This window comes from Acipenser ruthenus, chromosome 4, assembly GCF_902713425.1.
Source record: "Acipenser ruthenus chromosome 4, fAciRut3.2 maternal haplotype, whole genome shotgun sequence".
Lineage (NCBI taxonomy): Eukaryota > Metazoa > Chordata > Actinopteri > Acipenseriformes > Acipenseridae > Acipenser > Acipenser ruthenus.
Window position 1 is genome coordinate 35,735,997 of NC_081192.1, and position 103,785 is coordinate 35,839,781.

General features: G+C 37.7%; 1 protein-coding gene across 4 annotated transcripts; it reads left to right on the top strand.

Annotated features, from left to right (window-relative positions):
• Positions 1 to 3,423: 3,423 nt before the first annotated feature.
• On the top strand, positions 3,424 to 67,669 carry LOC117399400 (zinc finger protein 516-like). Of its 4 annotated transcripts, XM_059022319.1 has the most exons (6): positions 3,424 to 3,535; positions 44,429 to 46,470; positions 50,711 to 52,180; positions 60,716 to 60,820; positions 61,957 to 62,024; positions 64,477 to 64,688. In XM_059022319.1, exons 2-6 carry the CDS (start codon positions 44,628 to 44,630, stop codon positions 64,534 to 64,536), a joined length of 3,546 nt encoding a protein of 1,181 aa, XP_058878302.1. In that variant the 5' UTR covers positions 3,424 to 3,535; positions 44,429 to 44,627; the 3' UTR covers positions 64,537 to 64,688. The 4 variants fall into 4 exon arrangements, with proteins under 4 accessions (XP_058878302.1, XP_033854408.3, XP_033854409.3 ...); XM_033998517.3 differs by lacking the exon at positions 61,957 to 62,024 and having other exon boundaries at positions 64,477 to 67,669; XM_033998518.3 differs by lacking the exons at positions 3,424 to 3,535; positions 61,957 to 62,024 and adding an exon at positions 6,788 to 6,916 and having other exon boundaries at positions 64,477 to 67,669.
• The last annotated feature ends 36,116 nt before the right edge of the window (positions 67,670 to 103,785 follow it).

Genomic DNA, 103,785 nt, shown 5'->3' on the forward strand with positions numbered 1-103,785 from the left:
ATCTGCAGATCAATAAAGCCATCAATTATACAAACTTTTGTTGCAGCCATGCTGGTACTGTAGAGTGAAATTGCACCAGTCAGCTTGGCTTCTTTTTTCAAGTGGTTTACACCATTTTGTATAATTTCCAGCCAAACCTTAGCCACTTGAATTCCTCAGTTAGAGCTGAAACTAGCAGCTGCAGTTTCCCTTTACTGTGCTACCCTGCTAAGGCATCATGGAACTCCCAGACATTTCCTATTGTATGAACTAATCAAGGCCCCCATTCTCTACTGTTGACAGGGAAACCTCATACACAGTAAGCAGCCACAGCAGCCTTGGAAGAAGATCAAACTGAAAGCACCAGACTTTAAGTTTACCTGGTAGTGCACAACTGTCAATCCTCTTCAGCTCTTGCACTGCCTGCTGTCTCACCTCTCCCACTAAGACTGGCCTTTAAATCCCCATTGTATCTCTTCCAAAGACTTTACAGGCTTTTCTGACACTATTGGAATGGCCTCGCCATCAATATAGAACACCTTATCCACTGCTTTGCCTTTGGTGATGAAGATGCTTCTTGGCTTGGCGGGCTTAAACTGCATACCTGCTCATCTGATGTTATATGCTAGTTTGCCAAGTAACCAATTGGTGCAGGCTACCGTTGTAGTCGTGGTGGTCATCTCATCCATGTATACTCTAAGTGGTGGCAGCTGCATGCCAAAATCCAGCCGTTCTCCTCCCAATGTGCATTTCGAAGCTCTAATAATGACTTCTACTGCCATAGTGATGGCCAATGGAGAAATGGTGCAACCTGCCATGATTCCAACTTTGAGAAACTGCCAAGTAGTGGTAAACTCGGGAGTTTGAAAACAGAACTGCAAGTCCCCGAAATAGTAATTATTTCCTAAGAAAACTTAACTGAACTGTTTATCTTTACAGAGAATTTCATCAAATGTAATTGAAAAAAATAACTTGACTGAGAAAACAGCTGTCTTGATAATGCCCCCCTCCACCCTCCACCCTCATTACAAAATCATATAGGTGTATTTATCAGCTTAATTAAATTGAATTTGCCGATAAACACAGAAACAGAGAATGACAACAAAACTAAGAAAGCTATCATTAAAATGTTAAATAATGTATTATGGGTAGAATTAAAGCTCTACTCACAATAGAAGCCTGTTAGCTTGTAACACTGCTATACTAGCAGCTTTATTTAGTGCTTAAATGTACAAAAGTTTTTCTGTTCCAAAAAAGGCTAGCTCTTCCTAAGCTTGAACGTGTAATTTATAACATACTTCTGCTGTATGTAGAAGAGAGAATATAACTATGTTGACCACAGAATGACAGATGCAGTGGCAAGCAAGTTTCAAGTGGGGGAGGGGTTTGTTTTTTTCCCCAGAGCAAAATCTCCGTTTGAGGAATGTAAACAAACCAGACTGTCAATCAAGTCTAAACTGTAGGAAGCACCAAAGGAAAGCATAACTTTTTGCATTCACATTTTTTTATGTAGTATTATCTTAATCAAATAATAGTTATTAATCCATTTTTACTATTCCATATGCTGTGAATGTGCTCTAAAATGTGTTTGAACTGGCAGCATTTGCCATTATTGGATCCACCAAAAAAATACATTTATTATTCAGAAGGTTATATTAAAATTAAAGAATAAGATGTCACTGAGTTTTCATTCAATGCAAAAAAAGAAGGGATTTAATAAAAAAAATTAATAATTTAGGGGCTGGGAAATATGAAATATGTTGTGAAATGAATTATCATAACCTGAGGCCATTTACTTAAATACAGTATAATACATTACCAAAACATACTTTGCCAGCATAGTTGGCCTTTCTGTGCTAAAACTTACAGGCTGTTTTAGTGTAAACACTGGAAATATGTTATTCTTGTATGAAAAAAAAATCCATATACAGTATAGCCTACATAGAAGGATCTATTTGTGTTAAAAGGGATGCCTTCCTTCAAAATCACCAGCATTGTTGCCCTGCTTCTCCACAAACATGAATTAATCATGTTAGTTCTGTAAGCTTAGTTCCACACACACACAACAGATTTTTTCAGAAGAAAATAATTTACCCTAAGAACTAAACCTTGACAGTGGCATTTGAATAACAAATATAGGCTTTATATTCAACTTTTTTTATTATTATTTTTTATTTTATTTTTATTTTTGTATAGATAAACAGTGAAAATGTGCACTTTGTTCCCTTCCCATCCCACTCACTCAGTCAGAGACCTGCAGCGACCTTTAGGAGGAATGCTATTCAAATTAGTGCATATCTTTTACCACAGATGGAACTCAATGTTTCCATGCATGCCCTTTTGTATTTCTAATTTTTCTTGTGTTGTCTTATAAGCAAGCCGTTCCCTTATGATATATTGAGTTAGTATTCGGGCTCTTATTAGTTACAGTACTTCTAGGTCAGTAGTATCCACCCTAGAGAGTTAGTAAATCAGAAACCTGACATGAAGAGAAACTATAGATATTCAGAAATACTTTGTGTGTGTGTGTGTGTGTGTGTGTGTGTGTGTGTGTGTGTGTGTGTGTGTGTGTGTGTGTTTTGTTTAACAACAGAATGTAGAGCGTAAGGTACTGTAACCTTCATGTTTGTTAAAGTAACTTCATTTACTTTATCGACGGTACGGCTTAAGTAACAAAAATGACATCGCTAGCTAATTCGACGTGATCATTTAACACGAGACAAAGAGAACTATAATCTCCACGCCTAGCCCTTAATAACGTCTGGTAACATGAGATTACATATGCTTCCTTAGTTCCAACTGTGAACGTCAGCAATATTTTAAGGTCCCCATTAAACACCACATCATCATTTTATTTTAATATTTAATTAACTTTTGATTTAATATTTTACCATTTTTTAAAACTGCCATATTTAAAGCCTACGTTTAATGTTGCCTTAAATTTATTACATTATTTATTTATTTTTTTATGCAAAAAATACTTTTTGATGTGCATGGGTCTTAAAATAAATGTATAGCACAAGAACACATTGTAAATGAATTTCGACGCATATTTACATTTCCAGGATACACAAGTGATGGCAAATCTAAGAATAAAATGTATCGATTCTATTAATGGCATAATTATTTTTTGACTGTGACTCATTTTCAGACACCAATACTTTCCCTGCATTACACGAACTTTGTGCTGATGAGACAACAGTAGATTTGTGTGTGCATTTAATACGGGAGAAACCATTGTTGGCTCAGGTGTAGGTAATACAATGCTAACGGCAACAAAACAATGCATTATTAATAGCAGTTTAAACGGCATTCCTATTTAACGCTATTACTAGTCTTGTGCACTTACAATACATCCACGATGATAAAAGCGGCTGCAGGCAAACTGTTTTTTACCAGACAATTCGCTTCTGATTTGCAGAAATCCCCTTTGGAAGAATGGAGCAGGCGCAGGCAATCATGGGCAGATCTTTCCTTATTACATACAGCGCATGGTTTCACCTTCAGCTTCTTCTTTATCCCGCTGTCCTTACTGAAATATTCAATATACACAAAGGTAGGTTTAAATATCAAATTGTAATAATGACGTTATTGAGCGATTGGGGCTTAATTGAAATAGGGTTACGAGCGCTATTAACTAATGATCACTTCGAGCAATGGTAGCAAAAAAATAATAAACTTTCCATTGCTTTAACTAAAAACACATCATTATAATGTTGCTGTGGTTGAGGATGTTGTTAGTATTCCTTCTGAGAGCGGTAGTTCGTAGCAACGGCGCTATTTTTACATTATGACATGGAATGAGTTGCAGTACTTATTAAAGTACACATGTTGAGAATGATATGAGGTAGTTGATGTCTTACGGCATCCGAACTAGAATAGCCCTTTTAAAATTATTAAGGGACTCCAAATATAATTGATTCAATATGTGTATGCAAGGTATGGTGGTTATTTATGGAATTATATTACCTTCAGTTGCATGCATTGGGCTGTAAAAATAAGTGAATCAGACAGTTTGTAAAAGGAAGTTAGGTTGACAGATAATTTAAATAATGACGGTGGGCGCTAAAGTAAAGGGACTGACCAAATAACAGGTTTTAATTTACAGACATGCTAAATGCATGTAATAATACGTCACTGTGGAAACTTAAACTGTAAAAATAATGGAATTAGCTGTATGCAAATTCTAAGGAAGTAAAGCTTTCTGTAGGCTGTTTCAAAGAATGATAAGCAGTTGTAGAAAATGTTGTGACTTGATGTCTGATTTGATGGGGTTTTTTGGACGTTTGCATTAATCTGGAAGGCAAAATACTGTATGCATTTAGATACATTTGTTGTAAGCTAAAGGGTGGGATATTGGAGTTAGGGTTGGTATTGAATGACAATCAGTCCTTGTTTGCTCAAAAAAGCAACCCTTATGCATTAGGTATGATCATATATCGGGGCAGTTTTATTCAGCTAATGCCTGGATGTTTTTTTTACAATAGGCGACTCTTATAACCTACTGAATTACATTTTATATGCAGAATAATGGAATTATGTTTTCTTAAATTGATTATTGGCAAACGGAATGCAGTTTAACATTATTCAAATGCATGTTATACACAATATATATATATATATATATATATATATATATATATATATATATATATATATATATATAACATTATAGCTATTGTTGTCCAAAGGCTAACTAGATGCATACAGTAGATTATTATTTATAACCAAGTCATTGTTCGGTTACATTTTTCTGAGAAGGCGTAACCTGTGGAATTTGTAATGCAAATAAATAAATGCCAGTGGGAGTTGAGGGAGAACAAATTAGCATTTATAAAGTAAAAACTATTGCAGATTTTTTTGTAAGGGCTATTTAGCTGCTCCAAACACGTCATGCGACGCTCAAAATTGATATTGATGTCGCAATTGATGAAACTGACTGCTATCTCGTGCTTACAGGAAAAAAACAGATTACAAGATAAACATCTGTTATTTAACATGACCGTTTATCTCTATCTATAAATAGGTCAGACCATTTAAACACATTATTTTAGTTTAATGTCGTTATTAAACCTTTATTTTCTAGCAATTATTTTTCCTTGAGAAAGGTTGCTTTGTGATAACATGTCATTTCTGTAGATGATTATTACATTATTTCACATTTGGGGATCAAATAAAGGTCAATAGACCCTTTTGTTATCGACACTTATCGCGTCTGGTATCACTTTATTACCCTTGCATTCTAAATTTGTTTTCGGAGATTAATGTGGTTGAGAGTACGGATGAATACTGAAGCAGCAGTTGCCTGTGTTTACATGCTGATTCTGCATACTGTCTAGAAAGATTAAAGAAACGCAATGTAATGAAGTGCATATACCGCCTATTCAAGTGAAAGACCGACAGTACAGCCAACGCAATGATGCTTGCTTCTAATACTCTTTACTGTGATGGTCAGTGCTGCATGACTGAAATACTACTAGTACTTGCTTTGTGGGAATTATTTCACATTATACTCGTCATAAATCAATATTATTGTTGTTACACAATAAGATTGTAAAAGCAAGCTGAATACTTATTCAAACGAGTTGCGATTAATATGTTGATTTATTATATATCAAGTTTTATGACCGCATGATTCCAGCAATTGGGAGAGCTGGGTTCAAAGTTCCTATCGATTTAGGGAGCAATCGAAAACGCGTGAGGACTGCCCCTTCACCTTTCTACTGCTGTTGAGGCACCCTCACTTGGGCTGTTGTAGCGAGGCCCAGTGTGTGTGGCTCTGATACACGTAGCGGAGAATGCATTGTTGGTAGTTACTGTTAATTCTTTATTGCGAAGAACAGTAACTCAATTCAGTATTTTCGGCAAAAATAAATAAAATACTACTACTACTACGACTACTATTACTACTACTACTACTAATAGTGCATTTCAGGTCACATATAATATTTTTAAATAAAAATGTGTACAAGTCATGATGCTTAGCTAAGCTTGTAAGACTTGTGAGCACAGTACATTATGTATTTTATTCAACACAAAAGCGATCCTGTGCCTGTGCAGAACAGCTTGTTGTTAGAATATAAACATGGTTGCTGACCATCAGAACCAGGCATATTGAGTATAATGGCCATTTCTACACCACAGGGACACAATGGACTTATTCAGTAACTAATGCTATTCCAGGAGAACTCTAGTTGTGTTTGCTCCTTGGACCACCCCTACACCCAATTGGCCTGTACTGTATGCTGTGGGCTTGTACTACAGGAAAGCACATTTAAAGCAAACCTTTTATCATGACCAGTTATACCAGAGACTAGTTTTACAACGAGAACAAAACTTAATTTACACTACTAAATACAGTACAGACAATACAGTATATTTGTGTGTGGACTTCACTGGGCTTTAAGCCAGCAATATGTTATTGTTTCATTGACTAGCATCGTATTAGTGTTTAATACGCTACCCAGGCTGACACTGTAGATCTATTTTTTTCTAATGTATTAAAAAACGACTACCAACGCGTTGTGTACAACAAATAAATGTTCAAAACTGCAATTGTGTGTAAAATGATATGATAGCATTATTTGATCTGATTCGTGGAGATATTTGGTGAGCAGTAGTCTTTTTGAAATCACATATAAAGTCAAAAGCAGTGGATATGATTTTATTTTATTTATACAGTACTGAGCTGGGCATTAGTAATTACCTGGCTATAGCTGTTATTGCGATTGCTCTCCGTTAGTGTAAGGGGCGGGGCTTGAATTGTACAACTTTTGGAGTGACTTGTCCTTGCAAAGAGGCTGCGGGAACGTCACGCAGTCATCATGTACTGTAATACAACAAGTGAAACAGCAGGGGAAAAAAGAGTACCAGGAACAGCAACCTAACTTCTAACCTTAACACAGGCAGACAAAACACAGCAGGGATTTACCAAACAGTAAGAAACATTTGTTTACGACAATAAATAAATTAGACTGTTGGGTGACATTTCATAACGAAAAGTACAGAAGGTAGCGTAACTCACTAAACAGGTCGATATTTTCATACAATAAATGGATTATACCAGTAGAGACCCCTTTGTCTATTGCTGAAGCGGCGTTGCTTGGTAAGATCATTTACTTTCTATTTTAGCTTGTTTGTTATATTTTGAGGGGTTGAGTTATGCTCGGAGTGGTAGCGTAGATTTCATATAATATTGAAAGTAAACAGTTATCAGAATAGATCTGGTTTGATATATGTCCAAATGCATACGCTCATATCTGAAGTAGGTGTTCAGATGATTAGCCTAGCCTTCGTTTCCCTTAATTCATTTACTGGGAGTTGTCCTTAAATATAACACAGGGTGTGTTTTATTTACTTTTTTGTATTGTTTATTGAGGTTAAACTAAACGCAGGGCAACAATTTAAAAATATAATTTAATTCGAGTGATATCGACTTTATATATATATATATATATATATATATATATATATATATATATATATATATATATATATATATATATATATATAAACAATAACGGATATACTCTAGTGCAAAACCTTTGAAATGGATAATTTTTTTTACTACAATCGCTACTTTCTTTTATTCGCGATCACGTTTTACATATTATGTTATTTCTACTGTAAGCGTCTACATATTGCTTAAAATACGGAATGTATGTACTGTGGATTAAAACATAGTTGGGTTGTGCCGAAAGATAAGTATAGAATTTCCTAGTTAAGAAAACATATTTTGGGATTTCAAATGTAACACCCAATGAAGAGTAATATGAACTCCTGTGCTTGGATACAACTGAAGTACCATGTCAGCAACACAGCCCTAAGCAGCAATACATGATTCCATTCTCCTTATAAAGGGCCTTTGACTGGTTTCTTTCTGTAGCTTTTGAATAGCTTCCATGTAGTAAAATGTTACTGATGTATAGGAGCTTGTGCTGTAAGTAGGAGAATCCTAAAAATGTAAATGGATATTGTACAGGGCTCTGCTGAACTGTAAACAGTTATAGTTTACAGAATGAAAGTCTGCCTGCTGTACTACCAAAGGTTTTATTTTCTATTTTAAGGAATGCTGGATCTGTGTTGGAGACAGGTGAAGTTAAATGTCATTCTAAATCTGCTTATTTTACACTGCTATTGAATATGTGGTACTTACTGTAGATTGTTTTATCATATCTGTTAGCAAGTTTAATGTTTTAGTAGTACAAAGTACTGTTCAAATATATCTATAATAATCAATAATGTTTTATTATGAATATCGATACTTAAATAATTTTCTCTTGTATACACTTTTATGTGTCTTTTAAGTATGGTCCACGACATGTGCGGTGTGACATGTTATTTTAATATCTATGTTATCACCAACAGTTTGTGTTTTCTTATTCACATACTGAACCAGTATATAATTAACTAATCATTACAACAGACTTGTTGAAACAGGTCTGGAAAAGTCTCTGTAAAGGTGCAGCACATTAAATTAAATTAATTAATTAATTAATTTAATGGAATGTGCATTAAATGGCAGTGACAGCACATTAAGTCTGTCAGGTCTTGTGCAACAAGGAGAACAAAGATATTGATCTCCTGAGCAACACATGTTCTATTTTAAAAAGCCAAGACAGATGTATTGCATCTATTGTGGAAAAAGCTGTCATATTTCTGAATTTGTTCACAGTGTGAAGAATGTGCACTTTTAATTTAGATTACTGGTATGCAGCTTCCTATTCACATCAGTGGGAAGCTGTTGTCCTGTAGAAATGTATCGCCTTGAGGCAAGCAAGCTGAAATTATAACTGCATTGATACTTTTTAATAATTCAAGTGGTTTCTTAAATTTAACCTCCTTATTTTTTTTCTCCTACATTACATCAACATGGTGTAGGCCTACATTGTTTTTGGATAAACTATTCTTACTGTACCAAGAGGATTGCAATTATGTTTTTTCTATGGGGTGCAGCCCTACTTTTGATTTAAACATTCTCTTTTAAGAGGAAACAGACATAGACTCAAAAATTCAACAGGAAAACCTTGACGGAACCTCCATTTTTTAGAAACATGCAAATATGTGCTTTGCCTTGCCCTAGAGTGATTTGTGTGTACCCTTTTATTTTTAAGCAATGAGTTGTCATACTTAAACATTAGTCACATAAATTAGTCTTAAACTATTTTTAAAATTGCTGTTAATCGAATCTGCCTGAATAATACACTAACAGTAAAAACTAACACTTTATCATTCTGTGCTCTTGTTATTACTGCAGCAGCAGTTTAGAAGCAGGTATCAAAAGGAAAGTTGAAAATAGGGATTGTCATGATGTTCATCCCTGGCTGTGAGTTAACAAAATCCTTTAATAGCCCACAAAACTTTATGGGGAGCTACATTTGACTCTATATTGCATACTCCAAAACCAAAACAGGAAACCTGATCAAAATTGGTCAAACCCTTAATTACTCCTTTTCACGGTCTGGGTCACTTGATTGATTGTCCTGTAATAGTGAACTGGATAATGTACATTAATTACACTCATGAAACTTTCTGAAATACATGTAGTTTCCCATTTCTATTGAAGATAAGAGCAAATTCCAGGAGTTTTAGTTTGGTTTATTTATTGTTTGTTATGTAAAAATGGATGGGATTCAAAGGTATGTGCACGCCTGTAGTGTACCTGATAAAAAATGCTCACGGTTTTCATAGAAACAGAACAATGGTAAGAATAAAACTTGCCTTATTTGGCCCCATAAATAATAGCATTAAGACCCACTGAAGAGTGGTGTTATGTGCTTTGTGAAACCATGCTACTGAAACATCATTGTCCAAAATGTATTTCTAACTGTACTTTCATAGCAATATAATGACTAAGGTCAGTTTTTGCACTGGGGGATTCACACTTTGAGTCATACACAATCTTTTTCACTCTTTCTAGTAGCAGGTGGGCACTGTTATCTTATTTAAATGTTTGCACTGATCACTGATAAATTGATTTTCCAAAGAAACATTATGGTAATGCTGAGTTGTGATGATCCTTATTTTAATTTATTAAGGGAAGGATGGCTTTCCTTCTAGATAGAATGTTATTTACAACTAGACCCTGTAGATTCATATTTTGAGATTTAATTTAAAGAATGTAGAATAGATTTAATGTTGTGGTGTACAGTAGGTGCAGTTGCTGCTTTTTAAATAGGTATTTTATTAGGACTGCTTTAAAAAGCCATTAGAAACATCAATTGTATTAAGCATAGTCATTGTAAAAGAAAAACAAAGTGGGTCAACTTCAGGCTGACACTACAGTTTCACTATATTAAGAGGCAGCATTTCCCTAAGACAAACATTTATTTTAGTTTCAGTACGACGAAAAGGTGACATTGCTACTGAAACACTTTTAACTCTCAAACTAAATTAAAATAGTTTATTAAAATAAAGCAGTCACTTGAGAGATATATATATATATATATATATATATATATATATATATATATATATATATATATATATATATATATATATATTATAGTAAATATGCAGCACTTCAGGTTCTTTCCATGGTTAGATAACAATAATAAACACGTTCAAAGATAAGTGGTGTTTAACCAGTTCAGGGTTTTCATTGCTGTGTGTGTTACACATGACCAAGCAACAGTTGCTGGTTGAAGTGATCCAAGAAGGGCAAGTAAACCTCATCCTGGGTTTGAATAATTAAATACTGGGTGTGGAACACTAAGAATAGAATTGCTTTCTACAGGGTGTGGAGGACTGCACAAGGCAAAGCAACTTTGAGGGGAAAAAATAGGATTGCCCATTAGAAATTGTAACTCTTTAAATAAGATTGCAACAGTCAGCCCAAAATAATTAAGTGGAAGATTCAATAGTTTATGGAAATTACTGTTTTCCCATAAATGTGCATAATCAAACCAAAAATTCAGTAACATTGGAACAAATATATATATGTAACTTTCATACAAAGTTTCCATAGTTTATGAAAGTGCACTTCAGTACATAAACAGGATAAGACAGAACAATTGATTTGATTGCTGCTTTCAGTATAGGATTGGGAACTTGGAAGAGTAAATGATGCATGTGGGATTTTGTGGGATACGGGCAGCAGTGTGGAGTAGTGGTCAGGGCTCTGGACTCTTGACCGGAGGGTCGTGGGTTCAATCCCAGGTGGGGGACACTGCTACTGTACCCTTAAGCAAGGTACTTTACCTAGATTGCTCCAGTAAAAACCCACCTGTATAAATGGGTAATTGTATGTAAAAATAATGTGATATCTTGTAACAATTGTAAGTCGCCCTGGATAAGGGCATCTGCTAAGAAATAAATAAATAATAATTTTGCAGCCACAGTACACAGCTTCACCCTTTGTCCTTAAGAACTAGATGATGCAAATCATTAAAAGGGGCTTTTTAAAACAGTTGTCCTTTAATTTAGATTATGTTTTCTTAATGTGAAATATCATTTTACAAGAAAATATGCAAGTGTAATTTTTTGCACCCTATTCGGAACTAAATTAAACAAAGCCATTACTGTAACTGATTCACAGTAGTCAAATGAGTTTTTATTACAGCTGAATGGCCTTTCTACTCGCATCCATTTAACAACTATTACTATAGTACTTTAAAATAAAAATAAAAAGTTTTATTCCTTACATTCTGGTATATAAAAAAACCCTAAATAAATAATAAATATATTCACTATTTTGAATACAGTACTGTAAAAAACAACAACAACAACAAAAACTAATATAATATCTGTTTATTTGTGGTTCCTTGCAGGCTTGCACATTTTCTTTAAGCAATTGAATTATGGTTTGAAACAAAACAGAGCTTATTTCCAATGGGATATTCATAATGAAATTGTAAGGCATGATGAGAAAATATAAGCTACTGAAGAATGAAGTCATGCTAATTACATTGGGATACGCTAGTCATAACTCTGGGCTTGTATAAAACGAGTGGATGGATGGCTACTTATGACAGTTAATGAACGCTGAAGGATATAGTCCTTAATAAAGAATACAATTGTGTGTTACAGTACATAATGATGTGAGGTACAGGATAGGCATACAGAAGCAAAAGTTAACAATTCTAAAAACTGGATGATTTCAAGATGAGAGAAAGTATATTTTATATCAATGAAAACGGCTTTACTTCTTTCCTTTAATAAATAATGAAGCATATGTTATACATTAGGGATTTCATGTTTTTTTGTGCAAAATAAATGTGTGTGTGTAATATTGTATCTACTGTAGGTTTCACATGCTTCTCAATTTTAAAATGATATATGGTCCAAAGCATGCATCAGCTTAATCCTGTTATTGGGGTCATCGTCTTTTGAGCCGTATGGATCGATACAAAACATGTCCAGTCACTATTGAATAATGTTTCATGCAAAAAAAAAAAAAAAAGAATTAGAAATAGTCTGGATTAATGGGTTCTGGTGGGGATTTAAGATGGTGTATACAAATTGCCCTGTTGATACAGGAGCCAGGACCTGTTAATGGTCTTAAAAGCAGATTGGTTTATCAACGTTTTCTAGGTTGATTGGGGATTATAAAGTATTTTATCCCAATTTGGTGTAGTCTTTTAGCATAGAATCTAATATAAATCCAATCTGCCACCCTCTCCAGTAATTTATTTAGTTTATGTAATAGATTATTATTATGTTTGTAGATTCAATTACATAATAAAAATGGATTTTATTATGGTTTGCATTATTCACTGGAAATAAAATTGAATTTGTTATGTACTAAATTTGTTTAATTAGGACAGTTTTTTTAAGATGAATGTAAAAAATGTATTTGATTTGTGTAGGCACAAAAGTAGATTCACAAGTCTGCCGCCTTTCAGATATGCAGGAACTTCCAGTTTGATGTTTTTTCAAGTTTATTTTTGTTACAAATGAATTATATTTATTGAAGTAAATATGTGAATAAATACAGTAGTAAAACCACTACTGTAATAACATTCTGTTGCTAAAAGGCGTAGAATTATGTATGCCTGATCATTGAACTATGAACTTGATTTCTTGTTTACTTTTGGTCAAATGAATGTTTTGTTTCCTTATTTCTGGCACATAGACTGCAGTGCTGTACAAGGTACGGCTCTATATCTCTCAGAGACATTGTTACGTTATATACAGTATATATTTTAAAATAAAGAAACTGTTAATTCAGTTGGTGACTCTGCATTAGATGGCATATATTCAAGCAACAGAAAGAGCATTTATTACAGATTTTGGTACCTTTATTGGTCCTCAATATAATACCCAGTTGTTGTTCATATTAGGTCTGATGCAATAAAGGGTGAAAACAATATGTCAAGGCTTTTTAAATAGTTTCCCAAAGTACAATATCTCAGGATAGACACTCCATTTTAAGACAAAATATGTTCAAGTTTCAGTACATGTTTAGCCACTTTTGCTTTTTTTTCTGATCTTCTTCAATGTGGAATGAGGAATACTAACTGTGTGTGACTTGGAGTGCTGACTGCACCGCAAACAGACAATAAGGTATTAGTGGGTGTAAAGTCCGGATCAGTTGATGTGCTCTCATTCCATGCATGGGTAGTTGAAAAGAGTGCTGCAGTAATATACTGTGCAGGAAATGAATTGAGCACATTTGAAACATGTGGACATGCCATGACATCATCACACAAATCAAAAACTAATGTAGGAATATGCGCAGGTCAGACAGGTTACAGTAGCAGATACAGTATATAACTCGTGTGAGATGTCACTTTTCAAAAATAAAATAATAACACGGTGCCTTAAATGAGTTGTTCCCTGCAAATCAGTTACAGCCGTCAGTAGAACCAATATTAACCTCATGTTTGTTTTTGTTTGTTTTGTTTGTTTTTTTTGGGGGGGGGGGGGGGGGTTAAAAAAGAAATGGCCATGCAGAAACAAATTGATTGTTTTTTTTAAAAATGTAAATTAATTTGTTAAATCTCCAATATGTTTAAAATGTGTTGGACCTATACAGTTGATCTAAGTACTGGCAATATCAGTACTGTTTGGATCATTAAAATAGTTGTAATAGATTTTGTTTTTCATACCATCTATTTTATTTGAACAGCAGACTATTTAGATACAATAATTTGGATAGATGTAATGGTAGAATGCTTCAGAGCTCCATGATCTACAACATTCTGATGTCTAAATGCCTGACATGTGGTACTGCATAAGCTTAAGGTCCAGCGTGCAGGCATAATTGCAAAGGGCTGTCAGCTTTTTTCCCAGATGTCGCTAGTGCACTGTATTGATTTGTGAGAGATCCGTCTCCAGTGATCGTTAGATCTAAGTTTCATTACAGAAGGGTTGCACAAACATCATTTTAGCCTTTTCTGATGAAGAGAGAAAAAATAAAGACTTGCATGAAAACCTTTATTGCTTATTTTCTTTTTTTAACAAAGTCTTCAGGTCATCATTATTTATCTAGAAAATTAACAGTCCATCTTTACTTTTAAGGACATCTGTGATTGGGATATATAAAACAAACAAAACAGAACAGAAAATATTGCTTCATGTTCTTCAAATGCTTGTGCCATACTGTGGATTCAATTGTTAATTGTTGCTTCAGTCAAGAGGGAGGAAACCTGACCATTTAAAAAAAAAAAATACCTTTCAGATGTACAAGAGCAGAGAAATGTTGCATTCCTGAAGCCACATGAGGGCATTACATTTTAAGCACACTGGTTGAAAGGTCAATTGTTTTTACAATTCTGCATTTTTTTTTGTAAAGTATCAAGCACATGGCCACAGCTGATGTAAATTCAATTAAAAAAAATAAAAAATCTGTAGAAAAATAGAATTCCAGAAGAAATTTGATAAACTAGCCCATATCTTAATCAAATACATGCACAAATCAATGCCCTATTGTTTCTATCAGTCACAGTACTGTAATTCAGTTGCTCCAGTTTTGAGATCTAATCATTAAATGTCTATACCTGGCTTTTAACCTGCTTGGAAAACCCCTTGATTTTTACACCATGACCTTTCAACACTGCTTTCCCCAACTGCTCTTTGATATAGTATAGCAGGTGGAGCCATCTTGCAAAATATTTATTCATCAAGGAAGCATAAACAATGGCTGAAAAACATGGATTAATGTTTAGTTTAAAACTAAGTAGAGATGTGTATTTATAGAGCATTATAAACATTGTTATTTTTAACATTATTTTATCTCACTATTGGAGCAGCAGACCTCCAAACCATAGTTTGAATTTGAAGCAATTTACCCCTTTAGTTTTAAGTCATGCACTGTTTCTTAATATTAGTAAAATTGTTATTTGTAACATGAGGTCTTTTTTTCTACAGCTAATGTGGTTTGATCATTTAGACAGTTTTCCTGGGCCTCTTTTTTGACGTGTACTTGCAATGGTATTGGATCATTGTGGGATGTTTGTTGCTGTGCTATTGACTCACAAGCCCTACAGGGTACTAATGCTGCGTTTCTAAAATTGGATTCTTTTATTTTCATTGTATAGCAAAACAGATCAGAAACAAGGCATGCTTGATGCCTCTTTTGTCATTGTATTCATGGGAAAGTTTAGTTCAGTCAGATGGGCTTCCTGTTTAGAATGCTGTGTTCTGTTGCTAGTGCAAGCAATAGTATATAGCTGGAGAACTAAGGCTCCCACAGGGTAGCTCACACAGGGTAGCTCACACGGTAGCTCTCGCAGGGAGCTCACACAGGGTAGGTCACACAAGGTAGCTCACACAGGGTAGCTCGCACAGGATAGCTCTCACGGTAGCTCTCGCAGGGAGCTCACACAGGGTAGCTCACACAGGATAGCTCTCACGGTAGCTCTCGCAGGGAGCTCACACAGGGTAGCTCACACAAGGTAGCTCACACAGGGTAGCTTGCACAGGGTAGCTCACACGGTAGCTCTCACAGGGAGCTCACACAGGGTAGCTCACACGGTAGCTCTCGCAGGGAGCTCACACAGGGTAGCTCACACGGTAGCTCTCGCAGGGAGCTCACACAGGGTAGCTCACACGGTAGCTCTCGCAGGGAGCTCACACACTAGCTCTCGCAGGGAGCTAACACAGCGCAGCTCACACGGTAGCTCTCGCAGGGAGCTCACACAGCGTAGCTCACACAGGGTAACTCTCGCAGGGAGCTCCCACAGGGTATCTCCCACAGGGTAGCTCCCACAGGGTAGCTCCCACAGGGTAGCTCCCACAGGGTAGCTCCCATAGGGTAGCTCACACAGGGTAGTACTGCGTGCGCAACTCGTAATTTACATAGTGCTTCATTCACCCTCAACACCCCTACCACATGACCATAATACCCCACGAACCTTAGGTTTATTAGAGGTTATTGTTATGAAATAAACTTTGTTTTAGTACCTAAATTTATCACCCTTATCATGTGATCGGGCTGTAGCATATAATGATGACGTCTGTTATGAGTTGCGCACGCAGCACTACCCTGCGGGAGCTACGCTGTGGGAGCCTTCGTTCAGCAGCAATACCCCTCTCAGTGCTCAGTGCAAGGGCTGGAAATTAGATGAAGCAATAAGCAACTGTTTCACACTGACCTTGAAGAGCCTTAGTTGCTTTTGTTGGCACAGCTGACGACTATTTTTATTTATTTATTTATTTGTAAGGTACTAACACAGTCATTAAATGTTCTCACACAGTTGTGCTGCTGGGTGATTTTGTGCTTAATATAATTAGATTAATATCTTTCAACAAGGGATTATTGACCATACATACTGTTTTACAGTGTTTAAAGTTACGCTTGCTTTATTGAATCAAATTAAATGTTAAATTGCATTATTATTGGGGAGGTTTTTGTATATAATATTAAACGCATTGGCTGTACTTTAAGAATAAACTCATTTATGTAGCATACTTTTTTTTAATATTTTGTATTGACATGACATCAGTGCATTTCAAATTGAATATGTTGATATCAAAGGATTCCCACAGGCCTTGTATAACCAAGAAAACTAAGCCTTGAAGAATGTGCCCTTTAGATGGAAAATGTACAATATGAAGAACAGCAGTAATGAATTTAAACTACCAGTTCTATCATACCAACCTACTATTTTATGTGTTGGTCCACAGCTATTACAGTCCCCCATGCTTTCTCTACTACTGGCAGAGGGAGATCTTTTCTTCATTGTGATCTATCTTTCTTTCACGCTCTGTACTGTAGCTTACCAGAGGAAAACATGGCTGTAAACCATATAATACTGCGAGAAAAAAAAGGCAGTCACAGTTGCATTCAGTTAAATTATTTAAAATATATATGTACAAGAGGATGATGTGTTGTACTGTAGAAGTAATATTATGTTGAACCTTGATGTATTATTAAGCTACTCAAAGCCTGCTCCAGGTACTCAAGGGTGTGAGCAGGTATACGTGAAAATGACTGCAGGAAACAAATTATTTTTCTCTGTGTGTAAAAAACCTGCATCAAGTCATCATTTAACTTGGCAACAAAGAAAACAACCACAACATAGAGTATGTCTGCACTAGAGCTTAACAGGTGATGTTACAAGCATTAGGCCTACTAACAGATCATTCAGCTTCAGTGCAGCAGCAGATTTAGACGCTTTCAACAATGGTATGACAGGTGGCCCTCTAGTGTACTGTAGATTTGTTGTGGGAGGCTTCTGCATTTAACTGTGTAAGAATTAAAATAGACTCCCTTCTCATCCAGCTGTTAAGAGAGGGGCGTCCTTTAGCTGATTCACTCAATTGCCTGCCCAATGCCTAGATCAGCTTTTGTGCTGTTTATGAAGATCATTACCTATCCACGTTTTGGGTTCTTTTATCCTCAAAAATACAATACCAATAATCTCAGTTTTGAGGAGACAGAAGGTGGTTCGACAGACTTCAGCAAATTACAATAAAAAGAAAATGCTTTGTTTAATGGTCTCTCCCACTTCCTGTACTGTACATGTTTGTTACACAGAATGTACCTTGACACAGATACCTTTCAAAAGAGCAAAACAAGCACTTTCTGTGAGGCCCAATGTTTCTGTCGAGAGTTTTGTTCTCTGCAGTTTTAATGTTTATGAAAGAGGAGTATCTTTACTTGTTTACATATGTGGAAAAGAGTATGTTAAGGTCTACTAGAATTGCATTTTGAAATACAACATGTTTTGTCTCAGTATAGGGACAGGACAAAAGGAGTTGAGTACATATAGTAAGACTTTTTAATCAGATTTGTGAAAGTACTGTATTAAACAATCAGCTTTATTAAAATGAAAAGTGAACAGTTGCATACTTTACTGCACTTACAATTTAAACAAGTAACCATATTTATGTGTTTGAATTGCTGTTTTTAGAATTCCTGTCATGCCTGAGGCTAAACTAAAGCCAATTTAGATTAAACAAAAGTCAGGCCTCATCTCATGCAGTTCCTGGCAGATATACTGTTCATGATACTCAAAGGATGGGGAACCCTACTGTCAATTTCCCACTCCCCACCTCTTTTCCTGCTTTACTGCCCAGATTGTCACCATATGAGATGAAGAGATGTGAAGACCAGTCAGCTCAAGAGGTAAAAATGACACTGTATTCAGATCTCTATTCATCTTTATTTACTTTATTTTAAGTAGTAGGGCGTTGAAGATGGATTGGGGGGAATTACTTGATATAGACAGAAGTTGTTCAGGTTAGTGAGGTAGGTTACTCTTTTTTGTTGTTAAATGGACCCTTCATTGCAAGTGGCATTTAAAAAATACAGACAATGTTTTATTATAATTAATTTTTAAATGTTGTTTATTTCTAATGTGCTGTCCATTCTTTGTTGACACATACAGCTCAGCTACATATTGCTACTGAGGTTAGGATAAGGATGTAGACGATCAGAAATGTTTAAGAAGTTTGGGTTTGTGTGTTGTGCTCCCATGTTTACAATTATTTGTAAACATGTACACTAATTACAATAAACTAAACTCTACCGCTTACAATTAGATGCATACTTGCACAATTGACAAAGAAACAGAATTAGGGACCAACTCAAGCAATGAAAGTAAAACTAATATTCAGTTTAATTTCAATTTTGTGAATGGCTAAACATTTAGTGGTGGGAAAACTAAACTGAAGCATGTACAAATTTAAACTTGTCACCACTACATTTGAGAAATGGGCCAGGGTGCTCAAAGTTTGACCTATAGAAAGCAATATTTAATGAAATACAATATGGAATAAAAAAAAATAAAAAAATAAAAAAAAATCATGCATAAAAAACAAACATGAGTATAAGTGACAGTGTGTTCTCACCACCCCATCTAAGGGGATTGGCCTCCACCAGGCCTCACCTCTCTGTGGGGACAGAGGGGGACCACTGGGACAAAAATTAAAGTCTATTTGCAAACCTAAACTGAGACTTCTCCTGCCTTCTGTACTTGTAAAACCTTTATTTACAACCTTGCAATCAGAAAGAAAGAAACAATCAACAAAAATAAAGGGTTAAATTAGTTAGTTGTTCATACAGCCATTATACCCTTTACTGTTGATTTCATAATCAATGCTAGTTTTACCTTCTACAATGATATCGTTTTTACATTTTTGGGCATTCAAAATGATTGTAAAATAATTTTTATAAAGGGGGGGGGGGCACTTGGTATGCAGAGAAAATTAAACACATTAATTTGCTTTCCAAGTTACCTGTATGGTAAGCCTTGGTCTAGTAAATGCTCTTGTTTTGTAGTATATAATCAAATTCCCTGAATATTATTGATTTGAGGTCACACCATCGCATTCTGTCCTTCTCCAGCACAAAGCAAGGTCATTAATCTCTATATGATTCGAAATGCACTTTATACTGCACTGTGGCATCCTTTGTAGACAGCAACTCACACAATGGAAAAATAATATAACATTTATTGGCCCTTGGTTACATGTTTGTGGTGGGGAATTGTTGTACCAAAGTATTATTAAGTGGGATGCTGGTCATTTAAAAAGGTAAATGTATTGGCAGTAGAAATGTAGTCATCACACACACTCGGTTCTAAAAGCCTGTGGCAGATCTCAAAGAGCAAAACTTTTGCCATAGGGTGTACACAGTATCCTTGAAATGTAACAATTGACATGCAATATGTAGCTCCTTGTAAAAATTCCTATTTCTGAAAGAGTCATAGATAAGTTCAGTACAGTAATCCATCGATTATATCTGACTGCAGTGGGGCAAGAGTAAGAGCGGATATGTAATAAATCCTGTTTTAAATACTATTATATATACCCTTACTTACCAATAACGAGATCCAAAACTGGTAAAAAAAAAAAGGGTAAACTGAAGTTGTTGCGTAACAGATGTGCTGATCTACAGGGAACATATCCCATCTTTTTCTCTTGATGGCTGCATATAGACTGCAACTGCAAATAGTACATTACAGTTCATAAATGAATACACAGAGCCACTTATTTTTAACTAAGGGTTACATTTGAAATGATTCTTGGAAGCAATGCTAAACTAATAAAAAGCTCCACACATCATTGTTTTGGAAGGAACACTGGGCAGCAGCAGCACTCGCTCCTGTCCAAAGCACCATGTTGTGTTCAGTTACAAAGGCAAACTCTCTCCCACGCAAAATTTCATTTAGTATAAAACACCAATGTACAGGTACTTGCCTTTTTTAACCTGTAAGATCACTATATATATATATATATATATATATATATATATATATATATATATATATATACACACACACAGGCTAACCACTATAACGAACCCCCATGGGACCTGGAGAGTGTTCACTATAATAGGGTTTGGCATTTTTCTGTATCAGAAAAATGATACAATGGCAAATTTGAATTTAACATCAATATAGTACTTTTATGAAGATTCCTTCACATTGATCAACATTTAAACGGTATTGTGACAAGGTACTCGTGTCACGTGTGGGTAACTGCATTGCAAGACAGAGAGACATGGGAGTTGGAGTTGAAATGCCGGCACATTTTTACCTCTTGAGCTTATAGGTCTTCACATCTCTTCATCTCATATGGTGACAATCTGGGCAGTAAAGCAGGAAAAGAGGTGGGGAGTGGGAAATTGACAGTAGGGTTCCCCATCCTTTGTACCATGAACAGTATATCTGCCAGGAACTGCATGAGATGAGGCCTGACTTTGTTTATTAAACACAAAACAGAAAGTAAACAAATGGGTCACGTGATGCTACAAACTATGGTAACGCACAGACACATACAGAAGACTGTACAAAAAAGGCAAAATAAAACACAAAAAATAGAAATAAAAGGTGCCACACAGGGCGATCGCTAGCCTTACTGAACGAGGCGGCCCGCGCCAGGAACCTGCTACATTACGTAACCCTCGCTATACATTACTTGGGATCAATATCCCCTAAACGAAACTACTTATGAGCCGGTATTCTTACGACGACTGTTGCTTCTTCATACGGCCTTGGCTGGGCATTGTCTTCACAAGTACCTTGTTGCAGTTTAAGGGTTGCGTAGCTGTAGTTCCTGCAGTGTACGCAGCGCCCCTCTGTGTAGCGTGGCGCTGCAGTCACCCAGAACGATCCACACCGGATGTTTTTATGCTGATGGACACTCAGTCGAGACCTGCCCACCGGCTGATTGAGGACCAGCACAGCCAATCACTTGCTGCCCTTCCTCTCAATCAAACCTAGCAGGCAGCAAGTCTCAATCGAGCACTCCAAAAGGCACACGACCTGTTTCCACATATAATTTACACCAACACTAATTTCGCCCTGTGCAGGGCGATTGCCCTGCTACAGGTATGTTTAAAAGAAAACAGTAAAGAAATTAAAAAGGAAAGAATGTGCACTTACATGCTGAATACAGAGATCGTTGTATCCGGGTCAATCCTGTACGTGATCGTTCTAATAGGGCTAGTTTGCACCCCTATCACTTCTGATTGGCTAGCTGTGGAAGAAGCTGATCTTCTACTGGTTTCAAAGATACCCAGAAATGGCTACCAAGACAGCCTTTGGCAACACACAGACTAATCTTTTAAATTGAAGGTATTAATTATGTTTTTTTGTAAAGCAAATAATTGATACTGCTTTCTTAATACATGAACCTGACATTTAAATGCTGCAATCTAGTATAGTTAAAAAAAAAAACAAACACCATAGACGCTAATGTACTTGTTGGGATGTTTAAAAAGAAAAACGTAACGATTACTCTTTAGAAGCATTTCAAGACAAACTTTCCCTGGCAAAAAATGTAATGATTTGTTTTTCTTTTGAATTTAACCTAGTTTGCTATTTACATTTTTTTTTTTATTTAAACGCTCTTAAAACATGAAGATTGACAAATATGTTTTTAATGACAGAAATGGAATGCTTATATATGATATTATCTGTACAATATTTAATTTTTTTTAATACAATATGGACTTTAAATCTCATTGCAATGTGTTTATGTATTAATTAATTTATGTATTTATTTTTCAGTGAGAGTAGTGCAGGGAAAGAATGTTGTCCTCTCAAAAAAAAAAAAAAGCCATCAGGTTATGAAACCAGGATCACCCTGCTGCAGCAGTGTTTCAGTTAGCCATCATAGGACATTGTATTAGATGAGGGAAAAAGCTGTAAAATGTTGTACATTGTTTTAAAAAAGTATATAATAGAAATAAACAAAAGAAAAAAACTATTTTATCTTTGCAGAATTTGATGGAGACTGTAAATATTGGTATTTTGGTAGCAAAACAGTACAAAATGCAGAGAAACTTGACAGGTTATAGACAAGTCCTTTACAAATCTGTGGTTCAGCAGTTACAAAAACTGAAAGAATGTCTAGAAAAATCAGAATTCCACAAAGCAGCAGTAATAGTTGGCAATGATTTCGTATCTGTGATGCAACAAACTAAAACACCTGTACTTCAGGAGATGGGTTCAGCTTATAGAGAAAGTGGGGAAAAAACAGGCAGCTGAAAATGCAGCACAAAAAGATAATTACTGAACATGACATGGCTTTAAGTGCTTTCCCAGATATACAGCTGGTAATGATCTGCAAACATCGGAGTACACCTCATCAGGCTATCTTATGATAGACTTCCATCATTCATTATAGCCAGCTTAGTTTCAGTGTGGCAGGAGGTTGTTTTCTTTTTTGTTTTTGTTTAATTCAGTTGCATGCAGACTGCTGAAGGAATCTTGGAGAGCTACTACAAAAATGCTATTAACAGTCTCCTTATTAGAAGACCCTGCAGATCGTGTAACTGCACTGTAATGAGAACTGTTCAACTGTGCTATATAACACCAACACTAGCCGTTACTGAATATACTTCAATCATAGGTCAAGTAGAGTATTGCATAACAGCTAGCAAATATCAAACAGTTGTTTACTTCTTCATTCTCCATCTGTTTGTTCTGAATGGACTCGCTTTGACTGCTTTGAATTTGTGGTTGTTCTTTTTTAAGGCATATGTAAAACAAACTAACAACTATTCAGCGCTCAATCACATTATTTACTGTATAACAGGTTTAAAGGTTTAGTGGTCTCTGGCATAGTAACAGAGTCTAGTGTTAGAATGAGATAGCTACAGCACACAAGATGAATCTTTTTCTCTGATATACTAATCTAATCTAATTGCTATGTTAAACTGCTAAGTTGTATATATATATATATATATATATATATATATATAGAGAGAGAGAGAGAGAGAGAGAGAGAGAGAGAGAGAGAGAGAGAGAGAGAGAGAGAGAGTAATATATGGGTAAGAATATATTACTACACAATATAACATACTTGAATATATATTTACAGTTCATGTGTAAAATCTGTAAATCTATAGATTAATCGGTAAATGTGTAGATTTACCAGCTCAGCGGTCAATGTATAAACTAACTAACTTACATCCATGAACACTGTCTGGCAACAATTCACAATACAAAATAATGTTTTGCCAGCAAACTGACGTAGCACACTGTATGATTCTTACTGAAATGCAAAACCTGCGTGCACTTAGGTTCAACTTAATAAGTACCTAAATCAGACTTAGTATAGGCATGAGTTTTGCTGAAGACATTATTACCATACCTAATGTTTGCCCTATGGTAAATTTTTATTTAAAATAAAAATCGGGAAAGTGCATTTTTTTTGCATAAAGCTATTATTGTTATTATTATTGTAGCGATCTCGGTTAACGCAGGCAGTCGCATCACACAGGGCTAGGCAATCCACACACAGGCGGAGGGTTGGCGTGAACCCGAGACCTCCACATTAAAGCATCAGTGTCCAGCAACAATGGCAACCCGGTATCGGGTGGGGAGAGCACCGGGGTGCAAGTCAAGGCCTCATTTAACTCGCAGGTACCCCCGGCACGCACTCGTCGGACTATAGCCTACTGAGCAAGTCCAGGGCAGGCTTGAGGCTGGCAGGGGAGAGTAGCATGCATGGGGGAAGGCAGGGCTGGTAGGTATAAGCCCGATATACACTCCTTGCAAAGGAGCCGTCTCTTTTGTACAGCGGTATCGGCGCTATGCTTTAGTGCAAGAGGTCCCGTGTTGCAGTGAAGTTTAGAAAGATTAATCAAATAATACAAAAAAAATCCTAAGGCTGGAGTTTAAGAAAAATAAAGAATAAATTAGTTCATTTACCCAAGTACATAACAGATCTTACAGAAATGTTTTTTTTTTGCCATTAAGCTCCCTGACATTACTTTATTTCCAAATTCACCTCAAATGCTGTAGCATTAACTAACATCTCCTTAGTTATTTTATACATTGACCGCTGAGCTGGTAAATCTACACATTTGCTGGTTAATCTATAGATTTACCGATTTTACTCATGAACTGTAACATTTATTTAACATTCACCGTTCCAAGCAGATTATCAGTCACTGTCACATTTTACTACTACTACTATAAAATAATAATAATAATAATAATATGAACTTACGCTTGTGAAGTGACCCCGGAGATTGGTTGTGCCTTGATAATACATCAACAGTCGCTTGCACAGTTTGCATTCAACATTTTCTTTGGTCGTCTGGGCATTTAACAAAAAAAACCCCAAACAGCAGAGGGGTTTCGAGACATTTTGCTTGTACAGCTTACACTATACAATGCTTTGCTGTCGAGATGGCGAATGAAGAAATACAACCGCTACAGGTACCCCCCACCCCCCATGCTTTGGCACAATATACCCAGCTCCACACGGCAGCGGTGCCATGGAGTTGCTACGTTTAATGATTTGGATTTTAATACAACAACTTTTGCTTAAATAATATGCATTATACAAATCAAAAGATTGAATTTAATGTGTGATTTAATAGTATCCACACATTGTCAAATGGTTTCTGTTAGAGGAAAAAAAAACAGTGCGTGAATGCCACCTGACGAACCTTCGACGGTTTAGAACTAATTTCAAATTCTTGGCTGGCAAACGAACCTTCAAACACAGCCCTGTGTGTGTGAGTGTGTGTGTGTCTATATATATATATATACATCATGTAAGAATAAATCATGGATTTGAATGTAAACAATAACAAATAGTTGTCATGCCGTCAAAAACCTATAAATACCTCCAATGTTTTGATTCAAACACAGGCTCCCTTGAGAAAGATATGTACAACATATCGAAACATTGGGCAGCTGGCTCTTTGAGCTAATATATATATATATATATATATATATATATATATATATATATATATATATATATATATAATATATATGCGAATCAGTGATTGGAAATCCTGGCCTGTGATTGGTTAAAACCTCATCAGTCCCGCCCCTTTTCAAAGCAACGCTTTTCTCCCCTGCACTCTTCACAAGAAAAAATGGCTGAACACCGATTATGTGAGTTGAAAAAAAATTATTTAGAAAACATATTACAAAAGAAAGATGCTCCAAACACAAAAATGGTGATTAAAACGTTTTCTGACTTTCAAACAAATTCAACTCGACGATGTAAACAAATATGTCAGGCGGGATATAAACTGGATTATACAGCAATAGGCAAACCAGACGGAGACAGTGAAAAACTTTGCTAACTATGCAGTATGAACTTCAAAGACATTTTCTGTTATTTATTTCTGTTATTTATTTACTTGTGCTGTATCAGCTATATTTAAACAAAATATATGACAATATTTATTTACGTATGCTGTATCAGCTATATTTAAACCAAACATTGCCTCACCTATTTTCTTGACTGATTCATATATTAAATATGTACTGCAGACTCAGCTATAATGGAAAATTGCACCTCTGGAGTGCAATGCCCTCAGCCTGCGGCTTTGGGCATTATAGACCCCTGTCGGTAACAATAGTCTTCCCTCGGGTCAATAATATATCCCTCTCTATCCCTCCTTTCTAGTCCATATTTACTATATATATAGCCCCACCCAAAAGGTAATCTTGTTTATCATGAAATATAGTAGGGTAGATAATGGTAATAAAATGTTGCGTGAAAATATTTTGTCTGCATAGTAATTTAATAAACAGTATTGGTTTTGAGTATTAAGATTTTTTATTTTTTTTGCCCACTTGATTCTAAACCTCTGGCAATGACAGTCTAGCTCATACTCAAACCTCTGCAGATTTTACCTTATTATTTATGATTTGATTAAATGTGATCTCTGTAGCTTTTTTTATATAAAGTGCCTGGAATTTGTTTTTTGCTTAGCCACAAATCAATTCACAACCCCTTGGAAACCCACATATATTTATTTTTAAGGATGGCAGAGGAGTTTAGGTCATTAGGAAGCAAGGATTTGCAGTGTGGACAGGAAGGTGGCGCTTCTTTTGTGTGTCACTGTTTTTTTTTTTTTTGTGTCCGAACCCTTAAAATGAATAGAAGGGGGAGCAGGGCAGTCTCTCTGTGATGATAAAGGCCATTGTTTAGTTAAAAAATGGGGAATAGAATTAAATTTGATTTCCCTCCCCACCAAGCTCAGTACCTGTCCTTGTCCTGGGTCTAGCTATTGGGTGTACATTAGAGTAGTCTCTGGGAAAGTGAATATTCCTTTCTGTTACTCAGAGAGCTAATTTAACAGTGTAAATAAGGGTTGCCTTTTGCAAGTGTAACATGGAAATGCTGTGGTCATAAGTAGACAATATACAAGTAGGACAAATATAAAAAGACAGACATTTAAAAAAGGCACATTTTCAAGCTGCTATAGGTTCTCCAGCTTTTAGCAAACTATGTTTTCCATTATATTAAAATGTAAAGTTGTATATGTAGCTATGCATATCGAGTACATGCTGTGTGGTTTAATTTAGTTTTCTGACATCATTCAGGAATCAGAAACTAAAGAGATATTTAAGTTGTCTTGTTTTAGCTGGCTTCCATTTATGTTGCACAAAGATAACCATTGGCAAACTAGCAATGTCTTTGCTGGTGTATTGGTGACAGCAGTCTTTGTCAGGTCTTGCTTAGGAATAGCTGTTTATCATCTATATTTTTCAATTACTGTATTGTTCAAACTGCTCATATATGAATGATATTGTCTCTCCTGTGTACACCTTCAGGGTAATCTTGCGTTGCAATACTTTTATTGCTTATTGCTACTTATTTTAATATTTATAAATGTAACACGCTTTGGGGAGATTTATTGTGAAAGGCAGTATATAAATAATAAAGACTGACTGATTGAGATACTCCAGCCTCTTTATCCACTCATTGGTCTTGTAGCAATAATATTGTGTAGAAGTAATTTTGCTATGTTGACTTAAATGCTTTGGAACCTGCAAGTATTCGTAATTAAGGACATCAAGTTTAAACATTAAATAAGTGTTCAAACACCGAGATATCAGCACCAGTACATTTTTAATTTGCTAATTTATTTTAGTACATCTTAATCACAAAATTTATGAAAGTTAATTTTACCTTTTCATTGTGTGATTATTATGTCTCTGGAGTGTTTCTTTATGAATCTGGTACAATTAATAAGTGTCTTAAGTACAGTTTTGTTTACTGCATGTAATGCTTGTAAATGTGAAATCTGTATTCTTCCTAATCAAACCTATCAGGGTTTCTGTTCTTCGAAGAACTAAATAAACAACAGCTGCTAATCAGCATGTGAAACTCTGAAGTGTTTACCAGAAAGCGTTCTTGCCAATAACTTATTGCATAAATGGCTTAGCTTACTACATGGTTCTGTCACACAGCATTAGCGAGGCCTACAGTAGAAGGGAATTAGATTTATATTTTTAATTTTGTGCAGTTAAGGATTAATGTGGCAACCCCATTACACACAATGTGTATTCAATGCAGTTAATACTTCATGGAATAAGGTTATGTCAACGTGTTGCTGAAACATACATTCTTCTTTGGTTTAAGTTACTGAACCGGAGAAGTTGGGCATAGATAATGGTTGTTTGAAGCTAGCTACCATTTTTAATGTGTTTTATATATACTGCTGCTGTGTTTTAAATTCAGTAAAAAATGTGGATAATATAATAAATACTCATGAATCATTATGGACTTGTATAACTATGTTAGTTGGATTGAAGCTTACATTTTTTATATAAGCTTATAAGTTTTTAGAATGTAAAGCAAATGAACAGTTCATTCTATTAAACAGTGGGGTACCCAGGGAATGGTTTGGGGTGTTTTAAATGGGCTTTTTATTAATTAAGCTGTAAGAATTGTTACTTTTAGGTGAACTTGGTAAGCTAAACAATGGTGAATTCACATGCATTTGAACTTCTACAGTATTTATACTGCATACACTTTCTATTAGAGGTGCAGTCGGCACCCTAATTTCGTATTCGATGATCATATAGACATTTACCAACGATAATCGATGCATTGATGTTTTATTTTTCAAAATAAACAAACGTCATTGTACATAATAGTTAAACAAAAAGGCACGACTTTCAAATTTGAACACTTCCGATTATAAAAAAAGAAATACAAAGGACTTACGTTTAACAACTGAAAAGAATATGTGTGCTTCTGCATCAGATTAACATTGTAATAAAAACAAAAAATACTATATTTTAACAGAAGTAATTTCTGAACTATGGTTGTTCAATACAATTCAGCTTCTTTTTCTATAATATTGTCATATAATCCAAACACAAATGCTTTGAAACAAAAGGTAATTGATAGATTTAATAGATAAAAACAAAACAAACCAAAAGCGTTCGATTAATTGTTGCACCCCTACTTACTATACATTTTTACCCTGACCATTGTTCTCAGATTAAGATCTTGTCAACTCAACTGTCCTGTTTAGCTGCCAGGCAATTAAAAACCTTGTTATGCATTACCATTATATTGTTTTGTCTGTATTTGTCTTCCCTTGCAAAAGGTTAAACCAATTAGATTTTTGAGCTACTCAAAACAAAAGCTAATGCATAGCTTGTTCTGTTCATAGAGGAATAACTCCTTAGGCTAATATTTAACAGAATGTTCGTACAGATCATTGCTCCAAAGTGAAGGCTTTAAAAAGCCCTGGCTGTTCTCTAAAGTTACCTAGTAAAAAATAACTGTTCTAACCAAATAATGGTGCCTCAGGCACAACAGTGCGTACCATTATTTTCTTTTTAATTATTTACCAAAATATAAGTCCTTTTTCTCTGTGTCTTTACTTGGCTCTGAATTCCACTTTTAAGTACTCATCACACTTACCGCAGTTAACTCTTCTGTAACATACTTTAACAAAAACACAGAATATGTATTTTAACTGTGGAAACTTTTTTTATAATTTTGCACTTTTACCAGTGTTTTGTATCTGAGTGAGAATTTTATAATGGTTTAGTAACGTAGACTAATGGCTATTGGGAAATAATTTGCGATGAAATGACCTGTCCCAGATTTGAAAACAGGCCTCCACAGGGGTACTGAATTGGTCCAACACATTTAATGCATATAGTGTTGGTAGAGGTTTTGATTTACTCTTGGATTTGTAGTGCAGCACAGGGAATAAAAAGGAAAATATTTATTTAAAAAAATATATATATATATTAAGACCCTCGTTGTATGTCATCACAATCACTGAAAACAAAAATATGATATCTCAAAAGCCAGGTGAAATAATGGCAAAGAAGGTTCAATGCCCTTTAAGCTAAAGAAGTTAGACTCGGTGACATCATTAATACAGCTTTCTACGTTAGCAGCTTTCTATATTACCAGAAGAATCTGGAGAGTAGTGCTTTGCCATTAATGCTTTATAATGATCAGTGAGAAAATAAACTAGGTGATACTGATTTAATGTTTACTGCAACCTTCCCCTGGAGACCGCTAGAGGGAAAACGTTACGGACGTAACCCTGGTTCCCTGAGAGAAGACGACCAACAGCCAATTCTTTTGGGATACGCCTGCCACAGTCAGGTATTTACTGAGCATTTTATGTCAGAGCTGCCGATAGGCCCCTCTGGGGAGTGACGTCCTCGGTCCCGCCTACCGAGGGATTAAGTAGTCACTCTGTGGAGATCACTTTCTCTTTTGCATCGAACCTGTGAATGCGAGTGATGCAACCTTGCAAGGTTTGTTGGTCGTCTTCTTAACCTAATGGTCTCTTTCAATTCGAAGACGACCAACAACCAATACTTTTGGGAAAGTATATCAAAGCCGTCGTGAGGGAGTGTGAGCAGAGACAGCAGACGAGGGGCATCCCGCTACCACCAACTAATGTTTGTGGTGTGAGTGTGCAACCTCAAGGACCCTTGTGCCTAATGAAGGCATAGAGAGATCTACCATATTGAGTCGGTAGAACCTGGTGAAAGTATGTGGAGTAGCCCAGCTAGCCGCAGTACAAATATCAATCAGTGAAGCTCCTCTAAAGAGGACCCATGACGTAGCCACTCCTCTGTTAGAATGCGTGGCTACCTGCCCAGGTAGGGGTAAGCCGGCATTAGTATATGCAGTTGAAAATGTGTCCACAATCTTACTGAGACAGTCGCTGCTTCGAGAGGACTTGACCCAGGGTCCTTTCACCATGACAGACGAAGAGCTGGTCAGACTGATGCAGCACTCTCATCCTATCCACAGAACATCTCAATGCCCGAACCAGGCAGAGGAAATTCAATAAATACACATACAGGCACTGTGCTTGTAGCTGACTAACTAGCTTAGTGGTGATGGCTAGCAAAAAGGCTGTCTTCATAGAGAAATACTTCAACTCTATGAAATGTATAGGCTCAAACAGGGCCTTAGTGAGAGCCTCCAGTACCACAACTAGACTCCACTCAGGGAGGATGTCCTTTCTAGGAGGACATAACCGCAGAGCACCCTTCAGAAAACGGGTCACCAGGAAGTGAATGCCTGGGGGCACTGAGTCAGTGGGGACATGGCATGCAGATATGGCCAGACCCACAGCTGGAGTCTGCCCGGTTCTGAGTGCCAGAGAGTGCCTCTCGTCTGACTGAGGAGATCCATGCACAGCGGGATCTCCCAAGGCTGGCCTTGCAGCAGCTGGCAAAGGTTTGAAAACCAGATTCTCTTGGGCCATCTGGGGGCCACAAGGAAAACCCTTCTCTCTCCGGACCTTCTCTAGGAAGGCTGGGAGCAATGGTATTGGCAGGAATGCATACAAGAGTGTCCTGGACCACTCCAGGGCTAGGGCGTCGACGCCTAGTGGACCGCCGCAGCTGGTTAGGGAGAACCATAGGGGACAGTGAGTTGTCTCCACCGTGGCAAAAAGATCGTCTCAGACCTTCCCAAAACGTTCCCAATTGCGCTCTACCACCTGAGGGTGGAGTCGCCATTCTGACGTGTGAGGACCCTCCCTCGAGAGGAGGTTCACCACTCTAGGGAGATGAACAGCCCGGAGGGATAATAGGTTCCTCTGTGCCCAGGTCAGTAGCTGAAATGCTGTGCGGTGTAACCATGGGGACCGAAGTCCTCCCTGGTGGTTTACATACGCCACTACCGACATGTCCATGCAGACAAGGATGTGTCTCCTCTAGAGCACTGGAAGGAAATGCTGGAGAGCAAGGTGAACTGCTTGCATTTCCAGCCCATTTATGTGCTGGGATGTCCAGCAACCTGACCAGGACCCGCTGACTCCTCTGCCTGCTCAGACTGCATCCCAACCTGAGTTGGATGCGTCTGTCATCACCACCTCACGGCTGTGGATCATTCCCATCCTTACACCTTCGTGCAGGTGAGAGGCTTGCCCCCACCATCGCAGGGCTTCCCAGCATACGTGAAACACAGTCAGCCGATGGTGTCTGTCGCGTTTGGGATGTAGCCGGAAGGCACTGAGTCATGCCAGAGTCGGGCGCATATGGAGTAACCCCAGCTGGATGGCTGATGAAACTGCGGCCATCAGACCCAGTAATTTCTGACACAACACCAGTTGTACTGTTGATCCCTGTTGAAACATCCACGCACTTTGAGAACATGCGGGGAGCTAAGGAGAGGCCGAATGGCAGCACAGAAAACTCAGACACTTACCTGAAAGGCTAAGCAGAGATATTTCCTGTGCGAGGGACGATTAGGGATGTGAAAATACGCGTCCTTTAAGTCCACAGTGGTAAACCGGTTGCCTGGCCAGACAGACTGAAATATGTGATGGTGTGTGACCATCTGGAACCTCCTCTCCCTCAAGAACCCGTTGAAGTGTCTCAGGTCAAGGTGGGGGCGAAGGCCACCGTCCTTTTTTGGCACTAGAAAATACCTTGAGTAGAACCTCTCCTCTTGAGAGCTTGGTTCTACGAGGCGAATGGCTTGTTTGAGAAGTAATGTAATTTCATCTTGCCTGAGGGCCAAGACCTGGAGAGGGTCGGTCACAGATGTGACCATGATCCATCGAAAGGGAGGATGGCCCGCGAGTAACTGGTGTGTACAGTGGCGAACACCCAAGAGTCTGAGGTGCAAGTGCGGCAGTATTGCAGCTGGTGTTGTGAGAAAGGGTAGGCCTGAGGCCGCTAGCTTTCAGGGCCCCTGCTGGGGCTGCTGAGGCTGGGGTGGAACCTGCTTTGGAGGCTGTCTAGGGCAGCGTTGGAACTGCCTCCTGGAGCGCTGTTGCGCTGAAGCCTCACAGCCAGCATTTCCCCGTACTTGCGGGTGGCCCCTGTTATTAATTGCTGTGGAAGCCTGAAAGCAATGCATCAGGTCGCCACGCGGCGCAGTGGGGATCGGAACCATCTGGGTCACAGTTTGTGTCACGGGCGGATGCCAGCGTCTCATCCTCTTCCGCACTGGAGCATGCGACGGGAGCATCGAGGCCACCTGCCGAGATGCCTTCCGTTCTCAGTGGGAGCGTTGCAGGATCTCTTCCACTGCTGGCCCGAATGTATGGCCAGGGGAGATAGTCACGTCCAGCAAGGCAGATTTGTTTGTATCCGGCACCCTGGCCTGGGACAGCCAAAGCTGTCTGCGTGACACTATATGGCCTGCCAGGCTTCGACCAAGGGCTCGCTCTTGGAAGCCTGATATTTGCAGCAGCGCGCCTGAGACCAAGCGCAGCGCCGAAGCTACTGGTTCAGGGAGGGGTGCCGATTACAAAATGCCTTCCAGGTAGGCCATGAGGAGACCTGCCGTGTTGGCCAGGCGCGTTACTTGTACTCCGGCTGCATATGCCTTCTTAAGGTGGGCCTCTGTGATTCTGTTTTGGCTGTTAGGGCATGCAGGGTCCTTAGACAGACCTCCTACCAGAGGGGCTCACACCAGGGCCGCGATGGTAGAATCCACCGGTGGGAATTCCGCTAAGCTCAACACCCCCGCGCCTTCCAAGGAAGCCAGCGGAGCTGCTTGCTTCGAGACACTCGCCACCGAGGCCAGTCGGTGTACCTCCTTACCCTGACTTTTGTACTCTCCTTTAAAAGTGCAATTGATACCTGTTAAGCCATTCATGTAATCTCAATCACAACTGAGAAACGCGTTAATAGTAAAATTGATTTAATTGACTGTTTTTTTTTCTGTGAAACAACTAAATGTGCTTTTAAATCTTAAGTCTTACTTTTTCATTTAAAAGCAGAAGCGACTCATCTGTATTATTAATATACAGTTACGCATAACGATTGTAATAAAGTGTGTCCAGCATAAAATACTTTATTTTTCATTATAGCTTTAATAAAGATTAGTCGCTTATTAACATGTTGCAATCTCGTTTGTACGTTCTGCTTGGCTGATTTAAAAGCCCATTAAGTTGTTGCAAACAAAACACTTTTAAATTAAATCCAATTTACTGTTAACACGTTTCTCAGTTGTGATTGAGACACAAATGGCTTAACAGGTATCAGTAATGTTAAAACACCGAAACTCATAGGCCATATACAGTATATAAATAAATGTATAAAAACAGTGATGCAGTATGAAAAAATAATAGCATCAGAGGTACGATAATGGTCTGTTTTGATTAGAGGGCGAGCATTCATTTCATTATTGCAGAAATGTTATGCAGTTATGTAAATAAAGTGTTTTGTGTGTTTTGGTGGTGGTTGGCAGGGATGGGATTAATTCCTGTCCCTGCCCAAAACATGTGAGAATATGGCTGTTTCCAAATAGAATAATTGGCGATAATTGGGAGCAGCCACATGCTATAAAAGGAGAGCCGAGAGCGAGCTGTATTTTTGTGTAAACTTCACCATGATAGTGCCATAAATGTGAAGGAGTGGTTTTTCATTTCGACTCCTTGCACTGTGTCCAGCTTTCACAGAATGGCATTATGTTTTCACATCTCTTTTACTTCTCATCAGGTATTTTGATGTTACTGCTGTGGGTGACAGCCATTTGACAGCACTACAAATCAAACTGCTGTTAAGGTGTTGGATGTCTCTACAAAGCTGTCAGCAATGGCCGCTTTTGAGAAATTAAAACTCAAGAAAAGAAAACCCTTGCACATTTCACATGCTTATTATTTTAAAAGAATATGAGCCTATTTTTAAAACAGGTGCAAAGACAAAGGCACATTTTCTGAGAGGAACAAAACAGTTGTAACAGTATAGAACTGGCAAGGTACAACTTGCAGTACAGGAAGGTGTGGTTATAACTAGTTTCTTTTATAGTTTTATTTTGTAAAAGTGTTTTTATTCCTCTTTAGATTTGCTTAAATGCTACTGCACTTGCTTCAAAATGGAGTACTTAATGTATTATTTTGAAGTTTTAAATATGTTTGACAGTATTTGCTTGGTTTGCTTCTTGTCAGTTGGTTCTGACAGGAAACACAGAAATACCTTAGCTGTCTCTGCTGAGGGCACTGCTGCTCATTTGGCCACATGGAGGTTGATTTAAAAGATACAAAATGCTGTACACACAAGTACATTTAGGAGCAGCCAGGGGTTAACTAGTTCTGTGAGAATAATAAGTGGAGGAAAGTCTATAGAGCACAAGCTTCCTATTACTGCATGTGAAGCTACTTCATAACTAATGGCAAACTTGGAAAAGGGTGACATATAAAGCTTGACTATTTGTTTTACTTTTTTTAACAGCTGCTTAATATGGGGTACTCATCTGTTGTTTCTTTCACAGATATATATATATATATATATATATATATATATATATATATATATATATATATATATATATATATATATATATAATATATCATTTCACATGTCCAGAGTATCTAGCTAACTGGTGTAGTTCCTAACAGTGTGTTCCCTCTTTTGTCTCTGGTATACAGACATATTTCTGGCACAAATCCACACCCAGCCAAGCCCATTCCTCAGCAATAAGATTTTCAAGTCCCCTGCTGTTAGTTTAGTCTATGGTCCTGACCTGTTCTGACAGTCCCTGCCGGATCAACACAATAGTTTCAATACAACAGTGTGGTAGGCCACGCATCAAATTGACCTTTTCTGAGTGACAAACCAGGTAACGTCAGCTGACATGTTACATTCATACTGGAATAACAGATGACACTTGCTTCATGGCACATGGCAGCATCTTGGACTTCCAATATGTTTACAGTAGCTGTTATCTGAGCCCAGTCTAGCTGACTCTTGCATTGAGCTACAAAGCCAAAAAAACACCAAATCACAGTACTTTACATTGACACTGGTAAATCAGTTTGCCTGGTATTAGTTACTTGCTTTTTCATAAAGGTGACATTAGTATGTGGCTTGTTCAATGGTGTAAACACTTTCTGCCCAGTTGGCTACAGATGGACCTGTCATCTTTTCTCAAACCAAAAACCACACTCTTTGAGGAATATTCCTGGTAGATGGCAACTGTGTTGGTCAACCACCTGCCAGCACTTAGGTTGACACCACAGGCTAGCCTTAAGACAAAACACAACCTTTATTGTTGCAGTAACACAATACTACTTGTTTGCAGAAGCTAATTACGTATTCTGGCTTAATTTCATTGACATAGGTAATACATGACATTGAGCAAATTAGGGTGAAATATGCTCTGTTAACAGTTTCCATAGTACTCCTGTCAGAAGTTAAGAAAATCAATGACCTAATGGGGCATGTATTGGCAAGGTCATTTTAAACAAGAATTCAATATTGGGGGAGGTAGTAAAAACTTGTACAGGGGATTACCAATAATACAGGAAACATTTTGTTGTTATACAGGTCTGTGGCAGGGTGTAAGCCCTGCCATTGTAATATGTGTGTGGGGAATATTGGGTTGGCAGGGAGGGGGTTAAATTCCGCCCTGCAAGAACACACATGGGAATGTGGCTGGGGCCATAATGGAATAATTGATGATTAATTAGGCTCCAGCTACAGGTGTATAAAAGGGCAAGAACTGTTTGTTGGTGTTATGATGAGTGCTGGGCTGTGCTGGGCTGGGCTGGGCTACAAATGAATGTCCAGTCATTTTGTTGTTTCTTTAAACTGTTTATTTTGGCCACTGCAGCAATTTGTTTGTTAGTGTGTTTGGTTTGTTATTTGTGTTTAATTAAAAGTGTGCAATAGTGCTTAAACTACAGCTTCTTGTGTCTGAGTCTCTCTCCCTGATGGTAACAAGCCTTGCCAGTGACACTACCCTGTCACAAGGTCCTAATGTTAAACCAAGCAACTCTCATTGGGAAAAATCAATTCCCTTATTTACTTTGTTGAGCAGTATAAAACAATGCAGATGTCTGATAAAGATTTTACTTATTGTAAGGGCTTTGATATTAAGTCTTCTCTAACTTACAGCAATGTTGACAATAAAAATGTGTTCACAGTGGTATTTCTAATTTGTTAATTTTATTTATTTATATATATTTTTTAATTATGGTGAGCTACAGTTTGAAACATATAAAAAGAATGCAGAGACATATACTGGCTGAGTAAGACTGATATGATTGATGCATCCCTGAATGCATTGCACTGTGCTTTAATTCTACAGATGGTGCCTTTTTATTCTTTTGTGCTAGTACAGATACTAGTTCTCTTTGTCTATTTCTTGATGCAAGAGTGGAAATGTAGTTTGTTCATAATGGATTATTGATTGGTCTGAGAATAGCAGAGCCCCCAAGGCCCTGTCATCAGTGGTACTTACTTTCCCAGTGGTGAATGCATCACTTCATGCAGTCAATTTAGGACCTCAGTCTATAGAATATAAGCCTCTAATTGTTAATTCTCTTAAGAGAGTTACAGAGAGTGGCATTGACGTGTGTGTTAATATTTAAAGCTTTTCTTCTATTAGTTTAGCTTCCTGATTATAATTTACTTTTACTCTGAAATGTGTCGATTTACTATTAGTCCTTTGTGTATAGGTATTTAAAAGTGCCTAAAAATGTGTATTCTAAAACTTTGTCTGCTGGAACTAGTATCGGTCCAGCAGTTAAATGTGTTGTGGCAACAGCTTTTCACGAGTCCACGTACTGTAGCTCAATGGAAATAGCTTCCATTTCGTAGCATGTTAAGAAAGTTTATACTTAAATGTATATACATTTTTACATAATGACAGGATTTCCTGAAGGGTGTACTTGATACTTAAAGAATATATTTCCTCATCTTCTTTGTATCAAGCTAAAAATATTATTTTAAAGCTTTTGGGAGTCTAAAACAGCAAACAGTTGTTTAATCATCAAAACCCAACAAAATCATCTGAAGGTCATTTTCATTGATCTCATGATCTAATTTAATCTAACAGTAAAAGTACAATAATAAAAATACAATGAACGATAAGCTAGGCTTGTGCACAAAGACCATTGTGTTAAAGTTAATTTTTTAAGACATTTTTCAAAGCATGCGACTTTCAAGTAAACAATGTGTTTTAGCTGCATGGTGCTAGTTATTGCAGTATCTGATCTGTTAAGAAATGGAATTGCAATAAACATGTGTGTAGGTACAAAAATGAAATATATTGTGAAGTGGCCTCTGGTATGCAACATTGCTGCTGTGCGCTGAAGAGTGCAAAAAGCAAGTCACTTAACATCAAAAGTGTCCCATAATGTTTTAACAAGTACAAAGAGGAGTTCAGTCTCAGTCGCAGTGGAGCGCAGGATCCAGGGTTGTTCATGTGGTTAGCTTAGGGTCCTGTATGTTGTGTGCTTTCACAGTTTTCAGAACTTGTTGAAACATTTTCAGAGTGGATAATACAATTGTAATAATACTATTAAAACTAAAAAACAACTTACTTGCAGGAAGGAGCATACATTACTGTATGTCCATTTAAAATGGATGGCCTGTATAAATTATGTATACAAAATATCTAGATTGAAAATATATTTTCTTTCTGTTTGAGCATTGTATTTTCATATATTAGTGGTCATACTGTATCTCAATTAGGGCTGCAATGAAGGGTACATTTTGACCTTCGAAGGTTTGATCACATTACCGAAGGAAGGCTCGAACCTTCAACAGTACTAATTTGCATAATTTACTGGTGACGTCACCACAGCTACTTGTTTATATTTGATTGAAAATCCTATTTTACAGGTAATCCATATAAATGGAATAAAACATCCATATGTAGTTTAAAATGTCATCTAGAACAGTAATGTTTTTATAATTTAAATAAAAATACACGTTGTCTATTTACCAGAAATTGATGCTGCTTGTGACATATACAGTACATATGCACCAACTGCAGCAGACTTAGGCAAAACAAAGCTTTATTTAAACCTTCGAAGGCTGGTCAGGTGGCATTCACGCACTGTAGGTTTTTATTTATTTATTTATTTATTTTTTAAATGCCTAGGCGACCAAAAAAAAAGTTGAATACAAGCTGTGCATGCGACTGTTGATGTATCAGAAGCACAACCAATCTCCGGGGTCACTTGACAAGCGTAAGTTCATATTATTATTAGTACTATTATTAATAATATTTTTAGTGGTAGTAAAATGTGACTATGACTGATAACCTGTTTGGAACGGTGACCCTTCATTGCAGCCGTACATTGTACTACTACTAAAAATATTAGTAATACGACTAATAATAATAATAATTATTATTATTATTATTATTATTATTATTATTATTATTATTATTATTATTTATTTCTTAGCAGACACCCTTATCCAGGGTGACTTACAATTGTTACAAGATATCACATTATACATTATTTCACATTATACAAATATCACAATTATTATTATTTTTTTTTTTACATACAATTACCCATTTATACAATTGGGTTTTTACTGGAGCAATATAGGTAAAGTACCTTGCTCAAGGGTACAACAGTAGTGTCCCCCACTGGGGATTGAACCCTCCGGTCAAGAGTCCAGAGTCCTAACCACTACTCCACACATAATAATAATAATAACCACTACTCCACACATAATAATAATAATAATAATAATAATAATATGAACTTACGCTTGTCAAGTGACCCCAGAGACTGGCATCCATGATACATCAACAGTCGCTTGCACAATTTGCATTCAACTTTTTTGTTGGTCGTCTGGGCATTTAACAAAAAAATCCCAAACAGCAGAGGGGTTTCGAGACATTTTTTTCAATACAGCTTACGCTATACAGCGCTTTGCTGTCGAGATGGCGAATGAAGAAATTAAAGGTTAGCCTCTGGATAACGCAAGGTTGTACACTAGGTATTCAGTATGTATTTTACTGAAGCACTACAACCGCTATAGGTACCCCCCACCCCCCATGCTTTGGCACAATATACCCAGCTCCACACGGCAGCGGTGCCATGGAGTTGCTACTTATAATGATTTGGATTTTAATACAACAACTTTTGCTTAAATAATATGCATTATACAAATCAAAAGATTGAATTTAATGTGTGATTTAATAGTATCCACACATTGTCAAACGGTTTATGTTAGAGGAAAAAAAAACAGTGCGTGAATGCCACCTGACGAACCTTCGAAGGTTTAGAACTAATTTCAAATTCTTGGCTGGCAAACGAACCTTCAAACACAGCCCTGTGTGTGTGTGTGTGTGTGTGTGTGTGTGTGTGTGTCTGTCTGTCTGTCTGTCTATATATATATATATATATATATATATATATATATATAATATATATGCGAATCAGTGATTGGAAATCCTGGCCTGTGATTGGTTAAAACCTCATCAGTCCCGCTGGAGTGAGAAGGTGGCGGACGGTGCTCAGTTTTTCGAAATTAATTATTAGTGTTAGCGTATATTTTGTATGTTTCAAACGCATTCTACCATAGCACTCTTACACGGTCTTGTACACTAGGTATTCCGTACATATTTACTGAAGCACTACAACCGCTATAGGTACCCCTAATGGTAACGATTTGGTAGTGGATTTTAATACAACAACTTTTGTTAAGTAATATGCATTATACAAATCAAAAGATCGAATTTTGCAAGTGAGTGACATTTAATGTGTGATTTTATAATATCCACACATTGTCAAACAGAAAAAAAAACCACACAGTGCGTGAATGCCTGATGAACCTTTGAATGTTTTAAAACTACCTTCGAATTCCTGGCCAGCGAACAAACCTTCAAACACAGCCGTACTCTCAATAGATGAGTAATGAATAATACTTTCATATTTTTTTAATAATTAAAATGCTTTACTTCACTTCAGTCAACAATGATTTGCACTTAATTGAACAATATTTAAGTAAAAAGATACACAACACTTATAAATCAATCATTCCTGTAAATCCATAGTCTTATTTTTTTCATATAGAAAAGGACTAAAGCTGTACTTTTAAAAGTAAGCATGATTTTTGAGCCTTTGTTAACTTAAAAGAAATGGAAGCTATCGGCGCATACTGTTCACCAGTTTAAACATAAGAAGCTTATGAAAACACACTATGCTAGTGGCTCTGTAAAATCCAACACTTGGGAATCCTCACTCTATATTGTGGGCAGTGTGCCACGCAATAATAATGACTCTTATCCCTTCCCCCCACAGTACAAACTGATGCAGGGTTAGACCTGTCAGTGGAGTCGGTGCGGAATACCGGAGTTGTAGAATGAAAGCATGAGTATCAGCTGGAGTGAGTTAGCTGTTGGCCAAGCAAGAATCATTTTGTTGTTGATGGCAATGTAAACTGCTTGAGATCTAGCAAATAAAACAACACACCATAAACAACTCCAACTTGCATTACAGTGTGTGTGCAATTACTCATTTTGAATAACATGTTATGCCACTTCATTTGTTGTAATGCAGGATTTATAAGAAGCTTCTGTATTTAATCTGGAACAGCACCGTGTAACTACTGGCTGATTCTCTGACCGAAGCAGAAAACAGTATTGTCTTGTTTTGGAACTGTGCCCAAGTATAGCAGTATGGTTAGCAAAACAGCAGTAGTTCATTTAGTAGTATGATTACCATTTTGGGATGGAAGTTTTTTTTCTGTATTTAAATTAAAAGTAATACTAATCTGTCTAGGCTGACATATTCTGTGTAGTCTGGATCAGAGTCATATTTCTATTAACTTCACCTCTGTGTCATATGGACACCATTTGCATTGATGATTAACCACTCATTTCAAAGGATCAATGAATTACCATTTGCTCAACCTGTATGTTGTGTGAAAGTTGACAAGCTGACAACAATCCATCCTGGTTATCTCTCTCTTCCCCAGGATTTAGGATGTGAACCTTATTGACCGACAGGTTCTGGATTTATAATATACGAACACACTGGAAAAAATCAGTCAAATAAACAAGTGAAAGCAGCAAGTAATATGCAAGGCAGCATAATAGCATTGTAATACTGCAAAAAAAAAAAAAATACACTTCTTAAGGTTACCCTTTTGCAAAGCTTTGTGAACTATAGATACATTCAGTACAATGCTAATTTTTTCCACAGACACATTTTGTTAATTCATTTTGTTTTCTTAAGTGATTGTTAAATGTGTTGATTCAGCGTGTCGTCCCAAGCACTTTGACTTACAGTTCATCTAAGTTACCCAAGACATATGGATATAAATCAGAAATAATCAGCCTTTAAGCACCAAGTTGAATGTTGACTTTTTGTAAAAATGTGGACCATTTAACATAGAGGACCTTTTCTTTGTTTTTAATTCCAAATTTCTATGTACATTACAGACAGTGGGGTGTATTCAATTGATCTAAAATCAGCAGATCTACAATAAATAAGTTGTTTAAATATTTAAAATAGGGATCCTTTAACCCAGGGGTCTCCAACCCTGGAGCCCCTATCCTGCAGGTTTTATATGTGTCTTTACATCAGTGGCTAAAGATCTGGAACTTGAACTTAATCTTGACTAATTAAGCCAATAATTGGTTCAATTAAGTAAAAGATTGGTTGAAACAAAAACCAGCAGCCACAGCAGCTCTCCAGGACCAGGGTTGGAGACCCCTGCTTTAACCCATTTACATCAGCCACTTTAAGCCAACTCTGAGATGGCTTGGGTCTTTTTTTTTGTAGTGTAAACACAGCTGGCCCAGGTCCAGCCATCCTAAAAGTGGCATGCCCCAAAGAGGGCTCTGAGACAGCTTTGGTCTGTTTTATGTTCTATGTTGTGAACGCAGAGGTCCCAGAGATGGCCCACATTTGTGGACTACTGCAGAACCATTAATTGCAAGTTAATTATTAGGCTGGCAAACTATATTGCTAAGATTGCCAATACAAGTGAAACAGGCTATTGTAGATGTAACAGGGGTGTTCTGTTAACGTGTGGGTATCTGCTGAGAGACAAGAGAGACACAGAGGATTTAATGTTGAAGCACTGCTCGGGCATCCAGGTTTTATTAATACAAAGGTGCAGGCAGTTGTAGTGGTTGGCGGCCACCACTAGGGTACCACCATTGGAGCCCTCGTTTGGAAGGAAATACATGCACATGTACATAATTACAAAATAAAACGCAGTAGGTAAAACAGCTAAAAACAAAAGGTTGCCATCCGGTGGCTCAGCGCTGCTCCCACTAAAAGGGAGTTTCTGCTTCAGGAACCTTCTCTAACACAAACCAAATAAACTGGGGTGGGATTAAAATCCCTTAAATTAATCCCTACCGTAGTTGTGACAATTATCCCAGTGATACACGCAGTGATAATCATGGTTGGTACATCCATTTCTCGCTCCCTGTCTATCCAAGGCCTAAACCTTCACCCTGGTGAACAGGAACAAAGCACAAAGAAGAACAAAGAAACTGGTTTTTCAGCCTCTTTTTAAAGGCAGGTGACCAGGGTTAATTGATTGTCAGTTCTTCAATTGACACCTGGTCACCTGCTGCACACTGGGTTTCAATTAGGCAGGGACAGAAGTCTAACCTCCCAGCCCTGCCATCCAGAACACACTTTGTTTTTACAAAATGTAACACATTTTATTTACAATCAAACAAAACTAACTTTTATTTAGAAACCCAACCACAAGTACACTATTTACAAGGGCAAGCATCAGCCCTGCCACAGTAGGGTTCATGAATACCTCCTCTAAAATTAATTTGACAGTCTGAATAAGCAAACAAAAAGTTGCATGTGCTTCAGTAAAGCTTGTTTGGCTTTGTCAGTTTATGGTGCAGTGACAGTTACAGCATGCACTTATATTTCATGATTAGCTAGAGAGTATGCTGTATGATAACAGACTGATTAACATACACTTCCGATTCTTTTTATAGATATTCTTCTAACCTGACTGAAGTTAAACAGTTCAAACACTGACCGACAATTAATCTTAACAGCAGTTGGCTTAATAAAGCTCTCAGTGATTGATGGTTGCAAGGAAAGTAGTTTCCTTTAATAAGTAATATGTTCAGTAACAGTTGTCAGTTTTTTTGTTTTTATAATTATTTTAACCAACATGTAAAGTGCTTTGAGATACTTCAAACTGAAATTTAAATAAATACATTTAAATTAATTAGATTTGTAATCATTCATGTATTAGGGTGTTATAGTATAATAATGCTCACACCAGAACTAGCTGAATGTAAAGGTTTGTCCTCTAATTAAAAGAAAAACTTGTAAAATTATGAATGTTTATTATTATTATTTATTTCTAAGCAGACGCCCTTATCCAGGGCGACTTACAATTGTTACAAGATATCACATTATTTTTACATACAATTACCCATTTAAACAGTTGGGCTTTTACTGGAGCAATCTAGGTAAAGTACCTTGCTCAAGGGTACAGCAGCAGTGTCTGCCACCTGGGATTGAACCCACGACCCTCTGGTCAAGAGTCCAGAGCCCTAACCACTACTCCACACTGCTGTCAATGTTTAGCCATTTTAATCGTATTATGTGCCATTTAGTTTTAAAACAAGTTTTGTGAAACCCTTTTTTCTTGTTTTTCAGGTCTGAGGATTAAGGATATGTCTAGTTGACTAACTTTAACCATGCAAACCAAAGTTAAACAGCACTTTTGTATTTAAAAGAAAGGATAAAAAAGTTGAGGAACAATGATGAAGAGTTTGAGTTAAGAGTCTTAAGTGCTGCTCCATTGTCCTCTGTTGGACTTAATATAGCATTGCAGTTAACCAATGGTTCTGTTGCCATGGATCACAGTGATAACACAGAAATGATGGGATACCAAGATGACTCCACGGAGGAAAGCAAGATGAACAGAAATGATGCTGAAGTAGACAAGTCCCTCTTCCATGCCTGCAATATCTGTGGCAAGAGTTTCCCCTTCCAGAGTTCTTTGTCACAGCACATGAGAAAACACACAGGAGACAAGCCTTATAAATGCCCTTACTGTGACCACAGAGCTTCACAAAAGGGTAACCTTAAAATCCACATCCGTTCCCACAAGATGGGGACTCTGAGCCATGGTCACAAGGAGGAGGAGGACCTAGGAGAGGGCAAGCTGGAGCCTGGAGTCTCCGACGGCCTGGACAACTGTAATAGCCCTACCAAAAGCATGTCAGCTTGCAATAAGATAATGAACAGGGCGACCAAGGAAGAAAACAGCAAGATCCTGCTTAGGAGCATCAAAAAAGACAAAACGGGGAGCAGTGATGGTGGGAAGTCTCCCACGTTTCAGTGTTCATTCTGCAAGAGGAAGCTCAATAACAAGGAGGACCTGGAGCAGCACATCCAGGTCTTGCATAAGCCCTATCGGTGCCGGCTGTGCAGCTTTGTGGCACTGAGGGAGGACCAGCTTCTGAGCCACATTGAGAAGGTCCACATCACAGTGGAGGCACCGGTCCGGGATGCAGTTGACATTGAAGCTGTGAAAAGTGAGCAAGGCACTGGAGAAGGAGACTTTTCCTGTGAAGTTTGTGGCCAGGTATTCACCCAGGCTTGGTTCTTGAAGGCACACATGAAGAAGCATGGCGGCACCTTTGACCATGGCTGCCACATCTGCGGCCGCCGCTTCAGGGAGCCCTGGTTCCTTAAGAACCACATGAAGTCCCATGGCACAAAGACTGGGTGCAAAAGCAAGCCGAAGAGTGATTCTGAGCCTTTGGCCACAATTAACGATGTGGTTCAAGAGGAGACAGCAGTGATGAACGGGCTGTGCCTCTATGAACTCTGCCCCAAGTGTGGAAACATCTTCCACAACAGGGAGAGCCTCAGGCAGCATGATAAGGTTCATACCCAAGCTAGCAAAAACTGCACAGAAGATGGAGCAGCTATTGATTGCACAGCAGAGAAAAATAACTTTTTCATTGAGTGCCTGAATCTTAGACCAGCCGGGACCCTAGAAAACATCAACGGCGGAAAGCTCGGGAAGAGAATAGCAGAGCTTGATCCAGTAAGCAGCTACCAAGCCTGGCAGCTTGCCACCAAGGGCAAAGTGGCTGAGGTTTCAGATTATGCAAAGTACATTGGGTGGGATGAAACCCTTGCCGAAGCAGACGTGGCATATGACAGAGAGAAAGAGGAATACATCCTTATAGGCCAAGAAAAGCGAAAACGAGAGCCAGACTCTCACACCACAGGCAGTGGCAAGCGACGAAACAGCACCAATGTCATCAGCAACAGCAGCAGTGGTAGCAGCTACCAACAGCGAGCTGAAAAGTACAACAACCTTTCCCCAGGGGACCTGAGCCCAGAGAGGCACCGCGACTCTGACTACAGGCCCTCATCTCGTCAGAGCCGGAGGTCTTCCCAAAACAAGAACACAGAGTGCTTTGAGTGTGGCAAGGTGTTCCGCACCTACCACCAGATGGTGCTGCACTCCCGGGTGCACCGCAGGGAGACGAGGAGCAGCAGTGAAAGCAACAGGGTCTCCAGGGAGGACCGGTGTGGCTTGACCAGTGAAGGGGAGTCAGGCTCTACCAGCCGACCCAGCACCCCAGGGTCAGCCTCTGTAGCTGAGGATTCCCCCACCTCTGCCATGGCAGAAAATGTGGCAGAGGATAGCTCGGAGGAAGGTTTGCTATTAACTCCAGGTGAGTAGCTAGCCTTACTGGGGTTTAATGCTGCAGTGTTCAATGTGGTGTACCCAGAAGAGGGGTAAAGAACTTTAAAGTACTATAGTATGTTGAGCACAAGAGGTTGAGTACATTTTGAACTTATTTCTATTATTATGTACCCTTAAACATGAACCCTATATTTAAGTTTAGAATGCATGTATCCAGCTATGGTACAATTGTATCAATTGGGCCAGGCTGAGGTGCATGATGTTTTTATGACCCAAACGCCCACTGTCAAGGTCACATATTATAGTAGCTAAAGTGGAATGAGAAACCACAGCTGCAACCCCACCTACTTTTCAAAAGAGCCAAGACTAACAAAAACACAGTTGCATGTTGTCTTTTTCCATTAGATTCAGATTCCACCTGTCCCCAAAGTCTATCTTATAATTACTTTCAGTAAACAACAAAATACAATAAACTCAGTGATTTTAATAGGATTAAGACTAAAATGTAAATGAAGTCAAGCAGACAAAACATTTTGGAAAGTGCCTTCATCAGCGTAAGTTTTATCTAAATTTTGATTGAGCGGTTTGAAGTAATGGTAGAATACCTTGATATAGTTGAACGCCCTAAAAACAGAATCAGTTTCATCGAAAGAACGTTGACTCAATTGTTTATTTTCTTAATAAACTGTAACTCTAACTCTCTGAATGAATAGTGATGCTTCATTCACATGCCTATAGCACTTCATCAAAGTAGTGACATACGAGATCTTAAGTCTAAAATATGTGGCACACATGTACCAGGGAAAACACTTTACTATAAATAGCATTCTTGTTTCAGCAGTGCAAATTCAAAAGCCTAGCCTAAAAAAACAACAGAAATGCAACACAATTATTTTTTTTTTTGTTTTGTTTTTTGTGACTCTATTCAGCTTGATAAGCATGGCAAGCTGTGTTGTTAGCACACGCAGTAGAGTTCTTTGTACAGATTATGTGATGACAAATACAGCAGGTTTCTACAAACACAAGGAATTGTACAAGATTAATTAGGTGGTACTTGCATCCCAGTTGTACCGCTTGATTTATAAAAAAATATAAAGCAAGTGAAAGACTAATTGATGTTTTTTTTAGTGTAAGGAAAGGAAAATATAAGCCACACTTCAAAATTTTGATAGCAATGACAGGGTGGACATTTAGTTTCAGAGACAGGGGGTGACTGGGCAAACCTAATTTGATAAGAATTTTTAATGAGATTCCATTTACAGCACAGTCATCTATAAACTACTTATTTATAGCTTAAAAAAACATCTCAATAAGTCAGTTCAGTGGAGCCTAGCATTAAATTAAGATCAACTATTTTAATTTTGAAAAAGCCAGGTAATATCTGTATAAGTACTGTCTTAATTTCCAAATCAGTTTCCCTGCTAATCACAGTTGTAAATCAGTAACCTGTAATTTGTGAAATAGGCCAGTTAATCAAATGCACACAAAACGATTAGAATCTGGTTTTAAAAAATGGAAAGTAGAGACACCTTGTGGTGAAGTGTGAATGTGCAGGTGTGCAATTACAAATGTACAAGCAATCTGGAAATCCTATACTACGAGTCAGCATTTATGAAAACAATCTGAAAAGTATATGAGTTTATCATTATGTTTTATATCACATTACACATTATACACAAATATCACAGGGCATGTGTGTAAAATATTGTAGGAAAGTGAATTTAAGTTGTTAAAAGTTATGGGTTAATATTATTGCACATATGTTCTGTTTTCAGAAAAAAAAACTTCAGGTAGCAATGCCTAGTAACCAGCTCCCTAAAAAAGAGGTGGGCTATGAAACATTTGCACCATATCTTTGAAAAATGAATGGCTAATCATATAAACTATGAACAGTGTGATGAAAGTATGATGAAACCTGGTTAGCACACTTTTTACACAAGTTAGGAGAGCATCAGGACTGTCTGTCTATACTTACACTTACAGACATGCATTTTTACATATCCATAGAGAACCATAGAATTCTTTAGAGTATCCTGGAGAGACAGGAGGATACTAATGGCTCACATTTTGTATTTACAGCTATGACAGGGGATATAGAGCAGTATAATAGCATACTTGTTTATTTGTGTTTTACTCAGCTAGTTTGTCTTTTCTTTTATGATGCAGTTTATTTGTTACAGTAAAACAATTAAACCAACATTTACACAGATCTACGGTAGAAGTGCCAGAAATAGAAACCTCTTGTTGTTTCAAGTATAACATGTAAATCATGTTTCGAAATTTCCTGTCTCAGGAAACCACTCATTTTTCAAAAAGCATTTGTCTCATATCAAACATTTAGTCATAGACAATTATTTTGTTTAAAAAATAAAATAAAAAAGTAATCCGAACACATTAAATTCACGGGTTTAAAATATTTACATGCATCTGGATTTACACAGCAGTTTGCTTTTATTTACGTAGACAATTGGGTGTAAGGGTGAACTTTATGTCGGTGTCTTGAACACCTGTTTCACGCAGTAGAACTGCCATAGTTTAATACCGCAGGCCTGCTGTTAAAAGCCATGTCAAATAACACTCACAAAAATACCTATTTTATAAACAAAAGGTTAAAGATTCACAGAAAGCAAGCTTAGATTGAAGAGCTCTGTTTTTCAGTTCTGATTAATGGATTTGTTGTTCATAGTGAGTTTATACATTTAACCATATAACAAGAGAGAAAGAGAAGGTTTTATTATTAGTAGCCACAGTAGTAAATGATTAACAGGAAAAATAAGCTTTGTTTACCATTGTGTACTAAGCCGGTATTGTATGTAGAATATACCAAATATTTAGAGTTATTTGGAAAAACAAAATTAATTAGGTAAGATGCATTTTCATGTAAATTATGACTTGGTGTGGTGGGGTTGCTGTGAGCTTCACTTTGAACTAATTTGTATCAGTTCTAGAAGATATTTATTAATATATGGAGATAAAAAAAAAAAAAAGAAAATGCAATGTAAAAAACTTTCATTCAGATTCTGAAATGATAATGATGTATACTGGTCAGTAAATGTATCTAGATTTTGAATATATTTCTGCCTTTGTTCAAAATTTGCCCACATTATCTGTCCAAATGAAAACCAGATGGCTGTCTCCTCACTTTTATTGAAAATTGAGTTTTTCCCCATCTATTAAACCAGGCTGCAAAACAACTACACATATCTGTAGAATGTAAATGATAATGTGGTTTAAGAAATAAATCACCATAGAAATACTTTTCTGAGGCCCTGGTTCACCACAAAATCTGCATGATAAGCTTTCCTGCAGTGCTCCTCAATGGCAGTTTTAGGCATCTGTAGTTTATTTGTGAATATAGAGCCACCTAGTGGAAAAATACTGTAGTGTTGATGAAGATTGAACTTACTCTTGAAAATACTTGTTAGCTTTAAAAGATCTAGGCCTAGTTTTTTTTTGTTTTTTTCTAAATATATTCAACTGTTGTTTTTATATTATTAAATATTTTATATGTTCATTTAACCAGGTTTTATCTTTTAAATGCGTTCGCTTTTTAGACAAACATTTGTATTATTATGAAGAAATACCTATCCATATTTTAAAATGTCATTTAATGTTTGTTTGTGTCTTTTTCTCAAGTTTACCATAGTTTACCATGATTTTTTTTACATGCTTTATCAATGATTTCATATTATTTACCATAGATACCACAGTAAACTTTAATAACTTGGTCATTAATAACATAACTTCCTTAGTTATAACCTACAAACTGTTTTTGAAAAAAAACACCATATAATTCCACTATTGGGAATTATTATAATCAATAAACATTGCTAGATGTAGTTACTTTGTAAAAGCAATCTTTAGTGTACATACCAAGACTGACAATGTGTTTGACCTTTTATAGTATACACAGACAAGCAGGTTATATAGGTTAAGTGATTTAATCTAGTTTAAAAACAAAAAGCAAATATCGTATAGAAAGTGTAGATCAGCGGCTAGCAAGTTGCTAAGTTAAAGTCTCATAATTGACTTCTGCAATTTTGCAGTTTACATATACATAAAGTATCTACAAACTACCCACTGTTATCCAACAGTGTCCCACAAAATGTTCCACTGGTGGGCGTAAACTGTCCTTTACATAAGTAAAATGGGTTCTAGTGTAACTTATTTCTGAGAAAATGTATTTTTTTTTTGTGTAAATTCTAAATGGGAAAGAGTTGATTAGATATTCTTTAATAAGTAAATATCTATTTACGTCTTTCTTACAGATGAAAAGCCAAATATGTGCAGCAACTGTGATTATGCAACTACCAGTTCCTTCTTGTTGATGTCACACATGAAAGACCATCACACGGGAGACCAGGATGTTGCCTGTAAGTCCAGAGATGCCAACCATATGTCCTTGGCTGAATTACAAACACATAGTGGCGACTCCATACCAAGGAACAATGTCAAGGGGAACATAGTAAAGAGTGGAGAATACCGAAGTTATCTGGAACTACAAACAGCTATAATGCAACAGAACTTAAAACTCACAGATTCTTTTAAACGCCTTGAAAATACAATATCTCCCAGTATGGAACAGGCCGTATCCAGCAGCATTGTCAACCTTAGTATATCAGCAGAAACACAGACTAAAGGTATGTTGTCAGACAGTGAGAAAGAAAGGGTATTACAAGAAAATGATGCACGGGACAAATTGGCAATTGACACCATCCCCTTAGATCTAACATCTAAGTCAAACAAAAGTGACTTTGTGATGAAGGATTTACCTACCTCACCCACAGAGAATGCTTTGATAAGGCACCAGTGCCCGTACTGTTCTCACACAACCCATTACCCTGAGGTTCTGTGGATGCACGAAAGAATTGCACATAAGGTTAGCTGCAACGCAGCTGCGCCCAAGTGGGTTCAGAGAAACGGATTTAAAGGACCTAAAAAAGATTTAGGTTTCTCAAGCCGAAGGAGCAGCACAGGGCCTCCCTTAGTATTGGAAGGCAAAGACTGCCAGCCTCTTCCAGTCACCAGAAGCGCCCGCACCCAGGCACCACCACAGAGCAGCTTGCAAGCACCGAAGTCAAACGCCACCACTTACAGCTCCAATTTACCCAGTACTTCCCAGGCAAGGGACACAGCAGCTAGAGCAGCTCCCACAGACTCAGGCCTACATAACACAAAGCAACCCAAACTTAACTACCACAAGGGGCAGCATGGAGTACTAACAGAGCAGTCGCACGGGAGGCCCAAAATGGAAATGAATCTCAAAGTAGCACCAGCTGGAACCATTGAAAAAAACTTTATGGCTTCGCAGCGGCCACTGGCGACATTCGGAGACAGACCGGACAAATGCTTGTTTTCTCGGGAAGATTTAGGCTTTTCTGCCAAGCACGGCCTCTCTGAGCACAAGGTCAAAGCAAACTCCTCGCAACCCCTTTCCTATCACTCACCAGTGAAAGGCAGGCAGGAAACTCCCCCAGCGCATGCTCAGAGGGAATCTATCAATGATCCTCGCTCAGTAGGAAGGAACAGCATGGGAGGGAGGGTGAACAGCAGCTCACACAGCTCTGGTTCCACAGGGTGGCCCCCTTCCCTACAAGTACACTTAAAACAGGAGCCTCTGCCAGAGGGACCCGAGACACACTTGGATATCTTAAGCTTCTTAAAGACCTGCAACACACAGGACTTAACTACCCTCTACCACCGCTGGGGCTCCAACAACCCCATGCTAGATCAGACAGGTAAGAGGGAAAGCACATCTTTTTTCATACCTTTTAAAAATGCTGTATGCGTGATGCAAGGGATAGCCGCCTGGAGAGATGGATGACTGCCTGGAGGTGTAGGTAGGTTAATGAACTATTGATATCTTTATAGATTAGTAATATATGTGTATGCCTGACAGATAAGCAGGAGGAGATGGGAAAGGATAAATAAATCCAGCTTTGTGGTTGTGGAGGCCAAGCATTAAATTAACACTGGAGGCATTAAAGGGATAAGTAAATCATGAAAGCCTAAATAAAGCATTCTGTGAATTTGCATTTGAGCATTTGAAGATCATTCCCCATGAGACAGAAGATTAGAAATTATTTTATAGAACCTCAGAGTTCAGGAAAATTAATCTTAGTCACCATCAGAATACATCATCTGTGCTCATCTCAGTTAGATCGTGGTCAGACCCTGTATGCTAAACATGTTGCACCAGGGTCAGTCCCATATGCAAGTTCATAACCTCTCAGCTCCAAGTTAGTGCCATTGGAAGCCCACATTGTTACTTTTTCCTCTAGATCAATCCTCAGAGAATGCACAATTGAAGAAATAGCCAGTTTGGATAGAACTATGTGGTACTTTAACCTCACCAAAGTGGCCATAAGCAATGCTTGAATGCATGACAAATACAACTTAAAAAATCTGCCAGAAATCCCAAATCCCCAGATACCAACATACTTGATGCTTGTAGATCTCATTAACATCTATCCAAACATATGTTTGGGTGATTTTTTGGAGTCCCCCCACAGAAGTTATTACGGTCTAAACTTGGTACAAATAGCAAAAATTCAAATTTCAAGGGGGTTTAATGACTAGTGGTGGGACTTGAAACCAAAAAATGTTCACAGAATTTGGAAGACTGGTTCATAAGGTTCTTACAGCAATACTTACATTTTAGGACCCACATCCCCTACAGGGTAAAGGGTTAGGCTGAAGTTCAAATAAAACTTGTCAGTTACCCCTTGTCTGGCAATTTGCCAGAAGTGAGTAGGGTGCTGTTAGTGTTTTGTTCTGAAAAGCCCTGTTCAATACGAGTAGAACAAGGTGCTACACATGATGGTAGCGTCTAAATTGCACCCAGGGTGATTTTTCTGGTCAAGGTCCCTTTCTCACTTTAGGGTGACCTTTGCAAGGTCACAGGTCAAAGGGGAAAAAAAAAATGGCTTTCATTTCTATACTCGGCGTGTCTGAAAACCCCCAGGTGAATTTTTCTAGGAAAATCTGAGACGGACGGGCAACAGCACTGGTTGAGTTGGCATGGAATGACCCACCATAAAATTGAGATTTTGACCTACTATGGCTGTCATATAGAGGCTATGTGACTAAATTGTTGTTGTATAGAGACTTTACACTGAGTTATAAAGCTTGGTACACAGCTGTATTAATTGACTTTATTAGTTAGGTTACATTGCTGCTGTTGTTGGTAAATAGTGACCTTTTCACTGTACATTATGATGAGCGTTCGGCGTTTCCGGTTTATTCCGAATTTTACAGAAAAATTACAGGATTTTGTTTTTTAAACTGGATGTTAGTTTTTACTGATTTATACATGTTCGCGCTGACTATATAAGAACATACTGAAAAATAAGCAACAGATTAAACTAAAATAAGAAAGTGAACTGAGAGACAAGCAATCCATTTATCCTGCTTTTACAGTTCTTTAATAAAAAGAAAGTGCTGAATGACTGTGTGAATGAGTTTATCAGTGCGCTGTGCTTTGCTGGACAGCCACTGTTTATTGCAGAGTGGTATGTATTTGTGACTTCATGCGACAGTATTGTCTTTAGTAAAACACTGCCTAACGCAGACAATCTTAATCGTAAACATTTGACAGAAAATGGTGATGCTTTAGTCGTCAGTTTTCTTTTTTTTATGATTTCAAGGTGAATAAACCTGGCTTGTTTTGTGCTGATGTCATGTTCATACCTTCTGTAGATACTATTTGTCAGCACTGCGATTGCCCAAACATTCGCAAAGTACCAGCTAACTTGGGAAAATGTGGCTTCGACTTGCACAGATTCTGCTTTATCATACATGACAGGGACATTATTAATCAGAAACCAGAACTGCTACGCATCATATTCCACATGTAAAGTGTGTATACTGAGATTTTTCCCCCCGATTTTTACCGATGTTTCAATTAAAACGTATTTTGTACCAATGTTATCATTATTTTAATATATGTAAAATAAACTACGAAAAATTCCCGGAAAATTTTAAAGATAAAAAAACGAAAATGCAGAACACTGATTATGCTGTATGACTTGTTTGTATATTTACTGTAATCACCTCTAAGTTTATACTGTATTTACTGTATGACAACATTAACTGACTACTTCAGAAAACCCTTATATTTCCCATAGGGTTTATTCATATTAAATATGGGAAGCCCGAAGTTACATAACACATGCATTGTTTCCTGTAGCATGTGTGGTGTAATTAAAATCTTGTCAAAACTAATGCCAGTTATAGCCAGCTTTAAAAGCCATTGTTATTGAATGTAGTGTTTTACATTACAGCATTACACTTTCCCCAGTGTACTTGCACATTAAATTTATACTTGACATTATGTACCACATTACAGAGTTCTCTGTATTTGTGGATGTAATATTGTTTTCTCTGCTGTTTGTCTTTTATTTTTTACACTTTAATGCACATTTAGCCATAAAAATCAAGGGTTCTCCACTTTTTTGTTGTATTAATTTGAAATCCTTGGAAAACGGCTTAAAGTTGTAGAATAAAAGAGCTACACAGTAGAGAAAACAAACCTGCAGAACAGAAAACGAATCAACCAAGTATTCCTTTAATATTGCTTTAATATTCTGTTGTAATAGCGAACACAGACAAACCTGTATTCCTGTTCTGCAACAATAACATTTATCAAACCCACCACGTGTGCTCTGGACCCCCTCCCCACTCACCTCTTTCAAGCTGCTGCTCCTGCTCTACTTCCCTTCATCTCCTCCCTTCTCAACACCTCTCTCCTTTCTGGTCTCTTTCCCTCTGCCTTCAAACAAGCCTCTATCACTCCCCTCCTCAAACTACCCTCGACCCCACCTCCCTCCAGAGCTACCGTCCTGTCCCTCCAGAGCTACCTACCCTGGACACTTAACACTCTTACTTAAATGCGCTTTACTTGCTGTTATCTGCCCCCTATTTTACTGCATTTAATCCTGTACTTTAGATTACTGTAATCTGTCAAGTGTTATTTAATCTGTAGTATTTTTTATTTAATTATATCCTGATTTAACTATCACTGACACTGTTATCTGCTCCATTATTGAATCGTATTTTGTCATACTTGTACTTTCTAGAACCAAAGTCATTGTATTTATCTTGCTCTTAATTGTATTATTACTTGTACTGTGATTCTTGAAATGTATTTGTTTACGACTAAATCGCCCTGGATAAGGGTGTCTGCTAAGAAATAAATAATAATAATAATAATAATAATAATAATAATAATAATAATAATAATAATAATGCATAGAATTAACCTTTAAAACCTATAAGAAAAATGTTGTATAGATTTGCTTTATTTATCTGCAGCTGCCACTTGATTATCAAAAGCGTCCTTATCCTAATCCCTTATTATCTAAACACATTTTCAAGCTGCCTATATCTTTAGTACAATATAAAGTAGATTTCATGCATCATTATTCCAGCAGAATATCTGTACAGAAATGTGTCCCAGGAGTAGTTCTGACAGTTGTTTAATGTATTGTTAAAGGCAGGCTCCAGGTACAGTATTATTATTGTTATTTATTTATTAGCAGATGCCCTTATCCAGGGTGACTTACAATTGTTACAAAATATCACAGTACAAAGTATCACATTACAAAATATCACATTATAAAATATCACATTACAGATAAGAGCAGTTATAAGGTACAGTAAAATCAGAGCAAAACAAAGAATACAGTAAGTAATTACATTTAAGAGCGAGTTTGACTAAGAGCAGTTAACTTACAGTAAAAATATTTACTTATACGAGTAAAGTCCATTAAGAACATGTAGTAAGTATGCTAAGTGGGTGAGAACGATTTCAAACAAGAACAATTACAAAAAACGTGAATACGGATACCTATAAGAGTAAAGTCAAATACAAGATACAGGAAGTAGTTATAATTCAGAGCAGTAGTAGAATACGGCAAGGTATGGAGCAGTTCAGTGCAATTACAAGCTGATGCAAGTACTGGTACAACTGGGTGACATATAGTCCAGTAGAGTCAAGAGTTGAGATGTTATGATATATATTTTCAAAAACAATCCTTTGTAAATCAGGAAGTTCCTAGATGTTAACTTTGACATACCGTACTACAAACTACTGTGCTGTGCTGTCATGTAGGTCATGCTTAATATTAGACTCAAACTAAACAATATTCTTAGTTTTGTTGACAAAAGTGCATACTAGACTGTTTCTTTGAATTGTACTCTTGTACAACAATGCTTAAACACAGATATAATGTGCAAGCACTATTGTGATACCGTTGTTTTTAGCATTTTCACACTTAAAATTACTCTTAAGTAAGTTAAGGGTACAATGATAACTCTTAAAGTTCAAATAGGAAAATTCCAACATGTTGATCATTTTATATGCCCTTGTACTATTAAGTATTATTATTATTTATTTCTTAGCAGACACCCTTATCCAGGGCGACTTACAATTCTTACAAGATATCACATTATTTTTACGTACAATTACCCATTTATACAGTTGGGTTATTACTGGAGCAATCTAGGTAAAGTACCTTGCTCAAGGGTACAGCAGCAGTGTCCCCCAGCTGGGATTGAACCCATGACCCTCCGGTCAAGAGTCCAGAGCCCTAACCACTGCTCTACACTGCTGCCCTTGTGTAATTACTCATTTTAAGTAATTACATAAAATGACTCCTCACATAACAAATACGTAACCCCATGATGATTGAGAAGTGGGTCCATAAGAAAGCCTTAATCCAAACTTCTTTTTTTATTTAGCTGCTGAGACACTTTTGAGGGGAGTAAAATACATTAGAACACGCTACGGAATGTTGCCCCCTGTTGGTGTATATAAGTTATAACATGTATAACACCTACTGGCAGATGTTATTAACAGTATTAACTTAATTACAACTCCACTTTGAAGAATTGGAATTGCGCCTCATGTACAGTATTTTGCCCTAATTTCTAAAATGCTTTTTTACTCCAGAGTGGGATCTGCAGCATTGTTGGTCCTTTTAACTTCAGTGTTATGTACGGCAACTTAATCTATGTTCTATTTGTTTTTAGGCAAATGTTGTTTTTAATGATAAGCCAAACTGTATATAGAGTGAAACTAAGGTCTTCTAAAATGGAAAACATATATATTTTATACAAGGCTCGACGGTAACATATATTTGCTAGTTGTTTTTTTTTTTTATGCAGTAGCATTTTTCTGATACCTTACGCTGCAGTATATGACCGAACCTGAGTATTTTTAAATACGTACATTATTAGTATCTTTTATAAGGCGGGAAACCATTGCTAATAGAGCTTCCCGATAGAGGACTGAGGTTTGTACTGCCCCATGTAGATACGAGCAAGGCCCACAATGCAAATCGTATTGTTTGGACAGTGGAGTACAAATACCTACAGTACCAGAACAACGTGGATACAGTTTAAAGGTATGAAGTTTATTTTATAAGCCAAAAATTTAAATACTGTTAAAAATGTTACGATTTTATAAGATAAAAGACAATGACCTAACAGGATATTATGTTTATTTAGTGTATAAAATCTGTCATGGAGAATTTCGGCTCCGGTTTTGTTATGTTAACCCTGGTTTCACCCACGCTAAAAATGAGCACATAATAGGTAGATAAAAAATTATTACTTTTATAAAAAATGTTGACAACATTGCACACATAGCTAACTAATGTCCGTGTTTAATAAAATGAACCCAGAGTGGTGTTTTTTTTTTTTGGTCGATATCCCTTATTACTTCTTAGTTCATTTTTTCAAAATTGTACAGCATTTAAAAATCCAGTGAACAAACTAGTTAGTATATCATGTTGCATGAATTTTTTTAATGTAGCGGTACCGTGCTGGAATTAGCTTTCATTTTCAAAACAGCTTGGTTGTGGTTGTAACCTTAGAATTTATAAATTCATACAGTGCATGATTCAACGGTAATGTGGCACTTTTTAAATCGCTGTCTTTGTAGGTGTGTGTGATTTGTTAGTTATCGAAATCTCAGTCAAGAGGATAATTTCGTACCACTTCATTTGCACAGATGAAACATAACCTGACGCCACACAGCATTTACACACAACAATATTGCCAGGTCAGAGTATGCAATTTGCTGGCTTACCCCCATTTACACAGAAGGCAGATATTCTCACTTTAACATAATTTGCTAGTGTTCAATACCGTGATCAAAACAATGATGCCTTTGGTACCCGACGTGGTATGCGTGATATTTTTCACTATACTTTCTGAATATCACAATAGACTATTGTCACATAAATCATAATGAAACCATCCTTTGGGTGCTCGGTTCAATGATTTTAATTTAGCCATCACTTGCTTTTTATTACGCACAACAACCCTGTGTCATTAATTTTTCTACTATTGTGGAGTACACATTAGCATCTCGCATAGTTCCATCAGGTTGCTCATTTATCTCTTCTCCTGCTCTGATGGTCAAAAGCTCCCTCACTTCTTTTTCGGACCAATTACTGCCTCGATCACTTGCCATTTTGTTGGATTTATTTCTTCAGTCAACACGTGGCGGAACAGGAAATTGCGTTTACTTGAAAAAAAAAATGCGGCATTGCAGTTTACACTGAAGAAAAGCCGTTTAAGTTCCGGCACAGAGTTGACTCTGAACCACCTCGAAAGGTGGTTAAGTTCCGGCATAAAGTGTGACTGCTTTTTACCGGCATTTCCCATTTACACTAAAAGTGATACTGCATCAGTGCCGGCACAGACATAGCCATTTGCTTCTGCGTAAACATGCCTCTGGTTAACCGTACTGATGGCATATCAAATGCTTAGATGACAGATATGGTTGCATTCTTGTAGAACTTAAGGATAAAACTAAATACATTTCGACAAGGAATTGCATTAGTTCCTTTACTTAGTTGAGCACAAGGTGGATTCAATAAACTTTCTGATTTAAATATAGGCCTACTATGTGATTTGGGAGATTCGGTCTATTTAAAACAGTAGGTAGGTGTTTATTTTTTGAATTTTTACATATAATTATTAGTTGAATAAACCGCTACCGAATAAGACCATTTTGCGACCTACTTTCCATGGAGGTAGCAGATCCTCACTGCTGCCTTAAAAAGTTGACTTCTAGCTCTGATTTATATAAAATAAAAAAATAAAAAAATATTAAACCTAAATTATTTAATTATGTACATTTTGGAATACAAGTACTGGTAAGATGGGTAAATCTGTCATCAAATATTGTTACCATGCATTAAAGTAATGAATGGTTTTGTTTGTTATCTTATACTGTGAACTGTGCAAACATATCTGCATTTGAAATTACTTCAAATCATTTTTGCCTTAAGCCAGACCCTGTGTCAGGGGCAGACAGGATGCTTACTGTAGTTTCAATAGCCTTACAACACAAATATGTAAAGTTAAAAAAAAAATTAAAAATCAAATTAAGCCACCAGCTGTTTTGGAAAATGGCTATTATAAAATCTGTATTTTCAGTATGTTCTCTTTTTTTTCTTTCTTTTTTTAATATAGTTGTTTCCTAAGGTCAAATACTAAGTGTGTATCGCTGCTACCTTGAAAAAAAAAAGGAATGTAATGTAGACAGATGAAATCTCTGTCACATGTCAGGAAAGATATCATCACTTCCCTTTGTAGCCCTTTGAGTCAGATACAATAAAGTGACCTTTTGGAAATGAGGATGTTTTAGTAGTTTTCCATGAATGCTAATGGCTCAGAAAACATGTTTACCAAGGCCAGCAGAAGGGCGCCTCGGTGTACGTCCGGTGACACTTTCATTCATAGATGTCTTTAGTCCGTGCCTTCGAGGTCCGAGGTCAAAGCAGCACCAGCAGGCAGGTAGAAGGCAGGTTTGATCAGCCCATGATGGCTCCACTCACTCTGCATATCTCTGCAAGATATCCCTGCCCAGGGGGGACAGTCAAGCTCTGGTTCCACTCACTTCCCATTATCTGTGCGGCTTGTCTCTGCCACGCTGGCGTCACTTTGATTTGCCTGATGTACCACTTGACAAAGCTGGGTGATGGCTGGGAAGTGGATCCAGCTGCTCTGAAATGCGCACACCTGACATGCCAGTCCTGGAGCGGGCACATCACGGGGCGAATCTTTTAATTCACTCTAATTTATGCATTCTCGCAGTCCTGTGTGTGTCTGGCCTGTCAGCGACTGCAGTGATGAAGGCTGACAGTTGTCATCCAGGGCCTGAAGGTAGCCTCACATAATGACACATTAGACATACTAATGATATTTTTTTTTCCCTGGCATAATGTTGTCTTCTTTAACTTTTTTTCCATAAACCACAGGGATGCTGAGGTCACAAGTACGACAAGGAGACTATGTCTGCACAGAATGCGGGAAAAGCTTCAGTCAGACTAGCCACCTCCGGACCCACATGAGATCCCACACAGGTAGAGCTTTTTAACCATCGGAAACACGAAATTAAACACAAAGTATCCTGCTTTTTTAAAAACCAAATCATAGAGGCAAAAAAATATAAATTCAGTTTTAAACCTTTTAAAAATGACCATTGTTGCTTTGTTAACCAACATTTAGAAACTGTTTTTTTATTTGTTTATTATGTTTATTTTTGCCATCTTTACCTTTATTTGTATTTTTATTTTTTCTTCTTTACAAATAACCTCCTGTACCTTTGTGGTGGATTGTCCGAGAAGCTAATTAGCACAGCTATAAAAGTGCTACTTTAGTGAAATCAAATAATCCTATTATTGTTGTCTAATTGTCCTTTTGAAAAAAATTTAAAGGACATCTCTTGTGTATATTCTGTACCTGTGTTCTGTGAGATAACCTCTGTCCTTGGAATGCAGTTTTATAGCAAACATCATATTTGCTAGTGATACTGACCTGTGAAAATGGTATACATTATTAATCAGATGTCAGAAAGGGAGATGTAATTGTGCATGTTAATGAACTGCATTACCACCAGCACTTTGAAAATCAGATGTCAATTTCAACATATGTCACCCTTTGCACAGGCTTTTTGAACTTGAGCCAATCTTTATATTACCATCACAAAAATTATATAGTCTTATATTATTTATAAGACTTACTGTTTTCTCAAGGATATAAACCTGTGATGGATTTAATCCTAGCACGTATGTCGTATTCACCATTGGTGTTCATTCCTTGCGCTCGTCTAACTAACTTACATCAAGAAGGCATACTAGCATGATACGAGACAGTGAGATAAGTAAGTTCTGTATTGAAAGTGTGAATGATGCATGCATAAGCCAGTTTGATGCAATGTGACAGAGGCCAAATGGTAAGTAATGCAAGAAGTGGGCCCCCCTTTACACATACAGTTATAATTCATGTTGTCAGTGATTGCCTTCTTCAGCATAAATGTCCAAATTAAAAAGGGCAGGGGCCCCAGGCTTCCATTAGCATACTCTAACTGTAAGTGTCATATTAAGTTGGAAATTTCAGTCCACAGGCTACTTTTTCTGGTGATGGTAATCTGTAATGGTCTCAAATAATGTTCGCTAACTGAAGTCTTAGATTTTAACGAGCCCCCTTGTTCCCACAGTGGTATTTGAGTCTAATGGACTCCGAGGTACTGAAGTTCACACCACCTCTGCAGATGCCCCAAAACAAGTATGTTTTATCATTAACTGGGTCTTTGGTTTCATGTATATGTTGGGAAGAAGGTTTTCTTACAGATATACTCATCTATTAAAAAAAGAAAGAAACACCATTTTCAATTTACCTTAATTGCCTAAATAGTTAATTCATTTGGTAATACTCCACACACCTGGTTGATTGATTTGGAATCTGTACAGTCATCAACTACTGTAATCTTGAAACAAAAAAACATTGTAGATAGGAACAAATGCTCTCATAGCATGTCAGAGAAATGTGAACACTATATCAAGGTGAATTTGAACATGCATTTTATGATGACCCTTGGCAGTAAAAAAAAAAAAAAAAATTCAATTAAGTTCCACTAGGTATAACATAGTTACAAATCATGTAGTTATTAAAGCTAGTAAACAGATATTATATATATATATATATATATATATATATATATATATATATATATATATATATATATATAATTTAAATCATATACATTTTCCATTCTTTGACAATTGGAAAATAACAGTAATTACCAAAGGTTATTTTTTGTGATGAGTATTGCTGTTATTCTGTTTTAAATGTATGTGAAACAACTTTCAGCCTCCAGTTTCTCTGTGCTCTGTGTGGTGGTGTACTTTGCAAAATTCACTCTACCTTGCTGTTTCACCTTTTCTTTATGAAAATTTACAGCTATTTAAAAAATCAGCTTCCTCTTCAAGTATAGTCATGTAACATTTAGCTCAGTACGTGAAAAAGAACACAGGCAAATTTATAAGTCCAGTATAGTATGAATCTTACCATTGATATTCTTACCAACATGCAGTAAACTTTAATATGGTTACAATAATAAGTTTAGGAACAGCAAAGGTCAAAATATGATTTAGATCTCGCTGCTTTACAGAGATAATAACAGTGATATTTTAGGTTTTGTTGAATGACTATGCCTATATATTAGGCACAAAAAAAACCCCTTACACCCAGTATAATAATCTATTTATCCAAAGGTGCTTTTGTATATGGTTATTGTTAGCACAACTACATTATAGTCTGTTTCAGATTACCATGATTTATTGTTGTTATCTTTGTTTTTTCAAGAGATATTTTCAAATGATTTTTTTTTGTTTTTTTTTTTGGTTGGAAGGCTTTTCGGATTTCATTACTCAAAATAATAATTGCGTACAATTATATGGCAACCTCATTTGTTTCACCCAGGTCTTTTATTTATGTAATCAATTAAGAAATTGTGTAGGTCAATGTAATAAAAGCAATATGTACTGCATATAATAGTCATGTTGAAATTAACTAGCACTAAAATAGAAGTAATAAATGTATTTCTATATACAGTAATCTCTCAGGTCACCCACTTCTGCTTGATAGAGACTGTCTTGAAATGCATGTCTCCTCTAGGAGTGTTGTATGTGGCTTTTGGGGATTATGTAATTTTGCAAAAATAAATGTGTTTTAAATTGATTCAATACAGGCAACTCAACTTTGAGTTAAGATGGGTCTCATATTTTATGATCAGAATAGAATGTTTAACTTTTTGTCATCTAAAGACAAATGTCTCTGATTTCAGCAGTTTCAATGCTTCACTTTCCCCTATGAAAGTATTGGTGCAGTAAATTCTTTGGAAATCTGAGATTGTCTAAGTCATATATGGAAACATTCAGAAGCAGTCTTAGATTACTATCATGTTAAAAAGTATATGGAAAGGAGAAATGCTACAGTCAAAAACTGTTTGTGTCCAAGTTATGCAGTGCTTAAAACAATAACTAAAAACATAACTTTAACCAAACAAAAGTAATGTATTTCCACTGTATTTATTCGGTCAAATATAATATATGGAATAATCTGACATTAATAAGTTCAGATCAGATTCCTCAGAGCAAGCAAATTCTTGCTCTAAGGAACCTGCAGTGGACATTAATGGCCACTGGGTTTGGACACCTAACTATTGTTTTATCAATTATCTAGCAGGTAATGAAACATATTAATACTGGGATTGGATTTTATATTTACCGATTTAGGAAATACAGAAATTGGCAATAATGTTTGGTCTACTTCAGTAGACCAAAAACTTGATGTCCAAATACCAGTCAATTATTAAATGCATATCAACAGCCATGACTGTAGCAGTCTCCTTGTTTTTCTTATGTGTATGATGAAGATAGTTGCAATAAAACCTGTATTAACGTCATGTGAATTAAACATTCACCTGCTATTTCCAGCCAGTAAACCCCCAGATGATTTTCTTCTTTCAATACAAGTGAATGAAAGAGACACCTTTAAAAAGCAGCCACATTAATATGAAGTCCCTTCGGTGACCTGTTCATTCAGGTTTCTCTGTAATGAACTGAACACAAATATAGTTTAAACTGAATTACCAATAACAGCATTTCTAAGGTAGATCTTTGAAATAACACATATGATTCTGTCTCCTTGTTATATTATTTCTTGTCTGCTGCAGGGGAGAGACCATTCCAGTGCAGATATTGCCCTTACAGCGCCTCTCAGAAGGGGAACCTAAAAACCCATGTACAGTGTGTGCACCACGTACCTTTTGACAACACTCAGTACCCAGACAAGAGATTTAGACAACCCGGAATTATTGATCTTAACCAACCTTTGGACGAACAGATGGAAGATGTCCTAAAAGATCACAAACTGTCAGAAACAACTGTCCTGGATTAAGGATATTAATTTAAAGAAAAAGAAGGGTAGGAAAAGCAATATGTCTACACTGAACTTATGAAGATATTGAAAAGGACTTTATTGATGCAACACATTTTGTTAGATTGAAGATTTGATATGAGATTTGGTTTGATAATGGGTGTACAGCATATACAGTATATGTGTGTGTATATTCAGTATAAATATAATGGACACTGTGAAATAGAGCACAGTATTCTTTTATGATTTTCTGTTGTGTTTTGCTAGATGCAAAGCGGCTACGTTACTGTTTTTGTTTATAGGTTATAAATTCCATACAGAGGTGCATGTTACAAATTATACTTACTGTACTAAAAAGGCAACTATTTACAGGCTGCTGCGGATCACAAGTTTACATGAACAACTGTGAAACAATGGCCACTGCTTACTTTGAATCTAAACAAACTTGAAAACCATTGGGTTGGGGAACCCTATCAAGAACTTCTACAGTGCTTGAGCAACACGCTTATTAGAACTCACTGCGCTCCACAAGATGTTTTAACCCTTAGATGCTGCGTCAAAAAAGAACATTTAAAACAGCAAATCAAAATGCAAGATGTTGGGTAAAGTGTTTTGGAATGTCTGTAGAACACAACAGAAGGACATTTCTGTTCTATCCTCAGGACTTGCATATTACACGGCTAGATTCCAAATCCTCCATTCACAAAGACTGTATGGTGGTACCACTTTAACAAATAAAGGATAATTACTAAAATGTTCAATAATATGAAGGGTGTACCGCACTACAGGAACCATAAACACAGCAACATCGCTATTAAGTGTGTGAGGAACAGGTTCAAAAGTCTAGCAATGGGCAGATACCAAGAAAATGTTCAGGATGCCCTCAACAGACTGCTCACATCATTAAAGTGTGTTGACTTAAAGATCAACCATTTTTTTCAGTTTCCTTAACATTCACTTGGTTCTTTAATAAAAAAAATCATATACCTCTTCTGCAATAAAAGCTTTATGAGTTTATGACACATTAGGACAAGAAGCCATTCTATATATGCAATTAGAAAGCTAGTTTTAGTACATTTATTGTCTTCTTTTATTGTGACACTATACTGAGTGTAACCGACTAATATCTTTACAGTTTCAAAATTTTGCACATGCGATAATGAGTTTATTTCTTTAGTGAAAGTTACCGTTGCCTTGAGAGTTTGTGCGAAAATGAAGATTTTTGTAAGTGTTGCTAGAAGTTTTTTTTATTATTATTTACTCTAACATTTTGTAAAGACAGAAGCAAAACTAGAAACTCCTAGCATGCATATATATATATATATATATATATATATATATATATATATATATATATATATAAAACCAAAAAAAAAATGGTAATTGGCTTGTAACACAAAGATTTATATGACATAACAAGTACTATAATGTGATTTTGCTATTGTACTAATGCTGATTAAAAAAAAAATCATTTAGGTTTCCTCTAGTTTCTCTGCTTGATTTACTTGAAGTGTTCTTACTAGATGGTAACAACAGTGGCAATGGTAATGTGATTTGAACTGTTACTTTTTAATGAAAATCTGTTATCAAAATGAATTCATTTGTAACCCAGTTGCATTAGGATATACTTTTTTTGCTTTTTTGGGACGGGCAGGTCTGTATTCTTTTTTAATGAAAAATGCCTACCCACAATTCAGATTGCAAACTTTTTAAATATAATTTAGGGGTTAGGATTCAACTTTTATTCCATTATTATGTATTTTAAAAATGTTTTTGGTCAGTCAGTTAAAACATTTAAAATGCTGGTAGATTGGTCTAGGTGTGCTATGGATTCATCTTTTACTTTCGTCTACTGAGAGAACCAACTATTCACCACTGTTCTTGAATTGCTGATTCACTAAAAATAGGTTTTTGGCAAATATGTGATAGCAGCAGAAATTCAGCATTTGCTTTAAACTGATCATAACACAAGAAATGGCTCTTCAAAACCATTTCTCCTTTAGTACAGTACATCCAAGAGCCAGGTACGGGGTTCACACAAAGCTGATCATTTTTAGTACCAGTGTAAACCAGAACATTGTAGCAATCAATAAAAGATCACTCTATGGTGCTGGCCATAACGTTTTTAGAACTTCCTGGAATCAAGCCACTTGTGAAAGCCATCAGTCTGTAATTTAATATAGAACATCACAAAAAAAACTGCTATTTGATTGATGAAACTATAGTGGGAACAAAATAAAAAGATAAAAGTCTAATATTGGTTTATTTAGCAGACGCCTTTATCCAAGGTGACTTACAGAGACTAGGGAGTGTGAACTATGCATCAGCTGCAGAGTCACTTACAACTACGTCTCACCCGAAAGACGGAGCACAAGGAGGTTAAGTGACTTGCTTAGGGTCACAAATGAGTCAGTGGCTGAGGTGGGATTTGAACCGGGGACCTCCTGGTTACAAGCCCTTTTTTTAAACCACTGGACCACACAGCCTCCTTAACAGAAAGGGGCCACCCGCTCCCTTTTTGGATTTTTGAAATCCTGATGTTTGTTTATCAGCAGTACTGTGGATTTTATTGTAGTTAAGATAAATAGGAAATAGTATTTCATTTTTTTGTTATGTTATTTATTTTCAGTCTGTACTTATCAACTTTTAAAATAAACCTTTATTATTTAGCAACCATCCACTGACTGTTACCAATGAGAAATTCTCTACCTCTGCAGATCTGTTGTTTCTTACTTTACAGTTGGTTTGTACATTGTTCAAGTTATAATTGTTACGGTAGTTCTACATTAAAGAGTTCAATAATCAGCTTGTATTTTACTGAGCACAATTGATATGATTTCATTGTTTTTGCTCAACAAATGCTTATACAGGGGGGTTCCCGAGTGGCTCACAACCATGTCGTTCATGTGCCAGGTGAGTCATACAGTCAGTCAGAGGAGCACCATTCACATCCAGGCTGTGCGAAGTTACCGTTTTTTGTTTTTTGGTGATTTTACTGAGCGTCACATTGGCTCTGGAGCTCCTGTGGGGAAGGGAGACAAAACACCAGGGACTTTTTCTTCACATAGTACTACATATTTGTGCAACAATCTAATGGACAATATACATTTTTTGAATCTGTGAATCTTTTTAACAATCCCCCACTCCCCTTATGCAATGGGTGTAGCCACAAATACCGTATGTCATGTTATGAGGAAGCCTATCAGAAATATCATTTAAAAAAAAAAAAAAAATCTTGCTGCTATGGCTTGCCTTGTGGTGGTAAAGGTAAGAAAACTTCTGCTCAATTTTCAGATGAAAAAAGAATAAAGTTATTTAGCATCTTTCTGTATTTCAAAAGCAAAAAGCTCCATACAATCGCTGAGAAGCTGATTTTATTACCCGTCTCACTGTGGACATCGTTGAAGATAATGCTAGTTAAGGAAACTGCAAACAAAGTTGCATGTGTCCTGCTGTCAAATAATACTGTACCAAGCAAAGACTTTGCAGACTTGTCATAGGATAGAGGTTTGCAGCTGAATGAACGGCTTTGCTCTCCAAATTGATTCTGAACAACAGTAAGCATTTTTATAGGTATTGAAACGACTGTGTTAATCCTCCTACATTTGATTGATACAGTGAGTATGTTGTATTCGTGTGGTTGAACTTTGACTTAAAACTGAAAGCAGAAGTATTAGGATCAGTTTTACTCCCTAAATGGTATAATTATTGTGTCAAAATACAGCAGTTTATATGTAGCTACCTAATTAGTGAGACTTTTGTTGGAATTAATGCTTGTGGGCCTAACATTGTTGACCAATTAATACAGTACTTGGTGGCAAGGACGGCAGCAAGGGAGGGCCTCGGGAGGCTGAAGCCTCCCCAAATTGTACTTTATCCTCCCCCTATAGACCCCCAAGCGAAATTACTAAGTCAGTCTTCTTTTCTACTGCTGTTTGTAAGTAAGCAAAGCCATACAAAGTTTCACACTGTCTCACGTTAACCTAAGCAAGCACAGAGAGGGCCGGCTCTTCACTTGTGAAAATATATTGATGCACCTCTACCTTACCTTAGAACTACATAGTTTTAAGGTCAAGAAACAACTACGGTATAGTGTTAAAATGTCCATAATGTATGACATATGCTGCTCCATTTTATTTTGCATAACAACTGTACATGGTAATGTTTTGTAATATTTAGCTTGATGAAGTACAGGCACTTCATTTTTAAATTACTAAAGTTGATTTTCTCAGAGTTAATGCCCTGGTGTGCAATATATTTAGTTTCATGTTTCTACTTTCAGGCATCTCCCTTAATAGTATCTCTAAAATATTTAGATAAATAATTAGTCAGAGTAAAAAATAATTGCTAAGGTAGGAAGTGATTTAAAAAAGTCTGAGAACTCCTGGTTTGACTTGAAATGTAATGAGGCTGGTCCCCTTGCTACCGAGTGATACACCAATACATCTTGCAACCTTAGAATAGTTAATCCCAAAGCATCACTTAGAACTAACCTGCTTTTGTAAAGAAAAATTGCTGCCATTAAGAATTATCCTTTAAAACATTCTGCAACTGACATACTGTAAATCCTTAATGGATGCAATCTTAAAGTTTTATTTTATTTAAAGATAATAAATCAGTTTAGTATATCATAACTTAAATTGCAAAAGGCTTTGGGACATAGAACTTTTGTAATTTCCTGTAACTTAATGTGATTTTATTCCAAAAATTCAGTTACTTCTTTCAAAATGACCACCTTAAGAAATCAAATATAGGTTTTCCATGAAATATGGTTTTCATAAGCAAAAATGTGCAACTAGCATAAAGAATAGCGCTGCATTTCAAGATAAGTCATCTATTAGCTGGAAGTAATTAAGGTAATTAAATCTGTTATACAACAAACACCTTCAATTTTTTCTGCATAACAAATTATTTTAACTGGTAAAAACAGGCTTGTGAATTGTAACTTACTGCCAAGGTCAGTATATAAGACTCTGGGCCTCATTTACTAAAGGGCACTAAATGTAGAGTAAAGTAGTGAGCCTAACGTGTGTGATTAAACCTAAATTTACTGCCCCATTTACTACCAGGGAACGCTTTCATTTTTGTGCACACTATTTGGCTCATTTGCATTCCATAGTGTGGGCACTAAATTTACTGTGAGAAATGATTTAATATGCACGGTAATGTCCAAGACTACACGTGACCACCTTCATTTAAAAAGCCCCAGCAGTCCAGACGTATCTTTTGGTCAGTAGTAAAAGGTGGAGGTGGCTTACATTGACCGAAAATTAGCAATCAACAGACACTGCACTTAGCACGGGACAGGCAGAGGCAACGTCAAGTGAAACTGCACTGCTTACCTTTTCATTTTAACATGTATTTCTTGTTTGATGCAAACAAAATAAAAATAAAATAAAACTCCTTTAATGCATATACAATAAGTCATGTTGTGCAATGGCATATTTTTCTTTTTGTCCTGACACTTGATTGATGAGCCTTAGCCTCAATTCTCTTCCTTGTTGGCATTGCCACCCTGCAGTTTATTAAATAGGTTGCAGTTAAAGCTGAATGACATAGTTTAAAATAAATAGTTAATACTCTAAAGCAGTGGTGTCAAACATATGGCCTGCGGGGCAGTTTTTGGTGGCCTGCCCATTAGTTTTTAAAATTCCACTGATGTATTGTATAATTTTGGAATTCTTCTTTAAAACCTGCCTCTCTAATATAACGTGTGTTCAACATGTGCAGCCTACATTGTATGAGTGACATTCCCATTAAGCCAATCACAGTTCACAGAGGTAGTAAAATAGCCAATCAAATAACACGCAGGATCCGTTTCCTCACATACATGTGTAACAGCACAGCACACAACATTTTGATTCAGATAGCGAAACGAAGGCTTGCTATTTATTTACTTTGTGTGAAATATAAAATCAATAGCCAAAAATTAGTTGGAGATGTCATGGAAGCGAAAGGTAAATCGTTAGCCACATTATTTTTTCACTAAATAATTTTGACAGCAAGGCAATATGTCTGATTTACAGTGCAACAGTTGCAGTTATGAAAGATTATAATACAATACAATACAAATGTATTTTTATATAGCACCCTTCACACCAAGGCATCCCAGAGCACTGTAACATAACATACAACGTCACTATGACAGGATGCAGAAAGCAACGTATTCTGAGTTTACTGGAAATGAAGGAAGCTACGGAGTCTCAACAAAAGGTTTTTCTGAATATGAGAAGAAACAATGAAAGTGCTGTTGATGCCAGTTTTATTGTTAGCGAAGAGATTGCATGTGCTGCCAAACCTTTTTCAGATGGTGTAGTTATTAAAAGGTGCATGCTTAAAACAGCTGATGTAGTGTATATAATATAATTTTTTTCTAACATCAGTCTTGTAACACGGTCGCTGATCGTATTACTGAAATGGCAGGTAATATTAAGTTTAATGTCATTGAAGAGCTTTTAAGTTTAAGCATGAACAACACAACCACAGGAAAGGACTTTTTTTTAAAAAATTTTAGTCGTTGCCAATTAGTTTTTATTATTTTCTCCCCAATTTGAAATGCCTAATTATTTTTTAGGCTTAGCTCACCGCTACCACCCCTGCGCTGACTCAGGAGGGGCAAAGATGAACACACGCTGTCCTCCGAAGTGTGTGCCGTCAGCCGCCCGCTTCTTTACACACTGCGAACTCACCGTGCAGCCGCCTCAGAGCTACAGCGTCGGAGGACAACGCAGATCTGGGCAGCTTACAGGCAAGCCCGCAGGCGCCTGGGCAGACTACAGGGGTCGCTGGTGCGCGGTGAGCCGAGGAAACCCTGGCCAACCTAACCCTCCCTCCCCCCGGATGACGCTCGGCCAATTGAGCACTGCCCTCTGGGAGCTCCCGTCCACGGTCGGCTGTGGAATAGCCTGGACTCGAACCGGCGACGTCCAGGCTATAGAGCGCATCCTGCACTCTAACGAGTGCTTTTACTGGATGCGCCACTCGGGAGTCCCAAGAAAAGGAAAGGACTTTTTTAAACTTCAAGAAGCCATGGAAAGTGCAGAATTACCTTGGAAGAAACTAACTGGGATTACAACAGGGCAAAAGAGTGGACTGGCTAGCAGAGTGCTGGAAAAAATTTAAGAAAGAAATGCAGGAGTACCAATTTTCTTACACTGCATTCTGCATCAACAGACATTATGTGGAAAAGTTGCAGAATTAAAACACGTAATGAGCATTGTTATCAAGTGTACAAGAAAAGAAATGCCAAGTGTCCCGACAGAGGTCACAAGGTACATTTCATAGTGGTATTGTTTACTAAATCACATTTTCACAACTTGCCAGTAACTTTTTTATCAGTGCTGTTAAAAACGTTATATTTTGGAATATAAATTAAATACTGAGACTTAGCATTATATACTGTGACATTTTTGTTTACTGTTTGGATGTCCATTGAAAGTAAAATACTTCTATTTCCTCCATTACATTTGTGATATTGAGTTTTTTTTGTCAGTGTTCTAGGAAAGCTGCTTCTAGTTTTATCTGCCTATTTCTGTACTATAAAATACATTCAGTAATATGTTGGTTAATTGATTGAAACTGTGCCTGCATACTTATTGATGAGTAGGAATCGCGCAGTGGGGGGGTAATGTGTTTTGTGTAAAGTAGTATATTTAAGTATATTGGCATACATACAATTTCAGTAGACATTTTCAGGTACATTATGCTGTATTATTTTTTTGTTTGTTTTTATGGTGCGGCTCACCAAGTGAAAAGTCTTTGCTGCCAGATTAGTTTGTCACCCCTGACCTAGACAATCAATTAGCATTTGTGGACTACCCGTTCAAACACATTTTCATAACCAAGTAATCAGCAAGATGTATTTATTTCACGTTAGTGAATCAGTGAATCAAACTAGCAAATCTGTTGAATTCAATCAATCAATCTTTATTTTATATAGCACCTTTCATAGTGGACCACAAAGTACTTTACAAGATGCAGTAACAAAAATAAATCCATAATACTTTAAATACAGAGAAATGCATACTACATAATAGTAGCATAATACATTAAATAGTACATTAAATACAGTGGAAAGTGCGTAATACGTGATAGTAACATAATACATGAAATAGTAGCAGCAACACAGCAGCTAATAGCAGGTATCAGGCTTAAAGAGCATGGAAAGCAAGAGAGAACAGGTGGGTCTTGAGAGTTGATTTCACACTAGAACCGCCGAGATTTCGTACCTCATACAACGGGCGCAGACATCAAAAGTTATTGTGATTGTGTTGCCGGTGCACTCCTTGTACAAAACCAAAGCGTTGATGGCTGCCAGATACAAAACATTATAAAAAACAGACACAGGCCACCTGCGAATACCACCTTTGACAGAATACAGCAGTGCCATTTGATCCAGTATATCCACACCGCACTGGCTAGCAGAGTGCTGGAAAAAATTAAAGAAAGAATCAGTCCCAATGGTCACTGATTTGTGCAGAGAGCTTAGAATAGGCACATTTAAAAAAAAAAAAATGTTTACACCTGTACACACTCAGAGTGGCACAATCGTTTGCCTGAGGAGTGAAGTGGAGTGCAGGGGGCTGTCCGTGGTAACCGTGGTAACTCTATTCAGAGGACAGGCAGACGAGAAAAAAGCAGCGTAGCTATATCATGCTGTATTGTGATTCAATGTCTATATTTTGTGACAAGTACTAATAAATAATAATAATAATAATATATGATGTGTAGAATGTCGAGTGTTGAAACACTTTCATTAGTGTTTCAGCACTCGACAGGACTATATAATACGTTCTTACACAATGACTTTGATTTTATTACAAAACCCAGACTAAATTGTCGACTATATTGTATTGATTTCAATATGCCGCATAAACTGTGGGTCTGGCAGTTGAAAAAGCAAGTGCTTATAACATTCATTTTTACGATTCTGCAGCTGAAACACTGTATGGGTATTTAATTCAAATATTTAGTATCACTTACGAACGGACATGCACGAAATATTCACATACGGCGAGATATTTAAATTGAAATTGCAAAAGCCATTCAAAAAGCGGCTATGGCGGTGCTAGTGTTAAAGCGAGTGATGGTGGGAGCATCACACACCAAAGCTGGGAGAGAGTTCCAGAGAGTCATGAAGCTAAACGAAGCGTTCTCCATGTGTGGTGCACTTTTGCTTGGGGATAACAAGCAGGCCAGTCGGAGGACCTCAGCTTGTGGGCAGGGACATTGCGGGTCAGCAGGTTGAGGAGGTACTCGGGACCTGTATGATGAAGGGCATTGTAGGTGAGCAGGAGAGTTTTGAAAATAGTCCTGAACTTTACAGGTAGCCAGTGCAGCTGGGCAAGACGGGGGGGGGGGGGGGGGGGTGATCACGTTTTTTTACTGGTAAGGATCCTGACAGCGGCATTCTGAACTAGCTGCAGTCGGTTTATGGTGCGTGCTGGGAAACCCTATATAGAGAGTTGCAAGAGTCGAGTCGAGAGGAGACAAATGCATGACAAAGTATCTCTGCATCTGGGAAGGAAAGGTAGGGACGGACTTTGGAGATGTTTCGAAGATGGTAGAAGGAAGATTTGACCACGGAGGAGATGTGGGCATCAAAGGAGAGGTTGCTGTCAAGAAGTACACCAAGGCTTCATACTGTGGGGGAAGGCAGCAGTAAACAGTTTCTGAGGTTCAGGGCAGCTATATTTAGATTCTTAAGTTGAGTTTTAGATCCTACCAGAAGGATTTCAGATTTGCTAGTGTTCAGCTGAAGAAAACTGGCAGATATCCAGGCCTCAATGTCTTGAATGCAAGCCGAGAGCCGGACCATGGCAGAGGGGCTTCCAGGGTTGAGTTTTAAGTAGAGCTGGGTGATTCACTAAACTGAATGAGTCAAATTAATCGAGTCAGTAAAAAGAATTGAACTGCACATCACTAGTCTTCAGCCTAGAAAAAGAGGTTTAAATAGCGGGCCTGTCAGTGGTTAAAGCCTGGTTTCCATATGCACTAATAAAGGATCACTTTAATGCGCCACTAAATTTAACGGCCTTTAGTAAATACCAGGTGACTACAGCTCATCTCATTATTCTGAGCTGGATGCTCATTTAAATACATCAGCATGCTTTACCATAAAAATCACAAATTCATTCTGATTATCATAGTGTGAAGCACTACATTTAGTGTGCTCTATATATGCCAAGTATCACACTCGATAATTAATAAAATTGCATTAGTAAATACGGAAATATTTAACGTGCACACTAATTGCAATTATGTTTAGTGCACTTTTGTAAATTAGGCCCTTTGCATGGTAAATGTCAAGTTTTATGGTGCAGCTGATAATGATTATTGCGAACACAATACTTAACGGAACCTGCTGCTTTCATTTCTGTTGCTAACAAGCCGACACATGCTTTATCATTCATTCTTGACATTCACATGGGAAACCTGTTCTCCCCTGCTGTTTCTGATAGTCACCTGTACTGCAATAGATTAATAGGTAAGGGTTTACAATGAGGCTCAAGTAAATTGCATTGATCTGTTCCACTTGTGCATGCATAAGAGCTGCTGTCTGTACACATTATGACAAACGACCATAGCAAGAACAGCCCTTCAGCACTCCTTACAAACATCCACCTCCGGAAATAAGAATCTTCTTCAAATTATACAATTGTTCTTGAACTGGGTATTTTATTATAAAATAGAACTTAGAGTCAAGTCATTCGCTGTTTTTTATTTAGAAATATAATTTACTGTATCTTCATTGGTGGGGGGTCACAGCTATTTGAGTGTGTTGGCATTCTTCAGGTTTCTGTGAGTGATATCATGGACATATTCAGATAGACGTTTCTGATAGGTTCCACTCTTGCAACTCATTTTAGGCACTGGCTGTAGAAAAATCCCAACAACAGTATTCTGTAATCAGCAGTCACTATAATTCTGTTTTTCAATACTCTTTTACTCCCCAAATTGTAATTTGACATTCAGTACTTGACTTGTATTGTGGAATCTCTCCTTTGCCTTCACAATATGGAACTATTCAAGAAATAAAGTGCCATAAACAAATACTTTTCTTACACACTGAACACTGCACTTGATAGCACATTCAATTCCATTTGATCTGTGCATGAGTACAAACACCAAAAATGAAGCAGCATACACCAGTGCCTGGATTGCCTTTGCTGAAGGAGCCTTTTTAGGCCTTTAAGGGGAAGGTGGCCTCTGAGGCCATGTGTGTTGCGCACAAGGGGGGAGATGTGCGGTGGGGTACACCCAGCCCCTGTGTCTGTTTTGTGTTTAGTGTTATATGTTATTATTGTTTAAAATGTATGTTTGTTGTGCACAGGTGTTTTAGCTTCCCTGCCAAATCACCTCAATGAGTCCGATTGAATGATTAACAAGCAATCGAGCCTGGGCACAGATGCATAAAAGAGGCAGAAATCTCTCACTCGGGGTTGGGTTTTGTTCAGAGGAGGAACGTAAATTGAAGGTACAAGTATAAATAAAAATTGCTACTCGTGCTGGCTTTACACCAGCATGATACTTGTTCACTGTGTTTGTCTGTTTGTTTTGGCCACCGTGCCGTTTTGTTTTCGTATGAGTGTTTTTTGCTTGTTTAAACGTTTTATTTAATAATGATCACGCGCTTCATACCTCGCAGTACTGTGTGTGTCTCTTCCCTGGTCTGATGTCACCACAAGCTATCTGTGACAACCAGTAACAAGCAGACATGTGGCAAATGACATTTAATAGAGAAAAGTGTAAGGTACTGCATGCAGGCAACAAAAATGTGCATTATAAATACCATATTGGAGATACTGAAATTGAAGAAGGAATCTATGAAAAAGACCTAGGAGTTTATGTTGACTCAGAAATGTCTTCATCTAGACAATGTGGGGAAGCTATAAAAAAGGCCAACAAGATGCTCGGATATATAGTGAAAAGTGTTGAATTTAAATCAAGGGAAGTAATGTTAAAACTTTACAATGCATTAGTAAGACCTCATCTAGAATACTGTTCTGGTCACCTCACTACAAAAAGGATATTGTTGCTGTAGAAAGAGTGCAAAGAAGAGCGACCAGAATTATTCTGGGTTTAAAAGGCATGTGATATGCAGAAAGGCTAAAAGAACTGAATCTATTCAGTCTTGAACAAAGAAGACTGCGCGGCGATCTGATTCAAGCATTCAGAATCCTAAACGGTATTGACAATGTCGACACAAGGGACTTTTTCGATGTGAAAAAAGAAACAAGGACCAGGACTCACAAATGGAGATTGGATAAAGGGGCATTAAGAAAAGAAAATAGAAGGCACTTTTTTACATAGAGAATCGTGGGAATCTGGAACCAACTCCCCAGTAATGTTCTTGAAGCCGACACCCTGGGATCCTTCAAGAAGCTGCTTGATGAGATTCTGGGATCAATAATCTACTAACAACCAAATGAGCAAGATGGGCCGAATGGCCTCCTCTCATTTGTAAACTTTCTTATGTTCTTATATGTAAAGCAGATTTTGCTTTGCTTTTCATTGCTTTGTACTTGCCTTTACACGCACAACGTCAGGATGATATAATTTGGGACTGAGGAGAACTCTCTTCCAAATTTTTGTCAGGTATCAGGCTGAACAGTAGAGGGTTGAAATGATGCAACCATTTACATATTAAAAATAGCACCAAGCCTGGCATCTTACTTACCTTTAATGAGAGACATTGTTAAAGATTTAGATTTCCACAAACTCCCCTTTTAATGATTTAAACAGCAGTATTTACATTTGCCACCCGTTTAATCCATTGAATACACATGTCTTCACATTTACATTTGGTACACAGCTGTATTCTATGATTCTCTCAGCTCATTACTTGTGTCTTTTTTGTTTACAAATCATTCAGTTAGAGATGCCATTCCCCAGGGATGCTATGTTTTTGTTCATAGGTGTAGTTTTAATTGTTTTTAAATTGTCTAACTTGCAATGTGTTATATATTCTTCGCAATAACAGTTACAGTAATTTGCTATTTACACTTGCCTACCACCATTTACCTCTGTAAAACAGCAATGATCTGTGCATGGCAAGGTGGTAATATTCTGGTATATTCCCCCATACCACAAGGGGGAATAAAATGTAACAATCCCACCATGATTGAAATCCAGAACCGGTAAAATTTACAGTTCTCGATGTATTTCAAATATAAATCATTGCGCTGAAATAACACTAATGTGTTTTGAGTACGCTACACATTACATTTGGTAAAAATATAAATCTGTACAGTAGGCCTATACAGTATACAGTACAGTAGTAAAATCAAATGAATACCTAGCACACTTTTTTTGTACTTTAGTCTGTAGGCTACCGGTAACACAAAATAAATCACACTGCTGCATTGTACACATTGGTGTACAATGCGAATAAAAGATTATTTTAAATTGAAACTGAATGATTTTAGCATTTATTTTATTTTATGAACTGGAGGGTTTAGTGGCACATGTGTGCAGTCTATTGCTCCCAACACATTGGGGAAACCAGAAATGCCATAGAAATTAGTTTTCAAGGCTTGTAAGTACACCCTGACTTTAGTGAAAATGAGATACTTGGGTGTTCGGCTCAAAAATGCATTGAGCATAACTGGCAATGCACAAGACAAAGTGGACTGGGAAATGCCAGCAACAATTGCAACTGTTTAAAACGTGCTTTCAAAAGTTCTTAACAAATTAATGCAATTGTAAGTGTCGCAATTGCCGTCAGTTTTAGTACATTTCATTGTAATATTTGAGAACACTTTCTCCACCCCATTTTTTCAAATTTATGCAGGAACGCCCATAATTACATATTTCTCTAAGGTTGAATCTCAAAGGAAAACTGCTGCTGCAAAGCATTCCCTAAAAAGTCGCTAACAGCCTTGTTTAGTACATTTCACCCTAGACTTCCGACTCGTTTGCCACTATTGGGACAGGCACAACACTTTAGTACATCTACCCCTGTCCTGTCTTAATAATAACATTATAGTCCGGGAAGTTGCTGTTTTCATTATAGTTAGCTACTGCGTTTACCGAGTCTCCTCCCACTAGTACTAGGCTGTTACAGTCTTTATAGTTGTTTTCCCTTTCGACAGACACAAAAAAAAGAATATTATTTCAAAAATAAAACTGTACTGATACTGTGCTAATACAGAAACAATAATATTGTATTCCTTATTGACTGCCTTACTATTGTAATATAAAGCATTCTGATATCATATTTATTATATAGATGTACTTTCCAAAAATTCAGTTGACAGAAAGGTGATTTGGTAGGTTAGAATCAAGAATCCAGTTGCTTGTTTACCAGTCACAAACATGCACTGCAAGTGAGTGGATTCAACCATAAGTTTTTTATTATTGTTTTTATTTTATTTTATTGAAAAGCCAGACTTATTGGTCACGTGTTTCTGGCAATTCCAAGGCAGGCTACAATTAGCTATCCTGGCATTTCTATGATCCATTATATAGCTACCGCGCGCAGTATATTCACAATTGACCACTGAGATGCTGGGAACCAACGAAGTACAAGAAGCTTAATAACATGCAAACCCAAGCTGTACAGAAAAATTGCTATGTGTATTCTTTATGCATTAAATTGAAATATCACACGGAATTCATATTTTTTCAATGCATAAACACCCAGTAGGCATCTTATTTAGAGAGCTGAGTATATGTATAGAAATGGGAGTGATATAATCTAAAATGGAAAATGCTGATTTCTCAAATAAGGCAAATCTGGACATTTTAATTATTCTCATGACTTTCATAGCATACTGAGAAATCCTACATTTTATGGGGAACTTGGTTTCACGGCAGTGTGAATTGACTGATGTCAAATGAGTTTTGCAAGCAAATGCCATTTGACACTAATGCTTTTGAACCCCTAGGCTAGGTAATGAGTATTAGCTGACACAGTTTCTTGGTCACTGAAACTGTGACTGCCTTTTGGTGCAAGGAACCACATTTATACAATATTCTAGTTATTTAGTTTTTTCATTTTTTAGGATTAGGCTTCATGCTTATTAATCAGTGTATATAATTTGAAATATATAAAAGCAATAAGAAAAAGAAATACAAAACATATAGATTATATGTAACATTTTAGAATGTGCATTATATATGAGGCATGTTGTACGCTTGAGTGCAGTTTAACATATTGTGTAACATAATAAGTCACAACCGACATGAACACTTGTATAGTTGTCTTGCAGCAAGCAGCAAACGGTAATGTTACAGTTAAGCCTTCATTAATGTTTGAGAAAAAATACATCTACATTTTATGCTGGGATTTTCTGACTTTATAGCAAGTGTACAGTTTATGCTTGTTTGATAACATAGTCTAAATAAACGCAGTTTAAAGTATGATTAATCCTACTATTATTTTTTGCTTTACCCCTCTGCTTTTAGCATATCAGAGGGGTGTGTGTTATACACGGTGTGTTAAATGAAACTGCTCAGTCACGCGCACAATACACATTGAGGTTGGAGAATCCGCAAAGTGGATGATTGAAAATTGCAATTGAACAGACGATTTAATGATAGATGATGAATTTGGCTGGAGACCTTGCCCATGGGTGCTGACACCTATCCATAATGCTGGCTGAGGGTAGCCCTTCCTCCAGGCTCTAAAGACGACTGGCTCCCTGTTTGGCCTTGCCGCGTGCGACTGATAGGCCAAACAAAAGAAGCGACATGCATGAAAGCCACACTGAGTTTTTGTGGCACTTAGATATGACGTGTTGATTAGTGGGCGGATTCTCCTTCCAGAAATACAACCACATTTTCCAGGGTGAGCACAATACACAGGGTGAGTGCAATACATGGAGTGCACCATTATATAAAAAATTATGGTACTGGTGTATATATTACAACCAAAGTCCAAAGTCACCCAATGACGTCAAGACCGGGCACTGTTGTCAGAGCCCAAAAGCACTGGCCGGTCATTCACATCATTGGCCGATTTTGTCGGTCAATATAGTCATAAAGAACTAAATAACAGCATTGACCGGGCAATGATGACATTGCCTAGTACTGGGTGGTCAATGTTGAAACAATCATAAATACAACTACTAAAATATACTGGAGGTAAAAAAAGCAACCCCTTTATATTTTAGAATACTTTGTTGTTTTATTCAACAAAATGTATTCAATATTTAAAAGAACCAACTATACAAATTTAAATTAACAACAATGCATACGCATTTTAGAAACTATTGACTATCAATTTATAACAAACAGCTCTATAAATCAAATACATTCTCAACTATTATTTCTAAATAAGAGAAGAACCGTGATACAATATACACCTCACTGAAAATAGAAGAACTGCTTAATAGCAAACATGAAACTGGAAAAATGTATCAAACTCAAAAGATTTATTTACACAATATTTGCAAATGCTCAGAATGGAAAGAACGAGAAAAGTAACAAAAACATGGATATGCTTTGAAACACAAAAACAGTAAAACAATAATAACAGATTACTAGCAGAGGAGTCAATTGGGGGAATAATAATAATAATAATAATAATAATAATAATAATAATAATAATAATAATAATAATAATAATAATAATAATAATCCCGAAAATCAAAATGCTGTATAAATCAGTCTTTGTTTAAACATCTCCAAGTCCCCCAAAAATATATTTTTTAATAACAATAATAACTGGGGGGAAAAAAATGCAAAAAGAAAAAGCTTGGTCTCACCGATAATCCAAATCGAGAAGGTTGATTCTTCAGCAATAATATTCTTGCTGATCGTGGCTTAGGAATGAAGAGCCACAGCAGGGCAAGGTGTACACAGTAATAACACAGCTGCATTGTAGTTTTTTGGTTGTTATTTATAGCTTTTTTTTGTATCTTTCCATTACAACTTTACAAGCATGACCCAGGACGTTTTTTTAAAGGGATACACTCCTAATAGAAAACCAAACAATTGACTCATTTTTTTCTTTCTGATAGTGTTGCCTGGCCAGGCTTACTGCTGCTAAAAATAAAAGACAGCAGGTGGAACGCTTATTGTCCCAAGTTATGAGGTATTTGCTACAGATTGGCATAGATACACACATTGCGCGAGATTCACTGGGAATTGTTGACATTGGCCAGTTAATGTCCGAAGTACTCGACATTTATGTTAAGAAAACAACATCGCCCAAAATGAGCAGCTACTGACGTCAATGACCGGGCACTATTGTCAGAGCCGGAGAGCAACGGCCAATGACAGCATTGGCCGATTTTCGGTCTTTGACCGTAACATATACATCGTAGTCATCGTGTCAGGAATCCAGACACCCTGAAATGGGATGTAATGTACCCGACTCGGTCTGCTATACTCCTCAATCCAGTTGTTTTTTTTTTTGTTGTTTTTTTTTTAAGTTTAAACCCTCAGGAATAAGAATCAAGAGGCCTGCTCTGCCAGAACACTTGCAAAATATGAAACAAAAATCACTGAAAATCTAAAAAAAATACATCAAATGACATACTTGTGTAGTAAATAGAACACTTTTTGTGCCTTTTCCAATGTTTACCCAGTTTTTCACAAATGTTTATTAGAGGTCTTTATAACTTCATAAATTCTTCTTTTAAACACTACATCTGTGCATGTTTTGAATAGCAAGCATTTGTAAAGGCATTTTCAACTAGAAGTGGTAGCTTTTGTGAACAAATACAAAGCATACATCATAGCGTAATCCAAAGGTGAAATGCTGTTCCTGGTTTACAGTTAGTAGGTTTAAAAATTCAAATATTGGTTTAAAAATGAAATATTTCACTGTACATGCACCTATAATTTACTTCTACTCTATATAGCTTTACAATGTAATTTAATATATTAAGTTATGGGCTTTTTATTGTCTGTCTTACATTGTGTGCAATTCTGAGTTCAGAGATAACAGTATCCCATATCATTACAGTAGTTCCTTTCTATACTGGGAATCTTATTATTCAATCACTGTTGCTTTCTGATACTTAGATAGATTGTGCTCCAATGAGATTCGACCACACCTATCTAAATTTCCTGCACATGCACATGCAAGAGGGCATTTCATTTTGGCCTTTGCACAAACACAGCTAGTAAGGCACTTGCTTACTAGACATAAACAGCTTTTTTTTTAAAATTTATTTGCATCTTTTGCTTTTGCATCTTTTAGCATCATGACAGGGGTTAGTTTTCCATTTACAATTTTCCATCCATAAGATGTGGGATCAGGGTAATGAGGAAAAGGTTTGTGAGCCTGTTTGCTTACGGCTATCTGATTAAGACTACACAGTTCGTGTAGGCGAAATGCATCTCTGTAGGTGTCAGGCATCTCAGATCACCTTTTGTGGTGGCAAAAAGATATGCTCGTAGATCGTCAAGATTACTGGGAAAGCCTACTCGGCCATATAGAGCAACAAAGAATTTTCTGGCAGCCGTTATAACTTTTCAGTAACTTCCAGACAGTCACCAGGTACCCCATACATGCCAAGAGCTGAAAGTCTATCGGCATTCTCAATGGCTATTTTCAGAGCTCTTTTTTTCCGATAGCTAACTGTGTCACAACCACTAAGGATGTAGGTGCTAAGGAGCACTCCAGTGATTGCTAAAGGGTTCATTTTACACTTCTGGGCTATCGCTGTTGAAATGATGTGAGCAGGCAAGGCTGTGTCTGCCTTCTGGACCCATATTTCCTTTAGTCCAGGGATGCACACGGAGTAATATATACTCAGCATTATTACATCAGTGTCATTCGCTAACACAGTATGCAATCCTTGCAAGTAAACATCCTTGTGTCTGCTTCCTCGTGACATTTGCATGACAATTCTGGTGTGTTACTTCCTTATGAGATAGCATCAGTGTGCATCCAGGATTTAGGACACCTCCAATGATAATGTGAAGAACTGGAGGAATCTCTTCATGATGGCTAGTCCATGCAACACCAATGTAGTTAAGAAGATTTGCTTTGTTCTTTGAATTTTTAATAAACAAACTCCAGTCAGGAATGAGGAGAGCATAATTTGGTTCATACTCTTTGCTAAGCCCTTTACCAATCTTGGTACGTCTTTTCATTCTTCACTCTTAAGGCATTTTGCTGGATCAACATCATAATGATCTCCAACAAAATGGATGGAGTCGCACATGGTAGGCTTTATGCTGATCAATTTGTTTCTGTAGTTCTTTTGTAACTCAAAGAATGTACAGCTTCCACATTGATGATAGTGTTGAACAAAGGCCATGGCATCAACAACAAAAACACTCCCTTCAGATTCAGGTATTGGTAAATTTGGGTATTCCCCCTCTTTCCATAATTCTTTTAGGTACATCTTGAGACCAACCACATAATCAGCTTTGTTGCCTTTTTGCATAAAGTATCCCTGATCATAATCAGGATCTGGTTCAAATAATGAAGATGGATATGCTGTCCATTCATGACTTAAAGATTGTTTCTACTGCATCAGTATGGAGTATGGGCAGCAGTGTGGAGTAGTGGTTAGGGCTCTGGACTCTTGACCGGAGGGTTGTGGGTTCAATCCCCAGTGGGGGACACTGCTGTTGTACCCTTGAGCAAGTAGTGGTTAGGGCTCTGGACTCTTGACCGGAGGGTTGTGGGTTCAATCCCCAGTGGGGGACACTGCTGTTGTACCCTTGAGCAAGGTACTTTACCTAGATTGCTTCAGTAAAAACCCAACTGTATAAATGGGTAATTGTATGTAAAAATAATGTGATATCTGTATAATGTGAAATAATGTATAATGTGATATCTTGTGACAATTGTAAGTTGCCCTGGATAAGGGCGTCTGCTAAGAAATAAATAATAATAATAATAATCTCATTCATATCTTGAAGAAAGTAGAGGTTCCTGATGACGACACTCTCTTGCTCATCACCCTTTTTGCTTTTTCAGCAGATGTTTGCTTTTTTTTACTTTTGTTGCAAATGTTGGGAGTTTTACTGTTTCCAACTTTTGGCTCTTGTGCTTTAGCCAGTGCTTTTCACAAGCCAGAGATGTTCAGCAAGTCTGTACCACTGTAAATGAATGGGTTAATCATTTTAGTACAAATCACAGTATTTATTCGCCTGATGGTATCACATTCTTTCTCTGCTAGGTATAGTGAATCCTCATGATGTTTTTTGCTGGATTGGTCAATGTGTGCCATCTTCTTGATTTGTCCTGTGATAGCAGTCATCATTGGAACAACTCTTAAGTATTTCTCTTGAGTATTATTTCCAATCTGTAATCCAAGCCTCCACTAACAACCCACGTAAACTATTCTCTACCTTCTCCTCCCTCCTTAACCCTCCCCCCCCTCCTCCTCCCTCCTCTATCTCCCCTGATGACTTTGCCTCCTTCTTCTCTTCTAAAATTTCAGATATCCGCAAACTCTTTAACACCTCTCCCTCCCCCGCACCCCCTCCCGCTCCAACTCCTACACCCACTGCAACCCCTACTAACTCACCCTCCTTCTCCACCTTCTTGCCCCTCTCAGACTCTGACCTCTCCTCCCTGCTCCAGGGTCACAAACCCACCACGTGTGCCTTGGACCCCCTCCCCACTCACCTCTTTCAAGCTGCTGCTCCTGCTCTACTCCCCTTCATCTCCTCCCTCCTCAACACCTCTCTACTTTCTGGTATCTTTCCCTCTGCCTTCAAAAAAGCCTCTATCACTCCCCTCCTCAAAAAACCTACCCTCGACCCCACCTCCCTCCAGAGCTACCGTCCTGTCTCCCTCCTACCCTTCCTCTCCAAAACCCTCGAGCGGACTGTACACCGCCAGCTCTCTGCTTTCCTGTCCAACCACTCTCTGCTTGACCCTCTCCAATCTGGCTTCCGCTCTGCTCACTCTACTGAAACCGCCCTCCTGTCTGTCACCAACTCACTTAAATGTGCCCGAGCTGCCTCTCTCTCCTCTGTCCTAATTCTCCTCGACCTCTCTGCTGCCTTTGACACTGTTGATCACTCTATTCTACTATCATCTCTTGCTGACCTGGGGATCTCTGGCACTGCTCTGGCCTGGTTCTCCTCCTACCTCTCCAACCGCACTTACCAGGTAACCTGGCGTGGAGCAACCTCCACACCTCACCCTCTCTTAACTGGAGTCCCCCAAGGGTCAGTCTTGGGTCCTCTCCTGTTCTCTCTCTACACCCGCTCCCTGGGCCCCCTCATCGCATCCTATGGTTTCTCATACCATTTCTATGCTGATGATGCTCAGATTTTCCTCTCCTTCCCCACCTTTGACTCCACCATCTCTTCCCGTATCTCTACCTGTCTGTCTGCTATTTCCTCCTGGATGCACTCGCATCACCTCAAACTCAACCTCTCTAAATCTGACCTCCTTTTCTTTCCCTCCTCCTCCCCCTCCTCTGATCTCTCTATCTCTGTTCCTCTGGAATCTACCACACTCTCTCCCTCTTCCTCAGCTAAGAACCTTGGAGTCACCCTGGACCCCTGCCTCTCTTATTCCCAGCACATCTCCACTCTGGCACGCACTTGCCGATTCTTCCTGAGCAACATCCGAAGAATCCGACCCTTCCTCACCAACTATGCTACCCAGCTCCTGGTCCAGGCCCTGGTACTCTCCCGCCTAGACTACTGCAACTCCCTCCTGGCTGGCCTCCCTGCGTCCGCCACCCGTCCGCTCCAGCTCATCCAGAACTCTGCTGCCCGCCTAGTGTTCTCTCTGCCTCGCTTCGCCCACGCTACTCCACTACTCCGCTCGCTCCACTGGCTCCCGATCACCGCTCGCATCCAGTTCAAGACTCTTGTACTAGCCTACAGATGCCTTGACCAGTCTGCACCCAGCTACCTCCAGACCCTCATCTCTCCCTACACCCCCACTCGACCTCTCCGCTCCGCCTGCACTAGAAGACTAGCTCTACCACCGCTACACTCCCCTGCCTCCAAAGCCCGCTCCTTCTCCACCCTTGCTCCGCAGTGGTGGAATGACCTTCCTACAGATGTCAGGACTGCCCAGTCCCTGACCACATTCCGGCGCCTCCTTAAGACTCACCTCTTCAAAGAGCACCTGTAGAACTCCTCTGTTTCTATCCTGGGACACTATCACCCTTCATGTAAATGTGCTTTATTTTGCTCTTATCAGCCCCTATTTTACTGCATTTAATCCTGTACTTCAGAATACTGTAATCTGCCAAGTTTTTAACCTGTAGTACTTTGTATTTACTCACATCCTGATGTAACTATCACTATTTAATCATATCCTGATGTAACTATCACTATTACCTGCTGTATTATTGAATTGTGGTTTGTCAAACTTGTACTTTACTTGAACAAAAGTTATTGTATTTCTTGCTCTTATTGTATTACTTGTATTGTAACGCTTGAAATGTTTTTGCTCACGATTGTAAGTCGCCCTGGATAAGGGCGTCTGCTAAGAAATAAATAATAATAATAATAATAATAATTTCTCCATAGCAGCACGGTTTTGATAATTCCATTAAACATCCGGGTCTTGGCATCACAGTTGTAGGTGTGTTCAAGTGCCATGTTGCTCCGTACATCATTGAACTTTCCAGGTGTTTGGTGCACAGTGAAGTGTCCCTCTTTGAATGCAGAGTAAACATTTACTGCAACATCTGGTAATCTTTTCATAGCTTCCAAATAGTGTGGAAGACAGGAGACATATTTGTGATGTCCTGCAGCCACCAGGTATGGAAGCATTTTTTCATTTGCACAGAGATGATCTTTCCACAAACCAGCATGCTTGGCATGTATGTAACACTTAAAGATTGTGACCATATCACTATACATCATCAAGAGACCGCAGGTTGGTGATGTGCACTGGGATGACTCTGCCAACAGTTTTGTGATTTCTGTCAAGGTTTGCTTTGCACTTGTTGTCAATTGCACAGTTCTGCTGCGCATTTTCCATTGTTTTTTCTTCAAAGACTATACAATGTTTTGAACATGAAGAGAAAGTTCTGACAAACACTCTTGTCCCTTGTTCTCTGTTAGGAGCCACTTCTCAAATACTTCCCAAAATAGCAGAATGGATCAAACTGTGAGCTCTAAGCATGTGGTAGTAGTCTTTTCTGGCCATAATCTTATTAGCTGTTCGTTGATGACATACCTGTGATTCAACCAAAATATCTTCAATGCCAGTATCTCTAATCAGATGTCCAATGGCACCCAAAGTTTGTTGCGATGTGGAAGTCACCCATACGTAGTATGAGTTTGTTGAGATGTCCAATGGCACCCATAAAGTTTGTTGTGATGTACTTCTTTTTTCTGCAGTGCTAGGGCAATGTCATATATTGCTTGGTCACATGTCACAACAGTAAATTCCTGAACAATTTTACTGGCTAGTTTCATGCAGTAATCAATTGACTTTTCGACCACATTTGGATGGATGGGAGACTTGTGAAAATATAGACCCATAGCCTATAACAGTCTCTCTAGCCTCCTCCAAGGTGAGATGTTCATTGAATACACTCCATGTAGGACAAATTAAATCTCACATGGTCTCATCTACTGCAATGAGCTGTGTAGGGCACATTCTCACAAGATGCCACAGAAGGTTAATACTCTCAAGTGTTTCATACCTGCTTCTAGAGTTGTCATATAGCAGTTTCACCCCAGTTAAGGACCAACCCTTTCTCCGATCTTTCAGAGTCAAATTGCTGCTTTCAATCTGGAATGGACCCGGAGTTTGAATAGATGTCTTGCGTGTCTTGATCAAAGGTATACCACCCATAAGCTTTGCCTCTTCCCCTTCACGTAAATATTTCTAGATGTTATGGGTTGTTGCATGAAGGGTACTGCTATCTTTTGTGTGTTCTTGGAAGTCTAAGTTGTCAATTGCAAAGTGGGTAAAGTGACTATCCCTCAGATTTTTTGGTCTAAAGAACCCGTCATGTTTAATCTCGTCATCAACAGAAATTGCCATGGTAGTAATATACCTTTAGGGACCCTGGTAGCTGATGCTGTTCCCAAGCCTATTAAACCAAGTTACAATAATAATGTTGTAAAAGTCATACAGCAGCATGTATCACTTTGTTTTTCTAATCCCCGGGTTTGACCCGCAACCAAAAAGTCCCGTTTTATTTCACCCTCACGAAACACAAAACACAAACACAGATAACAGTGAGTGATATTAGTGCTTGTGGTGCAAAGACAGTTCTCCATGAACAAAGGAAAGTGCTGGTGTCCGGGTTTGATGCTGGATGAATAGCGACAGCTCCGGATCGTGTTTAGTAGTCTAAAATAACAAACAAACAGTTTTTACTTTGACAGACAAACAAAACACAACACTCACGGTTTTGATCACACAGGTTTCTTTCCTTCTAGGTTTGCGCTAACCATTTATAAAGGAACAGATTACTTACACTACGACCCCTATATACCCTCCCCCATGACCCCTAAGTTAACGAGCGCATCCGCTCCTCCAGTCCGCAGATGTCACGCCGTCTCCCGTCCGGGTTATTGAGTTTGGGTATCGTAGCTCCGCCCCTTTTCTAGATGGTCGACTTCCACCTAACCCAAGGAATAAATTGTCATGCCATTTAGTCCAGGGTACTCTGATCCCTTTACACAGCACCCTCACAGGTCGGGAGGGAGCTCTAACACCAAGAATCATTCGATCTCTGTCACAAGAACACACTCCCTTCATTGAAAAGTGGGGCATGTCTGAGAAATAAATTCTGAAAAAGCTATTTCATACATATATCTTGCATCGGTGACAGTGGATTTCATTCTGGTGTTGAGGTAGGTTTTTAGGCAGGATCGATGATACATAAAATTGTGTGCTACCATGTTAATATACATGTGTCTCCAAAGCCCTGATTTTTTTTTTTTAGGTTAATTTTTCCTTTTTTTAGAAGCTTAATTTAAATCTATCTTGGGAAATCCAGTGACTTTTTGGAAATCCACAGCATTATTCCATTATTTGGAAGTGATTTCTTGTTTGTGGTTGTAAAACTAACTCCAGCATTGCAGACATTTAAAAAGACAGATCTTTTAGTCAAATCGATCATCCATTATATCAAAAGGATTTTCTCTGTCCCTGAAAATCCTTCTGCACTTAAATGTGTTAAAAACAACTCATAATGTGTTGGGGGTTTTTTTTACACATTACTGAGTGTGATTAAGGACAACACATTTTGTGTTCATTTTAACACAGGCACTGTGTCGGAATATTAAGAGAAACACAGGCACCGCGTTGGAATATTTAGGGGAGACACAGTATCCTACACAGACCGTGCAAAATGCTACACAAAATGTGTCAGTATTATTAACACATATGTTGTGTAGAATTAGTTTTAAGAGTGTGTGAACTAAGTATTTTAGCCTTATTTTCATGTTTGGATCCGAGAAATAAACACAGAGGTTTTTTTTTTTGTAATTAACATTTTTATTTAAAAAGTGAACAGCAGTTCATAAACCCATGTTATGTATTGCATGTTAACTGATTAAAAAAACACTGTTTTAAGACAATTAATAAGATGGTAATAAATATCACTGAAGTTTTAAATTGTATTTTTAATCATAGGAGGATGAAAAACATCATTCATTGCTTTACTGAAACGCATTATTGCTCATGTGCATTTGGGGTGCCAATTGACAGTTTCCCACTTGTAATTAATTTGTTTATTTTTTCATTTAGAATGATAGATTGTAGATTTAAATTACTTTTTTCAATTTCAAGTTTTTCTAATTTTATTTTCTGCCTCTCTAAGATTAAAACTTCATTTTAGGGGCTCCCGAGTGGTGCATCCAGTAAAGGCGCTCCACGTGGAGTGCAGGATGTACCCTATAGTCTGGACGTCGTGAGTTCGAGTCCAGGCTATTCCTTTGTCGACCGAGGACGGGAGCTTCAATTGGCCGAGCGCCACCCAGGGGGAGGGAGGGCTAGGTCGGCCAGGGTGTCCTCTGCTCACCGCGCACCAGCGACCCCTGTGGTCTGGCCGGGTGCCTGCGGGCTTGCCTGTAAGCTGCCCGAGAGCTGCGTTGTCCTCCGACACTGTAGCTCTTGGGTGGCTGCATGGTGAGTCCTCAGTGTGAAAAAAAGCGGTCGGCTGACGGCACACGCTTCGGAGGACAGCGTGTGTTTGTCTTCGCCCTCCCGAGTCAGCGCAGGGGTGGTAGCGGTGAGCTGAGCTATATAAATTAATTGGCGATTCCAAATTGGAAGAAAATAATCAAAATAACTGGCAACGACTAAATTTATAAAAAAAAAAAAAAAAGATTATTAATTTCTTCTCTTGATGTTTTCAGTTCTGCTTTGTCCTCCATCTTTGGCGCTTTCCTGATCTCCTTGTAACATAATAAATGACTGGTAACATACAGTGTAACAATGTTGGCTTGCCAAGCGCACATTTAAAAAAGTAAATAGTATGAGATTAAATTAATATAGTTTGTAACAAACTGCTGGACACTCAAATTAACAACCCTATACCATTGTCTTACAGTATTGGCTGTTTATGTATTTATTACACCTGTAATATACTGTACATGTTTCCATTGTACACTAGTTCTCACCATCCTGCTCTACTTCCCTTCATCTCCTCCCTTCTCAACACCTCTCTCCTTTCTGGTCTCTTTCCCTCTGCCTTCAAACAAGCCTCTATCTCCCTCCAGAGCTACCGTCCTGTCTCCCTCCTACCCTTCCTCTCCAAAACCCTCGAGCGGTCTGGCTTCCGCTCTGCTCACTCCACTGAAACCGCCCTCCTGTCTGTCACTAACTCACTAAACTCTCCCCGAGCTGCCTCTTCTCCTCGACCTCTCTGCTGCCTTTGACACTGTCGATCACTCTATTCTAGTATCCTCTCTCACTGACCTGGGAATCTCTGGCACTGCTCTGGCCTGGTTCTCCTCCTACCTCTCCAACCGCACTTAACAGGTAACCTGGCGTGGAGCAACCTCCACACCTCGCCCTCTCTCAACAGGAGTCCCCCAAGGGTCAGTCTTGGGTCCTCTCCTGTTATTTCTCTACACCTGCTTCCTGGGCCCCCTCATCGCATACTGTGGTTTCTCATACCATTTCTATGCTGATGATGCTCAGATTTTCCTCTCCTTCCCCACCTCTGACTCCACCATCCCCTCCCGTATCTCTACCTGTCTGTCTGCTATCTCCTCCTGGAAGCACTCGCATCACCTCAAACTCAACCTCTCTAAATCTGACCTCCTTTTCTTTCCCTCCTCCTCCTCCTCCCCCTCCTCTGATCTCTCTATTTCCGTTCCTCTGGAATCTACCACACTCTCTCCCTCCTCCTCAGCTAAGAACCTCGGAGTCACCCTGGACCCCTGCCTCTCTTATTCCCAGCACATCTCCACCCTGGCACGCACTTGCCGATTCTTCCTGAGCAACATATGAAGAATCCGACCCTTCTTCACCAACTACACCACACAGCTCCTGGTCCAGGCCCTGGTCCTTTCCCACCTAGACTACTGCAACTCCCTCCTGGCTGGCCTCACTGTGTCTGCCTCCCGTCCGCCCCAGCTCATCCAGAACTCCGCTACTCGCCTGGTGTTCTCTCTGCCTCACTTCTCCCACGCAACTCCACTGCTCCGCTCACTCCTCTGGCTCCCGATCACCGCTCGCATCTAGTTGGACACTTATCACTCTTCCTTAAATGCACTTTAATTGCTCTTATCGGCTCCCTCTTTTACTGCATTTAACCCTGTACTTTAGAGTACTGTAATCTGTCAAGTTTCATTTGATCTGTAGTATTTTGTATTCAATTATATCCTGATGTAACTATCACTGACACCGTTATCTGCTCTGTTATTGAATCGTATTTTGTCATATACTTGTATTTGCTAGAACCGAAGTGATTGTATTTTATCTTGCTCTTAATTGTATTAATACTTGTACTGTGATTCTTGAAATGTATTTTTGTGTATGTATTATTGACTGTAAGTCGCCCTGGATAAGGGCGTGTGCTAATAAATAAATAATAATAATAATAATAATAATAATAATAATAATAGTTCCTCGTTGCTACCTTTATTAAATGGTATCCCGATGTTTTGTGCAACACTCTTAAGCTTTTCCCTTAGCTAAGTGAAAAAATAAACTTAAGTGTCACACTGAAGTGAAAAGCGTTCCGGCAGAGCAGGCCTCTTGATTCTTGTTCCTGAGGGTCTAAACTTTAAAAAAAACCTGGATTGAGTATCAGTTGGGTACATCCATTTTTAGACCACATTTATCTACCTGGATCCCTGACTATAGTGTGTATATATAGGAGGCTGTGTGGTCCAGTGGTTAAAGAAAAGGGCTTGTAACCAGAAAGTCCCCGGTTCAAATCCCACCTCAGCCACTGACTCATTGTGTGACCCTGAGCAAGTTACTTAACCTCCTTGTGCTCCGTCTTTCGGGTGAGACGTAGTTGTAAGTGACTCTGCAGCTGATGCATAGTTCACACACCCTAGTCTCTGTAAGTCGCCTTGGATAAAGGTGTCTGCTAAATAAATAAATAAATAATAATAGGGCTTCTGTTTTATTAATTTCATTTTTCGGTGATTATTTTTTAAGTTAGTTTTGAGCTTTATGTAAATCGTTTCACTTTTTATATACTGTATGAAATTATTGTTTTTCGGTCACTTTCCAAAATTCTTGACAGTACTTGCACACTTCAATTGTAGCTTCTTTCCTTTGCCGTCTTCCACAACAAAAACCTTATGGTCACGGGCATATTATTCTGGGTTTTTTGTGTTTAGGAATTTTTTGTACATTTCGCCACAATTTGCAATTCTGTTTTAAAGTCCACGAGTGTGTAAATACTCCCTCTCGAACTGTAATATAGCTTTAAATGTTACGAGCAAGAACAATCCTTTGTTTCTAATTGTAATCTCATTTTAAACCTCTCAAGCGTGTACAATCCTCCAATAGAAATGTTTTATCATTTTGTATCAGTTAAAACTGAAAATCAGAGCCCTGAGTATATAGAGCATGGCCAAACATTATATCTGAAATATGATCTGATACATTTGAAACATTTAAGGTAGAGCTACTCAAGGTCAGAACAACTAGAAAACCCACTTTGGGCAGCCGTTCTGACCTGTCATGAGGTGGGTATGAGTCTAGATGTCAGCTTCTATATGCTGAATAATGGTTGGTGAAGTGCCTTTTTGAATTGCATGTTGGTTAGTATAACACATTGTGTAGCATGCATGCTACCTATTTTAATTGAAAGTGGAAAGGTACAGCTATGAAGTCACCAGTTATGGAACTTCTGAATTACAATATTCTAAATCTTCAAAAATTCTAAAAAGGCAAACAGGGAGAGACAAGCATCTACCATATGATGAGAATAATTCTTATCAAACATGATTGGGTGAGGTTTTATCAATTAAATGAATATACAAAACTAGTACAATTATACTACCATGTAATAATTTTGTCGTGGCATAAAGCTCCTCAAATTGTGTCGATGCAAGGTTGAATAAAGTACTCTAACAAATTGAATGCTGTGAAATTAGACAAACAGCATGCCTGCTGTAAAAAATAATATTTCATAAAGAAAATCGTCCATGGGAGCAAATCCAGAAATAAATGCTGCCAAAAGAAACCCGTTTATACTGCCAAATAATTATAATGAGATGTAAGACATAGATGCAGTAACACAAATCCATTCTTAAATGTACAAAAACTATTCATGATTGAGAATTCTAAACTATTTGGAACATGTTCAAGTCAAAGCTGATTAATGTGCTAATTATTATAAAGAATTATGATAATTATTTTTCTCAACAGAAACATTGTTTTATTTATCAGACAGACCTACAATAGTTAGTAAAACATATACAAAAGAAATAATCATACACTTTTTTCAACAAAGATTGAAACCCTTTTTTTGTTTTAGAAATTACTAAAACATGTATGTGTACAAGACTACATTTTGAATAAATATTGAACATTAACACAATACGAGCCTTACTGTACATGTTTAAAAAAATAAGGCTACAATCTACAGTATATTAGATATGTATATTTTTTACCATAGTTTAAACTTCAAGCACCTTTATGTAATTCAAAGTCTTCATGCACAAATTAAGATTTTCTGTTTGTGATAACAATAATACCCTCAGGTCACTGACCATCCAGATAACTGACCTTGTCTTTCATCCTTCACCTTTGACATGGGACACTTAATGAAACTGTTATACTTTTACTCATTGGTCCCGTTTTTTTAGTAAACTCTGCAGAATTTCACCAAACTAATAATAATACTATTGTAAAGCATTTTATTTAACTACTGGGAAATCTAAGCAAACAAAACTATCCTAATAAAACGAGTCACAACCTACAGTGCGCAAATTAACATGTACACTTTAAAGTTTAAGACTTAAAGATGTAAACACACTCCTCATTAAAGCCTAAACAACCAAATGGCACTCTAATACAGACAAATAGGGCCCTGTTAGCATTTGAAATTATGTATTCTAGGCAAAAGGCCAAACAAATTTACAACACTTCCAGTGTTTCTACATAAGAACATTTCCACTGAAAAATATGTAAATACTGCACTAATCAAAGGTTCCAGAATTGCAAATGCCACAAAAGGTTATGACCTGAAGCCCTGCTAATAGATGACTGAGGGCGTACTCGAAGCAGGAACGAGTGACAGCTACCACAGGGTGTTTTGCATGAAAAGGACCTCTGGTAAGTGACCTCTGCCTCCTCCTTTTCAATTCCATGACAGTAATGAATGTAAGGGGGTGTTTATGCATATCAACTGTTATTTACACCTAAACAGAACCAAAAACGGTGCCCTGTCCTCTGCTTATCTTAAGACATTATGTGGACAGACTTGTATTGCGTTTATAAAACAAGGTGAACATATCAAGAGTTTAACCTGGTGATTAAATACCCCACACAAATACCCCTTTATTTAAGCCCCAGTTACTTAAAGTTACTGTTAAGTGCCATTTGCAAACTTTGTTCATAAAGTTAACAGCAGTACTGTATTTTTTTTTTGTGGCATTTTCTGCATTTTTTTTGCATTTCTTTGCATTTTTAGAATTCTCTTTTTTTGTTTGCTTCAAATAATCATTAATTTGCCCAAAGCACTGCCTGGGTGCATGATAACTTAGATTACTGGGCTGTACAGAGCAAAGTGGGTACGGACTTCATGGATAAAACCATCTGTGCCATGGAGAGCGTCGGCAGGGGAAGAGGCAAATTGAACTATATGAATAATGTGAAAAGAAAGGAGATTGGGTATTGTTAAACTATTGGCATTATGCTGCATGGTAGGTTACTTACACAAATACATTGCTGTAAGTAACAAGGTTTTAAAGGAGAAAAGCATCCAATAATGTTGCAAAAACATATGAATATTTTATAATTATGACTGTGGGTAATAACTTTACAACACATGGAATATTTTGGATTGATAGTCTGCAAGCCACATGGTTACCGTTTTCTATTTCTGTCACAGATAAGCAGTATTGAAAAACATGTGTTTAAGTATATTCTGCTGCATCTTTTGTGATAATACAAAATTATGTGTTATTAGCTAGGCCTTCACTTGTGTGAATAATTTCCTATTATCATGTAATGCTGTTATGCCGTTAGCATATCAGACTTTTGTGGCTTCAGAATTAGTTAGATCTATAGTATGCAAATAACTATTCACTGGGCACCACTCTGAAAGTGAAAATTACTCCTAGGACATACAATGACATTTAACAGCTCCTTTACTAATGTGTGCTTAATAGCCAAAAATAGTGATTAGAATTAGAATTAATTACATTTTGTACATTCCCACATTAGTTTCTCTTTGCTAATACTTAGACACTAACGTATTGCTGATAGATGTACAGCTTAAGAACACTTTTGCAGAACTCCTTCTCTCTGATATGACTTTGAAAATGTATTCAAGAAAACTAGAAATATGTACAGTAATCCCCTCAATTTGAGGTTTATGTTGGCCAGTGGGCTTCAGCATTCAAATAATGATTATTTAGGTTAATAGAGGTTAACCATCACCACTGTGCTTGCAAATTGACATTTTCTTCTAGAATCTGCAAACAACCGTAGTTTGGCTGTTTTTCAGATTAGTTCATATTAACATAGGAAATGTTAGAAATGAGAAGAGACCATTCAGCCCATCGAGGCTCATCCATTGCTAGAACACAATGTGCCCCAAGGCAGTAGCTACAGTATTTTTTTATATTGTGTTTTAGCTGTTACAACTTCACCTGAGCTGTGCGTTCAACGATGCAAATGTTAGCCCCAAGATGTGTTCTCTGCATGCTAGTACTTCTCCATACTGCTAGCTTCTGTCAGCAGGCAAAACGGAACACTGTTGAGAAGTCTTTGTGTCATTGAACGCAGCCCTGCCTTCCCATCCAGTATTACTCTTTGTAATTGTCAGTTTGGGAATACTTTTACTCTGCTTCCATTTGTGTACTCTAGTCCTACTCTGTGCTTTTGAAATTTGAATGGGTTTAACCTTATCTATAACATTTGGTATTGTAAATAGCCATCTCTTCTCTAGACAGAAGAGATTTGATTATTTTACTTAGTATGCACAGCTCATATAATTTTTTTTTTATTTTGTAGAAAAAAATAACTTGCACTCATCGGATAATAGACTTGTCAACTATAAGGTTGGCTTCTGCTCTCGTCCATTTCCCAAGGGAGAAGCCGCCTTCAAAAGTTGAACTTGTGCTGCTGTCAATAAAATAAACACCATGATGGAAGATATTGGCAGGCAGTAGTTGTTCTAATGCTTGGCTAGCCCCTGAGTACTAGTGGGTGTGCCACTACTATAATGATTGCCATACTCTCCTAACTCTCTTTGGGAGCATTCATGCTTATGAGTCAAGAATATATTTTGACAGGTTATGAAAAATTGGCTAACCCTTTTTAAAGCTTGTTGACCAACTGTGGATATATATATATATATATATATATATATATATATATATATATATATATATATATATATAGTGACGAATGTGTAAGATTATGCAAGAATACAACACAGAAAGGGTGGGTTTCTGTGGTTTCTGGAGTTGAAGTAAGCAGGGGTATCATAGACACAAGCTACGGTGAGCGAGTGGCGGTTGTGTAGAATACGGGAAAAGGCAAAACAATATTCTAACACAGAGCAAATCAAAAGTGTGGTAGTGTTGGCTAACGGGGGCTTGAAACATTATAGAGAGTGTAGATAATGTTTGGCACCAGCAACAAATACCTGTATACTGCTCCTGAGAACGAGTGTGTGTGTTCCAAACATACTAAAGACTGAAAGAGAACAGCATTAAATTGCACTGTGGATATTACTGTGACAACAGCATTGTGAACGTCGGCATCTGTGAGTGTGGACGCCGACCAAACAAAGAACAGGAAGAGAACAACAAAACAGCCTTTCAACACGGTGAACAAAGGAGGACAACTACGCATCAGAAAGGTAGTTGGACTGTGTTATATTACCTACCTGAAAGTGTGCAGGTTATTAAAATAACCCTTTTGTTTATATTGGAGACCAGAACCATCCATGAGTGTGTATTTACATCCAAAGACTGTTTTTATTCGCTTAATAAAACCTGTGCAAACCGAGACATACAAGAACGTGTATTTTGTTTTTTAAACGACCCAGCAGGCTGTCCGTGGAGTGTGGGCTACAGCCGGTTTGAGTTTTAAAACTAAACATTGAAACACGTAACACAGAGTGTGTAAGAACTGCTGAAGGGAGGTTGCTAGGGTAAGGACAGGAAAAGGACAGGCCCGGACCCACCTGGGGGAGCCTTCTTGAAGGGTTCGAGGCCAGATGTTGTTATTTATTTCTCAGCAGACGCCCTTATCCAGGGCGACTTACAATTGTTACTCAATATCACATTATTTTTACATACAATTACATTATTTTTGCACATTATTTTTTACATACAATTACCCATTTATACAGTTGGGTTTTTACTGGAGCAATCTAGGTAAAGTACCTTGCTCAAGGATACAGCAGCAGTGTCCCCCACCTGGGATTGAACCCACGACCCTCCGGTCAAGAGTCCAGAGCCCTAACCTCTAATAGGCGATGCCCCGCAGCTGGGTTCTGAGAGCTGTTAATAGGCGATGCCCCGCAGCTGGGTACTTGAGAGAGGTTAATAGGCGATGCCCCGCAGCTGGGTACTCGAGAGAGGTTAATAGGCGATGCCCCGCAGCTGGGTACTCGAGAGTGGTTAATAGGCGATGCCCCGCAGCTGGGTACTCGAGAGAGGTTAATAGGCGATGCGGTTAATAGGCAATGCCCCGCAGTTGGGTACTCGAGAGAGGTTAATAGGCGATGCCCCGCAGCTGGGTACTCGAGAGTGGTTAATAGGCGATGCGGTTAATAGGCAATGCCCCGCAGTTGGGTACTCGAGAGAGGTTAATAGGTGATGCCCCGCAGCTGGGTACTCAGGAGCGGTTAATAGGTGATGCCCTGCAGCTGGGTACTCGAGAGAGGTTAATAGGCGATGCCCCGCAGCTGGGTACTCAGGAGCGGTTAATAGGTGATGCCCTGCAGCTGGGTACTCGAGAGAGGTTAATAGGCGATGCCCCGCAGCTGGGTACTCGAGAGAGGTTAATAGGCGATGCCCCGCAGCTGGGTACTCGAGAGAGGTTAATAGGTGATGCCCCGCAGCTGGATACTCGAGAGAGGTTAATAGGCGATGCCCCGCAGCTGGGTACTCGAGAGAGGTTAATAGGCGATGCCCCGCAGCTGGGTACTCGAGAGAGAGGTTAATAGGCGATGCCCCGCAGACCGGTATTTGAATATAGTACCTGAATAAGTCGAAGAGACCTGTGATTCTCCTGGAGGTCATCACGGGAACTGCAGCAAGACTGAAAACTCCCAACAAAGGAATTATCTTTTGTTTTAGTTTGGGCTGGGACTAGCCCTGCCAAAACTCTTAGTTAGGGCCGGAAGAAGTGAACATAGGGCCTGGGAGTGGGCTAGGTTTTATTTTCTTTATTTAACCCTTGTAGTTATTATTATTTTTCCCTTGAGTGCACTTGTAAATAAAACCCTGACTTTGACTTCATTACTTCATTACTGTCTGGTCTCTCACGCTGTTACCACCTCAAAACTGAGCCCTAAGCTCACAATATAAATATTATATATATATATATATATATATATATATATATATATATATATATATATATATCTGGAGTATAACTACATTTAGGCATTGAGTTACAATTTTATAGTCCGTATTAAGGTGCTTTTACTAGAATCAAATAGCAGGTATACAGTTCTAGTTGCCTGCCATACACAGGAAATGTAGGATTTTATTAATGCTAATAAAAGGAAATAAATAACTTTTAATGTTTTAAATATTAGTGAATAGGGTTCATTAGTTCCTCACAGATGAGCATCTGTTTCAAATAATAATATTTAGGACATGAGGATTAATTTAATTACACTACTAATAACAGTCTAAGGTATTTGGAACAGCAAAATGTTGATATGTAGGTTGGCCCAGTGCATTCAACTATCATAGTTTTAACACATTTCTGAAGATTAGAGGGTTTTTATGCAGCAAAATGCAGATCAGTGAAGCACTGACAAACGAGTGGCACTATGAAATCACCTTTATGCAAGCCAAGTGGAAGCGAGGTCTGTATTCACCAGATCTCTTACTGTTTGTTGTAATTGCCAAAATTCCACACCTCTAGAGTGATGTATGAGAAATGACAGGGCCCAAGTTTGATGGACAGCCCAATCTCTCAGCCAGACAGTTTAAAGAAGGATATGTCATTCTGTTCTACCACCAGATGTCACTGGCATCATTTTGGTGCTAAATACATATTGGCAAAATGTCTGTGCCAATGTTGTGAGCACACAGGCTTACATTTCCGTCTTGATTTCTTGGCCGCTTGCGATGCGGAATGGATGTTTGTCCTAATAGACCTGAATGGTGATTAAACCTCTCATAGTATCATTGCTTATCGCCAAGATAAACACACACACACAAACCCCCACACACATTTACACTCCCCTGGAACAGGTAGTTTTGAAGTAGTAGTCACTCTTGAGTTCTTTTTAGTTGTGTAATTCTTATTTTACTTCTGTACAGACAACGGTGTTGTAAATGCTTAGAGGTTTATGGGTTAAACATAAGTTTCAGATCCAGATATATAAAGATTCTGGATCATTCCATTGATATGACGGTAGAACACCAAACTTACGAATGGATTGGTCTACCAAACACTCCACTTTTAGCCAGAAGAAGGTAAATCACTAAACCATGTGTGCAGGCTCTCCTACAAGTGATGTGCTGGTCATGAAGGCAAAACTGATGTATCAACAAATGTATCCAGACAGAGGTGAGGCAGATTGCAAAGCAAGTACGGACAATTTTATTACAAACATTTTAGTTTTAAACAAAGCAGTTTTTTTTTCCCCAAGCCAAGGGAGGCTGAATGACTAAGCAAACTGCATGAATGCATTTTTTTTTTAAAACAAGCACTACATTAACCCACAATGTCCTGGATGTTTCAATCTGTGTTTTTGCTACAGTAACAATTTCATGGGTAACTTATAGTTAGCCTTTTCCATGGGTAGTACCGTTTTAAAGACTTTTGAACCATAACAATATCATTATTGCATTACTGTGCTGTATCCTTGTATTGTTCACCAGATTGAGGGAGTAGATAGCAGATGTATGCATTTATTAAAACCATTGAAAACTGTTTTTAAGAGTTATGGACAGCCTCCATTCCCAAGGTGTTCGTAAGGTTTTATTGTAGTTTGAATTGTGTAACAGAATGTGAACCGAACACAGCAAGTGGTTATGTATTACTGGTAACTGTAAGACGATTTATTACCATCAGGGGGTAGTATCTCACCACTGTTACAAATTTCAGAATTAGGGAATAAACCCACATAAGTTAGAGACAGTCAGAATCAAACCAACTATCCCCAGCACTAGATGTCTTTTTGGCTGAGCTGTGCCTTCAGAGAAGCTGATATATACTATGAATCACAACCTGTGCTTGAGAAGGGGTCAGCTCATCACAGTTGTTATATTAGTCAAGTTTTGAATTGGAATATAAAATAATATGTCCAATACTAGTCAATTTAAAAAAAATAAATTAAAAAAGGAATGGGTCAGAGGAAACAAGGACCTTTTGGATTTAAAGGCAGAATTTGTTAGATAGGAGGCTTGTTAAATGTGATGTACTGTACCTTGAAGTTGGCCCTTTTTCTTTTATCTTGCAGTCTCAGCACCAGCAAGTACCTATTAAATATAGAGCTGAATGTTGTATCTTGTTCACATGTAAAGCTCTATGTCCACTATATTAACAGCCAACTTATTATTTCTTATGCTTTATTAAATATTTACACTCCATCATAACTGTTCATGTTCTTTTCTAATGCCACTCAAATTCTACATCTAAAACATAGTCCTCACTACTATTTTCACTTACATCAGACACTTTTGCCTGCTTAAGTTGGATTTCAAACTCAAACTCAGAGGAACTGGCAACAATATTCCCACAATGTGAGAAACAAACATTTTAACTGTTGAACTAAGTGTAACAAAAGAGCAAAAAACAAATTCAATTAACAAATTAACAATCAATTGAATCTCATTATCAAACAAGTATCAATTAGGAAGAACGGTTTTAAGTGGCTTAAACAGCTCAAATATTGAATCGTTAACAGCACTTGAAACAGTGAATTATATTTACCGATTCAACACTTATCATTGTTTATCTCTTACATACATGATGCATTTTATAAACTATAGAAACTAAATAAAAGCTTGTTATAATGGAAGTTAGTGAGAATTCTTACTTTCTTGTCCAGTATTAACACAAACTGGTATTTCATGTTTTGTATAGAGGTTGTTTTGGCTATTCATTTTCTGCATGTCAGTCTTTATGTAATCAGAAGAGTTAATTGGCTGCCAACATTGCACTCTTTATTGGACGTGTTGGCCATTACCGTAAACCTAGCTAGGGAGCCATTGTTCTGCCCTTTGATTGGGTGCAGTGAGTGTATCCAATCACATTTTAAGGAACATCCAGGTGTATACAAGGCAACATGCTTTTTGTAACAATACAAGCAAACCAGATACAAAGATGGCAACAGAGACAATGATAATAACCGTGCAATCAACTTTTGCTATTTATAAAATAAAATAAAATAAAATAAAAAACCTCAAACCATGTCAAGTGAAGAGCTGGATAGTTTATTAGAGGGGCATAATATTATTTACAAGTTTTGTTTTTCTTTTCATTTTTTTTATAGATGGTTTGGATTTCTGATGAAACTGGCTACAGTGTGACACTGTTGTCTTGAATGGTTTTATTAAGTTGTAAGCAGCACTCCAGATAAGGTTTTTGGTCTGGGAGTAACTTACTGTCTAATTTTAACACTGAGAGAGTAAAATGTATTTTCAGGGGGTAAAATGCAACATTATCTTGAAGTCATGAGAATTATCGATAAATACTGTACAATCTTTAATGGTAATGGGGTAGGTATTAAAAAAGAGCCTTCCAACCACACGTGTATTCTACATTGTTCTTTATCGACTCAGTACATTTTTTTCGAAGTATCACACTGACTGCATATATTTAAGCATTAACCTTAGTGCGTATTAGAGATTTTTAATGTGTAAAATGGCAAGTACGCAGCTTATCTGGACTGCTAGTTGTAAGCAAACATTATAATTGTACATAACAGATGTATTTGACTCCTCTGTTTATACACTCAGACCCTCGTATTGTATGTACAGCATTATTCTAGAATCCTCAATTTCAGGTATGCAAAAATAATGTTGCAGATAACCCTTTCTTAGCTTCTCTGGTGCTACAAAAATATTTTTGCAAAGCTTGGTAGATTTAATAAAAGTAATATATTTTAGTTGGTCTGGAGAAAACACATTTTATTCATAAAAATAAACTACCTGGTAAATTAGACTCAAAAGGCAAAATAACTCATTTTTTGGCATACAATCCAAACATTTTGATAATTACTATTTCCTATTGTACTCTGTCCAGATTTGTTCCTTACACACCAGTAAAGGAAGGTGTCAGCCATATGCAAGTAATTTCTATCTTTTGTATTTTCTTTGACAATCACTTTTGGAATCATCTGTCGCAGGCATGCTTATTAAGCACAGTAGGTGTAATCTGCTGTTACTGGCTGTGGAAATTCAAGTCTCTCAGCTG

What these genes read in the sequence shown, in the direction of transcription:
- LOC117399400 (XM_033998517.3), top strand. Translation starts at nt 44,628, where the DNA reads ATGGATCACAGTGATAACACAGAAATGATGGGATACCAAGATGACTCC. An exon ending in CCCCATGCTAGATCAGACAG is followed by an intron (nt 52,181 to 60,715) that starts GTAAGAGGGAAA and finishes CATAAACCACAG; the next exon opens with GGATGCTGAGGTCACAAGTA. An exon ending in CCACATGAGATCCCACACAG is followed by an intron (nt 60,821 to 64,476) that starts GTAGAGCTTTTT and finishes TGTCTGCTGCAG; the next exon opens with GGGAGAGACCATTCCAGTGC.